The 144,179-nt window shown below is 45.2% G+C and overlaps 1 protein-coding gene and 1 pseudogene across 1 annotated transcript; one reads left to right on the forward strand and one right to left on the reverse strand.

Annotated features, from left to right (window-relative positions):
* Positions 1–11,352: 11,352 nt before the first annotated feature.
* On the reverse strand, positions 11,353–92,061 carry LOC135039287 (cyclin-dependent kinase 5 activator 1-like; annotated as a pseudogene).
* Positions 92,062–99,130: 7,069 nt separating this feature from the next.
* Positions 99,131–101,526, forward strand: LOC134928466 (putative nuclease HARBI1). The gene is made up of 4 exons (XM_063924251.1): positions 99,131–99,630; positions 99,715–100,087; positions 100,399–100,420; positions 101,430–101,526. The coding sequence occupies exons 1-3, from the start codon at positions 99,240–99,242 to the stop codon at positions 100,400–100,402; spliced, it is 768 nt and encodes a 255-aa protein (XP_063780321.1). The 5' UTR covers positions 99,131–99,239; the 3' UTR covers positions 100,403–100,420; positions 101,430–101,526.
* The last annotated feature ends 42,653 nt before the right edge of the window (positions 101,527–144,179 follow it).

Raw genomic sequence — 144,179 nt, forward strand, 5'->3', positions numbered from 1 at the left:
ATGGCGTCACGTCTCAACAAGAAGCTTCGGACGTATTGTTCCAGGTTGAGGGACCCTCATGCAGTAGCGGTGGACGCCCTGGTGACACCATGGGTGTTTCAGTCGGTCTATGTGTTCCCTCCACTTCCGCTCATCTCAAAAATATTGAGAATCATAAGACGAAAAAGAGTGCAGACAATACTCATTGTTCCAGATTGGCCTCGAAGAGCCTGGTATTCAGATTTTCAGGAAATGCTCACAGAAGATCCATGGCCTCTTCCTCCCAGTGAGGACCTGTTGCAACAGGGGTCCTGTGTGTTCCAAGACTTACCACGGTTATGTTTGACGGCATGGCGGTTAAACACCAAATCCTAGCTAGGAAAGGTATTCCGGGGGAAGTCATCCCTACTCTGAGCAAAGCTAGGAAGGAAGTGACGGCGAAGCATTATCACTGTATCTGGAGGAAATATGTATCTTGGTGTGAAGCCAAGAATGCTCCTACGGAAGATTTCCACTTGGGCCGTTTTCTCCACTTTCTACAGACAGGAGGGGATATGGGCCTAAAGTTAGGCTCCATTAAGGTGCAGATTTCGGCCCTATCTATATTCTTTCAGAAGGAATTGGCTTCTCTTCCAGAAGTCCAGACTTTTGTAAAGGGAGTGCTGCACATCCAGCCTCTTTTTGTGCCCCCAGTGGCACCGTGGGACCTTAACGTGGTGTTACAGTTCCTTAAATCTCACTGGTTTGAACCTCTTCAAACGGTTGAATTAAAATTTCTCACTTGGAAAGTGGTCATGTTGCTGGCCTTGCCATCTGCAAGGCGGGTGTCCGAATTGGCGGCTTTGTCTCACAAGAGCTCCTATCTGATTTTCCATGTGGATCGAGCAGAGTTGAGAACTCGTCCTCAATTTCTGCCTTAGGTGGTTTCGTCGTTTCATATGAACCAACCTATTGTGGTGCCGGTGGCTACAGGGGACTTGGAGGATTCCAAGTCCCTTGATGTAGTCAGGGCCTTAAAAATTTATGTAGCCAGGACGGCTCGAGTTCGGAAAACAGAGGCACTGTTAGTTCTGTATGCGGCCAACAAGGTTGGCGCTCCTGCTTCTAAGCAGACTATTGCTCGCTGGATCTGTAACACGATTCAGCAGGCTCATTCTACGGTTAGATTGCCGTCACCTAATTCGGTAAAGGCCCATTCCACGAGGAAGGTGGGCTCTTCTTGGGCGGCTGCCAGGGGCGTCTCGGCTTTACAGCTTTGCCGAGAAGCTACTTGGTCGGGTTCAAACACATTTGCAAAATTCTACAAGTTTGATACCCTGGCTGATGAGGACCTTGTTTGCTCAATCGGTGCTGCAGAGTCATCCGCACTCTCCCGCCCCGGTCTGGAGCTTTGGTAGAATCCCCATGGTCCTTACGGAGTCCCCAGCATCCTCTAGGACGTAAGAGAAAATAAGATTTTAAACCTACCGGTAAATCTTTTTCTCCTAGTCCGTAGAGCAGCGTTTTTCAACCGCCCGCCGACAGTGCTCCACCGTCGCCCGCCAGTGATACATGGATCCTTCTCCTGCCGTCGTGCACGGGCAGCACAGTCAGCTCTCCTGCTGCCCAGTCCATGACCTATGGTGGCGTGCTGAAAGGTCACTTATGCTACGTCTCATTCCCGCCAGCGCTTGGTGCTGGTGTATGCTGCAGCGAGCGGACTGCCCTGCACTGCCGTGCTCATCATAATCCTACTACAGCTCAGATATACAGGACTTTGGGCTGACATTACAGTGTGGTCTGTGAGTACTATACTATTACAGGGGAGGAGGGGGCAGTGTGTGCCATTACTGTGGGGGCTGTGAGGGGGCAGCGTGTGTGCCATTACTGTGTGTGTGTGGCGGGGGGCAGTGTGGATTTATTGTGGGGGCCAGTGTGTTTGATAAATGTTGAGGCCAATGTATTTGATATCTGTGGGGACATATGTTGTTTTTACCCCCCAAGGGTAACTGATAGCGTGCCTTGAGAATTTTAAAGTCTTGTTAGGCGTGCCGCGAGTCGAGAAAGGTTGAAAATCACTGCCGTAGAGGATGCTGGGCGCCCGTCCCAGTGCGAACTAATTTCTGCAAGGCTTGTATATAGTTGTTGCTTACATAAGGGTTATGTTACGGTTTGGATCAGTCTCTGGCTGATGCTGTTTTTGTTCATACTGTTAACTGGTCTTGTATATTCTATGTTGTACGGTGTGGATGGTGTGTGCTCATATGTATCTTGCCCTTAGATTAACAAAAATCCTTTCCTCGTACTGTCCGTCTCCTCTGGGCACAGTTCTTTAACTGAGGTCTGGAGGAGGGGCATAGAGGGAGGAGCCAGTTCACACCCATCTAAAGTCTTAGAGTGCCCATGTCTCCTGCGGAGCCTGTCTATACCCCATGGTCCTTACGGAGTCCCCAGCATCCTCTACGGACTAGGAGAAAAAGATTTACCGGTAGGTTTAAAATCTTATTTTATACTCAGCATCCCCGACTATGAATCCTTTAATGACGATATTAGAATGCACGTCAGAGGCTTGATCGTCATGGCAAAAATTAGGGGTGATAAAGGACAGCCCTGTCGGGTGCCATTATGTATCTGAAATAAATTAGTATCTTTACTATTCACCCTGACTCTCGCCGAGGGTTTGGAATACAATGCTTGAATACCAGTTAGTAGTCTTCCTCCCACGCCGAACCTGCTTAAAGTGGTGAACATAAAAGGCCATAGGATCTTATCAAAAGCCTTCTCCGCGTCTGGCGAGAGATGGAGAGAAGGTTGCTTAAGTTTGTTAATCACACGGACAAGAGTAATTGTCCTCCGGGTATAGGGGGTCATTCCGAGTTGATCGCTCGCTAGCTGTTTTTAGCAGCCGTGCAAACGCTATGCCGCCTCCCACTGGGAGTGTATTTTAGCTTAGCAGAAGTGCGAACGAAAGGATCGCAGAGCGGCTACAAAGTTTTTTTGTGCAGTTTCTGAGTAGCTCTAAACCTACTCAGCGCTTGCGATTACTTCAGACTGTTCAGTTCCTGTTTTGACATCACAAACGCCCTGCGTTCGCCCAGCCACTCCTGCGTTTTTTCTGGCACGCCTGCGTTTTTCTGATCACTCCCTGAAAACGGTCAGTTGACACCCAGAAACGCCCACTTCATGTCAATCACTCTGCGGCCAGCAGTGCGACTGAAAAGCTTCGCCAGACTTTGTGTGAAACTACATCGCCCATTGTGAAAGTACGTCACGCGTGCGCATTGCGCCGCATACGCATGCGCAGAAGTGCCTTTTTTTGCATCATCGCTGTACAGTGAACATTTTCAGCTAGCGATCAACTCGGAATGACCCCCATTGTCTCTAGCTTGTCGGCCTGGGATGAATCCCACCTGGTCTGCATGGATTAGCTGTGGAAGAACTGAGTTCAATCTTAAAGCTAAAATTTTAGCTAAAATGTTAATATTGGGGGTAATTCCAAGTTGATCGCAGCAGGAAATTTTTTAGCAGTTGAGCAAAACCATGTGCACTGCAGGGGAGGCAGATTTAACATGTGCAGAGAGAGTTAGATTTGGGTGTGGTGTGTTCAATCTGCAATCTAATTTGCAGTGTAAAAATAAAGCAGCTAGTGTTTACCCTGCACAGAAATAAAATAACCCACCCAAATCTAACTCTTTCTGCGCATGTTATAGCTGCCTCCCCTGCAGTGCACATGGTTTTGCCCAACTGCTAAAAAATTTCCTGCTGCGATCAACTTGGAATTACCCCCATTGTTATTTAATAACGAGATAGGGCGGTAACTGGGACACATATTAGGGTCTTTCCCAGGTTTGTGGATTAAGACAATTCGAGCCTCGAGCGTGCGTGGAAATAGGGGTTTACCGTTAAGAAATCCATTAAACAGTGTACATAAATGGGGTAATAGAAGAGTTTTAAACTTCTTAAAATAGAAAATAGAAAAGCCATCAGGCCCATTGGCTTTACCCGATTTCTTAAGTTTAAGAGCATCCTCCAGCTCCTTAAGAGTTATTTCTGAACCCAGCTGAGTTGCCGAGGATTGACTTAATTTAGGCAAATTACACTTGTCAAGAAAAGAATCAATCCCATTGCAGAACATCGTGGAGGGAGGAGTATTAACATCAGCGTTATATAATGCCTTATAAAAATCCTCAAATTCCTTAAGAATTCTATCAGGATCATGAGTCAATTCCCCATGCTTAGTTTTGATCGATAAAATATTTTTAGAAGAGATTTGTGCTATCCGTTTTCTTGCCAGAATTTTGTCCACCTTATCCCCTTTTTCATAATATAAAGCTTTCTGAGACATTGTTCAGTTTTGTGGGATAGTATCATATTTAGCTCAACTTTAACCTTAATTAAACGCTCCAGATCAGCTTGATCAAGAGATGACTTATGGATTTCTTCCAAATGGTGAAGTTGCTCAGTCAGAATCGCCTTAGTGCGAGATTTAGCCAATCTCGAAGCAGTCTGAATAAGATGACCCCATAGAGCCACTTTATGTGCCTCCCATAGTGACATATATCAGGGGTCTGATTGATATCGAAATAATCAGTCAATACTTGAGTAATCTGAGTCACCACATCTTTATGCTGAAGGAGAGCATCATTAAGACACCAAGACGGCGGAGGAGAGTTGCGTGCTATACCTGATAACATTATGGACACCGAAGCATGATCCGACCAAGATATCAGAAGTATAGACATTTTTTGAATCTTAGAGGTCAAATCTCTTCCAATCATAATCATATCAATTCTACTATAGAGTTTAAGCACCGGAGAGAAAAATGTATATTTTTCGTTGGACATATGCTGTTGCTTTTAATATAATTGCCATCGGGCCCATGCCTGGCGTGCAGGATTTCTTACTACATGATTTCTTTCCATGTCTCCCCTCTTTTGATCTCTGGGTCTCTGAACACGGGTGCCTCGTCTATCACACTGCTTTGTTTACTCCACGCCAGCTGACAGGAGCACCGGGCGTCTTGGTTACCTTGACAACCCGACCTCTTGTCATCAATGACGTGTATGGTGCGCGCCGGACCTGGGTTCAGGGAACGGAACCCAGGGCGGTGCTTCTCACATGGCGGGCTTCTTCTGGGAATTTAGGTAAGTTTTCTCTCATTTACCTCATTGCTGTTTTTCCTTGACAAAGGGGTGTGCTAACCCCAAAATGTTGGATATCAGGTGTTATTTTTAATACACTAAGAATTTTGCATTAAGCCTCTGAGTGCCGCAGTCTTTTTTTGCTCGTTTTACATTCCATGTTTTCTGGAGGCACCAGAGCGCCTGAGCCCATTAGGAGGAGTGCCGGTCCGCACATTGACTATATCTATATATATATATATATAAAGAGCAAGTTCAGGCGGCACTCCACGGATTTACAAAACCAAATAAGACAGCTACACCAGCTTGATTGTCAACGTTTCAGGTGCTATTTAATTACACCTTTCGTCAGGATACAAATAAAGAAAGTACAACATACCTTATATAGATCACCAGTGTTCAGACCCCAATCACCTTTGCCACCCTTTTCCGGTCACGGACCATCCTATTACTCCAATTCTTTACACATTGCCAAAAGTGCACAAGTGCCTGTCTGCCCCCCCGGGACGCCCAATAATCTCGGCACGTGGGTCGCTATACAATGCCATCTCCAGATATCTAGACCATTATCTACAGCCGGTAATCCAAGCAGAGCAGACGGTACTCATGGATACCACACAACTTTTGCTCCACCTTCAAAGCTGTACAGATCTACCTGAGGAATGTGTATTAGCGAGTATTGATGTAGTAAGTCTGTACACAAACATCCCACATCGAGAGGGAATTTCCTCAATGAGGCGGTTGCTGATTGGTAACTCACATTACAAAGGCCCGGATATTGACTTTTTCTTACTTTTGTTGGAAAAGACTCTCACCCGAAACTTTTTTATGTTTGACGGTACCTTCTTTCTGCAACGCTTGGGGTGCGCGATGGGGAGTAACGTGGCCCCAGCGTTTGCAAATGCGTTTATGTTGTCCGTTGAAAAAACGCTGTTTTTAGAAAATTTACCTTTTGCTAACGGTATCATCTTATTTTTGCGTTATATAGATGATCTGCTTATAATATGGTCCGGCAAACTCAATGATTTTTTGTGTCATATGACACTTATCAATCAAATGGACGCTAACATCAAGTTCACCTATGATGTAAGTACTGACACAATCCATTACCTGGACGTCCAAATCACAAAAACAGGTACAGCACTATTTACATCAATGTATCACAAACCCACGGATAGGAACACACTACTCCATGCAAGGAGCTTCCATCCAGAAGCCATGAAAAAAGGTCTTCCGTACTCGCAATTTCTAAGAGTAAAGCGGATTTCAAGCAATGAGATGGATGCAGAGAGAGAAATCAACGACTTGATGGAAAAATTCCTTCAACGAGGCTATAGAAGGCATGAGTTGATTAGGGCCAAAGAAAAAGCAATGGCACTATCACGTGAAGAATGCCTACGTAGAAAAAGTAAATCTGAACGGAAGATAGTTCCTTTGGTAACTACTTACACGACGGCCAGTACAATCATCAGGAAAAATGCCAACATACTCTGGCCCATTGTCAGTACAGACAACTCGATTCCAGCGCTCCATAACAGCTCCTTACCCAAGTGTCATCGTCGAGGAAGAAATTTAAAAGACTGGTTGGTACATTCTGATATAGTATCACCACAAAGGGAGCTCAGGTCTCATTTTTTGAGTAAGCCCCCGGGGTCCTACAAGTGTACGGGATGTACAACTTGCAGATTCCTGGAAACAGGACCAGTGGTACTGCATCCCCACTCTGGTAAAAAAATTGCCATTAAGCATGTGCTGACGTGTACTTCAAGATTTGTTATCTACATCATTAAATGTCCGTGCGGTCTAGCATACATAGGCAAAACGGTATGCACCTTTCGGGAACGGGCTGCACAACATAGATCCGCCATCAGAATGGCCTTGGAGGGTAAAGCCACCGAACAGCCAGTAGCGCGTCACTATAAGGAAATGGGCCACAGTATGGCCACTTTACGGTACAAATTGGTGGACCATGTTCCACCATTACCGCGTGGGGGCGACCGAAATAAGAAGCTGCTGCAGTTGGAGGCACGTTGGATAAATAACTTTAACACTGTCTCACCAATGGGCCTCAATGAAAACTTATCTCTTCTATGCTTTTTATAAAGTATTGTCTCTGCTTGGGTATAATGGGCCTGGTAATAGCATCAACAAATATGTTTTTTTGTATACCTAATAGGTCTGCTAGCAGCGATAATGAGTCTTTCTATTTAATGACACATTTAACTGTTAATTAATTCGGTTTCTAGGAGAGGCGGCTTATTGCTGAATGGATTCATAAACTAATATTATATTTGGCTATGTTGTTGCTATGATCTTTGACACATTTAGTGTTGTAAGGGTGGTTAATCAATGCCTTTAGGAATTCTTTCCATGGATGTTACCAGCTTTAAAGTAATAGCTTTCTGATCATTAATATATACCGCAATACTGCCGTAATTCCTTAGATAACCGACTCATTAATATCGTGATTATTGCAGCATCCAGACCTTTTATTTAACCCTAGTTGTTGTACTCATGACGAAGCACCACAATGTGATATTGTTATATGCTTTGATTGCCTGTGTTATGTTCCAGCATGATTCCGCACACTGTTTGTTGTCACATTGGTAAGCATTTCGTTGCCTAGGCGACGGGCCCCCGCCTCCCCCGTCCGCTCATTGGTAGACGCGGCTTTACGCGATGCCGCTGGGCGGGCTCCGGGGGTGTGGGTGGTCTGGAGCACGTAGGTTACGTGTTGGTTGGTTGGGGGTTGCTATGGCAACCCGTTTTCCTGTCAGCTGTGGATGGCCGTGCTTAATGACGGCACCCGTGACCGGAAAAGGGTGGCAAAGGTGATTGGGGTCTGAACACTGGTGATCTATATAAGGTATGTTGTACTTTCTTTATTTGTATCCTGACGAAAGGTGTAATTAAATAGCACCTGAAACGTTGACAATCAAGCTGGTGTAGCTGTCTTATTTGGTTTTGTAAATCCGTGGAGTGCCGCCTGAACTTGCTCTTTGTTTCTGCTCTGTCTGGACCGTGGGAGGGCACCCAGGTAATTAACAAGTTGTTTGGAGCGCCGGTCATTTGGGAACTATATATATATATATATATATATATATATAGTCCAGGAAATGAACCCGCACTCTGATGCTGGTATAATTGAATAAATAGGGGGTGCCCTCAGCAAAGGTAAATGCAAGCAAGAAAAAAAGGCTGCGGCACTCCGTCAGTAAAATATTAGTGTATTGGTTAAGCAATCATTACAGCAGTGCAAATGGCAGCGACGTTTCGGTACTCGCAGGTACCGTTTTCAAGCTGCGTGCTGCTGAAAGAAAAAGCAAGATAAACAAGAATAACTGAAGTGTACTTACTTAAATATCCCCCTGCTGCTGAGAGAGGCCGGGTATGTGTTCAGGCATATTGCTTGCGCACTCACTATATTGCACTTATATGTCCCTTGTTATTCCTTCACTTTGACCCATTTTACATGTATATATCGTTTGCACTAACTAGGATTAATTTGTGTCTCCTTTAGTTGCTGTGTGAGGTCGGGGAGAGATCTCAGCCCCCGGCGTCTGGTTGCCAGGCAACGCTTCACGCCTCCCTGGAATGCCCTGGCGCCGTGCGGCATGACGTCATCGGCAAGCGCCCGTCACGGACGGACTCCGTGCGGGACGCTGCCGCGACCCGGCCTCTCTCAGCAGCAGGGGGATATTTAAGTAAGTACACTTCAGTTATTCTTGTTTATCTTGCTTTTTCTTTCAGCAGCACGCAGCTTGAAAACGGTACCTGCGAGTACCGAAACGTCGCTGCCATTTGCACTGCTGTAATGATTGCTTAACCAATACACTAATATTTTACTGACGGAGTGCCGCAGCCTTTTTTTCTTGCTTATATATATATATATATATATACACATACACACACACTCCTGCTTTTACAATTTGTTAGGAAATATATATATCTCCAAGAGTTTAGACTATGAATGTTATTACCTCAGATTTCTAAATGTCTGGTTTGTAATTGAGTTCCTCTTCAGTCAACCTAGGTCCTGGATATTGTCTTTCTGTTTGTCCTGTCTTCAGATAAGACAATGACAATCCAGTATTTATTGTCTTCGACAGATACTGAACAACTCTAGAATAATAGGGGTAACCAAAGGTATTTGCCCTCTTCATAGGATTTCAAAGCTTTGCGTAAATAAGGCCATCTGGTACATTGTATTTAGAGTTTCTGGGAGGATAATTTATGTGCGAACCATCTTCATGCTATTAGAAGGATGAGCAGACAGTGGGTGATTTATGCAATATATGGATTAAACATATGATATGTCTTTGTGGCTTTTCCATGCGAGTACAAATGCCTCCGTAATTACTCATACCACGCGCTAACACGCACGACCGCGTAAGCGATCATATGCAATTTGCGAATATGTGCACGCACGGCCGAATAGTACGCGCACGGATGCCATGTATGTGGTGTTTGTACGTGATGTGTGTACTGTAATATTTTCCGACTTCGACAGTATCCTCCTGCATAACACAGACCGATCGTTCCATTTTATGTTGGAATTGAATTACCTCATCGATTTTTTTGTTCGACATCGTTAGTACTTGTCCCTAATTCAGAAATCTCTTCCTTTAAGCCTGTTATAGCTTTTTGAATCTCAGAATGAAAGGCTTTTTTTAAGAGATTTCATCTCAGCAAGAATGGAGGCAATGCAGTCTTTCATAGAAGCATCAGGGGAGTGCATTTCCTCCTGTGAGTCCGAAGCAGCAGCAGATTTGGAAGCAGATGCTGATTTATTAGACTCAGTCTTCATTTTAGATATAAACGTGGTGAGGTCCGCAGGAGGAGCAGACTTTCTGGGTTTAGGCATTATGAACACAAGAGAAGAATAGCAGCGTTGAGGTTATACTGAATGCTGAAGCTGAATATTATAAAAAATTGAGAGTATGTTAGGTAGCTAAACACAGAGAGAAAATAACAGATCCCCGGGTGTGTTCCCAGTAGCAGTTAACTCAGCATCTTTCCATGACGGAGTACGCCTCTGGAAGGGAATGACCCATAAAAACTATAACAGAATCTCCTGAAATGTCAATACAGTAAAGCAGCAGATATATGCAGGGGGTAGGTTTCAGAAATGTTAGAGAATATAGCGCTGCTTAATGGAGACGTTGGTGTAATTGCTGAGTACAATGGAGAAAAGCAAGTTCAGTAATAATAAAAAGAAAAAAGTTTCTCCTGAACCTTTCCATGGCCGTGTGGTAGCAGGGCTCACTCAGGATTCTAAATACAGGGCGCGGTAAAGCAGCTCACCGGTGGGGGGGGAAATACTGTGGGGAACAGCAGGTGGCTTACTTGACACGCCCAGTGCTCCAATCATATCCCGCTGAGAGCAGCCTCTGCTCTCTCTTACCGTTCCAGAGGCACAAGCCACACCGGATTTAGCAGATCAGGAATCCCCAAGAGCAGGTAGCGCACCGTCACGAATCTCCTAGTGACGAAAACACCGCGCTCAACACAGCAGTTGGTGTCCGGAGGCAGGCAGGAGGGAGTCTCAGCAGCGATGGAGAGAGCAGGGCACCTGGCGGCGTCCAGGAATCCACACGGAGATAGCGGTACGGACGTCACCCTCAGGGCCCAGGACGCCTCGTGGAACAGGCCGCACCTAATACACAGCCCCCGAACCAGGTAAGGGAAATGCGAACACCTCTCCCAAGTCCTGGAAGTGAGGAGAAACAATAACGGGCACCTCCACTGTCACACCGGGATCAGGCAGCAAAACACGGGTTCAAAACGGAGCCCTTTCACTGTGCGTCCGCCATCTTCGGTCCGTAGGCCACGCCCCGTCTTTGTACAACTTTTGATGGTGATTTCAGAAATTTTTATCTGGATTGCTACAGACCTATATTTGTTTTGCAAATTAAGCTGAATGTTGTAAACTACCAATACTTAAAGAACTGGTAACCGCCCAATAGCCATGCAATAACAGCCACGGAGGGGGTGGGTCTCTTTGCCTCAGGTTCCTAAGCCTGAAATATGGTTTTGTTTGCCATAGGATACCAAACCTGAATTTAGGCTTCTTTCTGGTTCCCAAGCCAGAGCTGTTGCTTTAATTCCTAGCAACAAAAATGTTTTCATCAACACTCACCACAGTTGCTGGTTACTGTATTAGCCTCTACCACCTCTGATGGGAGGCTATTCCACTGAGCCACTTTTGAGACAGCACCGCCGGGTCAGATAACAGGGCTTGTCCAATACTACCCTAAGCTGATTTTATGTCCTGCTATCCACTCTCAGCTTTTAGATCCTCAGAGACCTGGGTGAAATACTGGGGGACAGCAAGGATGCAGAGCATTTTTGTACTCATTAGGTCGACAACAGAAAGGCACCAGCATTTAAAGGCTTCCTTCAAGCTTTTGACAAGGAAAGGCCTCAGTGGGAAGGAGGTCACACTGCCCACGTATGCATAGGATACATACAGACATGTTGACAGAGATGCTATTAGATCCTGCACACTGACCAGCTTGGATGAAATGACCTCTCGGCAGAGCATGTAGGGAAACACTACATTGGCCGGAGTGATGAAGCTAACTGTCTGCCAGTATTCACTGAGAGACCTGTCTACAGCGGTCAGCCATAAAGCAATATCTGTAGGTGATAGATGCTGGAACTGCTTACACCTTCCACAGATGAACTCCGCAAGACAGCCCAGCAGCTCGCTGGTGGATGCCTGCACCATCTTGCGTTTTGGAGATGAGCTTACTTGCTGCTCTTTAGCAGGGTCCTTGGCAAGAGCATCGTATGAGGCCTGGGTGAAAGTTGATAAATCAACAGAGGATAGCGAATCCTTCATCCTCTCACTGATGAGGTGGGTAATGTTGGTTTCACCCTTTTTACCTTACTTCTGTTTAGTCATAAAAAAGGCATGAAACCCCTGGCAACAAGCATGCAACCCAGAGCATGAAACCCCTGACAATGAGCATGGAACCCAGAGCATGAAACCCCTGTCAACAAGCATAGAACCCAGAGCATGAAACCCCTGACAACGAGCATTGAACCCAGAGCATGAAACCCCTGGCAACAAGCATAGAACCCAGAGCATGAAACCCCTGACAACAAGCATAGAACCCAGAGCATGAAACCCCTGGCAACGAGCATAGAACCCAGAGCATGAAACCCCTGGCAACAAGCAGGTAATTTAAAAATAATTAGAAGCCTTACTGTGGGGCATAATGTGTAATGGGCATTATGGTGTGTGGCATAATGTGTCACAGGTATTATAGTGTGTGGCATTACAGTGTGTGGCATAATGTATCACGGTGTGTGGCATAATATGTCAGAGGCATTGTCATGTGTGGCATAATGTAGCATGGACATTGTAGCGTGTGGCATAATGTATCACGGGCATTACGGTGTGTGGCATAATGTTTCACGGGTATTGTGGCATGTGGCATAATGTATCACGGGAATTGTGGCGTGTGGCATAATGTATCACGGGATTTGTGGCGTGTGGCATAATGTGTCGCAGGCATTACGATGTGTGGAATAATATGTCAGGGGCATTGTGGTGTGTGACATAATGTGTAATGGGCATTACGGAGTATATTGTTTAATGGGCATTACTGTGTGTGGCATAATGTGTAAGGGGCATGACGGTGTGTGTGGTATAATGTGTAATGGGCATTACGGTGTGTGGCATACTGAGTAAAGGGCATTGCAGTGTGTGGCATAATGTTTATGGGAAATGACTATAAGGAGCTCCTGCACCCCTGCCCTGCCCGCTCTTACTGGGAACACTATTTGTCTATTAAAACTCAGTCTTATTTTATCACTGTTTTATATTTATTTTTATTTATTTAGTAACAGTTTCTTATATAGCGCAGTATATTCCATTGCGCTTTACAATTAGAACAACAGTAATAGAACAAAACTGGAGAACAACAGTAATAGAACAAAACTGGGGAACAACAGACAGACATAGAGGTAGGAAGGCCCTGTTCGCAAGCTTACAATCTATGGGGAAATAGGCATTGATACACAAGGATAGATGATACCTATTGCATAATGGTCCACCAGATTGCTAGGTTCTTAATGGGTTGTATGATATGATCACCCACCAATGTTGGCCAAGTGTCAGGAGGGTGTGAGAGTAAAGAAAGACAAGATATGTGATGTTATGTGGACTGTACAGAGAGGATGTAATTAGATAGGGAAGCACTGAAGGTTATGTGGGTGGGTCTGGAATTTGATAGGCTTGTCTGAAGAGGTGAGTTTTCAGGGAACGTTTAAAGGTTTGGAGACTAGAGGTGAGTCTTTTTGTGCGTCGGAGGGCATTCTGCAGAGTGGGTGAAGCCCGGATAAAGTCCTGTAATTTTGAGTGTGAACAAGTAATGCGTGTGGATGAGAGACGCAGAGCGGAGAGGTCGGGTAGGGAGATATTTTGAGATGAGTGAAGAGATGTTTATTGGTGCAGTTTGGTTAATGGCCTTGTATGTAAGTAAAAGTATTTTATATTTAATATGGTAGAATACCAGTAACCAATAGAGGGACTGACAGAGTGGATCTGCAGACGATGAAGGTCTAGTGAGGAAGATTTTCCTCGCAGCTGCATTCAAAATGGATTGTACTGGTGAGAGCCTATGTTTGGGAAGACCGGTCAGGAGATTATTATAATAATCAATGCGGGACAGAATGAGAGCATGGATTACAGATTTTGCTGTGTCTTGTGTAAGATATGGTCGTATTTTGGATAAGTTTCTTAGATGAATGTAACATGATCTTGAAACAGATTGAATGTGGGGAACAAAGGACAGTTCAGAGTCAAGAATGACACCCAGGCAGCGAGCTTGTAGAGTAGTGACGATTGCTGAGTTATCAACAGTGAAAGAGATATCAGGTTGGTAACTACTATTGGCCGGTGGAAATATAATTAATTCTGTTTTGGAAATATTAAGTTTGAGGTGGCGAGATGTCATCCAAGATGAAATGGCAGAAAGGCATTCAGAGACACGGCCCAATACAGATGGTGACAAATCTGGGGAGGATAGGTAGATTTGAGTATCATCCGCATACAGATAGTACTGAAATCCGAAAGAGATGATTAGTTTACCAAGAGATGAGGTATAGATAGAGAAAAGCAGAGGACCTAAGACAGAGCCTTGCGGTACTACAACTGATAGAGGTAGCGTAGAGGAGGTGGAATCAGAGAAACGAACACTGAAGGAGCGATAAGATAGGTAGGATGAGAACCAAGAAAGGGCCGTGTCTTGAGTACCTAGGGATTGCAGTGTTTGTATGAGAAGAGCGTGGTCAACAGTGTCAAAAACAGCAGAGAGATCAAGTAGAATAAGTAGCGAGTAATGGCCTTTAGATTTAGCAGTGACCAAATCATTCACTACCTTAGTCAGTGCTGTCTCTGTGGAGTGTTGGGCACGAAATCCTGACTGAAGTGGGTCCAGTAGGCTGTGTGAGTTAAGAAAGTGTGTGAGGCGAGTGTAGGCAAGTCTCTCAAGTAGCTTGGAGAGGCATGGGAGCTGAGAGATGGGACGGTAGTTTGAGAGAGAGTTAGGGTCAGAGTTTTTTTATTTTTTTCAGAATGGGAGTAATCACTGCATGCTTGTACAGAGAAGGAAAGATACCAGTAGACAGAGAGAAATTACAGATTTTAGTTAAGGTTGGGATGAGCACAGCAGACAGAGCATTACTAATTTGTGAGGGTATAGAGTCAAGGGGAGAGGTAGTAGAGTAGGCAGATGAAAAGAGCGAAGATACTTTATCTTCATTTGTAGGATCAAAGGAAGAGAAGGTGGTAGAGGGTTCAGGCAGGGAATTGAGCAGGTCACTGGCTGTGGAAGAGCATACCATTTCATCTCGGATCTTATCAATCTTGTCCTTGAAATAGGAAGCAAGATCTTGCGCACTGACAGTGGCTGGTGGGTTGGGTGAGGGAGATACAAGTAGTGATTTAAATGTATTAAAAAGTCGCTTAGGGTTAGAGGCTTGAGCAGGGATTGGAAATATGTTTGTTTGGCAGTGCTCAGAGCATCACGATAAGAGTGGTACACGGTCTTATATGTGAGAAAGTCACTTGAACTTTGAGATTTACGCCACTGGGGTTCTACTTTACGTGACAGTTTTGACCTATAAGGAAGGAAATATGTTTAAAATAAATGATAGAAAAGTAGAGATAATATATGAATAATATGAGAGATAATTAGTTGAAAATAAAACAAATGCAAAAAATATATATTTTCCTTCAGCAATGGATCCATACCGTTCCTCCTCCTCTTTCTATGTAAAATGTACTGGCTTGAAACTTCTTTGCACAAAGATTTACTAACTCTTTATACATAGTGTATGTGTGTATATTTAATTATATGTATTTATTTTGTTCTCTCTTGTTTAACGTAGGCTGTCTGTTTTTTTTTTCTTTTCACATTTTCTTGGCATTTCTTCTTAAAATATAAGGAGGAAAAATAAAGCGACCTAAGTTTGTATGTCCATATCTGAAAATCTATTTTATTACCTTTTATAGCTTATGCTTCTTATTTATTAACATTTTCTAACACTTTAACTTCTCACTAGTGTGGTGCCTTGCAACACTTGGTCTGTGCTGATTTTGGTGTACCGTTTCCCAGAGCCGGCCTTAGGCATAGGCAAACTAGGCAATTGCCTAGGGCATTTGGGATGTCTAGGGGCACAAGCAGCTTAAGATGATTAAAATGATATGTGGCATGCCTATATTCTGTGTGTGACTGCGGCTGTATCTGCATAATGTACAAAATGCTATGTTACAGTGTATTCCCGGAAATCACTGTAACGTATAATTTCGTATGCAGACACAGCCAGTCACATACAAAATATAGGCATGCCACATATCATTTTATTCAGCAGAAGCTGCTTGTGTGTCCTAGTCATAGCAATGCAAATAAGATGGCAAAAAGCTGCCCGACATTGGCAGAACTGGCCCGGAAGCAGCATGGCATATTGAGGCAAAATATATGAGGACACATCTGTATCCAAGCAGAGGTACATTGTTAGTGGCTGTGTGAGTGCTGTGTGCAGGTGGGTTGGTTGTGCAATAATGTTCAGCATATGTGTAAGGGGCATTATGTGTGTCATGTATAAATGCATTAATAATGTGGGCATATGTGTAAAGGGCATTATATGTGTCATTAAGTGTATAAGGGCATTAATAATGTGCAGTATATGTGTAAGGGACATTATGTGTATAAGGGCATTAATAAAGGTTGGCATAATGTGTAAGGTGCATTATGTTTATAAGGACATTCATAATGTGTGTCATATGTGTAAGGGGCATTACTGTGTGGTATTATGTGTATAAGGTGCTCTACTGTATATACGTTACATATAGAAAGGACACTACTGTGTGGTCTAATGTATATGTATGTATATATAAAAATAAAGAGCAATATGGTGTGGTGTAATATGAATAAAGAGCAATATGGTGTGGTGTAATGTGAATAAGGAGCAATTCAGTGTGATGTAATGTAAGGAGCATTACTGTAAAGAGTAACGTATATAAGGTAAAGTGGTACTACTGTGAATAAGGGACATTATCGCATGATATGATGTGAATAAAGTTGCAGTACTGTGTGGCGTAATTTAAATTGGGGGTACTGTTGTGTGGCCATGCCATTTCCCAGCAAGAACATGCCCCTTTTTGGGCTGTGTCGCCGAATGTTCGCACTGTTCCTATTTAAAATATAGGAGCTCCAAAATGAGAATTGCTATGGGTGAGGGGTGATGGTGCTGGAAAAGGGGTGCAGGGTCAGAGGCGGAACTAGTGGCAGTGCTAGGGGGCACCAGCCAATATCTTGCCTAGGGCATCGTATTGGTTAGGGCCGGCTCTGCCGTTTCCTGTATTTGAACCTTATTGTTAGGGACCTTACAGATTATGTTTTATATTTACGTGCAATAACAGGATTTTGTATGCTTGGTTTCAGCACTGAACAGTCAGATCTGGCTAATTGCTTAAAAATACATCTGATCAATTTTAATTTATTGTTGCATTACAATAATTTGGGTGATATGTAACATGATATGTAATTTGGTTCAATTTGTAACATTGGAGATGCTACTAATTATATTAAATGGAGCCTTTAATGCAGTACTTCAAATATATGGGGTCAATTTAATTCTGCGCAGATTGAATAGTGCTGGGAATTAGCTCCCGGTGCTATTCAATTCAGTGAGAAAAGACGAGAGGATTTCTTCTCGCATCCCTCCGGGGGTGCGAGCAGAAATCCAACAAAAGTGCTGGCGCAATGCTGTTTTCTGGACATAGCACGCACTTAAGTCGGAGAATGCCGGTTCTCAGGACAAAGCACTCTGTTTAGTTTGTGACAACTGGCCTTCTCCGATATAACAGCGCACTAAATTGAATAGCAATGGAAGCTAATTCCCGGTGCTATTCAGTCCACGTTGAGTTGAATTTATCTCATTGAATTCTAAAATAAATCTGAGAACATGGTTATGTACAACAGCTACTTGCATCTGAGGTAAGAGCATTGGGAGGCTGTTGTAGCAAGATATTCTGTATTATGACAACAACAAAAAAACAGTTTTCCTGCGTTATTTTTGGCTTATTTCAATAGAGCTTTGCAGTTGGAAATAAAATACTAATAAAGTCAAACTGGATAATAACAAATAGACAAGAGGTTAGAGGACTTTGCTCGCATGTTGGTGTCGAGTAGACCAATACCAGTCGGGGAGAGAAAGGCCTTCCATCCTGTTAGCAATTGAAGTGTGCATAGGCTGCATTCTAGAAGGAGCACGAGTTCTGCCTGGCTCCGGTCACATGGTATAACACCCCTGCAGATTCTGACGCCTATTCACTTCCTTGTAAAGTCATGCCTACTGGAGTTCTGCATTTAAAATGTTAGTAAAGATGCCTGTCAAGTTTAAATGGGCTGCAGTCTTGCAGTGTTGTACTTATTAACCTCTGCACTAGTTGCTTGTCTACCTGGCTTCTGGGCCGGATTAACAATGGGGCGGATGGAGCTGCAGCTCCAGTCCCCCCATCAAAATAAGCCCATAGTATATGCTGTGCTCAGGGCCAGATTAAGGCTTTGGGGTGCCTGGGGCAATTAAAACAGGGGGCCCCGCTTGAAGGTGGGGTATGTATATTAAATTGTGCATACCTCCCAACATGTCCAATTCCAGGAGGGACAAAATGCTCTCTACCTGGACTTCCCTCTTAATATATGATTGGCGTCACCTGTGTTGAACTATTTAATTTAAAGCTACTTCAACACAGGTGATTGCAATCATAAATTAAGAAGGAAGTCCAGGTAGAGAGCATTTTGTCCCTCCTGGAATAGGTCATGGAGGAGGTATGGATTGTGGGGGTCATTCCGAGTTGATTGCGCGCTAGCTGTTTTTGGCAGCCATTCAAACACTATGCCGCCTCCCACTGGGAGTATTTTAGCTTAGCAGAAGTGCAAACGAGTGTATCACAGAGCGGCTACAAAGTTTTTTTGTGCAGTTTCAGAGTAGCTCAATACCTACTCAGTGCTTGCGATCACTTCAGACTGTTCAGTTCCTGTTTTGACATCATAAACCCGTCCAGCGTTCGCCCAGCCACGCCTGCGTTTTTCCTGGCACGCCTGCGTTTTTCCTAATAACTCCCTGAAAACGGTCAGTTGACATCCAGAAACGCCCACTTCATGTCAATCACACTGCGGCCACCAGTGCGACTGAAATGCTTTGCTAGACCTTGTGCAAAACTACATAGCTCGTTGGGCCCGTACGACGCGCGTGTGCATTGCGCCACATACGCATGCACAGAACTGCAGTTTTTTAGCCTGATCGCTGCGCTGCGAACAAATGAAGCTAGCGATCAACTCGGAATGACCTCCTGTGTATATTAAATTTAAACCAATGATGTATATTAGTTTTAACTAATAGTTTTAATAATGCATGGGTAGTGTTTATAGCTCCATCTAATTGAAAGACAACTATTTTATAAACTTTTCTTGTAGTGGAATAAAGCCAACTTAACCTTAAAATACACATAGAAAAATAAAATAATTTATCTTGTCACATGCAAGAATAGCAGCAGCCTCTGTACTACTTACACACTGGGACAGGACTCAGGAGGACTCTCTCTGTGTGTGTCTCTATCTCTAGACCCAAATGGTTTAGTTGTATAACAGTTTACAGAGGACTCAGACACCCAGACATGGAGGAGGAGAAGCCCTCTCTACCCTCCTATCTCTCCTCTGGTCAGAAAGCTCTTATGGTAGCCCATGAACCATGATATTCCTGTGTCTCTACCTGCACAGCATACTGTCCTGCTCACATTCTGGCTGCTGGTTCTGCTGCTGTTTAAGAGGTAAAGCTAGTGATGTCAGTGTGCTCTGGCCAGGGGGCCCCCTGACAAAGGGGAGCCCGGGGTACAGTATGCCCTGCACCCGCCCCCCCTTAATCTGGCAGGAATATGATGGTGTGGATGAGAGATGACGCAGGTGGGGGGGGGGAGATGATGCAGGGAAGGGTGGAGATGGTGTGGCTGAGAAATGCAGGCGGGAGACGAGGGTGTGGCTGATGTCAGCGTCCGGAGTCTTACAGGTACGCTGAGGCCGCGGGGCTGGCTTCTCTGGCGGTATGCGGGCAGCGGCGGAGGTGGGCTTCTGCGCCGGGTCCGTGGGCAGCAGTGGCGGCGGTGAGGGGGTCCGCTCGTGGCGGCGGGACGCCGCTACAGCGGGTCGCTCTTGCTGAGCCGTTGCAATGAGACCAGAGGCAGTGAGCAATGTGGCTTTGCAGAAAGGTCTGCATTACTGGGCGCCGCCATGTTGGAGACCAAGTTTTAAGCATAGTTCCTGTTTCCTGTTTCTTCCAGCCAATCCAGGGGAAGCTCTCCCTATAAAAGGGGGCTGGTTTAGGACAGGGACGCCAGTGCTTCAAGTTACAACCCTGTTGTAGGTGCTTTAGCCTGTGCTCCCAGGATCCTTGTTGTATTCTGGTTACTCCTGCTCCTGCTTGGTCGGTTCTCTGTTGCTGCTGCAGTCCTGCCGTTCCTAACCTGCTACTGCCTGTGGAAGCGCTCCTGGAAAACCCAGTCCAGTAAGACTCTTTGGGCACAGTCAGCCCGGGTCTTCTGCCTCGTCTTTCAAGCCACACTCCACAGATTTACTTCACCAGCCACGTCTTTGTACCACCAACCACAACCTGCAGATTGTTATCTTCAGCCGTCTCCTCCAAACCACAGTCCACAGTCCTTGTCTCCAGCCACGTCTTCAACTACCATCCACAGTTCATCATCTACAGTCTCGTCTTTCAAATCACAGTCCACAGTTCTTACCTCCAGCCACGTCTTTTAACCACCATCCATAGTTCCGCAGTTCATTATTCACAACCTCGTCTTCCAAGCCACAACCTGCAGTTCTTTATCCGCAACTACTTTCTTTAACCATCGTGCTCTAGCCACAGTTCTCTACCTCAGCCCTGTACGTAATAAATACTATTCATTGACTTTCAACCCCGCCTACGTTCTTCATTGCTCCGTGTTCCATGCGAAAGAACTATATCCAACCCCCTCATCTTGTTCACCCACAGCCATCTACCTCCTTGGGCAAGTCTCAGCTGCCGGATCCTCAAACTTTGCTAGACGTGACAGTTAGCACTGGCCCAATGGATTCGACGGGTGATCAGGCCTCAGGAGGGGATTCAACTGCAGATATCTGGTCTCGCTTAAGTAAGCAGGAGGCCACACAATCTCAAATTGTGCAGTTCATGCAGAATATGTTCGAACGTCTCGACTCTCTCTGTGCTGCCATGACGGCCCCTCAAGTATCTACAGCTGCTCCCACATTAGCACCTCCGGTCCCTCTTCCTCCTGTACCAGTACCACTTCCACGGTTGCATTTACCACCTCCCAGTAAGTTCGATGGGAATCCAAAACAATGCCGCCGGTTTCTTAACCAGTGCGAAATCCATTTCGAACTACAGTCGGCCAACTTCCCATCAGCACGAACCAAAGTAGCTTATATAATTTCTTTACTTACCGGGCAAGCGTTGGAATGGGCTTCACCTTTGTGGGAGAGGATGGATCCCATCCTGTCTAACTATTCAGAATTCGTGGCCACCTTTCGAAGAATCTTTGACGAACCGGGCAGGACTTCTGCCGCCTCATTGGAGATCCTGCGCCTGCGTCAGGGCACGCGTACGGTTAGTCAGTACGTGATCCAGTTTTGTACTCTCTCCTCAGAACTGAACTGGAACGAGGAGGCTCTCATTGCAGCTTTCTGGATCGGTCTCTCCGAAAAGATCAAAGATCACCTCGCAACTCTGGACGTACCTGATAAGTTGGATAAATTAATTTCTTTATGCAATAAATTAGACCTGAGGTACAGAGAACGCTGTATGGAGAGGTCGCGGTCAGATCGCCCTAAGCCTAGAGTTGTTCTTCCACCAACACCATCATCACCAACTGCGGAAGAACCCATGCAGATCAATCGCTCCCGCCTCTCCAACGAAGAACGTCAGTGACGGCGACAAGGGAACCTCTGCTTGTATTGTGGTGCATCTGATCACTTTGTCAAAACTTGCAATCTACGTCTGGGAAACGCCCACTCCTAGCTTGTGCTGGAGAGGTCAAGCTAGGAGAATTCTCAGAATTACATACCAAGAAAGAGTCTGTCTTGATAACCCAATTGGAGCTCCCTTCTTCTTCTCTTCTCATCCCTGCACTACTAGATTCCGGAGCTGCCGAAAGCTTCATTACATCAGATCTGGTCAAACGATCTGGAATACAAACGGTTCCTTTGGATCGTACCATTTCTGTTACTGCGGTGGATGGAAGTTATATCCCTGAGGGTATTATATCCTTTCGTACTATTCCTCTCAAGATGAAGGTCGGAGTTCTTCATTCAGAAAAAATCTCTTTCCTTGTAATTCCTAAAGCCTCTCATGAACTGATCCTAGGGTTTCCATGGTTAATCAGACACAATCCCCACATAGACTGTCAAACTATGGATGTTCTCTCTTGGGGACAAGGCTGCTTCCAGAACTGTTTACCTTCAGTAAGACCTCTCTGTTCTTCCAGTCCTTCCAGCCTTCCTGTGGAATACCAAGCCTTTCAAGATGTTTTCAGTAAGCATTGGGGCGGACACCTTGCCCCCGCATCGTACTTGGGATTGTCCCATTGAGCTAGTACCTGGTAAGACTCCTCCCCGAGGTCGAATCTACCCTCTCTCACTTCCTGAGACACAGGCCATGTCGGAGTATATCCGGGAGAACTTGGATAAAGGGTTCATCAGGTCTTCCACATCTCCGGCCGGGGCGGGGTTTTTCTTCGTCAAAAAGAAGGATGGGGGTTTGCGGCCCTGTATTGACTATAGAGGTCTCAATGACATAACAATTAAGAACAGATATCCGTTACCCCTGATTCCAGAACTGTTCAACCGTGTTAAAGGAGCTACTGTATTTACTAAGCTGGACTTAGGGGGACCTACAATCTTATACGTATTCGCCCAGGTGACGAATGGAAGACGGCATTTAATACCCGCGACGGCCATTACGAATACCTGGTAATGCCTTTTGGCCTATGTAACGCCCCAGCCGTCTTTCAAGAGTTCGTTAACGAAATCTTCAGAGACCTCCTCTATGACTGATTGGTAGTGTATCTGGATGACATCCTCATTTTTTCTAGGGATCTGAAGACCCATCAGGAACAAGTCAGAGAAGTGCTAACTCGTTTACGAAGGAATCAATTATTCTGTAAATTAGAGAAGTGCACCTTTGAAGTACCCACGATTCCATTCCTCGGTTACATTCTTTCAGGGCAGAGGTTACAGATGGACCCCCCTAAAGTCCAGGCGATTCAGGATTGGGCACTTCCAGCTACCCTTAAAGGAGTTCAACGTTTCCTGGGGTTCGCTAACTTCTACCGAAGATTCATTAAAAATTATTCTTCTGTCATAGCTCCCATACCCGCATTAACTAGGAAAGGAGCCGATCCTGCCAAGTGGTCTCCGGAGGCTTTGGAAGCCTTTTCGTCTTTAAAGAAGGCCTTCATGACTGCTCCAGTTCTTCGACAACCTGATCTCAGCCATCCGTTCTTGGTGGAGGTTGATGCCTCTACTGTAGGAGTAGGAGCAGTATTATCCCAGCTCTTCGAGGACAAGAAGGTCCATCCTTGTGCGTTCTTCTCGCAAAGATTTTCCCCCATTGAACAGAATTACGCTATTGGGGAACAGGAATTACTGGCGATTAAGTTGGCCTTTTAGGAGTGGAGGTATTTGTTGGAGGGAGCTCAGCATCCAATCTCGGTAACCACGGATCGCAAGAATCTCCTGTATCTACAGTCAGCCCGATGTCTGAACCCACGCCAAGCAAGATGGGCACTCTTCTTTACCCGTTTTAACTTTAAACTCAGATACCGACCAGGTTCCCTCAACAAAAAGGCAGATGCATTATCTCGCTCTCTAAGTTCTGAAGAACCCTCTGACCCTTCAAAAGAGCAATTCATCCTGGACTCCACCTCTTTTTCAGCAACTAATACCTCTCCACTTCCTCCTCCAGGAAAGATCTTCGTTGCACCAAATCTTTGCAAAAAACGTCTTACATGGGCTCACTCCTCCTCCTTCATGGGCCATGCAGGCGGTCATAAAACACTCATATTCATTCAGCGCTCCTACTGGTGGCCTCATCCCAGGACTGACATTCAGGAATTCGTGGCTGCCTGTCCAAAATGTGCCCAGCATAAGAGTCCCAGAGGTCCTCCAGCCGGGTTACTCCATCCGTTACCTGTGCCACTAAGACCATGGACGCATATTTCTATGGACTTTATTACTGATTTACCTACGTCTGGTGGACGGAACACCGTATGGGTCATAGTTGACCGATTCTCTAAAATGGCACACTTCGTTCCTCTGGCTAATCTTCCATCAGCATCCCAGTTAGCAAAATTATTTATAGCAGAGATCTTTCGACTTCATGGTCTACCGCAGGAAATCGTGCCTGATAGAGGTCCTCAGTTTGTGGCCAAGTTTTGGAGATCCCTATGTTCTGCTCTTGGTGTGAAATTGAACTTCTCCTCAGGATATCATCCCCAAACGGATGGTCAAACAGAGAGAGTGAACCAGGATCTGGAGACTTTTCTGCGTTTATTCATGTCCCCTTCACAGAACGACTGGCTGGACTTCCTCCCGTTCGCAGAGTTTGCCCATAACAATCTCTATCACTCTGCCACAAAATCTTCCCCATTCTTCATTAATTATGGTTACCATCCGAGAGTTCCTGACTTCCTACTTCTGCCTGCGCTCGAGGTTCCTGCCGCAGAGTCAACACTTCGACAATTTACTGAAACCTGGAAACAAATTCACAAGGCCTTGCTCAAGACATCCAAGAGGTATAAGACCTATGCAGATCTGAAGCGAAAAGCTGTACCAAGCCTTAAGGTTGGAGATTGGGTTTGGGTTTCCACTCGAAACCTAAGTTTAAAGGTTCCTACAAAAAAGTTTGCTCCCAGATTTATTGGGCCCTACCCAATCGAAAAAGTTTTGAATCCTGTGGTGGCTTATAAAGTGAAATTACCTCCGCAGTTAAGAGTCCCTAATGCATTTCATATTTCTCTCTTAAAACCTTTGGTACTTAATCGATTCAGAGCTGCTTTGCCTAAATCACCCAAGATTCAATCAGCACAAGGAGACGAATTTGAGATTCACAAGATCCTCGATTCTCGCAGACGTTATGGTCACCTCCAGTTCCTTGTTGATTGGAAGGGATATGGACCAGAGGAGAGATCTTGGGTAGTAGCAGAGGATGTCCATGCTCCAAGACTTCTTCGGACATTTCATGCCAAGTTCCTAACTAAACCATATAGGTGTCCGGAGTCCACCCGCAAATGGGGGGGTACTGTCAGCGTCCAGAGTCTTACCGGTACGCTGGGGCCGCGGGGCTGGTTTCTCTGGCGGTGTGCGGGAAGCGGCGGAGGTGGGCTTCTGCGCCGGGTCGTGGGCAGCAGTGGCGGCGGTGAGGGGGTCCGCTCGTGGCGGCGGGACGCCTCTACAGCGAGTCGCCTTGCTGAGCCGATGCTAGGAGACCAGAGGCAGTGAGCAATGTGGCTTTGCAGAAAGGTCTGCATTACAGGACGCCGCCATGTTGGAGACCAAGTTTTAAGCATAGTTCCTGTTTCTTCCAACCAATCCAGGGGAAGCTCTCCCTATAAAAGGGGGCTGGTTTAGGACAGGGACGCCAGTGCTTCAAGTTACAACCCTGTTGTAGGTGCTTTAGCCTGTGCCCCCAGGATCCTTGTCGTTTTCTGGTTACTCCTGCTCCTGCTTGGTCGGTTCTCTGTTGCTGCTGCAGTCCTGCCGTTCCTAACCTGCTACTGCCTGTGGAAACGCTCCTGGAAAACCCGGTCCAGTAAGACTCTTTCGGCACAGTCAGCCCCGGGTCTTCTGCCTCGTCTTTCAAGCCACACTCCACAGATCTACTTCACCAGCCACGTCTTTGTACCACCGACCACAACCTGCAGATTGTTATCTTCAGCCTCCTCCTCCAAACCACAGTCCTTGTCTCCAGCCACGTCTTCAACTACCATCCACAGTTCCACAGTCCCTTCCCCCTAGAGATTGCAAAAAACAAGGAAACAACCGAAAAGAGTTTCCTACTCTAACCTGGGCTGCACGGATATCTGAACATACAAGTAACCTTTATAGGGAGCGCAGAGCACACCCCCAGCTATACAAAAAAATAGACCTGCTTTTTCCTGGCGAGTTTGGATAATCATGCACGGATCAGTGAGATCTGTGCATGGTTATCTATGGGAAAGGGTCGTTTAGTGTAAAAACTTTTATAAAAAATTGCGTATAGTCCCCCCTCCTAAGCACAACCAGCCTCGGGCTCTTTGAGCCGGTCCTGGTTGCAAAAATATGGGGGGGAAATTGACAGGGGTTCCCCTAAATTTTACCAGCCAGCACCAGCTCTGCTCCTGGTCCTGGTGCCAAAAATACGGGGGACAAAAAGCGTAGGGGTCCCCCGTATTTTTAACACCATCACCGGGCTTCACTAGTCAGAGAGATAATGCCACAGCCGGGGGACACTTTTATATAGGTCCCTGCGGCCCTGGCATTAAATCACTAACTAGTCACCCCTGGCCGGGGTACCCTGGAGGAGTGGGGACCTCTAAAATCAAGGGGTCCCCCCCTCCAGCCACCCAAGGGCCAGGGGTGAAGCCCGAGGCTGCCCCCCCATCCAAGGGCTGCGGATGGGGGGCTGAACGCCATGTGTAAAAATAAGAATATTGTTTTTTGTAGCAGTACTACAAGTCCCAGCAAGCCTCCCCCGCAAGCTGGTACTTGGAGAGCCACAAGTACCAGCATGCGGTGGAAAAACGGGCCCGCTGGTACCTGTAGTACTACTACAAAAAAAATACCCAAATAAAAACAGAACTCACACACCTTGAAAGTAAAACTTTATTAAATACATGCACACCTACATTCACACATACTTACCTATGTTCACACGAGGGTCGGTCCACTTCTCCAAGTAGAATCCATGGGGTACCTGAAAATAAAATTATACTCACAAAAATCCAGTGTAGATCGGTCCTCTTCTGAGCTTGTAATCCACGTACTTGGCAAAAAAACAAACCGAAAAACTCGAACCACGCACTGAAAGGGGTCCCATGTTTACACATGGGACCCATTTCCCCGACTGCCGAGACCCCCCGTGACTCCTGTCACAGAGGGTCCCTTCAGCCAATCAAGGAGCGCCATGTCGTGGCACTCTCCTGATTGCCTGTGCGCTCCTGAGCTGTTATTCAGGCTGCTCACGGCAGAGATACAATGTAGCGCATAGGCGCTACATTGTATCCAGTGGTGGGAACTTTGCGGTCAGCGGTGAGGTTACTCGCGGTCAACCGCTGACCGCAAAGTTCCCACCACTGGATACAATGTAGCGCCTATGCGCTACATTGTATCTCTGCCGTGCGCAGCCTGACTGACAGCTCAGGAGCGCACAGGCAATTAGGAGAGTGCCACGACGTGGCGCTCCCTGATTGGCTGAAGGGACCCTCTGTGACAGGAGTCACGGGGGGGTCTCGGCAGTCGGGGAAAGGGGTCCCATGTGTAAACATGGGACCTCTTTCTATGCGTGGTTCGGGTTTTTCGGTTTGTTTTTTTGCCAAGTACGTGGATTACAAGCTCAGAAGAGGACCGATCTACACTGGATTTTTGTGAGTATAATTTTATTTTCAGGTACCCCATGGATTCTACTTGGAGAAGTGGACCGACCCTCGTGTGAACATAGGTAAGTATGTGTGAATGTAGGTGTGCATCTATGTAATAAAGTTTTACTTTCAAGGTGTGTGAGTTCTGTTTTTATTTGGGTATTTTTTTTGTAGTAGTACTACAGGTACCAGCGGGCCCATTTTTCCACCGCATGCTGATACTTGTGGTTCTCCAAGTACCAGCTTGTGGGGGAGGCTTGCTGGGACTTGTAGTACTGCTACAAAAAACAATATTCTTATTTTTACACATGGCTATCAGCCCCCATCCGCAGCCCTTGGATGGGGGGGGACAGCCTCGGGCTTCACCCCTGGCCCTTGAGTGGCTGGAGGGGGGGGGGAGCCCTTGATTTAAGGGGTCCCCACTCCTCCAGGGTACCCCGGCCAGGGGTGACTAGTTAGTGATTTAATGCCAGGGCCGCAGGGACCGATATAAAAGTGTCCCCCGGCTGTGGCATTATCTCTCTGACTAGTGGAGCTCGGTGCTGGTGTTAAAAATACGGGGGACCCCTACGCTTTTTGTTCCCCGTATTTTTGGCAGCAGGACCAGGCGCAGAGCCCGGTGCTGGTTGTTAAAATATGGGGGTACCCCTGTCAATTTCCCCCCCATATTTTTGCAACCAGGACCGGCTCAAAGAGCCCGAGGCTGGTTGTGCTTAGGAGGGGGGACCCCACGCAATTTTTTTCTTGATTTTTAACACTTTAATTTTTTTTTTAAAGGTGCACAATGAAGCCCTGCACGGATCTCACAGTTCCGGCCGGGATTCCTTGTGTTTTGTCAGGCAGTGTTTTACTCATCACTCCCGTAAAACACTGCCTGACATTACGAATCACATCGACATCGGAAAAGCCGAATGTTGCAAACTCGGCAGCTTAGTAAATGACCGTATCAGGATTCAAAAAGTTGCAGTAAAATGCACCCGATACCATTCGAGTTCAAACACCCTTAAAAACGGCTAAAACACGAATATTAGTAAATATACCCCATAGTGTGTACCGTTCTCAGAATCAAAATATGTAATTTGCAATAGAGGGCGATAAATTAGGGAACATGCTTATTCCCAATTACAAATATTAAGTAGCCCAGACATTTACAGATAAAACATAATACCAATTTAATATACAAAGACACACAATGGCTAGACAACACACGTACTACATAAAAATTTTTTTAAAGCTTATCTGTCCATCTAAAAGGGAATACAGCAGCAAACTGTCCCAATGGATATAAAATAGCCAGAGAACATGCGTACAGGAATTTAAAAGTTCAATCGCTTATCTGTCCATTTGACGAGTTCAGCAGCAAACAGAATAGTAATTACCAACTGAAGATGCTGTTTGGCCAGGGAGGACATTTCTTCAGAGGTTACCCTTTGTGAGAAACCACCATATAGATAAGTTGCATATGGAATGGAAAGGAATGCTCTCAGAGTGATGAGAAACGTGGCATGTTATGTTGACACGCCCCCATTTGCAGTGGCCAAACGCCTTGTGGTATGTGATTTATATTGCATTGAGGGCCAATAGGTGGTGCTAGACACACCCAGTAGGTGGTGCTAAACACACCTCTCCAATGGTGCACCCCTGAATAAAATGTTCTGCGCATATAAAAATGTGTATATATATCTATATAAATATATATATATCTCTACAGTGCTTTTTGTGAGACCTTATCCTGGATATGCATGTATAGCGCACCATACAGGACTAGTAATAATACTATTGAACTATTAGTATAAATTAGGCTGAGCACTGAGGATGTATTATCTTGTACAATATTGCTTATTATATTAATTTCATGGGTAAGCCAAGTCAGCCTACTAACATTATGTGACAGCATATTGCATTTGTGTAATTTTTTTATGATTATTATTTTTGTTTGGTGTGTTTAGTTTGTTGCTTAGCAAACGTAAAGTAATGAGCCGGACCTGGGAAACGCCGCTTGATGATGTCGGGGTGCTGCGACGTATGGACCCAGAGCAGGGAGCGGCGTCAAACAGGTGAGTAGCTTTTGGAAGCTAAAGATGTGACTGTCTGTAGGTATATACTGTATGCATGTTTGGCATTATTCATGTTAACTTGACTGTCCCAGATGACGGGCAGAGTGCCGCCTGATGTCCATACCTGTATGTGGGGTTTCCAAAGATCCGGCTCTCCCATTACTTCAGTAGTCAATGTACTGGATGCCTGCACACGAAAAAAAAAATGGCATTGAAACGTTGCCTACTACTATGCCACAGTTGTGTCTGTGTATGAGTCTCTTGGAGTGCCGCACCCATCGCCTTCCTATATATAGAGATATAGCTGTATCTATCTATCTATCTATCTATCTATCTATCTATCTATCTATCAGAAACACAACACGTAGCTGCACCGCAAGAAGACATAGGTAGAAGGTAGGAGACCGGCACTCACAGGAGATGAGTAATGAGCTTAAACTATTTAATGCTGATCGGTCAACGTTTCAGAGGGCGCGCTTACCCTCTGAAACGTTGACCGATCAGCATTAAATTGTTTATAAATATACTGTGTATACTGTATCTAATATATTTCATAACTATCTGTACATTTTAAAAATATAGAGAATGGAGATCTTATATGCAAAGTGGTCAGGCTCACTACATGGTATGACATGGACTTGCTTGCACAAGAATCACCGGCTTTTTAATTAATACTGTGGTATTGTCTATACTTACTCCTCTTATACACTTTTAGATATATATATATATATATATATATATATATATACACACACTGATCAAAAAAATAAAGGGAACACTAAAATAACACATCTTAGATCTGAATGAATGAAATATTCTCATTAAATACTTTGTTCTTTACATAGTTGAATGTGCTGACAACAAAATCACACAAAAATTATCAATGGAAATCAAATTTACTAACCCATGGAGGTCTGGATTTGGAGTCACCCTCAAAATTAAAGTGAAAAAACACACTACAGGCTGATCCAACTTTGATGTAATGTCCTTAAAACAAGTCAACATGAGGCACAGTAGTGTGTGTGGCCTCAACATGCCTGTATGACCTCCCTACAACCCACACAAGTGGCTCAGGTAGTGCAGCTCATCCAGGCTGGCACATCAGTGCGAGCTGTGGCAAGAAGGTTTGCTGTGTCTGTCAGCGTAGTGTCCAGAGCATGGAGGCGCTACCAGGAGACAGGCCAGTACATCAGGAGACGTGGAGGAGGCCGTACGAGGGCAACAACCCAGCAGCAGGACCGCTACCTCCGCCTTTGTGCAAGGAGGAACAGGAGGAGCACTGCCAGAGCCCTGCAAAATGACCTCCAGCAAGCCACAAATGTGCATGTGTCTACTCAAACGATCAGAAACAGACTCCATGAGGGTGGTATGAGGGCCCGACGTCCACAGGTGGGGGTTGTGCTTACAGCCCAACACTGTGCAGGACGTTTGGCATTTGCCAGAGAACACCAAGATTGGCAAATTCGCCACTGGCGCCCTGTGCTCTTCACAGATGAAAGCAGGTTCTCACTGAGCACATGTGACAGACGTGACAGAGTCTGGAGATACCAAATAGAACGTTCTGCTGCCTGCAACATACTCCAGCATGACCGGTTTGGCAGTGGGTCAGTAATGGTGTAATGCCAAACGTCCTGCACGGTGTGGACGTCAGACACTCATACCACCCTCATGGAGTCTGTTTCTGATTGTTTAAGTAGACACATGCACATTTGTGGCTTGCTGGAGGTCATTTTGCAGGGCTCTGGCAGTGCTCCTCCTGTTCCTCCTTGCACAAAGGCGGAGGTAGCGGTCCTGCTGCTGGGTTGTTGCCCTCCTACGGCCTCTTCCACTTCTCCTGATGTACTGGCCTGTCTCCTGGTAGAGCCTCCATACTCTGGACACTACGCTGACAGACACAGCAAACCTTCTTGCCACAGCTCGCATTGATGTGCCATCCTGGATGAGCTGCACTACCTGAGCCTCTTGTGTGGGTTGTAGAATCCGTCTCATGCTACCACTAGAGTGAAAGCACCGCCAGCTTTCAAAAGTGACCAAAACATTAGCCAGAAAGCATAGGAGCTGAGAAGTGGTCTGTGGTCACCACCTGCAGAACAACTCCTTTATTGGGGGTGTCTTGCTAATTGCCTATAATTCCCACCTGTTGTCTATTCCATTTGCACAACAGCATGTGAAATTGATTGTCAATCAGTGTTGCTTCCTAAGTGGACAGTTTGATTTCACAGAAGTGTGATTGACTTGGAGTTACATTGTGTTGTTTAAGTGTTCCCTTTATTTTTTTGAGCAGTGTATATATATATATATATATATATATATATATATATATACACATATATACAAATACCGAGTGCACACTTACTGTACATACATATATTTTAGATAAGATACACTGTGTCCTTGGAAATAAGGGCCAGTTTAGTACTGATCACTGAAGTGCAGAAAACGCTATTTGGCGATTTCAACACTTCTGCGCATGCGCACACATTGCAGCATGCATGTGCGAGGACTTAGTCCCGGCGAGGGGGGCGGTGTTGTGGGGTGTTGAGGGGGCCCAGTTTTTGGGGCGGGCTGCGGCGGCTGTGTGATGTCACACGCAGTCGCTGCGACCAAAAAAATTGCGGCCCAGTGATTGCCTTTGCAGCTGGGCTGCAAAGGCAGAGGGCTACCCTTAAGATGTGAGCGCATCGCTGTTTAACAATGCGCTTGCATTTCAGCAGGTTTGGGTGCCCCCGCATGCTAGAGATGAGTTGTACAGTAGTTTTGCAATTTCTCGCAAAACTACAAATCATGCTGAATTAGTGTGATAGTGTAGGGAATCCAATTGCTTCTTGCGTGCCCATAAGTAATGGCTGCTCAACAGAGCTACTCAATTGTATTACAAATGAAAGTGAGTATTGTGGGAACCCATTACTTATCACTCCCAAATGCACTGGATTTAGCTGCATAAAGCAGCTAAACCCGTCTAAACTATTGGACATGCTGCTGAAATGACAGTTTGGGTGCTCCAAAAGGCAACTTTTCACAGATTTCTGCTACAGTACCTCAAGAGGCTACGAGCAGAAATCATGTAGTCATGCCCAATTGGTAAAACAATTTAATAGTTTCGTTGGGCGCCCATTACTTATAGGCGCACAAAAAAAAATTTAATTCCCTCAGTGACTCACTCCTTCCTCTCTCTCTCTTTCTTGCTATAGATATGTAGAGAGAGAGAGAGAGAGAGATTTTTCTATTTTTCGAACATACACACACGCGGGTGTGGTTCGTTTTATCGACAGTATCTAGGTCGACAATGTTTAGGTCGACCACTATAGGTCGACAGTCACTAGGTCGACATGGATGGAAGGTCAACAGGGTTTCTAGGTTGACATGTGCTAGGTCGACAGGTCTAAAGGTCGACATGAGGGGGAAAAAAAAATTTGTGTCGTTTTCTTCGTAGAGTGACCGGGATCCCAAATTAGTGCACCGCGTCCCCTCGCATGGCTCGCTTCGCTCGCCATGCTTCGGGCATGGTGCCTTCGCTCCGCTACCGCTTCGCTCGGACCAATCGTAGTCCATGTGGATCGTTAAGTATGGAAAAAAAAAATGTGAAAAACTCATGTCGACATTTAGACCTGTCGACCTAGCACATGTCGACCTAGAAACCCTGTCGACCTTCCATCCATGTCGACCTAGTGAATGTCGACCTATAGTGGTCGACCTAAACATTGTCGACCTAGACACTGTCGATCTTCAGACCGGATCCCCACACACACACTTAAATTCAGCACTGGTCATGCACCCATATCAGTAGCCCTCCGTAGACACTCCCACACCCTCTGCAGCAGCATGCAGTCATGAAACTGAAAATGTCTAGACCAGCCTTAATGGCGTAAATGGTGACGTATTATTTCATTGGTCAACAATGGTTGCTATTTTAATTTGTGCACTAATTAAATTATTTGGCCTGCTTATGGATTGCAGTTCATACACCGGATCCACATATTCCAATCCTCCATGAGCACACAATTTTCCTGTTCAGCAGCAGAGCTTGGCATACTCAGCAGACATGAAATACCAAAACGCATCAGCCCCAAGCAGCCTCAACGCCCCAAACCTTACACAGATTTCTGCTCGCACCTCAGGAGGGCATGAGTAGAAATATGTGATACTCACGTAGTATGGATTATGTAATGGTTAGCATTGCTGCCTCACAGCAATGAGGTCATGGGTTCGGTTACTACATCGGCCCTAACTGTGGAGTTTGTATGTTCTTCCCATACGTGCACAGGTTTCTTCTGGGTACTCTGGTTTCCTCCCATAATCCAAAAATATACTGGTAGGTTATTTGGTTCCTGACAAAAAATTTACCCTAGAGAGAGTGTGTGTGTACATGGGCAGACTAGATGACCTTGTACACACATGGACTTCTAGTCAAATTCTCTGGGTCTATGAGGGTCATTCAGACCCAATCGCACACTAGCTTTGTTTTGCAGCGGTGCGATCGGGTCTGAACTGCGCATGCGTATGCACCGCTATGCGCAGGCGCATCGGCCGCCGGACAGCGACGGATTTTATGAAGAAAGCGATAGCATCGGTGATCGCAAGAAGATTGACAGGAAGAAACGCAGGTGTGTCTAGACGTTTTAAGGGAGGGTTCCTGACGTCAGCTCCAGGTCGGATCATCGCAGCGGCTGAGTAAGTCCTGAGCTGTGCAGAGACTCTCTGCACATGCATTCGCACCCCTGCACAGCGATTTCCCCCTCCCCCTGGAAGCGGCGACTACCTGGTCGCAGCAGTGAAAAAAAAGCCTGCTTGCGACCAGGTGTGAATTAAGCTCCATGTTCCTATTATCCTGCTGACAAAAATTAACCTGTGTGCGTGTTTTTGTGTGTGTGTACATGTTGGCAGACTAGATCGGCCAAGTGGTTATTATTTGCCATTAAATTCTATGTTTCTATGTAGGATGAAACCTTGACCAACATAAACCAGAGGGTATTGCATGGCCCTGTAAAATACCGTGGTAGCTCTTTGGGTTCATAGGTCCAGTCACTCTATGGAAGTCGGAATACAGAAAAGAGCCCAAGACCATCCTGTTACATCCTCCAGGTGTGACAATTGTCACATACTCAGGAACGACCTTTCACCTACTTAATGGTGTACATGAACTGTGCACAATGAACCAAAGATTATAGTTTTGATTCATTGGTCTATAAAACCTTCTTCCAGTCTTCAGTAGTCTACTGGCAGTGCTTAATAGCCCACACAAGCCTCTTTTTTATTCTACTACCTTGGCATTGGCTTTCTTACTGCTATTTGACCTGTCAAACCTGCATCTGAAAGTCTTCTCTTCACAACTGAAACTGAGACTTGTTATCAAATCTTGGAGAGAGATAAAGTGTAGACAGTGCCCATATCTACCAATCAGCTTCTGTCGTTTTATATCCTGTGCTAGAAAAATTACAAGCTTATTTGTTGCTATGCGCAACTTCTCCACTCTATCTCTCTCTAAGACTTAATAACATGTCTCAATTTCAGCTGTGAAGAGAAGAGTTGGGGTGCAGGTTTGACAGTGTGTTGAGGTTTTGGGTCTGCCAAACCTTTTCCTGTTAAAGTTTCCAAGTGCCTTTTGATGATGTAGGAAACTGTACTCACTGACACTTTGTCTTTCTTTCTCAATACCTCTAAAGGTGGGTACACACTAATAGATATATCTGCAGATCAATTGATCTGCAGATATATCTATGGACGGATCGAGCAGTGTGTTCAGCATACACACTGCCCGATCCGTCGGGGACTGACGTCATGAACTGGGCTGGCGTGTACACACGCCCGCCCAGTTCAGCTGTCAATCACCGCCGGCCGCCGCAGCATGTGTACGGGCGGTCGGCCGTACACACACAGCGACGCGCCAATATATCGGTAGATATATTGGCCGTCGGCTGTGCTGCGCGGCCGACGCAATACGTCTGTGAACGACGGAGTTCACAGACATATCGGCCGTACACACTGGCCGACGGACCCACGATATATCGGCCGTTCAAGAGAACGGCCGATATATCGACCAGAGTGTACGGGCCTTTAGACCAAAGGTTCTCAAATGCGGTCCTCAAGGCACCCCAACGGTCCAGGTTTTAGGTATATCCATGGCTCAGCACAGATGGTTAACTCAAACTGAATGAGGTGCTAATTAAGTCACATGTGGCCAAGCACGGATTAACTTAAAAACCTGGAACGTTTGGGTGCCTTGAGGACTGCGTCTGAGAACCTCTGCTCTAAGTGAAACACCTGCACTTTTAAAAGTTATATTGCTCATTCTGTCTTCCTTTGTTAATTGCCTTTTTGCTACTTCCTGCAATGCAATAATGTCCAAATAATGCTTCAGATGGTGTAATAACAGTCTATTCCAAAACTGCTACAGACAGGTGTTTTGTAATCAACAGATGCTGAGACACATGTAGAAATTGTTTGCATCAACTTTCAAGGCTTTCAACAGCTGTAAGTTCTTAACCCATTACTTGGTTCTGGAAAAATACATTTTTATAACTGAAATTTACATTTTTCAGTTTTATGTTGACCTAAACTTTTACTTTAGCCTCTTGCAGTTTAACATTGTACCAGTTCAGGTTATTCACTGGACTTGAATTGCCATACCTCCCAACATGGCCCTCTCCAGGAGGGACAAAATGCTCTGTTTCTGGACTTTTCTCTTAACATATGATTTCTGGCACCTGTATTGAACAGGTTAATGGATAAGAAAGGTGTTTAAACACAGGTGATGGCAATCATAAATTAAGAGGGAAGTCCCCGTCATGTGTGTCCCCTGGCTGTGGCATTATTCCCCTGCTAGTGAAAACCAATTCTTGTTCTGAAAATATGGGGGACCCCTACTCATTTTGTTCCCCACGTATTTAGATAGAGGGCCAGCTCTAAGAACCCGGTGCTGGTTAATTAAATACAGGGGACCTCTACATGTTTTGTTCCCTGTATTTCTTGGACCATTGCTGGCTCAAAGAGCCCGGGGCTGGGGTATGTGTTCAGGATCCCGAATTCAGACGCCGGCATCCCGAAGAGATGAGGAACCCAAAGGTAAGTATGAACTGTTGAGTTAGGTTTATCATGAGGGGGGTGGAGGTAGCTTTAGGCACACTCCGGGGGGGGGGGGGGGGGAGGGAGGGTTAGGGTTAGGCTGCAGGTTGGGAGAAAATTAGGGTTAGGCTGCAGAGAGGGGGGTATGGGTTGGACACCACCAGGTGACTGCTGTTAGGATTAAGCACTAAGGGAGGAGGTCTAGGTTTAGGCTACGGGAAGGGGGGGTTTAGGTTAAGGTTTAGGCATTACCTCTGTTCGTGCGCGTTTCCACCGTGCGTACACATACACGCACGCTACGTACGCTGGTTCACGAACCTTGCGTATTGGCGCATGGTATGAGTATATACGGTAGCATACGCATTCGCACAGAAAAGCCACAAAGACATATTCAATATTCTATTCATATAGTGTATACATACACATAGTCTCCACACACTTTGCCAGCAAGTTACATACATTCAAAAGGTAGAACAAGAGTTATTCAGCTTTACAGGATGTGAGGGGACAGAGCGAGGTTAGGACTTAGTGTTTGGTATCCAGATGTGCAGTATTTTGTGATATACATTCCGATTGCTATTTGTAGCTGATCGCATGTCTCTGCGTGTAGATATACGCAGAAATATAATATTAGCAAACTGTCATGATATTGTACTCAGGATATTCGGCGTGAACCCAGTGGCGAACAACTGCAAGCACGCCTGGACCAAGCATCGCCCATTCATTCAGACCAACCTATGACCCCTCATGTACTGTAAATGACCTGCCCCTTGACCTATGGAAGAAGAGCTTACATTTCCCATTGTATTGTATTTGGACTCATTGTATAAAAGAGAGGTCTCCTGACCCAGGTTTCAGTCCCTATTTCTCTGAGGTCATCTTGCCAAGACTGACTGAGACCTAGATCCAGGGGCGCTCGCGAACAAACGTATGTACTATTGGTTGTAGCTCTTCTCTGTAATATTGTGGTATCTTTTATCTGTATCTTTTGAGTAAATGCTGTTGATGCATTGGACCACAACATTACATTTAACTACTGGTGTCACATTTCATTCTTGTTTGGGGTAAAGTGTACTCAGCCACTCGTGTCGCTATATTGTGCGCATAACGTGTCGGCGTGTATACGCAACGTATATGCACATTTTAGCGGTTATATTTATGTGCAGCGGCCGCAGCGGCTCCAACCAAAGTGTAATGATGTATTGCTTTTCCTTGTAATTGAAACGAACTTAACAAGGGTTAGGCACCAATAGAGGAGGTTAGAGTTAGGCTGCGAACAGGGATGGTTAGGGGGTAGGGGAGGGTGGTTAGGGTACCCTGCGCACCCTTGTCGGCTTTGCCACGATCGGGATGCCGGCGTCGGTATACTGACCGCCGGCATCCCGACCACTGGTTTCTCCTACTAGTATGCCTTTTGGGGGGGACCAACATTTTTTTTTTTTAAAGGAACATTAAAATGCTCTCCCCAAACCCCCTTGACCATAATAATGAATAACAGTCCTCAATAATATACCCCCTTCTTCCACAGCTGAATTAATATTTTCAGCAGAATTGGTCACAGATTGGTCTGCTGAAAAATTGGTCAAGTGTGTAGAGAGAATTTTATGTAGAATCGTCGAGCAGGTCTGCAGGTGGATTGTATAAACAGTCTGATCTCCCGGGAATTTGACAAGTGTGTACCCAGTATGTTTGCATGTTCCCTTTTTTATTTGGGTGTGAATTATTAGAGCTACACTAAAAAGGTCTACAGTCAATAGGTTGACCACTACTGGTCGGCATGTATTAGGTCGACAGAGTCAAAATGTCGACATGGAATAGATAGACAGTTTAAAAGGTCTACATTAGTGTACCGCATCCCATCGCTTCGGGCAAGGAGCCATGCTCGACTACCACTGCGCTTGGCACAAGTTTATTCCCAATCGTAGTCCATGTGGATGGTAAAGTATGAAAAAGCTGGAAAAAAATTATAATAAGAAAAACTGTACGACCATATGTGTGTCGACCATTATCATGTCGACCTTTTGACCCTGTCGACCTTTTGGACTGTCTACCTTTTACATGTTGACCTTTTGACCCTGTAAACCTAATGCATGTCGACCAATAGTGGTCTACCTATTTACTGTAGATCTTTTTAGTGTAGACCGGATACCTTTTATTTATATATCATAAAAAAGATCTTCTTTAATAATTGTGTGTGGTGCTTTTAGAATTTTTGGTCATATTTGTTGCTGTATATGATTGCAAGATATTTTCAAGACTAGGTAGCTTTAATTATTTATTTTGAAAAGTTGTGAAACTCTGTGTTGCTTTGCAGGCTATAATTCGGTTGTTATGAAGTGTCCTTCTCTGGGGCATTATAAAGGTACATGGGCCCTCATTCCGAGTTGATCGCACCAAGCAACTTTTTGCTGCTGGTGCGATCAACTAATCTCCGCCTATGGGGGAGTGTATATTAGCATAGCAGGGCTGCGAACGCTTGTGCAGCCCTGCTATGCTACAAAAAAGTTTCAATCAAAACAAGACCAGGGCTGGACATACTTACCCTGTGCGACGTGTCCAGCGATGTGGGGCACGGCTTTGACGTCAGACATCCGCCCTCTGTTCGCCTGGACACGCCTGCATTTTTCTTACCTGAAAACAGCTCCATACGGTGAGTTGCCGCCCCGGAATGCCTTCCTGCAGTCAATCTTCTTGCGGTCGCCGCTGTGACAGCTTTCTTCGTAGTCAGCGTCGTTGGCCGGCGACAGCTGTCTCCGGGCAACGACGCGTGTGCGCAGTGCGCACTCCGCGCATGCGCATTTCCAACCCGTTCGCACCGCAATGAAGAACCTCTGCGTGCAAACAGGTCGGAATGACCTTGTATTATACAGATGTGTTTGGGTGGAGCTTGTGCTCCAGGCACTGGCTATGGTGGGATGATAGGTTAACAAGTTCTACCCACTGGCCTCACAGTACAGTACCTAACTACCACCTCCAGAGTAGAGATGAGCGGGTTCGGTTTCTTTGAATCCGAACCCGCACGAACTTCACTTTTTTTTTCACGGGTCCGAGCGACTCGGATCTTCCCGCCTTGCTCGGTTAACCCGAGCGCGCCCGAACGTCATCATGACGCTGTCGGATTCTCGCGAGGCTCGGATTCTATCGCGAGACTCGGATTCTATATAAGGAGCCGCGCGTCGCCGCCATTTTCACACGTGCATTGAGATTGATAGGGAGAGGACGTGGCTGGCGTCCTCTCCATTTAGATTAGATTTAGAAGAGAGAGAGAGAGAGAGATTGCTGTGATACTGTAGATTAGAAGAGAGTGCAGAGTGCAGACAGAGTTTAGTGACTGACGACCACAGTGACCAGTGACCACCAGAGACAGTGCAGTTGTTTGTTTTATTTAATATATCCGTTCTCTGCCTGAAAAAAACGATACACAGTCACACAGTGACTCAGTCTGTGTGCACTGCTCAGCCCAGTGTGCTGCACATCAATGTATTGTATATAAAGCTTATAATTGTGGGGGAGACTGGGGAGCACTGCAGGTTGTTATAGCAGGAGCCAGGAGTACATGATAAATAATATTATATTAAAATTAAACAGTGCACACTTTTGCTGCAGGAGTGCCACTGCCAGTGTGACTAGTGGTGACCAGTGCCTGACCACCAGTATATTAGTAGTATTGTATACTATCTCTTTATCAACCAGTCTATATTAGCAGCAGACACAGTACAGTGCGGTAGTTCACGGCTGTGGCTACCTCTGTGTCGGCACTCGGCAGGCAGTCCGTCCATCCATAATTGTATTATATACCACCTAACCGTGGTTTTTTTTTTCTTTCTTTATACCGTCGTCATAGTCATACTAGTTGTTACGAGTATACTACTATCTCTTTATCAACCAGTGTACAGTGCGGTAGTTCACGGCTGTGGCTACCTCTGTGTCGGAACTCGGCAGGCAGTCCGTCCATCCATAATTGTATTATAATATATACCACCTAACCGTGGTTTTTTTTTCGTTCTTTATACCGTCGTCATACTAGTTGTTACGAGTATACTACTATCTCTTTATCAACCAGTGTACAGTGCGGTAGTTCACGGCTGTGGCTACCTCTGTGTCGGAACTCGGCAGGCAGTCCGTCCATCCATAATTGTATTATAATATATACCACCTAACCGTGGTTTTTTTTTCGTTCTTTATACCGTCGTCATACTAGTTGTTACGAGTATACTACTATCTCTTTATCAACCAGTGTACAGTGCGGTAGTTCACGGCTGTGGCTACCTCTGTGTCGGCACTCGGCAGGCAGTCCGTCCAACCATAATTGTATTATATACCACCTAACCGTGGTTTTTTTTTCATTCTTTATACCGTCGTCATACTAGTTGTTACGAGTATACTACTATCTCTTTATCAACCAGTGTACAGTGCGGTAGTTCACGGCTGTGGCTACCTCTGTGTCGGCACTCGGCAGGCAGTCCGTCCAACCATAATTGTATTATATACCACCTAACCGTGGTTTTTTTTTCATTCTTTATACCGTCGTCATACTAGTTGTTACGAGTATACTACTATCTCTTTATCAACCAGTGTACAGTGCGGTAGTTCACGGCTGTGGCTACCTCTGTGTCGGCACTCGGCAGCCCGTCCATAATTGTATATACCAGTGACCTAACCGTGGTTTTTTTTTCTTTCTTTATACATACATACTAGTTACGAGTATACTATCTCTTTATCAACCAGTCTATATATTAGCAGCAGACACAGTACAGTGCGGTAGTTCACGGCTGTGGCTACCTCTGTGTCGGCACTCGGCAGCCCGTCCATAATTGTATATACCACCTAACCGTGGTTTTTTTTTCTTTCTTTATACATACATACTAGTTACGAGTATACTATCTCTTTATCAACCAGTCTATATATTAGCAGCAGACACAGTACAGTGCGGTAGTTCACGGCTGTGGCTACCTCTGTGTCGGCACTCGGCAGCCCGTCCATAATTGTATATACCAGTGACCTAACCGTGGTTTTTTTTTCTTTCTTTATACATACATACTAGTTACGAGTATACTATCTCTTTATCAACCAGTCTATATATTAGCAGCAGACACAGTACAGTGCGGTAGTTCACGGCTGTGGCTACCTCTGTGTCGGCACTCGGCAGCCCGTCCATAATTGTATATACCAGTGACCTAACCGTGTTTTTTTTTTCTTTCTTTATACATACATACTAGTTACGAGTATACTATCTCTTTATCAACCAGTCTATATATTAGCAGCAGACACAGTACAGTGCGGTAGTTCACGGCTGTGGCTACCTCTGTGTCGGCACTCGGCAGCCCGTCCATAATTGTATACTAGTATCCAATCCATCCATCTGCATTGTTTACCTGAGGTGCCTTTTAGTTGTGCCTATTAAAATATGGAGAACAAAAATGTTGAGGTTCCAAAATTAGGGAAAGATCAAGATCCACTTCCACCTCGTGCTGAAGCTGCTGCCACTAGTCATGGCCGAGACGATGAAATGCCAGCAACGTCGTCTGCCAAGGCCGATGCCCAATGGCATAGTACAGAGCATGTCAAAACCAAAACACCAAATATCAGTAAAAAAAGGACTCCAAAACCTAAAATAAAATTGTCGGAGGAGAAGCGTAAACTTGCCAATATGCCATTTACCACACGGAGTGGCAAGGAACGGCTGAGGCCCTGGCCTATGTTCATGGCTAGTGGTTCAGCTTCACATGAGGATGGAAGCACTCAGCCTCTCGCTAGAAAACTGAAAAGACTCAAGCTGGCAAAAGCACCGCAAAGAACTGTGCGTTCTTTGAAATCCCAAATCCACAAGGAGAGTCCAATTGTGTCGGTTGCGATGCCTGACCTTCCCAACACTGGACGTGAAGAGCATGCGCCTTCCACCATTTGCACGCCCCCTGCAAGTGCTGGAAGGAGCACCCGCAGTCCAGTTCCTGATAGTCAGATTGAAGATGTCAGTGTTGAAGTACACCAGGATGAGGAGGATATGGGTGTTGCTGGCGCTGGGGAGGAAATTGACCAGGAGGATTCTGATGGTGAGGTGGTTTGTTTAAGTCAGGCACCCGGGGAGACACCTGTTGTCCGTGGGAGGAATATGGCCGTTGACATGCCAGGTGAAAATACCAAAAAAATCAGCTCTTCGGTGTGGAGGTATTTCACCAGAAATGCGGACAACAGGTGTCAAGCCGTGTGTTCCCTTTGTCAAGCTGTAATAAGTAGGGGTAAGGACGTTAACCACCTCGGAACATCCTCCCTTATACGTCACCTGCAGCGCATTCATAATAAGTCAGTGACAAGTTCAAAAACTTTGGGTGACAGCGGAAGCAGTCCACTGACCAGTAAATCCCTTCCTCTTGTAACCAAGCTCACGCAAACCACCCCACCAACTCCCTCAGTGTCAATTTCCTCCTTCCCCAGGAATGCCAATAGTCCTGCAGGCCATGTCACTGGCAAGTCTGACGAGTCCTCTCCTGCCTGGGATTCCTCCGATGCATCCTTGCGTGTAACGCCTACTGCTGCTGGCGCTGCTGTTGTTGCCGCTGGGAGTCGATGGTCATCCCAGAGGGGAAGTCGTAAGCCCACTTGTACTACTTCCAGTAAGCAATTGACTGTTCAACAGTCCTTTGCGAGGAAGATGAAATATCCCAGCAGTCATCCTACTGCAAAGCGGATAACTGAGTCCTTGACAACTATGTTGGTGTTAGACGTGCGTCCGGTATCCGCCGTTAGTTCACAGGGAACTAGACAATTTATTGAGGCAGTGTGCCCCCGTTACCAAATACCATCTAGGTTCCACTTCTCTAGGCAGGCGATACCGAGAATGTACACGGACGTCAGAAAAAGACTCACCAGTCTCCTAAAAAATGCAGTTGTACCCAATGTCCACTTAACCACGGACATGTGGACAAGTGGAGCAGGGCAGGGTCAGGACTATATGACTGTGACAGCCCACTGGGTAGATGTATGGACTCCCGCCGCAAGAACAGCAGCGGCGGCACCAGTAGCAGCATCTCGCAAACGCCAACTCTTTCCTAGGCAGGCTACGCTTTGTATCACCGCTTTCCAGAATACGCACACAGCTGAAAACCTCTTACGGCAACTGAGGAAGATCATCGCGGAATGGCTTACCCCAATTGGACTCTCCTGTGGATTTGTGGCATCGGACAACGCCAGCAATATTGTGTGTGCATTAAATATGGGCAAATTCCAGCACGTCCCATGTTTTGCACATACCTTGAATTTGGTGGTGCAGAATTTTTTAAAAAACGACAGGGGCGTGCAAGAGATGCTGTCGGTGGCCCGAAAAATTGCGGGACACTTTCGGCGTACAGGCACCACGTACAGAAGACTGGAGCACCACCAAAAACTACTGAACCTGCCCTGCCATCATCTGAAGCAAGAAGTGGTAACGAGGTGGAATTCAACCCTCTATATGCTTCAGAGGTTGGAGGAGCAGCAAAAGGCCATTCAAGCCTATACAATTGAGCACGATATAGGAGATGGAATGCACCTGTCTCAAGTGCAGTGGAGAATGATTTCAACGTTGTGCAAGGTTCTGATGCCCTTTGAACTTGCCACACGTGAAGTCAGTTCAGACACTGCCAGCCTGAGTCAGGTCATTCCCCTCATCAGGCTTTTGCAGAAGAAGCTGGAGGCATTGAAGAAGGAGCTAAAAGGGAGCGATTCCGCTAGGCATGTGGGACTTGTGGATGCAGCCCTTAATTCGCTTAACAAGGATTCACGGGTGGTCAATCTGTTGAAATCAGAGCACTACATTTTGGCCACCGTGCTCGATCCTAGATTTAAAGCCTACCTTGGATCTCTCTTTCCGGCAGACACAGGTCTGCTGGGGTTGAAAGACCTGCTGGTGACAAAATTGTCAAGTCAAGCGGAACGCGACCTGTCAACATCTCCTCCTTCACATTCTCCCGCAACTGGGGGTGCGAGGAAAAGGCTCAGAATTCCGAGCCCACCCGCTGGCGGTGATGCAGGGCAGTCTGGAGCGACTGCTGATGCTGACATCTGGTCCGGACTGAAGGACCTGACAACGATTACGGACATGTCGTCTACTGTCACTGCATATGATTCTCTCAACATTGATAGAATGGTGGAGGATTATATGAGTGACCGCATCCAAGTAGGCACGTCACACAGTCCGTACTTATACTGGCAGGAAAAAGAGGCAATTTGGAGGCCCTTGCACAAACTGGCTTTATTCTACCTAAGTTGCCCTCCCACAAGTGTGTACTCCGAAAGAGTGTTTAGTGCCGCCGCTCACCTTGTCAGCAATCGGCGTACGAGGTTACATCCAGAAAATGTGGAGAAGATGATGTTCATTAAAATGAATTATAATCAATTCCTCCGCGGAGACATTGACCAGCAGCAATTGCCTCCACAAAGTACACAGGGAGCTGAGATGGTGGATTCCAGTGGGGACGAATTGATAATCTGTGAGGAGGGGGATGTACACGGTGATATATCGGAGGGTGAAGATGAGGTGGACATCTTGCCTCTGTAGAGCCAGTTTGTGCAAGGAGAGATTAATTGCTTCTTTTTTGGGGGGGGTCCAAACCAACCCGTCATATCAGTCACAGTCGTGTGGCAGACCCTGTCACTGAAATGATGGGTTGGTTAAAGTGTGCATGTCCTGTTTTGTTTATACAACATAAGGGTGGGTGGGAGGGCCCAAGGATAATTCCATCTTGCACCTCTTTTTTCTTTTCTTTTTCTTTGCATCATATGCTGATTGGGGAGGGTTTTTTGGAAGGGACATCCTGCGTGACACTGCAGTGCCACTCCTAAATGGGCCCGGTGTTTGTGTCGGCCACTAGGGTCGCTAATCTTACTCACACAGCTACCTCATTGCGCCTCTTTTTTTCTTTGCGTCATGTGCTGTTTGGGGAGGGTTTTTTGGAAGGGACATCCTGCGTGACACTGCAGTGCCACTCCTAGATGGGCCCGGTGTTTGTGTCGGCCACTAGGGTCGCTAATCTTACTCACACAGTCAGCTACCTCATTGCGCCTCTTTTTTTCTTTGCGTCATGTGCTGTTTGGGGAGGGTTTTTTGGAAGGGCCATCCTGCGTGACACTGCAGTGCCACTCCTAGATGGGCCCGGTGTTTGTGTCGGCCACTAGGGTCGCTAATCTTACTCACACAGTCAGCTACCTCATTGCGCCTCTTTTTTTCTTTGCGTCATGTGCTGTTTGGGGAGGGTTTTTTGGAAGGGCCATCCTGCGTGACACTGCAGTGCCACTCCTAGATGGGCCCGGTGTTTGTGTCGGCCACTAGGGTCGCTAATCTTACTCACACAGCTACCTCATTGCGCCTCTTTTTTTCTTTGCGTCATGTGCTGTTTGGGGAGGGTTTTTTGGAAGGGACATCCTGCGTGACACTGCAGTGCCACTCCTAGATGGGCCCGGTGTTTGTGTCGGCCACTAGGGTCGCTTATCTTACTCACACAGCGACCTCGGTGCAAATTTTAGGACTAAAAATAATATTGTGAGGTGTGAGGTATTCAGAATAGACTGAAAATGAGTGTAAATTATGGTTTTTGAGGTTAATAATACTTTGGGATCAAAATGACCCCCAAATTCTATGATTTAAGCTGTTTTTTAGTGTTTTTGGAAAAAAACACCCGAATCCAAAACACACCCGAATCCGACAAAAAAAATTCGGTGAGGTTTTGCCAAAACGCGTTCGAACCCAAAACACGGCCGCGGAACCGAACCCAAAACCAAAACACAAAACCCGAAAAATGTCAGGCGCTCATCTCTACTCCAGAGCATACCTTACCCCTTGCATCAGGAACATTCCCTATCCCCGGCCCCAGGGACATACACTAACACCAACAGGCATATGCTATCCACTCTATCCCCCGATCCTGAGACATAAACTGCCAACTCTTTCCTTCAGCCCCAGAGACATAAATTTCCCACTCTGGCCCCAGGGACATACACTGATACACTCCCCACCCTACCCCAGCCCCTTAGACATAAAATACCCCACTGCCCATTGACATACACTGGAGGATGGTGTGACATATCATGTGCCTGCTCAGGGTGCTGCAGCTCCTCGCTATGCCTCTGGCCGGGAGTTGGACCACCCAGGATCCCTGCAGTTGCCTCTATGACAGTGACCTGTAAACCAGATGCAGCCCAACAAAGCAATTGGGTCCGGCTCGATTTATCCTGTAGCACCTGTGTTGGTACTTTTGCCAGCCTGAGTGATACAGCTCCGACATCTCTTGTTCTAGGAGCTAAACAGCCAAGTACACATTGCTGTCAGGCGAAGAGCCAAGCATGTCAGCAAGTACCGTCTGAAGTAGCAGACAGGTCAGTCTTCTTTGGGGGATTTGGGCCGTTATGTTTTTTTCCCTGGGGAGGTGGCGGCCATGCAAAAGAGCTTAAAGCCCGCCGTCCCCCAGGTGAAGACAACGGAAGTCCTGGAGTGGGGGCGGCCATGCAAAAGAGCTTAAAGGCCGTCTCCCCCAGGTGAAGGTCCAGCACAATAAACTATTAAAACATTAGGTGTTGTGTTTATATTTTAATATTTTCTTTACAGGCAGACTAAGGGCGCCAGCGGGCCCTTAATGTCCGGGCATGCTGGCACTTGTGGTTCACCAAGTGCCGGCATGCTTGGGCAGGCTTGCTGGGACCTGTAGGCCGACTGTAAAGAACAATATTAGTATGCCATGAACCACGCACTCACCGACACAAGGGGTGCGGGGCATAGCACTAGTGCTGGTTGTTGCTCAGGAAGGGGGACCCCATTTAAATTTTCGGGGCCCCCACTTCCTGAGGAATTCCAACCCTGGGCAGACTGGTTTGGGGGGTGCTTAATGCCATGGCAGGGGGACCCCATACTGAGTGTCTCCTCTGCTATGGCATTACTCCCCCAGCTGGTTCAGCCTAGTGCTACTCTTTGTAAAAGAAGGGGAACCCTATGCTATTTTTTTTTTTGGGGGGGGGGGGGGGGGAGTGGGGAGAGGTGGCACCAGTGCATCACCAGTCACTGCCCTCACTGCCTGTCATTGACTTGGACTAGTGGTCAGGTCAATGCTTAGCATTGCCCTTTACTAGGGTTCAATTCCGCGAAGAACATGGTTCTTCTTCTATTCCAGCTCAGTGGGTGTCAGAGTTTTGTGCTTTGTGCAGTCACTCTCCCTTCCTCAGGGGTCTGGATAGAATTCACACACAGCCGGCTATTGATCCACGTTGACCCCTGCCTTCCATGTTATTCAACCCATTGTGATTGCCATTGGCGACTGAAGATCCCTCTTCCCTCTGCATTCTGTAGGGACTTCATGGGCTGCCGGACACGGACTTCCTGCTTCTCGCTTTGCTGTGCGGCTACTAGGTCACCTATTCTTTGTTTGGTAAGCTTTCCCTGAAGAGTGTTATGGTTTCCAGTGCTATGTGACCACTGTGTCAGACTGTGGTTGTTAGGTTCTGCAGGTTCACAGCGCCTTCCCACCTGGAAGGTCCGCTTTGGGACGTCCCCAGTGTGTGTGCTCTAGTGTCCCGTAGTGGATTAAGGAGAAAACAAGATTTTGGTACTTACCGATAAATCAATTTCTCTGATTCCATAGGGGACACTGGATGCCAGCCCAGCGCTGCACTATGGGCCTTGTTTTTTCTCTTTTGGGTTACTTGACTGCAGTGTGTCAGGGTACTGTTGTGTTACTTTGTTTTGGTCTTTCAGCCAATTTCCTGTTGGTTCCTTCTCTGTGGTTTTCTTTCTGTTGTCTCTGCTCTCTGTCTCCTCTCGGGCTCTGTTATCTAAATTGGGCTTGTGAGGTGTATCAGGGGGAGGAGCCAGCAGCTCTCCTTGAAAAAATTAAAGTGCCAGGCCCCACTTATCCATCTATACCCCAGTGTATATGCTCCAGCATCTCCTGTGGAATCTGAGAAATGGATTTATCGGTAGGTATCAAAATCTTGTTTTTATTATACATGCAAAGAACATATTTTAAGTACAAGTAACCTCTGTCTCTGGGGTTTTGTTGACCCGGGTAAGGAACCCTAGGGTTGAATTCTGAATTATAAGAGTGGATGAAGCTAGATGGCTTTATGAAGCTGGAGTAACTGAGACAAACTGGCTCAGACTCTGGAACAAAGTCTTTACTTCAACCCAGCTTTTTTGTTATTCTTATTGTTTGCGTGCTCGCCTTCACGACCATAGAGTTAAAGTGTTATAATTTACCACTAGAGGGCAGTATATAATCTAGTAAAAACTCACCCTACAGTATATTTAATTGTGCAATAGTTCACATGCTTGTATCTTTGCAATGAATGTAAGCTCTCACGAGTAGGACCCTCTTCCCTCATGTGCTTATCCTTTTCTTACTTTAATAATCCTCAACTGCCCAAATCCCGCAGTTTTTTGGCCACCTTGGAAATTATCTCTATGTTGTTTACTGGTGTAGTTATGCTTATTTACCCTGTACTTGTCCTATATTGTCTTCAACTGTAAGTCACTGCTTTCCTGTTTTGATTATGTGCATATGTACTCTGTAATTGGGCGCTGCGGAACCCTTATGGCGCCATATAAATAAAGGATAATAATAATAATAATGACAAACACAACAATTCAGGTGCTGTGTGCCAGCCTGCTGTTTCCTAAAGACGTGTTACCACAAACCCTCACAAACGTAAAAATATCACTCGCATATCTACCTACCTCATATCTATATATCTACATATGATATACAGTATATATCTACCTACCTTCTATCCCGTATTTATTTATTTATCTACCTACCTACTTCATATCTTCTTACCTTCTATCTCTACTTACCTTCTATCTACCTACCTCATTACTACAGATGTGTGCTCATATGCTGTTGCTGCAGGAGGCAGCTTACTGTGGCACTACCGCATCGCGGCATGCGTCTACCTCCCACAGCCAACAGCTTTCTGTGACCGCCGCAGACTTCAACTGCTGTAAACTACGTGTAGCGAGAGCATAGTTTTCCGCTACCTGTGCTAACTAATCCCCGCCTGCTCAACCTTCTTGTTTAGGGAAGCATTGCTCATCCGCTGCTTGGAGCCGCAAGGCTGCCACTCGTTTCTGTGTAGTGCTACAGTATGATATGTCTCAAGCCACATGGCAGGCAACGATTTAAAGGGATACATTATCTATCTATCTATCTATCTATCTATCTATCTATCTATCTATCTATCTATCTATCTATATCTCATATCTTTCTGATATTTATCTCATATCTAAAGCTGGGTACACAATTGTCCAATCCTTGGCAGATCAGACCGCAGATCAGACTGTTTATACAATCCTTCTGCAGACCTGCTTGCAGATTCTGCACCCAGTTCTCGCTACACACTTGTCCAATTTTTCAGCAGATCAATCTGTGTCTGCTGAAACATTCTGATGAAAAAATATAATTTTTGGCTTGGGGAAGGGGGATTTATTAATGCGGAATTTAATTAATTATAATGGTGAACAGAACAGCATTTTAATGTTCCTTCCCAAAAAAATAAATCTGTTGGTCCCCCCCAAAGAAATAACCAGTCCTGGGATCTTTGAGCTGGCGCTGGCTCAAAAATAATGCAAAACAAAACATGTATGAGTCCCCCATATTTAATGTACCAGCATCCAGCTCTTGTAATTGGCACTGGTTCTAAAAATATGGGGGGCAAAACAAGTAGGGGTTGCCCGCATTTTCAGAACCAGAACCGGGCTCCATTAACACGGGGTAATGCCACAGCTAGGGGACACACTTGACGGGTTCCATGACCGAAGCATTCACCCCCCCTTAACTAGTCAGCCAATGCTGGGGATTCATGGTGAAGTGGTGGGGCCCTCCAGGGCATCCAAGGCCAGGGATAGAGCCTGGGGCTATCCCCAGCATGCCTGGGCTGTGGGTGCTGAGTGGATAGTCCATGTTAGAATAATATTGTCTTTTACAGGACTACAGGTCCCAGCAAGCCTCTACTGCATGTTGGTACTTGGACAACCACAAGTACCAGCATGTGGGGCATTAAAGGCCCACTGTACCTATAGGCCCCCTGTAAAAGAAAATACAGAGTATTTTATTAGCCAGCACCTTCACCTGGAAGACGCATGGCCATCCGGGCCTTCCCCAGCGCCTAGAGGAGCTCTTCATTGCTCCTCCTCTGCCGTTGAAGTGACACCCGCTTCCTCGCGCCGGCTAATATTAGCTGGAACTAGAGGGCGGGGCGATGATACGGCTCGCCGCGGCCATCTTAAACTTTTGGAAATGGGAAGCCATTCCCACCGCTATTATGCACACCACCCACTGCCGAACTGTGCACAGGTAAAGTATCCTGTTCCATGGCTTTGCTCCCAGCCACCATACCCTCCGTCGAGTCCCGCAGCAGCAGCGGAGGGTGCCGGGATCCATCCAGATCCTGCACCTCCCGCTACGCTGACAGTGTGCTGGGCTGCAGGGACCGGAGATCGGTCACCTGCTTCTGTCTCAGCAGCCTATATACTGCAGTATCAGTCGGCTGGTCGGTGGTCGGTACTCCTAGTTTTTAAACATGTTTAAAAACCAGGAGAACAGACAGGCGACCATGATCAGGTGTGCGCGTCAATTGATGGAGAGTACACACTTGTCCATTGTTGGGCAAATTGGTCAGTCGGGAGTCAGATCTCCCGAGGATTGGACAAGAGTAACCCAGCTTAAGGGCAGAGTAGATGGGCTAAGTGATTCTCATCTGCCATTATATTCTATGTATCTATGAGTATTGTGAATAACTGAATAAGTCACACAGAGTAGAGATGAGCGGGTTCGGTTTCTCTGAATCCGAACCCGCCCGAACTTCATGTTTTTTTACACGGGTCCGAGCGACTCGGATCTTCCCGCCTTGCTCGGTTAACCCGAGCGCGCCCGAACGTCATCATCACGCTGTCGGATTCTCGCGAGGCTCGGATTCTATCGCGAGACTCGGATTCTATATAAGGAGCCGCGCGTCGCGGCCATTTTCACACGTGCATTGAGATTGATAGGGAGAGGATGTGGCTGGCGTCCTCTCCGTTTAGAAATTAAAATAGATAGGAGAGTGAGAGTGAGACACTTCATTTACTTACTGGAGCTTAGGAGGAGTTATACTAGTGACTGATGACCAGTGACCTGACCACCAGTGCAGTTTTATAATTTATTATTATTTAATAATCCGTTCTGTTCTTGTTCTCTGCCTGAAAAAAACGATACACAGTGACTCAGTCACACTCACATACCATATCTGTGCTCAGCCCAGTGTGCTGCATCATCTATGTATAATATCTGACTGTGCTCACACAGCTTAATTGTGGGGGAGACTGGGGAGCAGTTATAGGTTATAGCAGGAGCCAGGAGTACATATTAAACAGTGCACACTTTTGCTGCCAGAGTGCCACTGCCAGTGTGACTGACCACTGACCACTGTGACCAGTGACCTGACCACACTGACCACCAGTATAGTATATTGTGATTGAATGTCTGCCTGAAAAAGTACACTCGTCGTGTGACTTGTGTGGTGTTTTTTTTATTCTATAAAAATTAAAAAACTCATTCTGCTGACAGACAGTGTCCAGCAGGTCCGTCATTATATAATATATACCTGTCCGGCTGCAGTAGTGATATATATATATTTTTTATATCATTATTTATCATCCAGTCTATACTAGCAGCAGACACAGTACGGTAGTTCACGGCTGTAGCTACCTCTGTGTCGGCACTCGGCAGTCCATCCATAATTGTATACCACCTACCCGTGGTTTTTTTTTTCTTTCTTCTTTATACATACTACATCTCATTATCATCCAGTCTATATTAGCAGCAGACACAGTACAGTACGGTAGTCCACGGCTGTAGCTACCTCTGTGTCGGCACTCGGCAGTCCATCCATAATTGTATACCACCTACCCGTGGTTTTTTTTTTCTTTCTTCTTTATACATACTACATCTCATTATCATCCAGTCTATATTAGCAGCAGACACAGTACAGTACGGTAGTCCACGGCTGTAGCTACCTCTGTGTCGGCACTCGGCAGTCCATCCATAATTGTATACCACCTACCTGTGGTTTTTTTTTTCTTTCTTCTTTATACATACTACATCTCATTATCATCCAGTCTATATTAGCAGCAGACACAGTACAGTACGGTAGTCCACGGCTGTAGCTACCTCTGTGTCGGCACTCGGCAGTCCATCCATAATTGTATACCACCTACCCGTGGTTTTTTTTTTCTTTCTTCTTTATACATACTACATCTCATTATCATCCAGTCTATATTAGCAGCAGACACAGTACTGTACGGTAGTCCACGGCTGTAGCTACCTCTGTGTCGGCACTCGGCAGTCCATCCATAATTGTATACCACCTACCCGTGGTTTTTTTTTCTTTCTTCTTTATACATACTACATCTCATTATCAACCAGTCTATATTAGCAGCAGACACAGTACAGTACGGTAGTCCACGGCTGTAGCTACCTCTGTGTCGGCACTCGGCAGTCCATCCATAATTGTATACCACCTAGTCCTACCCGTGGTTTTTTTTTTCTTTCTTCTTTATACATACTACATCTCATTATCATCCAGTCTATATTAGCAGCAGACACAGTACAGTACGGTAGTCCACGGCTGTAGCTACCTCTGTGTCGGCACTCGGCAGTCCATCCATAATTGTATACCACCTACCCGTGGTTTTTTTTTTTCTTTCTTCTTTATACATACTACATCTCATTATCAACCAGTCTATATTAGCAGCAGACACAGTACAGTACGGTAGTCCACGGCTGTAGCTACCTCTGTGTCGGCACTCGGCAGTCCATCCATAATTGTATACTAGTATCCATCCATCTCCATTGTTTACCTGAGGTGCCTTTTAGTTGTGCCTATTAAAATATGGAGAACAAAAATGTTGAGGTTCCAAAATTAGGGAAAGATCAAGATCCACTTCCACCTCGTGCTGAAGCTGCTGCCACTAGTCATGGCCGAGACGATGAAATGCCAGCAACGTCGTCTGCCAAGGCCGATGCCCAATGTCATAGTACAGAGCATGTCAAATCCAAAACACCAAATATCAGTAAAAAAAGGACTCCAAAACCTAAAATAAAATTGTCGGAGGAGAAGCGTAAACTTGCCAATATGCCATTTACCACACGGAGTGGCAAGGAACGGCTGAGGCCCTGGCCTATGTTCATGGCTAGTGGTTCAGCTTCACATGAGGATGGAAGCACTCAGCCTCTCGCTAGAAAACTGAAAAGACTCAAGCTGGCAAAAGCACCGCAAAGAACTGTGCGTTCTTCGAAATCCCAAATCCACAAGGAGAGTCCAATTGTGTCGGTTGCGATGCCTGACCTTCCCAACACTGGACGTGAAGAGCATGCGCCTTCCACCATTTGCACGCCCCCTGCAAGTGCTGGAAGGAGCACCCGCAGTCCAGTTCCTGATAGTCAGATTGAAGATGTCAGTGTTGAAGTACACCAGGATGAGGAGGATATGGGTGTTGCTGGCGCTGGGGAGGAAATTGACCAGGAGGATTCTGATGGTGAGGTGGTTTGTTTAAGTCAGGCACCCGGGGAGACACCTGTTGTCCGTGGGAGGAATATGGCCACTGACATGCCTGGTGAAAATACCAAAAAAATCAGCTCTTCGGTGTGGAAGTATTTCAACAGAAATGCGGACAACAGGTGTCAAGCCGTGTGTTGCCTTTGTCAAGCTGTAATAAGTAGGGGTAAGGACGTTAACCACCTCGGAACATCCTCCCTTATACGTCACCTGCAGCGCATTCATAATAAGTCAGTGACAAGTTCAAAAACTTTGGGCGACAGCGGAAGCAGTCCACTGACCAGTAAATCCCTTCCTCTTGTAACCAAGCTCACGCAAACCACCCCACCAACTCCCTCAGTGTCAATTTCCTCCTTCCCCAGGAATGCCAATAGTCCTGCAGGCCATGTCACTGGCAATTCTGACGAGTCCTCTCCTGCCTGGGATTCCTCCGATGCATCCTTGCGTGTAACGCCTACTGCTGCTGGCGCTGCTGTTGTTGCTGCTGGGAGTCGATGGTCATCCCAGAGGGGAAGTCGTAAGCCCACTTGTACTACTTCCAGTAAGCAATTGACTGTTCAACAGTCCTTTGCGAGGAAGATGAAATATCACAGCAGTCATCCTGCTGCAAAGCGGATAACTGAGGCCTTGACAACTATGTTGGTGTTAGACGTGCGTTCGGTATCCGCCGTTAGTTCACAGGGAACTAGACAATTTATTGAGGCAGTGTGCCCCCGTTACCAAATACCATCTAGGTTCCACTTCTCTAGGCAGGCGATACCGAGAATGTACACGGACGTCAGAAAAAGACTCACCAGTGTCCTAAAAAATGCAGTTGTACCCAATGTCCACTTAACCACGGACATGTGGACAAGTGGAGCAGGGCAGGGTCAGGACTATATGACTGTGACAGCCCACTGGGTAGATGTATGGACTCCCGCCGCAAGAACAGCAGCGGCGGCACCAGTAGCAGCATCTCGCAAACGCCAACTCTTTCCTAGGCAGGCTACGCTTTGTATCACCGGTTTCCAGAATACGCACACAGCTGAAAACCTCTTACGGCAACTGAGGAAGATCATCGCGGAATGGCTTACCCCAATTGGACTCTCCTGTGGATTTGTGGCATCGGACAACGCCAGCAATATTGTGTGTGCATTAAATATGGGCAAATTCCAGCACGTCCCATGTTTTGCACATACCTTGAATTTGGTGGTGCAGAATTTTTTAAAAAACGACAGGGGCGTGCAAGAGATGCTGTCGGTGGCCAGAAGAATTGCGGGACACTTTCGGCGTACAGGCACCACGTACAGAAGACTGGAGCACCACCAAAAACTACTGAACCTGCCCTGCCATCATCTGAAGCAAGAAGTGGTAACGAGGTGGAATTCAACCCTCTATATGCTTCAGAGGTTGGAGGAGCAGCAAAAGGCCATTCAAGCCTATACAATTGAGCACGATATAGGAGGTGGAATGCACCTGTCTCAAGCGCAGTGGAGAATGATTTCAACGTTGTGCAAGGTTCTGATGCCCTTTGAACTTGCCACACGTGAAGTCAGTTCAGACACTGCCAGCCTGAGTCAGGTCATTCCCCTCATCAGGCTTTTGCAGAAGAAGCTGGAGACATTGAAGGAGGAGCTAACACGGAGCGATTCCGCTAGGCATGTGGGACTTGTGGATGGAGCCCTTAATTCGCTTAACAAGGATTCACGGGTGGTCAATCTGTTGAAATCAGAGCACTACATTTTGGCCACCGTGCTCGATCCTAGATTTAAAGCCTACCTTGGATCTCTCTTTCCGGCAGACACAAGTCTGCTGGGGTTGAAAGACCTGCTGGTGAGAAAATTGTCAAGTCAAGCGGAACGCGACCTGTCAACATCTCCTCCTTCACATTCTCCCGCAACTGGGGGTGCGAGGAAAAGGCTCAGAATTCCGAGCCCACCCGCTGGCGGTGATGCAGGGCAGTCTGGAGCGACTGCTGATGCTGACATCTGGTCCGGACTGAAGGACCTGACAACGATTACGGACATGTCGTCTACTGTCACTGCATATGATTCTCTCAACATTGAAAGAATGGTGGAGGATTATATGAGTGACCGCATCCAAGTAGGCACGTCACACAGTCCGTACTTATACTGGCAGGAAAAAGAGGCAATTTGGAGGCCCTTGCACAAACTGGCTTTATTCTACCTAAGTTGCCCTCCCACAAGTGTGTACTCCGAAAGAGTGTTTAGTGCCGCCGCTCACCTTGTCAGCAATCGGCGTACGAGGTTACATCCAGAAAATGTGGAGAAGATGATGTTCATTAAAATGAATTATAATCAATTCCTCCGCGGAGACATTGACCAGCAGCAATTGCCTCCACAAAGTACACAGGGAGCTGAGATGGTGGATTCCAGTGGGGACGAATTGATAATCTGTGAGGAGGGGGATGTACACGGTGATATATCGGAGGATGATGATGAGGTGGACATCTTGCCTCTGTAGAGCCAGTTTGTGCAAGGAGAGATTAATTGCTTCTTTTTTGGTGGGGGTCCAAACCAACCCGTCATATCAGTCACAGTCGTGTGGCAGACCCTGTCACTGAAATGATGGGTTGGTTAAAGTGTGCATGTCCTGTTTATACAACATAAGGGTGGGTGGGAGGGCCCAAGGACAATTCCATCTTGCACCTCTTTTTTCTTTAATTTTTCTTTGCGTCATGTGCTGTTTGGGGAGGGTTTTTTGGAAGGGACATCCTGCGTGACACTGCAGTGACACTCCTAGATGGGCCCGGTGTTTGTGTCGGCCACTAGGGTCGCTTATCTTACTCACACAGCTACCTCATTGCGCCTCTTTTTTTCTTTGCGTCATGTGCTGTTTGGGGAGGGTTTTTTGGAAGGGCCATCCTGCGTGACACTGCAGTGACACTCCTAGATGGGCCCGGTGTTTGTGTCGGCCACTAGGGTCGCTTATCTTACTCACACAGCTACCTCATTGCGCCTCTTTTTTTCTTTGCGTCATGTGCTGTTTGGGGAGGGTTTTTTGGAAGGGACATCCTGCGTGACACTGCAGTGCCACTCCTGAATGGGCCCGGTGTTTGTGTCGGCCACTAGGGTCGCTTATCTTACTCACACAGCTACCTCATTGCGCCTCTTTTTTTCTTTGCGTCATGTGCTGTTTGGGGAGGGTTTTTTGGAAGGGACATCCTGCGTGACACTGCAGTGCCACTCCTAGATGGGCCCGGTGTTTGTGTCGGCCACTAGGGTCGCTTATCTTACTCACACAGCTACCTCATTGCGCCTCTTTTTTTCTTTGCGTCATGTGCTGTTTGGGGAGGGTTTTTTGGAAGGGACATCCTGCGTGACACTGCAGTGCCACTCCTAGATGGGCCCGGTGTTTGTGTCGGCCACTAGGGTCGCTTATCTTACTCACACAGCTACCTCATTGCGCCTCTTTTTGTCTTTGCGTCATGTGCTGTTTGGGGAGGGTTTTTTGGAAGGGACATCCTGCGTGACACTGCAGTGCCACTCCTAGATGGGCCCGGTGTTTGTGTCGGCCACTAGGGTCGCTTATCTTACTCACACAGCTACCTCATTGCGCCTCTTTTTTTTTTTGCGTCATGTGCTGTTTGGGGAGGGTTTTTTGGAAGGGACATCCTGCGTGACACTGCAGTGCCACTCCTAGATGGGCCAGGTGTTTGTGTCGGCCACTAGGGTCGCTTAGCTTAGTCATCCAGCGACCTCGGTGCAAATTTTAGGACTAAAAATAATATTGTGAGGTGTGAGGTATTCAGAATAGACTGAAAATGAGTGGAAATGATGGTTTTTGAGGTTAATAATACTTTGGGATCAAAATGACCCCCAAATTCTATGATTTAAGCTGTTTTTTAGGTTTTTTGGAAAAAAACACCCGAATCCAAAACACACCCGAATCCGACAAAAAAAATTCGGTTAGGTTTTGCCAAAACGCGGTCGAACCCAAAACACGGCCGCGGAACCGAACCCAAAACCAAAACACAAAACCCGAAAAATTTCCGGCGCTCATCTCTAACACAGAGTAACAAATTCTTGGACATTTCCCTTTCTTCTAAGAACAACGAAGGCTCTGCATTTGTGTGGTAGACAGACATTGTAAATGAATCAGCTTATGTGATCTTGCCTGCCAGCTCAGACTTTCTAGTAATTGGCCTTGCATCTCAATGACTTGCTCCCCTGTCTTCTTTGCCACTTTTCACTGTATCAAGAGAATGCCTGGAACTGATGCCAGGGGACACCGCTGCCAAAATAGCTTTTAACAGAAGTAAATCCATCAATTAAATGTTGGCCTTAGAATTGTGTATAAATTATATGTTAGTATGATTGCGACTTCATGAAAGAGATTGTATTGCTATGAATTAATGAATGTCTCAGAATATTTTAATATTTGTATACATAATAAAAGTAACCAGGAGTTATAAGTAAAATATATTAATCAGATTGATAGTAATAAGTATACACAGGATTTACAAGACCATTGCACCTAAAACAACAAACAAAATATAATTAATACAAAAGAAAACTTTGCACATTGAAATGCAAATGAATTATTTCTCTTACGTCCTAGAGGATGCTGGGGACTCCAAAAGGACCATGGGGTATAGACGGGATCCGCAGGAGACATGGGCACACTAAAAGACTTTGACTGGGTGTGAACTGGCTCCTCCCTCTATGCCCCTCCTCCAGACCTCAGTTAGACTCTGTGCCCAGGAGTGACTGGACACACACTAGGGGAGCTCTACTGAGTTTCTCTGGAAAGACTTTTGTTAGGTTTTTTATTTTCAGGGAGACCGGCTGGCTACAGGCTCCCTGCATCGTGGGACTGAGGGGAGAGAAGTCAGACCTACTTCTTCTTAGTTCAAAGGCTCTGCTTCTTAGGCTACTGGTCACCATTAGCTCCAGAGGGTTCGATCACTTGTTGCGCCTAGCTGCTTGTTCCCAGAGCCGCGCCGTCACCCCCCTCACAGAAGCCAGAAGAGAGAAGCCGGGTGAGTATTAGCAGAACAGAAGGCTTCAGACAGCAGAAGACTTCAGTAAGGTACAGCGCATCGGTCGCGCTGCGCTCCTTGCTCCCACACACCAACGGCACTCACAGGGTGCAGGGCGCTGGGGGGGAGCGCCCTGGGCAGCAATTACTGAGGGTCTTTTTTGCACTGGCAAGAGGCATATTCGGTGCCCAGGTACCGTATACGATACCCCCTCCAGTATATTGAAATTCAAATTTGAGCGGGACTACAGCGCGCCGGGAAGGGGCGGGGCTTAGCCGCACAGCTCACCAGCGCCATTTTCTCTCTCCACAGCCGCTGCAGAGACGCTGGCCCGGACCTCCAAGCTCCTTACAAGTAACAAGGGAGCAAAACGGGGGGCACATGAAATTTGGTGCTTCATATGTATATATTTACAGCGCAAACAACATATATTATTTGTTTTATAGTATATGGGCGCTGGGGTGTGAGCTGGCATACTCCCTCTGTGTTCTCTCTACAGTCTTCCCTGTGGGTCTGTCCCCTTTATTTGGCCGGTGTGAGTGTGGGTGTGTCGGTACTGCGTGTCGACATGTCTGAGGCTGAGTGTTCCTCCCAGGAGGAAGTTACTGGGGGCGCAGAAAAATATTTGGGAATGACTCTGTCGGCACAGCCGACTGCTGATTGGGTGAATATGTTGAGTACACTGAATGCAAATGTGGCATTATTGTCTAAGAGGCTGGATAAATCTGATTCTCAGACACAAACATGGAGGAAATCCATGGAGGACGCTTTGTCTCAGGTACAGACCCCCTCAGGGTCACAAAAACGTTCATTTACCCAGATGGCAGATACAGATACCGACACAGACTCTGATTCCAGTGTCGATTTCAATGAGGCTACTTTACATCCAAAGGTAGTTAAGAGTATTCAGTACATGATTGTGGCTATTAAAGATGTTTTGCATATTTCTGAAGAACCCCCTGTTCCAGATAAGAGGGTTTGTTTGTATAGGGGAAAAAAGCCTGAGGTGAAGTTTCCCCCCTCTCATGAACTGAACGCTCTTTGTGAAAAGGCTTGGGAGTCGCCTGACAAAAGGTGGCAGATTCCCAAGAGAATTTTTATGGCATATCCTTTCCCCTCTGACGATAGGGAAAAATGGGAGTCGTCTCCAAATGTGGGCAAGGCTCTATCCCGATTGTCCAAAAAGGTGGCGCTTCCGTCTCCTGACACAGCTGCCCCCAAGGATCCGGCGGATCGCAAGCAGGAGACGACATTGAAGGCCATTTTCGTTACTACTGGTGCACTACTCAGGCCTACTGTGGCGTCGGCGTGGGTGAGTAGTGCTATTGCTAAGTGGGCTGATAATTTAGCTTCTGATATGGATACCCTTAATAAGGATAACATTCTTTTGACTCTTGGTTATATCAAGGACGCTGCTGATTACCTGAAGGATGCGGCGAGGGATATTGGCCTCTTGGGATCAAGGGCCAATGCCATGGCTGTCTCGGCCAGGAGGGCGCTGTGGATTTATCAATGGAATGCTGATGCCGACTCAAAGAAAGCTATGGAAGCTCTCCCTTTTAAAGGTAGTGTCTTGTTTAGTGACGGCCTTGCTGACCTGGTGTCTACCGCTACTGCGGGTAAGTCATCTTTTCTTCCTTATGTTCCCGCACAACAGAAAAAGGCGCCCCATTCTCAGATGCAGTCCTTTCGGCCTAATAAATACAAAAAAGGAAGGAGTTCGTCCTTCCTCGCTTCAAAAGGCAGAGGAAGGGGAAAAAGGTCGCCTGCTGTGTCTGGCGCCCAGGACCAAAAGTCCTCCCCCGCCTCTGCCAAGTCCACCGCATGACGCTGGGGCTCCCCTATGGGAGTCCGTGCCGGTGGGGGGCCGTCTCCGAATCTTCAGTCAGGTCTGGTTTCAATCAGCCCTGGATCCTTGGGTCTTAGACATAGTGTCCCAAGGGTACAAACTGGAGTTTCAGGAGATGCCCCCCCGCCGCTTTTTCAAATCGGCCTTGCCAGTTTCTCTTCCAGAAAGAGATGTAGTAAACGCTGCGATACAAAAGCTGTGTCACCAGAGGGTCATTGTCCCGGTTCCCCCGTCCCAACGGGGAGAAGGGTTCTATTCGAGCTTTGTAGTGCCGAAGCCGGACGGCTCGGTCAGACCGATTCTGAACCTAAAATCCCTCAATCCATACTTGAAAACGTTCAAGTTCAAGATGGAATCTCTTCGAGCTGTGATCTCCAGCTTAGAAGGGGGGGATTTTATGGCGTCAGTCGACATAAAAGATGCCTACTTACACGTCCCGATATATCCTCCTCATCAGGCCTTTCTAAGATTTGCGGTGCAGGATTGTCATTACCAATTTCAGACGTTGCCGTTTGGGCTTTCCACGGCCCCGAGGGTCTTCACCAAGGTGATGGCGGAAATGATGGTACTCCTACGCAAGCAGGGTGTCACAATTATCCCGTACTTTGACGATCTACTGATAAAGGCAAGATCAAAAGAGCAGTTGCTAAGAAGTGTGGAACTCTCCCTGACGGTTCTGCAACATCATGGTTGGATTCTCAATTTGCCAAAGTCTCAGTTGATTCCGACGACTCGGCTGCCCTTCTTGGGCATGATCCTAGACACAGAACTACGGAGAGTGTTTCTTCCGGCGGAAAAAGCTCTGGAAATCCAGACCATGGTCAAGGAGATTCTGAAACCGGCAAGAGTGTCGATTCATCAATGCACTCGGGTGCTAGGGAAGATGGTTGCGGTTTACGAAGCCATTCCGTTTGGCAGGTTTCATGCCTGGGTTTTTCAGTGGGATCTGCTGAACAAATGGTCCGGGTCTCACCTGCACATGCACCGGAAAATAAGTCTATCTTCCAGGATCAGAATTTCTCTCCTGTGGTGGCTGCAAAGTTCTCAGAGGGTCGCAGATTCGGAATCCAGGATTGGGTCCTGCTGACCACAGATGCAAGTCTCCAAGGCTGGGGTGCAATCACACAAGGAAGAAGTTTCCAGGGAAAATGGTCAAGCCAGGAATCTGGTCTCCACATAAATGTTCTGGAGTTAATGCCATTTACAACGGCCTTCTGCAAGCGAAGAACCTTCTTCAAGGTCTACCTGTCCTGATCCAGTCGGACAACATAACAGCGGTGGCGTACGTAAACCGCCAGGGCGGTACAAGGAGCAGGGCGGCAATGGCAGAGGCCACAAGAGTTCTCCGCTGGGCGGAACAGCACGTGAGCGCTCTGTCAGCAGTTTTCCTTCCGGGCGTGGACAACTTGGGAAGCAGACTTTCTCAGCAGACACGATCTCCATCCAGGAGAGTGGGCCCTTCATCCAGAGGTGTTTGCAGAAGTGACAAGGCATTGGGGAATTCCTCAAATAGACATGATGGTGTCTCGCCTCAACAAGAAGCTTCCGAGGTATTGTTCCAGGTCAAGGGACCCCCAAGCCAGTGCAGTGGACGCCCTGGTAACTCCATGGGTTTTTTAGTCGGTGTATGTGTTCCACCCGCTTCCTCTCATTCTAAGAGTGCTGGGTATCATAAGACAAACAAGGATTCAGGCAATACTTGTCGTTCCAGATTGGCCACGGAGGGCCTGGTATCCGGATCTTCGGGAATTGCTCATAGAAGATCCTTGGCCGCTTCCTCTAAGAGAAGACCTGTTACTGCAGGGGCCATGCGTGTTTCCAGACTTACCGCTTCTGCATTTGACGGCGTGGAGGTTGAACGCCAAATCCTATCTCGTAAAGGTATTCCCAGGGAAGTCATCCCCACTCTCCTTAAGGCTAGAAAGGAGGTCACGGCAAAACATTATCACCATATTTGGAGAAAATATGGGTCGTGGTGTGAAACCAAAACAGCTCCTGCGGAGGAATTTCACTTGGGTCGTTTCCTTCATTTTTTGCAGGCCTGAAATTGGGTTCCATCAAAGTGCAGATTTTGGCTTTATCTATTTTCTTTCAAAAAGAATTGGCCGCCCTTCCTGAGGTTCAGACTTTCGTGAAGGGAGTGCTGCATATCCATCCTCCATTTGTGCCACCCGTGGCACCGTGGGATCTTGAAGTGGTGTTACAGTTTATTATGTCTCACTGGTTTGAACCTTTGTGAAAGGTTGAGTTAAAGTTTCTCACTTGGAAAGTGGTCATGCTTTTGGCCTTGGCGTCTGCCAGACGAGTGTCAGAATTGGCGGCTTTGTCTCAAAAGAGCCTCTATTTGATTTTTCATGTGGATAGAGCGGAATTGAGGACTCGTCAACAATTTCTGCCGAAGGTAGTTTCGTTGTTTCACATAAACCAGCCTATTGTTGTACCTGTGGCTACGGAGGCTGTCGCAGTCCCAAAGTCTCTTGATGTTGTGAGAGCTTTAAAAATTTATGTCGCCAGAACGGCTCTTGTTAGGAAAACGGAAACACTGTTTGTCCTGTATGCTTCCAACAAGATTGGAAATCCTGCTTCCAAGCAGACTATTGCACGCTGGATTTGTAATATGATTCAGCATGCTCACTCTTCGGCTGGGTTGCCAGTGCCGAAGTCAGTAAAGGCCCATTCTACCAGGAAGGTGGGCTCGTCTTGGGCGGCTGCCCGAGGAGTCTCGGCACTTCATCTTTGCCGAGCAGCTACGTGGTCGGGTTCAAACACTTTTGCTAAGTTCTATAAGTTTGATACCCTGGCTGAGGAGGACCTCATGTTTGCTCAATCGGTGCTGCAGAGTCGTTCACACTCTCCCGCCCGGTCTGGAGTTTGGTATAGACCCCATGGTCCTTTTGGAGTCCCCAACATCCTCTAGGACGTAAGAGAAAATAGGATTTTAATACCTATCGGTAAATCCTTTTCTCCTAGTCCGTAGAGGATGCTGGGCGCCCATCCTAGTGCGGACTGTTACTTGCAGTTGTGTTGTTACTTGTTGTTTTCGGTTACACTAAGGTTGTGTATCAGTTATATTCAGCTTGTTGCTGTTGTTAGTTCATACTGTTATCTGGTTTTCCTGCTAATCCAGTTGTACGGTGTGTTTGTGGTGTGAGCTGGTATGTCTCTCGCCCTTAGTTTAACAAAAATCCTTTCCTCGAAATGTCCGTCTCCCCTGGGCACAGTTCCTATAACTGAGGTCTGGAGGAGGGGCATAGAGGGAGGAGCCAGTTCACACCCAGTCAAAGTCTTTTAGTGTGCCCATGTTTCCTGGGATCCCGTCTATACCCCATGGTCCTTTTGGAGTCCCCAGCATCCTCTACAGACTACCGGTAGGTATTAAAATCCTAATTTAATAAGTATTCGTGAATAAAATGCAATGTTAAGATGCCCTGATTATTGCTTCAAAACAGATGCTGGCAGTGTGGTGAAAATATTATGTATATATATTTATGCTCTATTTAAAAAAAAAAGTAGTTTAAGGTTCTGGTAATTTCTAGCTAGTCAATTCCAGTTGCTGAAGAGCACACAAAAATGTATTCAAATATAAAAGGTTATTTCAAATTATCCTTAGAGATAGACAGATAAAACAGCGGTCTCAAAAGCATAAACTGTATACTGTATGGTCAACATCACATCTACTGTATACAACTTATTCAAAATCATGGGCATTCAAATGAGTTGGACTGCCTTTACTACTATAACAGCCTCCACAGTTGTGTGAGGCTATCCACTAGTTTTTGGAACATGGCTGCATGGTTTAACATCCATTCGGCCACAAGAGCGTTAGAGAGGACTGCACCGATGTTGGGCGATAAGGCCTGGCTCATGGTTGGTGTTATAGTTCATCCCTAAGGTGTTCAATGAGGTCTATGGAAATATTGAGTCCAGTTGAATACACCATCAAAAGTTGAGGCCTACGCCAGTGTTGGCACAAGCCGTGTGTGGGGGGTGGTGCAGCCCGCACCCGGGTGTAACCCTCGGAAAGGGTGACACTAAAGTGTCAGCTGTTCTGCAGTGGCAGGAGACGGGTGCTGCAGTGTGATATTCTCCTGCAGCATTCGGCTCCTGCCACAGATAAAAAGCTGACACTGCACGCTACGCAGTTTCCAGGGGTGGCCAGTATCTCCGGGGAAGCTGGACAAGCCTACGGAGTGAAGGAGAGGAAATCACACAAGACCATGTCCCGCGAATTTGGCGGGGTTGGGGTGTAATAAAGCAGAGTGCGCATCGGGTGTCACCACACCCAGTGATGCCCCTGGACTATGTGCATGCCCATCAAATTCTTACATGCTAAACTCCGTACCTCTCAACATTTTGGAGGAGCAAATTGGGACCTTGTGCACATCACATTGGGGATGTGACCACACATTATGCCCCCATTACACATCACAGTTGAGGCATGTCCAGTGCTTTCCAAGCTGCTGGGCTGTCCTACAGAAAACCTCCTAAAAAAACAATGGCCCCCACAGAGAAATACATTTAAAAAAAACACTGATCTCCACAGAAAACAAAAAACAAAAAACACATTGGCTCATACAGAAAACTATAAAACACACACATACACACACACACACACACACACACACACACACACACACACACACACAGACACACACACACACACTGGTGCTAGAGAATAAAAAAACACATTGACCAACACAGAAAGAAAGACAAAAAACACTGAATTTCACAAGATATGAAAAAATAAAAAATAAACACACTGACCCCCATAGTAAATAAAAGAAACACATTGGCCCTCACATAAAAAAAAAACACATTGGCTCCCACATAAAAATATAGATATTGGCACCCATAGAGAAAAAACCCAAACAAACACATTCGTCCCTACAAAAAAACAATAAAACACATTGGCCTCTACATGAAAAAAACAAAAACACATTGGTCTTCACAATAAAAAAAATGGTGTGGGTAGTGTTTGTCCCTGGGTTGGGAGGGTACTTTGTCTGGGACGCTGACACCCTGACAGATGCTGACACAGATACTGACATACAGATACTGACACAGTTGCTGACACACAGGCACTGACTCAGTGAATCTGACACACTGAAGCTGACAGATGCTAACACACACTGACACACAGAAGCTGACACACAAATGCTGACACACTGACAAACAGATGCTGACACACGCTGACAGAGAAACTGACACACTGAAGCTTACAAACAGACACACTGATGCGAACACATTGACACACACAGATGCTGACACGCTGATGCACTGATGATAATACTAAAAAACAACAACAGTGGCTGCGCTATGTGTCAGCAGTTATGTATAAAAGAGAGCAAACGTGTAGTAAATTATATAATTATTTAATATAAAATTCACAAATAAAAAAGGAAAAATGACATTAAAACAAGTGTATAGCACACCTATATCTGTCTCAGGTGATACCTAACTGATTGAGCCGTATAATTAATAATGGCTATAGATATAGAGAGTTCATATTCCACAGTTCATGAGGAAGTAAAACAAATGAGTGCAATTCCTAATTGTTATCTCTGGAAGTCACCAGGTAAATGGTTGTAAGCATATAATACCTCTCCGAATGGGCTGGTAAAGATTAGCCGAGCGTCCCCGGCTAACAAGTCCTGCGTTACCCAATGTACTGCACAGCGGAGAGGAGATGTAAATGCTGCCCGATGAACAACACACGCTGCGACAGAGGAGTGAGCGGCAGCCTCCTGTAGCGGTGGAAGCGGCTCAACGGTTGTCACGAGCCGCAGTGATGAAGTGAGCGGCGGCCTCCTGCAGCGGTGGGCCGGTCAGTAAAGGTAATGGAGGAGCCAGAAGGGATTGCACGAAGGTATATCACCTGGACCAGGTGTGCATAGAGGCAGGGTCCTGACGCGTTTCGTCACGATCACGTGACTTTATCAAAGGACTTTATCAAAGGCACGGGAAACTAAAGCGAGGACAGAAAAGTGGATAGAAAAGATTATCTCTTTGTTGGCGCACGGAAAGAAGAAAAGATTATAATTAATCTAAAATATAACTTTTAATGTCAAACGATTAATTAATATGCCCCTGTGATATGATGTATATTGGCAAGACAATCAGGCCATTGAAAGTAAGACTATTGGAGCATATTGGTAGCATTAGAAATGCTAGACAGGACAAACTGAAATTTAAAACACTGACTCCAGTGGCCAACCACTTTCTGCAACATCATAATGGGATCCCAAAGGGCCTTCAGGCTTCGGCATGAGACATTTTGAATTAAACATCCGAGGCGGGGACATAGATAGAGACCTCCTTAGATTTGAGAGTAAAATGATATTCTTGATGGGCTGTCAGCATCCAAAAGGACTAAATGAAAACAACAGCTACTTACCTTTTTTGTAAGGGGAGAATTGACATAGGGAGAGAGGATATGTTTTTTGACGTATACTATTGTACGATGTACTGTGTACTTAGACTTCCTTCATGATGGAGCCATTTATACATCTGGAGTGTTTATTGATCTATACAATTACTACTTACCTTTTGTGTGAGGGGAGAACTCACATAGGGGGTGAGGACACACTCATTGACGTATATTATTATACGATGTATGGTATATTCAGACCTTCTTTATGATGAAGTCATTTACTCACTTGGAGTGTTCATTCATTCATATAATCACTACTTACCCCCTTTTTTCTTATGTGAAGGGAGAATTTATATTGGTTGCGATAATTCACACAGGGGGAGAGGTTACACTATTTGACGTATATTATTATACAACGTACTGTGGACTTAGATTCTCTTTACGAGGGAGCCATCTACTTACCTGGAGTGTTCATTGATTTATACAATTATCACTTACCTTTTGTGTGAGGGGAGAAGTCACATAGGGGTAGAGGTTATACTCATTGATGTACATTATTATATCATGTATTGTGTACTCAGACCTTCTTCAAGATGAAGCCATTTACTCACTTGGAGTGTTCGTTTATCCATATAATCACTACCTACCCTTTTTTGGGTGAAGGGAGAAGTTATTCGCTTTGGGCGTGATTACACCCTTGATATATACCATCATGAGATTTGAGGTGTACCCTGTACCGCTGCTGAGGATGAAATGTTCATTTATTCGCAGCATCTATTTATTTATAGATTTAATTAGAGCAGTTTGGGATCAAGAAGAAAAGGACGACTACCTACGCGTATATGAAGGGTGCTGTCACTGACCTAGGTTGGAGGTGTTGTGAACTCGGGGGTTCTCCCGATGGTAGGGGAGAGGAACCACAGTTGGGTCGGATAACAGGGATGGCTTAATATAGGTCTTCCTCATACAGGACTCTGACAGTAAAGCTTGGTGAAAATATTAAAGAACTTTATTGCAGGAAGAGAGCAACACAATGTCACATGGCAGAGAAGGAACGTATGGGGAAATGTCCAGGCCTATAGGAGAACTTGTAAGCAATGCTAAGGATTCCAGGAAAAGAAGTACTTGTGAGTGTTGGTACAAGATAATAATGACTGAAGAACTTGTAAGTGATGTTTTTAAAGATACCGGTGATTTGAAGAACTGGTGAATGGTGGTTAAAGACTCTGACGATTTGAAACACTTGTGAGCGGTGGTTAAAGACACTGATGATTTGTAGAACTTGAGAACGGTGGTTAAAGACACTGATGATTTGTAGAGCTTGTGAACGGTGGTTAAAGACACTGATGATTTGTAGAGCTTGTGAACGGTGGTTAAAGACACTGATGATTTGTATGACTTGAGAGCGGTGATTAAAGACACTAATGATTTGTAGAACTTGAGAACGGAGGTTAAAGACACTGGCAACTTGCAAAATTTGGGAGCGGTGGTTAAAGACACTGATGATTTATATGACTTGAGAGCGGTGATTAAAGACACTGATGATTTGTAGAACTTGAGAGCGGTGATTAGCCCGCAGCACACGCTGACTCCAAGAAGCACTGGTGACTGGATTGCAGAGAAACACACCAGCCGCAGTATACGCTGACTCCAAGAAGCACTGGTGACTGAATTGCAGAGAAACACACCAGCCGCAGTATACGCTGAACTGTGCAGCAACTGGCACCTGGAAGTGCCGAAGACACTGGGGTACGACTGCAGAGAGATACGTCGGGAACAAGAGCACTGGCATCCACGTCAGGGGGAAAGACGATACTCAGGCGCCGAGGCTCTGCCCGGCGTCTGACTTTGAATCTCGCGCCTCCGCTGGATTGGCGGAACAGTCCGATGACGTCACCTGCTCCCCGCCCACGTGATGCCGGGTGTCATGGTGGTGCCCCTGCCCCGGGGAACCGCCGGGAGCCGCGCCAGTCAGACGCCGGAGCCCATGGACCACCGAAGGCGGAGGCCGCAACACAGACCAGCAGGCACGCAGGGGTAAGCGCGGTGAACGCCGCCTATGGCGTGTGACAGTACCCCCTCCTCCAGGAGTGGCCCCCGGACACTTTCCAGGTTTTGTTGGATGTCTGGAATGGAAAATCCGCACCAGTCGGGGAGCCATAACTTCAGTAGCCTTGACCCAGCTCCTCTCCTCGGGGCCAAAACCTTTCCACTCCACTAAATACTGTAGATTCTTGTGAAGATAACGAGAGTCAAGAATAGCTTTGATTTCAAAGTCCGTTCCAGCTTCAGAGGTTGGCCTCGGGGACTTTAAATGGAACCGGTTTAAAATAAGGGGGCGAAGGAGAGAAAGATGAAAGGAGTTTGGTATCCGGAGGTGGGAAGGCAATCCCAATTTGCAGACAACTGGATTCAGGACTTGTAACACGGGGTAAGGACCAATAAACTTTGGGGCGAACTTCATAGTGGGCACCCTTAACCGGAGGTTGCGGGTGGAGAGCCATACCCTGTCACCAACCTTGTATTGGGGAGCTGCTCGTCGCTTCCTATCCGCAAAGAACTTATAGCGGCCGGAGACTCTCTTGAGATTAGCATGAACTCGACTCCAAATTTGACTGAAGTGTCGAAGAGTAGAGGCTGCAGCAGGAACATCCTCCGGAGGACAAATGGGTAATTCAGGAACTTGAGGATGGAACCCATAATTAATGAAAAATTGGGACTCACCAGTCGAAGAGTGGTACAGATGATTATGGGCAAACTCGGCCCACGGCAACAGTTCCACCCAATCATCTTGCGAGGGAGAGAGATAAACACGGAGAAAAGTCTCTAAATCTTGATTGACACGTTCAGTTTGCCCGTTGGTCTGTGGATGGTAAGCGGATGAAAACTTGAGTTTTATTTGTAAGGCCGTACAGAGAGTTCTCCAGAATCTTGCAGTGAATTGTACCCCCCCGGTCAGAGACGATTTCCTGAGGTAAACCGTGCAGGCGTAAATGTTCTCGGATAAATAACAAAGCCAACTTGGGCGCTGATGGTAACCCGGTCAAAGGTACAAAATGTGCCATCTTAGAGAAACAGTCGATAATTACCCAGATAGTATTGTGACCCTTGGAGAGGGGCAATTCAGTGACAAAGTCCATAGAGATATGGGTCCAAGGCCTCTGAGGAATGGACAGTGGATGCAACAACCCTGCAGGAGGCAAACGAGGAATTTTGTGCTGAGCACACTGAGGACATGAGTTGACATAATCTTGAATATCCTTCTTCATAGTGTCCCACCAGTAAGACCTTCGTAGAAACTCCCACATCTTTTGAACTCCAGGATGACCGGAAAACTTGGAGACATGAGCCCACTGCAACAACCTTGGTCGAAATTTAGCTGGCACAGACATTCTCCCAGGAGGAGGACCCAGAGCGGTGGGAGCCGCCGACATAGAAACTGGACTGAGAATCAAAGCCTTCTCAACGGAATTCTCCTCATCCGAAGCTGTTAAGGAACGGGATAAAGCATCAGCGTTGGTGTTAAAAGTCCCAGCCCGGTACTTAATGACAAACGAAAACCGAGTAAAGAATAGTGCCCATCTAGCTTGACGGGGATTCAAGCACTGGGCCATCTTGAGGTACAGCAAATTCTTATGATCAGTGAAAATTGTAATTAGGTGTTTAGCACCTTCCAAAAGATATCTCCATTCCTCCAAGGCAGATTTTATTGCCAAAAGTTCTTTGTCTCCAATGGTGTAATTCTGTTCTGCAGGAGAGAATTTGCGAGAATGGAAACCACATGGATGTAACTTCCCATCTGGAGCGTACTGCGAAAGCACGGCACCTATGCCTACCGTGGAAACATCAACCTCCAAAAAGAATGGTTTTGAAAAATCTGGTTGCTGAAGTACTGGAGCGGACATAAAGGCTGCCTTTAACTGAGCGAACGCTGCTATAGCTTCGGAGGACCAATGACTTGGGTCAGAACCCTTCTTGGTTAGGGCAGTAATAGGTGCCACGATGGTAGAGAATCCCTTTATGAATTTCCGGTAGTAATTTGCAAAGCCCAGAAATCGTTGTACCGCTTTCAAAGAAAGAGGCTGAGTCCAGTCCCGGATGGCAGTGAGTTTCTCGGGATCCAAACGAAGCTCCGTGCCCGAAATGATGTAACCAAGAAATGGAATAGAAGAAACCTCAAAGGTACATTTGGAAATCTTGCCATAAAGATGATTCTCTCGTAATCGAAGAAGTACCTCCTTGACTGTGCTCTGTGAGATTTTTAGAAAATATCAGAATGTCATCCAAATATACCACGACACTTAGGTATAGCATATCCCGAAATACTTCGTTAATGAATCCCTGGAAGACGGCAGGAGTGTTGCTGAGGCCAAACGGCATTACCAGGTACTCGTAATGCCCGTCCCTGGTATTGAAGGCCGTCTTCCATTCGTCTCCCTGTCGGATACGTATCAAATTATAAGTTCCCCTTAAATCAAGTTTGGTGAAAACTCGGGCTCCGCGAACTCTATCAAAGAGCTCCGTAATGAGCAGCAAAGGATACTTATTCTTAATGGTGACATAATTTTGACCACGATAGTCAATACATGGTCTTAGCCCTCCGTCCTTCTTCTTCACAAAAAAGAAACCCGCCCCCGCCGGGGAGGTAAAGGGGCGGATGAATCCTTTCTGCAGATTAGACTTGATATAGTCCGACATAGCTTGGGTCTCGGGTAATGATAAGGGATAAGTGCGACCCCAAGGTGGCATTTTCCCCGGAATGAGCTCAATGGGACAGTCCCAGGGTCTATGCGGTGGTAGCAGATCGTCCGCTTGCTCCGAGAACACGTCAGAAAACTCTCGATAGGCCTCTGGAATGAGCCCTTCATCTGACTTGGAAGATACACGGAGCGGATAGACAGGGGTGAGACAATTTGAATGACAAAAAGGACTCCAAGATGTTATTTGTGTCGAACTCCAGTCGACGTGAGGGTTGTGAAGTTTAAGCCAAGGAAGGCCAAGAACCAGATCGTGGGGCATCTCCCGAATCACTAGGAACTCCAGATGTTCTTGATGCAGAGCTCCCACTTGCAGTTTGATTGGTACTGTACAACTTGAAATCAGACCGTTAGAAATTTGGGTACCATTGATAGCAGTCAACGTAATAGGTTCGACCGACCGTAGCTGAAAACCCAGATTCTGAGCACAGGAAAGGGAAATAAAATTTCCTGCAGCCCCTGAGTCCAGCAGAGCCTTAACGGGTTTGGCTATTGACTCGGAGAACAGAGACACGGAGAGTAAACAGTCCACTGACGGAGAAGGTTTAGAAGAAACCCCTAGCTCGACTCCTCCGGAACAAGCTAGGACTGCCCGTTTCCCGGACGAGACTTGCAAAACTTGAGAAAATGATCCGCGGCTCCACAGTAGAGGCAGAGTCTACCCTCACGACGACGCTGACGTTCTTCTGGGGACAGCCGAGATCGATTAATCTGCATGGGTTCATCAGGACTTGGAATAACCGTTTGCTTAGACGGAAAAGATTGGACCCTTGATCGATCTGACCGACAACATTCGCCACCTCGTTCCTGCATGCGAAGATCCACCTTTACACAGAGCGAGATCAACTGTTCTAAAGAATCCGGCAAATCTCTAGTGACCAACTCGTCCTTTAGACGATCGGAGAGCCCATTCCAAAAGGCAGCCCGAAGGGCATCATTATTCCAACGCAGTTCTGAGGCTATGGTCTGAAAGTTAATCACATACTGTCCCACTGAACGAGAGCCTTGTCGGACACGAAGCAAGTCTGCAGAGGCAGCGGTCGTCCTGCCTGGCTCATCAAAGATCCTCCGGAATGACGCAATGAAATTGGTGTAACTAGAAACCAATGGATCAGATTGCTCCCATAACGGAGACACCCAATCCAACATTGAACCCTCGAGCAAAGAAATAATGTATGCCACCTTGGACCGATCAGTAGGGAAGTTATGTGAAAGAAGTTCAAAGTGTACCTCGCACTGATTGAGAAAACCACGGCAATTCTTAGGATTCCCATTATAGCGAGAAGGAGTAGGGAGCTGAAGGCGTGACCTGGTTCCAGAGGAGGGTGGAACATTACTAGAAACAACCACTGGAGCAGGTACTGGAGCTGGGGCCGGTACTACTGAAGCCAGATAAGTCTGAATTTGATCCAGCCGGCCAGACAATTCCTGGAGATAATGCATCACCTGGCCCTGTGCTGCTTTCTGACTTTGTACTCGAGAAATCAAGTCCTGGATGGTACTTGCCTCTGGGATCCGATCCCCCGGGTCCATAAGGCCTGAGTATACTGTCACTGACCTAGGTTGGAGGTGTTGTGAACTCGGGGGTTCTCCCGATGGTAGGGGAGAGGAACCACAGTTGGGTCGGAACAGGGATGGCTTAATATAGGTCTTCCTCATACAGGACTCTGACAGTAAAGCTTGGTGAAAATATTAAAGAACTTTATTGCAGGAAGAGAGCAACACAATGTCACATGGCAGAGAAGGAACGTATGGGGAAATGTCCAGGACTATAGGAGAACTTGCAAGCAATGCTAAGGATTCCAGGAAAAGAAGTACTTGTGAGTGTTGGTACAAGATAATAATGACTGAAGAACTTGTAAGTGATGTTTTTAAAGATACCGGTGATTTGAAGAACTGGTGAATGGTGGTTAAAGACTCTGACGATTAGAAACACTTGTGAGCGGTGGTTAAAGACACTGATGATTTGTAGAACTTGAGAACGGTGGTTAAAGACACTGATGATTTGTAGAACTTGAGAACGGTGGTTAAAGACACTGATGATTTGTAGAGCTTGTGAACGGTGGTTAAAGACACTGATGATTTGTAGAGCTTGTGAACGGTGGTTAAAGACACTGATGATTTGTATGACTTGAGAGCGGTGATTAAAGACACTGATGATTTGTAGAACTTGAGAGCGGTGATTAGCCAGCAGCACACGCTGACTCCAAGAAGCACTGGTGACTGGATTGCAGAGAAACACACCAGCCGCAGTATACGCTGACTCCAAGAAGCACTGGTGACTGGATTGCAGAGAAACACACCAGCCGCAGTATACGCTGAACTGTGCAGCAACTGGCACCTGGAAGTGCCGGAGACACTGGGGTACGACTGCAGAGAGATACGTCGGGAACAAGAGCACTGGCATCCACGTCAGGGGGAAAGACGATACTCAGGCGCCGAGGCTCTGCCCGGCGTCTGACTTTGAATCTCGCGCCTCTGCTGGATTGGCGGAACAGTCCGATGATGTCACCTGCTCCCTGCCCACGTGATGCCGGGTGTCATGGCGGCGCCCCTGCCCCGGGGAACCGCTGGGAGCCGCGCCAGCCAGACGCCGGAGCCCGTGGACCACCGAAGGCGGAGGCCGCAACATAGACCAGCAGACACGCAGGGGTAAGTGCGGTGAACGCCGCCTATGGCGTGTGACAGGTGCAGGGTGATTTCATATTGAATTTATTATGATTGTAACTAAATTCATATAACTATGTGCTTTATAGTGCACTCATAACTTTTCTTTACTATCTACCCACCATTAATTGATGGTAGTCTGGGACTATACTTATGTATTTCGATAGACATCGGTCCATGTCTGAGTCTATGTAGGAAACAACATACACAGATTCCCATACTCAGGCTTAATACATCATAGATAAGATTAACACCTATTTTTGAGACACATTACAAACAAAATTGACACTCAGCCTGAGTTTTATAACTCTAATTATGGACCAGACCTATATAGATGGAACATCTAATGGCCCATAAATTCCCGAGAGGGGTCCTATTGAGGAATGATCTCCAACATACCTTACCCCAATTATTAACTCATTTATGCTGGGAACACACAGGAATTAGATATATAACCAAAGAGTTGACACAAATAGCTTTATTATATTTATTTTCAAATATCCATTATCTACACATCATTATTTCCCTTTACTGTACATTATGTACATTCTGTACATATCATCCTTTCTTCTTGTGTTTTTTCTTATCATGCTATTATATTGTTTATTTTTATCACTCACCAGTTGCATCCGTTGTTTTTCACACTTGCACGTCTTTAATCTTTATTTAAACTTCCTCACAAGAACCTGTCCCGTTTCAATAGTTTTATGCACAACCAATATCACAAGGCACACTATATTTATATTCACTATAAGGTCTGTGACCTACACTTAGCATTCATCACTCAGATATATCACGAACAATATATAGGTATACATATGTGGTATAAGTAATTAAATGAAGGAATATTAGGATAGATTATTTTAATATAAGTTTATTAAGAAAATTTTATTAACATGTGTTCCCCTTTTATCATATCAATAATTGGTTTGATAATTTATATCTTAATTATTGCAGCATGGAATTAAAATGCTTGATAATATATGAATTCATCTCTGTGAGTATTCTTCATAAATGTCCGTCAGTACTTTAATCCATCATGGACTTCTGTGTGCACATCTCAGTAATATGTTATTCAACCTTTCCCTGTATTTATCTATACTGATGCCCAGGTTCTGAGAAGAACCAAACCTTGTCTGTTAATTAATGGTATATAGATAGCAGGAGCCCTGGTAGGGGTGGAATGTTATGCAATCACATGACAATTAATTTGACTATGATTGTTTAGCCTCTCCTTTATAGCCATCCTTGGGAGGACAATCTGGTTTGCCCTGATGAAGCTGATGTGAAACGTGCACATTGGGTGTCGTTTCAGAGCAGCATGAATTTGCTTGCTTAAATTTCACTGTGTAAAAATGTTGAAAGGAATTTGATGTAAAGTAATAAGTGTATGCAATAGGACCAGGATCATCTTAATAGAAGGACCAGCCATTTAGAAAATATGTAAAGGAGTAGAGTCAAAGTATCTGTGGATAGATTAAAACACACGTGTATAGATACCTTGCATGCTGGGCCTTATTAGATCTCATGCAGCATAACTACTAAGAGAAAGCACTTGTGGACAGTTTACTTTACATTGTTTTGTACACTGAGCATTGTGGGATCCTATGCGGTGTAATAATGATCTGTTATTTTAAACAACTCTGCACAACACATGTGTAGCTTAATGGCTCTCTGTGAAATACTCTTTATATAGGGGGTAATTCCAAGTTGATCGCAGCAGGAAATTTTTTAGCAGTTGGGCAAAACCATGTGCACTGCAGGGGGGGCAGATATAACATTTGCAGAGAGAGTTAGATTTGGGTGGGTTATTTCGTTTCTGTGCAGGGTAAATACTGGCTGCTTTATTTTTACACTGCAATTTAGATTGCAGATTGAACTCACCACACCCAAATCTAACTCTCTCTGCACATGTTATATCTGCCTCCCCTGCAGTGCACATGGTTTTGCCCAGTTGCTATCAAAAATCCTGCTGCGATCAACTTGGAATTACCCCCATAGGCTGTTAAATGCAGGGAGTTTTAGCACATAAGTCTGAGTGAATTAATGCAGCAAATAGCACATGTGCTAAAATCCATCTAACTATACGGGACTGAGTGTAAGGGTGGTCTTCAGTATGCCGGCGGTCGGGCTCCCGGCGACCAGCATACCGGCGCCGGGAGCCCGACAGCCGGCATACCGACACTTATTCTCCCTCGTGGGGGTCCACGACCCCCCTGGAGGGAGAATAAAATAGTGTGGCGCGCGTAGCGTGGCGAGCGCAGCATGCCTGCTCCTCATCTCCCCCCTCCCCACACTGCTGCTCTCGCCCTCTTTCTTTATCAATGCAGAGAATGCACTGTGCAGCCACCTTACCTGCAGGCTGCAGTGCAGAGTTGGAACTGAGTAGTCTGTGAAAGAGCCTGGAATGAAGAGCAGTGCTGCATGTCACCCCCAGCCAGGACTCCAGGAGCTGTCAAAGTTACTGCCTGTGCCGGTTGGAGGTGGAGCTGGAGGCTGCAATACGGGAGCTTAGCAGTCATGGCTACTGTAAGATACGCATTCTGGGGGATTGCAGTGGCTGTGAAAGGTAGGACTATGCTACCTTTTTTAGGCAGCTGTAGCAGGCCGCCCCCTCAGGTCCCGGCGCCCCTAGGCAGCTGCCTAAAGCTGCCTAGTGGAAGCTCCGGCCCTGCACACGGCGCAGAGCTCTGAGGGCGCACTGTTTCTCCCGTTTTGTTCCACCTTTTCCTCCCTGTCCTGCTGTGATGTTGCTTCTTCCCAGCACGTCTTCTCCACAACCACTCCATGCGCCTCCTTCTCCCCATTCCGCCTCCCTGTTCCGTCTCTGTCTCCTCCTACCCATGCCACTCCGTCCGTCTCCCCCTCCTGATACCGCTTCTTCTCTTCCTCCCGTACCGCCTCAGAGTCCTTCAACAGCAGCGTAGAGTTTCCAGTGATTAGAGCTAGTGGAGTGCCAGGCTGCCGGGATACAGCTCCTAGCCACCTGCTATATGGGAGATTTCAGGTCACATAGGAGGTCCATTGCTGCAATTAAGATTTTTACACAAGGAAGTTCAAATTTAAGTAGTTTGACCGCTGCCGTCAGGTCACCTATACAACTCCTGGCATGGGCAGACACTTCCAGCGGCTGTCTGAGGCCCCGCCCATTGAAACTCTTTGGAGAGTGGAGACAACAACACTCTCCCCAGCCGCTTTACAGACATTAGGCATAGAAGTGTAATGAAACTAGCCCTCCCCCTGTGCCGCACAGTGTCTCTGCGCCTCCACCTCCACCGCACCAAAATGCCCAAAGCAGGCGAGATCGAGCAGCCCCAGCTCCGTGAAGGCAGTCCGGCAGGGTGACTGTTCCAGACACTAATCAGCTGTCCTGCAGTGCTGGCTGCCTATAGGGATGTGGTGTCCCGCTGCTTGCGGATGATCACTTCCCTCCAGCCCGAGCCTGAGACAGTGCTGTAAAAGGTATGCAGGCACTCTCATACATATTTTAATAACATCTCAGGGTTTTCATTAATGAAGAAACATACTGTATCAATTCCAAAACACTTATGTGGAAATAACCGTTTATGTGTCAGTGTGATTATTAGTATACTGTGGTATCTTGTCCTTATTTATCCCATTAGGCCGTTATTAGTTTTGTTTTTTTCTTTATAGTTTAATTTTTTCACCAGTTGTTCATATATATATTTTTTTGCCATGATCACATTATTGTTCTAACCTCTTATATTCCCCATGGCATTTTTTCATTAATTCTCCTCTCTGCACTGTTTATTATGTTGGGCCATTCCTGCTCCTATTTTAACACTGTGTTTACTTCACATTCTTTTAATTATTAACAGTGCAGCCCCAGGACACAGATGTGAGGTTGCATCTGTTGTTGCTGGGATACGGCGCCCGGCCATGGCTACTGGGAGATGGCCACACCCCATATAAGAAGTCACATTCCTGCATACTGGTCACACCCTCTACTGCAGTACACAATAGACCACATGTTCTCAAACTCAGTCCTCAGGACCCCTCACAGTTTTGCAGGTAACTCAGCAGGTGCACAGGTGTATTAATTACTCACTGACACATTTTAAATGGTCCGCAGGTGGAGCTAATTATTTCACTTGTGCTTCTGTGAGGAGACCTGCAAAACATGCACTGTGTGGGGTCCTGAGCCTGAGGACAGAGTTTGAGAACCTGTGCAATAGACCATTTATAAATTTTAGCTCCAGGCTACGGCGCGTACTGACCCTATTTTAAATATTGGAGGGGGGGAGGGGGGGAGGGGGGGGGGGGGGGAACGCAGATGCTGGCTCTTGCACACAGCGCTAAAATGTCTAGTTATGGCACTGATATTTAATGTAGGAGTGTGCAGCATTGGACACAATTGCATTTACTAGTTGATTGTTTAAAACCAGCCTGGCCGCAGCACATACTTGCCTACCTGACCCTCTCCATGAGGGAGAAAATGCTCTGTTCCTGGACTTTCCTGGTAATGTATGATTGCCATCACCTGTGGTGAAACACCTTTCTTATCAATTAACTAGCTCACCACAGGTGATGGCAATCATACATTACCAGGAAAGTCCAGGAACAGAGCATTTTCTCCCTCATGGAGAGGGTCAGGTAGGCAAGTATGATATACTGTATTCAATTAGGCTGTGACTGATAGGCAGATAAATGGTTTACTTATGATAAATCCTGTAGATAAGAATACTATAATTTCAAAGTCACAAGCATATATTTTGATGTCAGGACCTTGATTAGCTGTCCCCGTATTATATACTGTTCTATTTTCACTCATAAGCGTTTGTGTTAAGGAAAAAGACCCAACTGTACGGGCTGTTACAATGTTGCAGCATTGGGTAATAAAACCGCAACACTGTAAGATCTAGTATGACACAGTGTGACTCTTCTTAATAAGCCTCCTAATAACAGTCTCTGTAGGCAATGTGCTTCTGCTATTATATATGCATATTAATTACTATAGCAATATAGGCAGGGGCATTGAATACCAACGACAAATGGTAATCCATGTCAGGGTTATATTTAATCTGTTATGACAATAGGGAATTAAGGACAAGCTGTGATATATACCTCAAAGGCAAATAATAGTGAGGATTTTGAAGGCTGCAGTAACTTGTCGGACCCTGAATGTATAATCATATTTATTAAAGTTTATCCTCACACTGAATAGTGAAATTATTATATGGTGGTCCTGGTTCTATAAACACCAATAACACAGCATATGGTAATATAACAAATTACACACAGTGAATACTTTTAATTGATACAGTATCTTTTATTTAATAATATTCTTCCGTATATGGGTGGTCATTCCGAGTTGTTCGCTCGCAAACTGCTTTTAGCTACACTACTGGGAGTGAATCTAGCATAGTAAAATTGCGAATGAAAGATTCTCAAAATTGCGATTACACACCTCTTAGCAGTTTCTGAGTAGCTCCAAACTTACTCGGCATCTGCGATCAGTTCAGTGCTTGTCGTTCCTGGTTTGACGTCACAAACACACCCAGCGTTCGTCCAGACACTACTCCGTTTCTTCAGACACTCCCGCGTTTTCCCCAGAAACGGTAGCGTTTTTCCGCACACACCCATAAAACGGCCTGTTTCCGCCCAGAAACACCCACTTCCTGTCAATCACATTACGATCACCAGAACGAAGAAAATACCTCGTAATGCTGTGAGTAAAATACCTAACTGCATAGCAAATTTACTTGGCGCAGTCGCACTGCGGACATTGCGCATGCGCACTAAGCAGAAAATCGCTGCGATGCGAAGAAATTTACCGAGCGAACAACTCGGAATGACCACCATATTTCACATCATTTTAATCGTATGACATTAAAAGTTATATTTTAGATTAATTATAATCTTTTCTTCTTTCCGTGCGCCAACAAAGAGACAATCTTTTCTATCCTCGTTTTTGTCCTCAATTTTATTGTCTATGGTAGCACTCCCAACATATGATTGAGAATTGTAACCACAATATATGTATTACTGGGGTATTCATTAGACTCATAAGAATAATTGATTTTCGACTTGTGCAGAATATATTCCCCCCATTCCCCTTTCCCTTATTGGTTAAAGCGAGGACAGGCAAACCATCCCGCTGGTCGAACCCACCCCTAGGTGTAGTGTAGCCGTAGAGAGAGAGGATTCCACATGCTGCTGCTGGTTTGTACTAAATGCCCATCTCTGCTTACTGCAGGTGAGCAGCTCCTTAAACAGAACTTTTAACATTCTTCACACTCAGGCTGTGCTGTGCCTGGCTTGTATAGGAAGCTTTGTGGCCTTGACCTGACCTAACCTAAGCTGGGAGCTGGCTGCACAGTGATTTAAGAATAACCTTCCTGATACTGCAGCTCTCCAAGGCACTCAACCCCTGACCTCATTCTTATGACAATACAGCCCTGTCCTTCACGTGAGGATTTTTGAAAGTCCCTGCTAGAGCTGACTCCGACCTTGTACAGAGTTCGAGGAGTCACCCCCACTGACCTGTCACACACACTTCTGTCCGAGTCGCACTTCCAGGTCCTGCAGGTGCAGGCTGCTGGGTCCTAGAGCCCAAGTGCTGTATGGCTCCAGGGCACCCTGTGCGATTACACGGGTTGCCCTGCCATGGATTCCAGGCCCCTCAGTGCCCTTGATCATTTGCTTTTAAGGTAGCACAATTGCCACGGCTCTGGCTTGAATGAGCATCTGTGCATGCGCAGACAGCTCACAGCAGCCGCAGATTGGGGGGAGCATGGCCACTGAAGTTAGCAGGGGACTGGGCCGACCGGTGGCCCGATCCGGCCCTGGTCTAAGCCAAACCATGAAAAATATCCCCAGCCCGTTTTTCCTACTCCACCAATCATTACAGTTGGCAGTATGTATTCAGGCAGGAATTGTCATCCGCCAATCTCAGATTCGTCCGTCAGACGGTCAGATGGTGAAGTGTGATTTGTCACTCCAGAGAATGCGTTTCCACTGCTCCAGAGTTTAATGGGGGTGTTATTCACACTATTTCAACCAATGTTTTTCATTGCATATGTTGATCTGAGGCTTGTCTGTGAACACCCATACCATGACGTTCCTGAAAAAAAAACAGTTTTTGTTCTGACATTGGGCCTAATTCAGACCTGATTGCTGTAGTGCGAAAACGCACAGCGTCCGTTTATCAAATGACTGCGCATTCGTACGGATTGTAGTGCGCAGGCATGAGGCCAAACTGCAAAAAAAATCCTGCGTCTTTTTTTATCGCTAGGCGAACACAGGCCGATTGACAGGAAACGGACGTTTGGGGTGGTAACTGGCCGTTTTCCCAAGCGTTTTCAGGGTGGGTGTGTGACGTCAGCTCCGGCCCAGTCAGCCTGTTTCTTTCTCACTGTAGGAGTGAGTCCTGGGCTACGCACAGACTGCACAGACTGGAAAAAAAAAACATTAGATTGTTACATAGTTACATAGTTAGCGAGGTTGAAAAGAGGCAAAATGCCCATCGGGTTCAACCTGTATTCTGTGGTAATGTGTTCCTATTATAATGCACCTGCTGAAGTAATGGTTTAGTACCAACTATGATTCATACCACTCCCAGATATTAATGACACTATGTTAAATGCTATAACTCTAAATACATTTTCCAGTTAGAAATGTGTCCAATCCGTTTTTAGATGCATTCACAGAGCCCGCCATTATTACCTTCTCCAGCAGGGAGTTCCAAATCTTTATTGTCCTTACCATGATTAACCCTTTCCTACGTTGTGTACGGAATTTTCTCTCCTCTAGCCTCAACGAGTGCCCACGTGTCCTATACCGAGTTCTTTTAATAAACAAATCCCCTGCTAATTCATGTAATGACCCTTTACATATTGAAGATATTAATAATGTCTCTTCTTAGACGCTTCTTTTGTAGTGTATACATATTTAACCTAGTAAGCCTTTCCCCGTACCCCAGTGTCTCTAACCCTTTAATCAATTTAGTAGCTCGCCTTTGAACTCTTTCTAGTTCCCTGATATCTTTTTTATAATATGGTGCACAAAGTTGAACACAATATTCCAGGTGCGTGATTTGTACGGTATCCGTTCACATGGTCGACCATGTTATGGTCGACAGTCATTAGGTCGACCACTATTGGTCGACATTGACATGGTCGACATGGACACATGGTCGACACGTGAAAGGTCGACACATGAAAAGGTCGACATGAGTTTTTTAACTTTTTTTTCTTTTAGGGAACTTTTCCATATTTTACGATCCACGTGGACTACGATTGGAACGGTAATCTGTGCCGAGCGAAGCGGTAGCGGAGCGAAGGCACCATGCGAGGGGACGCGGTGCACTAATTGGGGTTCCCAGTCACTTTACGCAAAAAACGACACCAAAAAAAGTTAAAAAACTCATGTCGACCTTTTCATGTGTCGACCTTTCATGTGTCGACCATGTGTCCATGCGTCGACCACGTGACCATGTCAATGTCGACCAATAGTGGTCGACCTAATGACTGTCGACCATAACATGGTCGACCATTCATACCGGAACCGATTTGTACAGTAGCAGGATTACATCCTCGTCCCTTGTCTCAATGACCCATTTTATGCACGCAAGCACTTTACTTGCCTTTTTTGCTGCATTTTGACATTGTGTACTGTATTAAGCCTATTATCTATGAGCACCCCCAAATATTTTTCCACCACAGTTACCCCTATATTTTCCCCATTTAGAGTGTAGGATGCATGTGTGTTTCTTGTCCCAAAATGCATATCTTTGCATTTTTCTATATTGAACCTCATTCCCCATTTAGACACCCAGGTTTCGAATTTAAATAAGTAATTCTGAATTAATTACCTTACACAGTTTTTTATAATCTGCAAAGATTGACACTGTGCTTTATAGTCCTATTCCTAGATCATTGATAAATATATTGAACAGTAGCGGGCCAAGTACGGACCCTTGTGGTATTCCGCTGACTACTGGTGCCCAGCTGGAGAACATCCCATTGACCACTACTCGTTGTACTCTGTTATCCAGCCAATTACCTATACATGTGCAAATAGTATATCCTATGCCAAGTTCCCTTAATTTGATGATCAGTCTCCTGTGAGGCACTGTATCGAAGGCTTTTGCAAAATCTAAATACATCACATCCACTGCTTTTCCCTGGAAAAGATTCCCGCTCACTTCCTCGCAGAAGTTAATTAAGTTAGTTTGACATGATCTGTCCCTTACAAACCCATGCTGACTTTTGCTAATAATCTTATTAACCTTTAGATAATCCTCTATGCTATCCCTCAAAATACCTTCCTCTTTTTTACCAACCATAGAGGTTAAACTAACTGGTCTATAGTTACCAGGTGTTATGAACCACAGGTAGTGGTTCATTCCTATTTTATGTTTATAGTTCTCTTGCAGGCCAGGATTTCCCTTTGCTCTGGTTTAGAAGATTATTGTTTGCTGTCAGTGGTGAGTCTGTGTAATTGCAGCCTGTTTCCATGTGTCACGAACCGGTCTCTCACCTTTGCGGGTTCTGGGGTTCATCCGTTGCCAGTGCGGTTGCTCGCGGTGCTGTGCGCCCGTGTGGGGACACGGCATGATCAATGGCACAGGTAATGCAGAGTCTGGGAACTGTGAGTGCGGGGATCAAATGGCCTAAGGCACTGCGGTGTGTCTGCTGTATAGGAGGTGGCCATGTTGGAGACCAAATAGCTAATACTGAGCACTTGTGAAAACACCTGTGGGCAGGTGTAAGCCAATCCCGTGCTTGTGCTGCCTTTAAGTAGGCTGGGATTATGTTACTCTGGGCCAGTGCTTTGTTGTATCAAAGCTGTGCTCTAGCTCTGAGCTCTCTCCGTGCATTCCTGTGTGATTCCCGTGGTCCAGATATCGCCTCCGTTCCCAGAGGTCCGTCTGCAGCCTTCACTGCTGAAAGATCCACCGGCTCTCCGCTGTGCTGTCAGTTAATTGCACTCCTATTGGAAATAGTTGGATTCCCAGTGTCCTGCATGAGGTTACCTTGTCAGTCTGCCTATCATTCAAAGTCTGGAGGATTCTGTTTCTCTCAGCTGTTCGTTTGTTCAACTCTGCATTTAACCCATTCATCACCTTGTCTTCTACTACAGTTTCACAGTGATCTCCAGAACCCGCAAGTAACCCAATTCAGTACTTTTTATTTGCTATGTTGTCATTACAAGGATAATTCATCACAGTTTCTCAGTTAACCCTCAAAACTCCATTGCAAATTCTTACAGTTAATTCACCATGTCTGCATTAACCAGTTAAACACAATCTGCAGTTCAGCATCAAAGCTTGTTTATATTTGGACAATTCAACATTTATTCTTCAGCTTGTTTTTGCATATGTTTCCATGAACATTTCTTTTATTTATTTTTGAGTTTTCTCTTGCATATTATTTCTGCCATTCTTGCAATATTTCAGTATAATGATGATTAACAACTAGTCATTTAACTCCTTACTGAATTGTTATTTAATAAATATATGAAGCGGAACTTTCTTCGTCCTCCCTGCTTTCTTCATACCCCAGCACCTACACCTGTGGTTGGTTCCGGGTTAACGGATTCACAAAAACACCCGGGCCTGACAGTAAGCACTGGCCACATGGATCCGTCAAGTGACCAATTCGCAGGAGGCGGTGCTACGTCAGATATCCTTTCCCGTCTGGAAAACCAGGAGTCTATACAGACACAAATAGTGCAGTTTATGCAAACTATGGCAGACCGTTTAGAGACTCTTCATACAGCTATTAAAACGTCTCAAGTTCAGATTCCAACTCCGGTTGTCCCAGTTACCACTACAGCTTCTCCTGTGATGCTGCCTACGTCCCGCTTGCAGTTACCCTCTCCAAGTAAGTTTGACGGGACTCCAAAACTTTGCAGAGGATTCCTGAATCAATGCGAGATCCAGTTCGAACTGATGTCCGCCAGTTTCCCATCAGCTCGTTCTAAGGTCGCATATATTATTGCCCTCCTCTCTGGTCAGGCTCTGGAGTGGGCATCACCATTATTGGAGAGAGGTGATCCTATCCTCTCTAATTACAAAGAGTTTGTATCTTCCTTCCGGAGAATCTTTGACGAACCAGGCAGGACCACCTCAGCATCCTTGCAGATTCTCCGTCTACGTCAAGGTTTACGTCCTGTCAGTCAATATATTATTCAGTTTCGCACGTCTTCAGAGTTAAACTGGAATGAGGAGGCCCTGATCGCCGCGTTTTGGAATGGACTTTCAGAGAGAATCAAGGATGATTTAACTATCCGGGACGTGCCAACTAAACTGGATGAATTGATTTCTCTCTGTAACAAACTTGACCTACGCTACAGGGAGCGATGTTTAGAGAAATCCAGGGCAGAGCGATCCAGTCCACGTTATCATCCTAGGCCTCGACAAGACTCTTCTTCACAGTCTCCGGTAACGACAGAAGAACCTATGCAGATTGGGCGCTCTCGCCTCACAGAAGAGGAACGACTTCGTCGTCGACAGGGTAACCTCTGCATGTACTGTGGGTCCTCCGAACACTTAGTTAAATTCTGCAAACTCCGACCGGGAAACTCTCGCTCCTAGCTTATTCAAGAGAGGTTAAGCTAGGAGTTACTCTAGAATCACGTTCTGGGAAAGAGCCGACCTTGTCTATTCAATTAGAAGTTCCAAGTTCTACAGTGAAAGTTTCAGCTCTCCTAGATTCCGGGGCAGCCGAGAACTTCATCTCCTCAGCCTTTGTCATGCGGTCTAAAGTTCAAACCATGCCTCTGGAAGCAGCAGTTGCCGTTACAGCAGTGGATGGAAGTCGAATTCCAGATGGTATAATTACTCATCGAACCGTATGTCTCAAGATGAAAGTTGGTGTGCTCCATTCCGAATATCTCTCCTTCTACGTGATTCCCAAAGCCTCTCAAGATGTGATACTTGGTTTACCTTGGCTGCAGAAACATAATCCTCAACTCAATTGGCAAACCATGGAAGTCCTTTCGTGGGGTAAATCTTGTACCAAGGACTGTTTAGCCTCTATTGTACCTCTCCGGTCAATTAGCCTTCCCGACCTACCTCCGGTGTATCAATCTTTTGCAGATGTTTTCAGTAAACAAGCAGCATACTCTCTACCTCCTCACCGCGAATGGGACTGCCCAATCGTCCTGGTTCCAGGCAAAACCCCTCCTAGGGGACGAATTTATCCGCTATCCATCCCAGAGACGCAAGCTATGTCTGACTATATACAGGAAAATCTAATCAAAGGATTTATCAGACCATCTTCTTCACCTGCAGGAGCCGGATTCTTTTTCGTTAAGAAGAAGGACGGTGGGTTACGACCATGCATAGATTACCGTGGACTCAATGAGATCACTGTGAAAAACAAGTATCCATTACCCTTAATTCCAGAATTATTTGACCGGGTAAAGGGAGCTACTGTGTTTACAAAACTGGATCTCCGAGGGGCCTACAATTTAATCCGCATCCGTGCAGGGGACGAGTGGAAGACTGCTTTTAATACCCGGGATGGGCATTACGAATACCTCGTAATGCCCTTTGGTCTTTGTAATGCACCTGCAGTTTTTCAAAGCTATGTGAATGAACTTTTTCGTGATCTTCTCTACAAGTGTCTAGTAGTGTACCTGGATGATATCCTAATATTCTCTAAGGATCTAAAGTCTCACCGTCACCAAGTTAAAGAGGTACTGACACGTCTGAGGAAAAATCAACTTTATTGTAAGTTAGAGAAGTGCACTTTTGAAGTATCTTCCATACCGTTCCTTGGTTACATCATTTCGGGATCAGAGCTATGTATGGATCCAGGTAAGGTACAAGCTATCCGAGATTGGTCCACTCCTTCAACTCTCAAGGGGATTCAGCGATTTCTTGGCTTTGCGAATTTCTATAGGAGATTCATCAAGAATTATTCTACGTTAGCTGCTCCCATCACAGCCTTAACTCGCAAGGGAGCAAATCCTATGAACTGGTCTTCTGAAGCAATCAAAGCCTTCTCTGATTTAAAGCAAGCCTTTGTGTCAGCCCCCATTCTTCGACAGCCTGATTTGAATCGTCCCTTTCTACTAGAGGTGGATGCATCTACAGAAGCAGTAGGAGCTGTGTTGTCACAAGTCTTTGAAGATAAAAAGGTCCATCCCTGTGGATATTTCTCCCGTAAGTTCCTCCCGGCAGAACGTAATTATGCAATCGGTGAGCAAGAGTTACTTGCCATCAAGTTGGCATTTGAGGAGTGGAGATACCTTCTAGAAGGAGCACTACATCGCATTACAGTTTATACTGATCATAAGAATCTTCTGTATCTGCAGTCAGCTCAGTGTTTGAATCCACGACAAGCTCGATGGGCGCTTTTCTTCTCACGATTTGATTTCAAACTCACCTATCGTCCAGGGTCTCAGAACAAAAAGGCAGATGCCCTTTCCCGGTCCTTTGCTTCTTCTGAATTAAATGATGCTACCACGAATCAAGCCATTGTGAATCCTATGTCCTTTTTAATGACTCGAACCTCTCCAGTTCCTCCGCTTGGTAAGACCTTTGTCGCCACAAGTCTTCGAAAACGGCTGCTTACCTGGGCTCACTCCTCTTCCTTCATGGGTCATCCTGGGGTTCTAAAGACTCTCAAATTTATTCAACAGTCTTATTGGTGGCCACGTCTCAAAGCCGATGTCCAAGAGTTTATAGCAGCATGTCCTAAATGTGCCCAACATAAGAGTCCAAGAAGTTCTCCACCAGGTCTATTACATCCACTATCCATACCCAAACAACCATGGACTCATATCTCAATGGATTTCGTGACCGATCTACCTCCATCAAAAGGGCGAAATACCATTTGGGTGATAGTGGATCGATTTTCGAAAATGGCACATTTCATTCCATTAACTGGGTTACCATCAGCCCCTTTACTAGCCAGATTGTTCATCTCTGAAATCTTCAAGTTGCATGGCCTTCCTCGAGAAATTATCTCTGATCGGGGAACACAGTTTGTGGCCAAGTTTTGGAGGTCGCTTTGTTCATCTTTAAATGTCAAGTTGAACTTTTCTTCTGCATATCATCCTCAGACAGATGGACAAACTGAGAGAGTCAACCAAGACCTTGAAACATTTCTCCGGCTATATATATCGTCCTCACAGGATGACTGGGTTGACTACCTTCCATTGGCAGAATTTGCTCATAATAATCTCTTCCATTCATCTTCAGAATCTACGCCCTTTTATATTAACTTCGGTTTTCATCCTCGTGTGCCAGAGTTTCATCCATTGCCAGCCCTAGAGGTTCCAGCGGCAGATCAAGAGCTTCAACGTCTATCTAGCATCTGGAGTTGTGTACGTAAGTCCTTGGTCAAAACTTCCGCTCGTTATAAATCTTTTGCAGATAGAAAACGTAAAGCTGTACCGAATTACAAAGTGGGAGACCAAGTTTGGATTTCTACGCGCAATCTCAAGTTCAAAGTTCCTTCGAAGAAATTTGCTCCCAGGTTTATTGGTCCATTTCCCATTGTAAAGGTACTCAACCCTGTGTCATACAAAGTCAAGTTGCCACCCTCTTTGAGAATTCCTAACGCCTTTCATACATCTTTACTGAAGCCTTTGATTCTCAATAAGTTCCGTACTACCCAGTCCAAACCTCCTAAAGTTCACTCTTTGCAGAATGAGGAATTTGAAGTTAAAGAGATTGTGGACTCACGTTCCCGATATGGACGTTTACAGTTTCTGGTCGACTGGAAGGGTTACGGTCCGGAGGAGAGATCCTGGGTTTTCTCTGAAGATGTTCATGCTCCAAGACTGGTACAGAAATACTTCTCCAAAAATCCTGACAAAGTTCAAAGGTGTTCGGAGACCACCCGTAGAAGAGGGGGTACTGTCACGAACCGGTCTCTCACCTTTGCGGGTTCTGGGGTTCATCCGTTGCCAGTGCGGTTGCTCGCGGTGCTGTGCGCCCGTGTGGGGACACGGCGTGATCAATGGCACAGGTAATGCAGAGTCTGGGAACTGTGAGTGCGGGGATCAAATGGCCTAAGGCACTGCGGTGTGTCTGCTGTATAGGAGGTGGCCATGTTGGAGACCAAATAGCTAATACTGAGCACTTGTGAAAACACCTGTGGGCAGGTGTAAGCCAATCCCGTGCTTGTGCTGCCTTTAAGTAGGCTGGGATTATGTTACTCTGGGCCAGTGCTTTGTTGTATCAAAGCTGTGCTCTAGCTCTGAGCTCTCTCCGTGCATTCCTGTGTGATTCCCGTGGTCCAGATATCGCCTCCGTTCCCAGAGGTCCGTCTGCAGCCTTCACTGCTGAAAGATCCACCGGCTCTCCGCTGTGCTGTCAGTTAATTGCACTCCTATTGGAAATAGTTGGATTCCCAGTGTCCTGCATGAGGTTACCTTGTCAGTCTGCCTATCATTCAAAGTCTGGAGGATTCTGTTTCTCTCAGCTGTTCGTTTGTTCAACTCTGCATTTAACCCATTCATCACCTTGTCTTCTACTACAGTTTCACAGTGATCTCCGGAACCCGCAAGTAACCCAATTCAGTACTTTTTATTTGCTATGTTGTCATTAAAAGGATAATTCATCACAGTTTCTCAGTTAACCCTCAAAACTCCATTGCAAATTCTTACAGTTAATTCACCATGTCTGCATTAACCAGTTAAACACAATCTGCAGTTCAGCATCAAAGCTTGTTTATATTTGGACAATTCAACATTTATTCTTCAGCTTGTTTTTGCATGTTTCCATGAACATTTCTTTTATTTATTTTTGAGTTTTCTCTTGCATATTATTTCTGCCATTCTTGCAATATTTCAGTATAATGATGATTAACAACTAGTCATTTAACTCCTTACTGAATTGTTATTTAATAAATATATGAAGCGGAACTTTCTTCGTCCTCCCTGCTTTCTTCATACCCCAGCACCTACACCTGTGGTTGGTTCCGGGTTAACGGATTCACAAAAACACCCGGGCCTGACACCATGTGGTTGGCCTCACCTGTTTGCTAATTGCATCTTGTCAGTTTGGAGTCATGCAACAGGGCAGCTGCACGACATAATTAATTAGGCCTCTCTGTTATATGCTGGCTCAGTGCAATTCACAGACGCTGGTGATATTTCTAGGTTTCCAGTCTTCCAGAGTGCTTGAGTTCCTGAGCTCCTGTCTAGCAGTGTCTGTCTAGCTGCTTCCTGTGTCGATTCCTGTGTCAGTCCATGTGTCTGATCCCGTGTCCTGCCGTGAAGCGTTCCTGTCCAGAAGTCCTGTGGCTTTGCCTATGCCTGGTCGAGTTTCTGGCTTCTTGGTGTCCACCGGTCTGTCGTTTGGGATTCTGCCTGTCCTCCAGTTCTGAGAGTCTGTGTCGGCAGCATTGGGGGTTCCTGTCCGTTTGCCAGTATTTGTACCGGTTCCGTGAGTAGCGGCTTTGCCGTGTCTGTCGGCCTAGGCCGCTGTATTCCTTGGTTGTATCTGTCACTGGTGTTTTGCAGAGGGTTCTGCTTATGCTGTCACCGCCGGTACACAAAAGTATTGTGTCGGCGTGTGGTCAGCATTTCCTTTGTTGTTCTTTTCCTTTGGCGGCAAGGCGCACATACATTTAGTTTTAGGCTAGTCAGTAGCCCCTGGCTTTGGTTGTTTCAGTTAGAGGGCCCCTTGTTATTACCCTGTCTCAGTTCACGCTTTGTCTCTCTTTAAGACCTGAGGGGGCATTGGAGTTGGGCAGAACTAATCCGCCATACAAACGCGGCTGCCATGGGCCCAAGAAACCATTGTCATGCAAGCGTGAATTGACAACACGGGTAAAACAACGGAGGTAGGGTGCCAGAGGCAATTCCCGTTCCATTTCACCGAATCCAGCATTACGTCCTGGTGCTCTAGACTCTCTTCATAACATCTCCCTTGTTCTGAGCACCAGGAACCTAACACCAGGGTTATTTTTTGTTCCCTTTTTAAATAAAGGTACTACCTCCGCTAGGCGCCAGTCCTTTGGTACCAAGCCTGATCTATCATCATTTATCAAAGCTCCCAGTTCATCTTTTAATGGGCCTACATTCTCCTTCTTTAACCTTTTACTGTTTATGTATTTATAAAACTTTTTAGGATTGGATTTACTCTCTAAAGCGATTTCCTTTTCGTTTTTAATTTTAGCTGTCATTATTTTTTTGCATTCCTTATTGCATTCCTTATAATACTGGAATGACTCCTCCCCTCCATTAGATTTAAATGTTTTGAAAGCATGCCTCTTAGCCATTGCTTCTTTGACCTCCTTATTAAGCCACATAGGTTTGTGTTTAGTACTTCTGTGTTTTCTTCTCATGGGAGCGAATTTGTGAATATTGCTATCAAGCAACCCTTTTAAAGCATTCCACATTTCCGTTGTGTCTTTACAATGAAACGAAACTTCCCAGTCAATGTTGTTTAGTGCTCGTCTCAGCATATTGAAGTTAACTTTTCTAAAGTTAAATGTGTTAGTTGCTCCCTTATAGCTATGTTTCTTGAAACTGATGTTGTATGTGACCATATAGTGGTCACTGTTTCCCAAGGTCTCCCCAACTTTAGTATTTGATATAATGTCCACATTATTGGTAATAACTAGGTCCAGAATAGTTTTACCCCTAGTTAGGTCCTCGACTTATTGAGTCAAGTATTGATCTTATAATGTATTTAAGAACCTGCTGCTCCTAGTTTTTACACATGAATCGCTACTCCAATTTATATCAGGATAGTTAAAATCCCCTAACACTAGGATGTTCCCTATTCCCACAGCTTTTTTTGAATTTATATTTTATATAATTTTTATTGACAAGTGGAATAATTACAAGTCAAAATAAGAACGACATGCATTGTGTACAAAAATCAGTAAATACATACAGTAACCGTATGGGTACTCCAAGTAAGCCCTAAGCAATATCAAAGCTGAACATTAGAGGAAATAGACAAACATCGTAGCAATAAAAGAACAAAATGGGGTATGTAAACAGCAAGGAATCTTGTAATCAAAAGGGGGCCACAGTGTCAAGGGTCTCTAATAAGTACCATTTAGTGTCTTTAAAACATTTCCGTAGGGCCTCTTTTATAACCGGGGGAAGTATTTGAACGTAGGGTAGCCAAATTTGGAAGTATTTTTCAACTTATCTTTCTGTAAAGCAGTATTGGTCCAATCTAGGTGAAAGAGGTGTAAGATCCTAGGGTGTAGTAGTGAAATGGGAATGGGGTCAGTGGAGATCCATTGGGAGAGGATCGTCTTCTTAGTGGCGGCTGCCAGTTTAATTAATAAAATGTGTTGCCCTTTGGATAATCTGTTGGTCGTGGGTTTCGGATATATACCCCAAAATGCCCATGTCTTAGTAATTGTGAATTGTAACTGTAGATCCCATTCCCGCAGCTTTATCAATTTGCTACAAGAGTTGTTCCTTGTCATGTACGCCAATATCCGGTTGCTTGTAGCATGTGCCAATGACTAGTTTCTTTGTTTCTGTGCCCCCACTTGTGATCTCAACCCACAGCGACTCCAATTTATCTCCAGTACCCTCGTAAATACCATCTATTAATTTTGGTTTTAGAGATGGTTTAACAAAGAGACATACCCCTTCTGCCCTTTTGGTAGCCCTATCCCTCCTGAAAAGAGGATATCCCTCCAAATTCGCAACCCTGTCGTGAGAGTTGTCCCACCATGTTTCTGTAATACCTATAAATATCATACTGGGACTTTGATACAAGCCATTCCAATTCCCCCATTTTACCTGATAGGCTTCTTGCATTCGCAAGCATACATTTTAGCTTAGCCTCTCCCTCGCCCATTTGTTTTAATGGTATCTTATCTATATTTACGAGAGCCTTTCTAGAATTACCCTTACCGACTGTTATGTTCCTTCTCCCTCCCTTTCCACACCCATCATACTCAATATAACCTTCCTCTCCACTATCTCTATTTGACCTATTAAGACTTTCTAAACCCCCCTGATGTTAGTATCTTCCCTTATGCTATGGACATCATTTTCTATATATCGTATTGTTGAGCCATATTCATCATTAGGTAATAAACTGGGATTGTCTTGGGCAATACCTGTTTCCATATTTCCGGTGCCAATGCCCATGCAAAAACCCTTGCCCTTGCCGGCTGATATTTTGCTCCCCCCTTCTCCACCCCCAAATTGTTCACTACCCCCATCCTTACTGTTCTCACTGCTTGACCCGTAGCTTCTAGCTAAACCCTCCCCCCAGGCTCCTAGTTTAAAAGCTCCGCCCACCTTCTAACCATCTTTCCCCCCGGCACCGTAGCCCCCTCCTCATACAGCTGGCCGGTGTTTGCAAAACTTTTCGCACGGCATAAGCAGACTTGCACGGGGTGGATTTTCACTCTGCCTTGGTGGGGACTATCTGATCTCAAACCTTTGCAAATTCGCAGAGGTGCAATTAGGTCTGAATTAGGCCCCTTGCTTCTAGGGTATCCAATTGAGAAGTCAATAGGTCCACACCACATGGTTGACATGCATTAGGTCGACAAGTACAAATGGTCAACAGATAAAAGCTCAACAGGGTTTAAAGTTGACAGGTGCAAAAGATCGACAGTTTCAAAAGGTCAACATGAAAATGGTCAACATGTTTTAAATTGTTTAGACATGTTTTTTCAACACCTGCTTGATTAACTATCCAAGTGAACATCTTTTGCGAGCGAGCTCCAAAGCCCAAAGCATTGTGAGCGTCAAAGCGCATCGCCCCCATTTTCCGGTAATGGCGAGGCCAAGAACTACGTCTCGAGACACAGTTTACGTAACATCTCAATCCACCCTATGACAGCATGCCTGAGTAAGCTAAGGTATTTGCATTGCTGTGGATTGCAATTGCAATCCATGCTGAATGAGGGCTTATATACAATCGCTTAAAAAGCCACTCCGCATAGTCCACAAATCCTTCTACACGCCCTCACTAAATGTAGTCTACACATGGGCCCTCATTCCGAGTTGATCGCTAAGAGTCATCGCATCGCAAATGTACGAAATGTAAGTATCTGCGCATGCGCAAATGCGTGATTACGCATGCGCGAGTACATACGTACGACAACTGTGCAAAATTACTCAGAAAAAATAAAGCCGTAACTGCCAAACGAAAACGAGGAGTGGCGTGGGCGTGGCGGAGGCGAGACTTCGCAATGCTCCGACAAGGGCGTGAAAGTGGGCGTACAGTGTGGGAGTATTCAAATAAACATTGTCGCTGTTAAAACTAACATAGGAAACCGTAGCAACATTCACGCAGCAGCAGAGTAGGTCTGCAGTTACTCTACATTTGCGAAGTACTGGTACAAGTGTGTATGCAGTAATTAGCAGTTAATTGGATATCACATTCATCTGATGTCCAATTACTTGTTAATTAATGAGCAGATGAAAGTTACCAACCAGCAATTGTCTGAACACACATTACATGTTTAGTCTACTCACATAGAAATCTCACACACTGCCAAATAAGGGTGTTTATTTTTTTTGAAATTGTTGTGTAAGCCTTTTTAAAACTTGTTTTAATGTGTGTAAGACTCCCAAATACAAGCAAATGAAAATTTTTGTGAAAGTGTTTGAAATCTGCATAATTGTTTAAAAATAAACCAACACCAACATAATGCAGCATACACTTTAATTTAGGCTTAAAAGTCACAATAATATTTGATTATAATATCTGACAATGTTTGAAATGATGTCCTGTTGACCCTAGATATTTATAAAAAGCGTCGTGTCTGTTTACTTAATATGGACATTAAAGTGTGGTGCAAAGCATACCTTTTTTTTTTTTTTTTTTTTTTCAATTTTTAAGGAGAATTAGCAGATTGGTCTACAAGTGTCTATTTGCTGACCTAATCTTTCTGGAACTGCATTACCTGGAAGAAACTGCTCAAATTTTTGAAATATATTTTTTATTACTATATAATTTTTTGACAACATTTAAACATGGCTCCACATGAGTCGCACAGGCAGAGATGGACCAAGCAGCAAGCAGATGGCACTGACAATCATTAGATAGCAGAACTCAGTACTCTGCAAAAGTCTGCTTCTGACAAAAGTATATTTTTAAAGCATAAATAAAACATGACACACCCTGCCACACACACATTTTAAACCAAATGAGAAAGAATTAGGATCCACCACACAAACACAACAATACATAGCACACTAGTAAGAGGAAGATGGCTCTGGTGTTTATACACATAAACTCACAGGCTACAATACATCCAAACAGAAAGAATACATTTCACTAAGAGGGAGTTATCCATTCTGGTCACACAAGCCAACTCCAAAAATACAGAGAGGCAACATCAAAATCATGGGTGCTGCCCATCTGGAGAGACATCATTTTCTTCTTTTTCTCCCCGCCTGAGGCTGTTCTTCTTTGGAAGGTCTGCGGAGCGACCTTCGTTGGGCCTGCCCAGTGGGCTGTTCTTCCTGGGCAGGGGCAGGGGAGGGAGCCGATGTGGGTGGCTCTCTGCCACTGTGGGCAAGGGAGACAGCGATGGCCTGGATTCCTTGCAAGATGTTATTTGCAAGGGTTTGGAATGAGGAGGCAAGTTGTTCTTGGCCCTGCCTGATCTCTGCCAGACCTTGGCAGAGTTGAGCAACACCTTGCTCAACACAGGTTCGGTGCTCAGTGAGCCGGACAGCTATCTGGCTTACCTCCCGGATGACCCCGTCTTGAAACCGATTTAGGCTCTCACCATACCTAGCGATTTCAAGCAGGATCTCCGGGATAGCAGAGGGTTGGGTGGGGGGGCCAGTAGGAACCTGCAGAGGTGGGATTTGTTGGCCCACACTGCCAGACTCACTAGGTCCCTCCACCTCAGCCTCAACCACATAACCGTCCTGTGACTCAAACGGATCACTCCCCTGTGCTGTGTTTTGTGGCAAGCAAATAGAAGAATGTGTGGGAAAAAAGTAGGATACAAAATTAGTTTATTATTATAAATACTGTCAAAATTACAGACAACTAAATGTGTAAACTTACCTTCCAAGTCATGTCCCGTCAGGATCTCAGGCAGGTCCGTGTCCATATGAGACACCCCTTGGCCCTCCTCATAACTGACACAGGGCATCGCCATCTCCTCCAAGTCAGTATACTCCACAGCGACAGGTGCTCCTCCACCTGTAGCCCTTGAGGCATTCCACTCCGCAGCCCTCTTTGCCTTCAGGCGGGATTTGAAGTCGGCCCACCTACATATGTATTGTGAAAGAGGGACAAAGTAGAGTCTTATTATTTGTCTAAGCTAATATATAGGACACGTGTTCTGCTTGTGTTTGCTAGACATAACATCACATGTAACTACATTTTTTAGTCAACTTAGCACAGAAAAAGGACTGTCAATATGCACTTACCGTCGTCTCACTTCCTGTGATGTTCTGACGACAGAGCCAACTTCATTCACAGATTTTGTGATGTCTCTCCAGATTCGTTCTTTTGAAGCAGCCCCCATGTTTTTTGGCCCTCTATGGATTTTGGACATGGCCTGCGTGACCAAGACACGCAACTCCCTCTTAGTGAATGCAGGCTGTCTTTTCTTCCGTCTGGAGGTAGCCTGTGAGGTTTCTTGTTGTTCATCACCATCTTCCTCCTCACTAGCAGCTTCTGTCTGTTGTGTTTGTGTGGCTAAAGCCAATTCTCCCTCAGTTTGGTCACTTTGTGTGTGTGGCAGAGTATCCCCAGTCAATTGTTGTGGTTCAGAAGCAGACATTTGCAGAGTACTAGGTCCTGCCTCTTCAACATCCGCAGAGGCGTATTCCAGCATGCGCCGTTGGCAATCTATGCGTCTTTTCCGCAATGCCATCTCCTGCTCTGCAATGCGGTCCATCTCTGCTGCGATTTGCTCACGAGAAGCCATGTTTGTGATGACGTGTGTACGCCGAGGTGTGTGCTTATATACCTACGTGCGTATCGTTAATTCACACAGGTGTACACTGTTAATCTGATTAATGATTGCACTGCTTATTTAAGGGCCTACTTTGCACGCTGTGAGTGTAGGTAGTTTGGAGTTTCACTTGAGTTTGTTGGCTTGTGCGTGAAGGTACTATAGGAATTTGCAGAGTGAGTAATTGTCAAGCATACATTTGTCCTTTCGTTTGCGTTTTGAGTATAGACATTTTTTTGTTGCGTTTTTTCGTTTGTGAGTATTCTGGAAATCTTCTTGGTAATTTTTTGAATTCAAAGTTTTTTTTTTTTGGTTTTTTTTTTATTTTTATTTAAAAACACATATATATTTAGCAAGTCCATTTTTGTAAATAAAACTGTGCTTCTTTGATTTGACTGTCATTTTTGTTCTCTTGTAGGAGTTGTTTTTTGGGTGAGGAAACCCTTGTATATTTGGAGTTTTTGGTGTGCAAGAAAACACAAAAACTTTATTGATTTTGGATCAGGTAAGTGCCCTTTGCCTGTGTTGTTGTTTGTTTGAATGGTCTGTATGTTGTTTTTGACTGTCATTTTTGTTCTCTTGTAGGAGTTGTTTTTTGGGTGAGGAAACCCTTGTATATTTGGAGTTTTTGGTGTGCAAGAAAACACAAAAACTTTTTTGATTTTGGATCAGGTAAGTGCCCTTTGCCTGTGTTGTTGTTTGTTTGTTTGTTTGAATGGTCTGTATGTTGTTTTTGACTGTCATTTTTGTTCTCTTGTAGGAGTTGTTTTTTGGGTGAGGAAACCCTTGTATATTTGGAGTTTTTGGTGTGCAAGAAAACACAAAAACTTTATTGATTTTGGATCAGGTAAGTGCCCTTTGCCTGTGTTGTTGTTTGTTTGTTTGTTTGAATGGTCTGTATGTTGTTTTTGACTGTCATTTTTGTTCTCTTGTAGGAGTTGTTTTTTGGGTGAGGAAACCCTTGTATATTTGGAGTTTTTGGTGTGCAGGAAAACACAAAAACTTTATTGATTTTGGATCAGGTAAGTGCCCTTTGCCTGTGTTGGTGCCTGTTTGTGTTTGTTCAAAGTGTTGTTATTATGTTTCTTTGCCATTTTGTAAAGACAAGTATTTTTTCTTACCTGGATTGATCTGCAAAGTAGTTTTTTTCTTGCCTTGCCTAGCTACTAAATGGTTTTTTTTTTGTTACTTGATTGAATTTTTTCCTTTATTTTATTTTTATTTATATTTGTTTTATGGTGTTTGTGATGTGTTTGATGCTCAGAAATCTAGAAACTAACATTTTTGGTTTTTCTCACATTAACATATGTTTATTTTTTATTTTTTAAATTTTGTTCCTGAATTGAACCCAGAAATAATGTCGTACGCTCCTGCAGTAAGTTGACTCCACCTTTTTTTATACATTTATTGTTTGTATATTTTTTAATAAATAATTTTGGAGTATTAAACATTTTTTTGTTTTTATATCAAAAAAGTGTGTTATGTCGATATTTATCGCAGCAGAAGCCCTACCTCCCCAACCCACGCCAGCACTCCCACCCCAACCGCCAGCCCCACAACCGGCTCCTCATCAACCAAGGCAACGGAGGCGTGCTAGGCCACCAATTTTCAGAACCCGTGTCCTACTTTTTGGGATGCCAGATGATGTGGTGCTGCCACCACATCTAATCCTAGACACTCTCTCCATAATAGAGAGTGATCTGGAGTCTGAAATTCGGTATCCTACAGCAATACCACCATTGACACAATTCCTTGCTGTGTTACATTTTTTGGCTACAGCCTCATATCAACATGTTGTGGGAGACCTGGTTGGCATGTCGCAGGGCCAGTTCAGTAAGGTCCTGCGGCGTGTCTGCCAGGCTTTCCTAAAGCGGGTGAAGCAATTCATTGATATGCCTTTGGATGTTGGTGCCCTAGATGTGGTGAAGCGGCAATTTGAGGAAGGTGGTAGTCGCTTCCCACATGTTATTGGGGTTGTGGATGGCACACATGTTGCTATTCAGCCACCAAGACATAATGAAGAAATTTATAGAAACAGGAAACTGTTTCATTCTCTGAATGTAATGGTTGTTTGTGGGCCATCCCTCCAGATCCTTTCCCTGAATGCCAAGTTTACTGGAAGTTCACATGATGCATATGTCATTAGACAATCAGGGATATGGCAGAGATTAAGAGCAAGTCAACGAGCAGACATGTGGTTATTGGGTGAGTTTGTAGATATTTTTTATCTTAAAAATAAATGAAATTTTTGAATATACTCTTTTTAATTTAAGGTTTTTCCTCAAACAGGAGACCGTGGATATCCTTGCACCCCCTGGCTCATGACTCCTTACCGTAATCCCAGGCCAGGACCACAGATGGCATTTAACTCCGCGCTTACTGCCACTAGGCAGCTGGTGGAGCGCACAATTGGTGTCCTTAAAGGGCGGTTTCGTGTGCTCCACCGCACTGGTGGCGACATCATGTATTCGCCGGAGATGGCAAGTAAAATAGTGGTCCTGTGCGCAATACTACATAATATCGCGGTAAGGAGTAGTGTAGAGCTTCCTCAGGCAGAGGAATTGCCTGATGAGGAGCCAGGGGTTGTTCGACACTTCGGTGGTGGGAGTGTTACACGGAGGGGGAGCCAAGTGAGGGCAAGGATTGTTGCCGAATATTTCAGGTATAGTGTTTTTATCTTATTTTTATGTTGAAAAAACAAAGCACAGTATGCTTATGTTTTGTTTGTAATGTTGACATTTTGTTTGAGATTGTAAGGTCATTGTGTAATGGTTTAGGATTTTTTGTTTATTTGTCATTTTTAAAAAAGTAAAAATCCGTTAACACGTTAAGCTTACAATTTGAGATTAGTACAAAATATAATGTGATGTGGCTAAATAGTGTCCTTATTTGTTTTATATCCTAAAACCTTGATTATTTAAACAAACACAAAAACAAATGAAATTGAATCTTGCCCACTTTGTGACTGTCCAGCTGAATGATCACACAAACTGTGGTGAGTACACAGATATGTTTAGAATTTTATTCAAAACTGTGTGTCTCTGTGTCTGTTTGTGTTATGGTTTTTTTTTTTTTATTTTTTTTTTATGCAAAAATTTACTTCTGCGGATGCGTTTTTCCGCTCGTGCGAAATAACACTGCTCTTCACAGCATTGCAAAGATCAATAAAGTTATTAGAAATGACAACAGATTTATGACCAATCACATGCTAACAGACGCTATAAATATATGCCCAAATAAGGAAAACGCCATTGCCAAGATGCGTGCTGCACCGTTCACCAGGCGTGAGCTCCGCGTCCTGGTTGCGGTGATGGACCGCCGCGTAGGCCGCGTTGGGCGCTTCATCCCAAATCGGGTGAAGCGCGAGGCCTACGCGGAGGTCCGCCGCCTGCTGCGGACTCGCGTCCGCAGCAGGCGGTCAATCATTCAACTTGAGAGGAGATGGAGTGATCTCCGCAGGAGGACTCCCGAGCTGTTGGCGGAGATCCGCCAGCAAATTCGTTCTATGCATACACGACGTAAGTTACATTACATAAGAATATTAGCAAACATTGTGCAAATTTACACTAAGTGGTAGGCTAATTGCAACGCTGAGTGTGTTTTTTTTACAAAATAGGACAGTGTGTGTGGTTAGGCCAAACAGTACTGACTGTAGCAAACTGACACCAAACAAGTGCATGTTTTCAAGAATTAATAACCAGCCAGGAAACTGGTCCCAAATACTTGATCATTGCTGCCTATATAATAAGGTGCCTTGAATAGTGATCTGGTGATGTTGCCTAGACCAATCAATATGACTCAATGGACTAGATTACGGAATGAGCTTCAAAGTAAAAGTTATGACTCATTTTGTTTGCTGTGGCCAACATGAATAGGATTTATACATGTTTGATTTTCATTTCTAAAAAACACTGTATTTTACATGGAACAGAACATTGAATATTGAAATTGTTTACTATGTAATTTCACATGTAAACTAAATGTTGTCAAAAATATCATTATAGGACAACAACAACGGCAGACCTCTCCGCCCCCTTCCCCTTCCCAGTCCCCCTCCCCTTCTCACTCCCCCTCCCCTTCTCACTCCCCCTCCCCTTCCCAGTCCCCCTCATCTTCCCAGTCCCCCTCCCCTTCCCAGTCCCCCTCATCTTCCCAGTCCCCCTCATCTTCCCAGTCCCCCTCAGCTTCCCTGGCCCACACCACTTTACACTCCCCTTCTCACCACACCTCTCCATCTCTTTCTGGGACCCCTTCTCCTCCTTCCCATACCCCTTCTCCTTCAACTTCTAAATCACCATCTCTGCCCCCCTCACCCTCTATTGGCTTAACTTTCTCTCCGCCCCCCTCGCCCTCTCAATCAGACCCCCCCTCTGAAATTCCAGCACCAATCCAGCCTCCTTCCCCCATCCAGCCTCCTTCCCCAATCCCTCCTCCTTCCCCAATCCCTCCTCCTTCCCCAATCCCTCCTCCTTCCCCCATCCAGCCGCCTTCACCCATCCAGCCAACATCCCCACCCAGTGAATGGGCAGAGGAAGCCCCTGAAGCCAGTTCAGGGTGTGTTCATGTTGCCGTGGGAAGTAAGTTTTTTTTTTTTTTTTTTTAATGATTACCTACTTACACTTACAATGACAAAACATGCAGTGTTGTACTGTTTGAAATCTTGTACCAAGGACACAAATTTGTGTTTTTCTTCATGGTGTACATGTTGCATTTACATATTTGTGAGTGTCATTATATGTACAGTGTTTATGTGTGCAATGTTTTGTGTGTCCACTCTAGGTTGACACTCATTAGGTAGCCAGGGTTGCCAGGACAATAGGGTTTATATGTGTTTTTTTTTCCTGGGAAACAGTTAGATCTGAGTGGAGTTTAGTATGTTGTTGGTCTTTTACACTTGTGCCTGTGTAGTCTTAATATTTGCACTTACAAAACACATGCTTCACTTTGTTATGCAGCCTAATGACACAGTGATTTGTGTTGTGAAAGTTACACTCACAAAATGACTATTTGTTAAAGTCAAACCTGTTTGCAATTATTTAGTAAGGGCAGCTTTCAGGGAGTGTGGGAATGCTAGGATATGTTGGCCTTCTGAAGATGTTGATATGCAGTGTGATGATGCAGCACCAAACCCCTTAAAAATATTAAAAAAACACTCCAGATGTGAATGAATGCCAACATGGTGTAACAGTGACGAAGATGGTAGTTATCTTTAACATGGGATGTCGCCCATAGCAACCAATACAAATAAACTTTACAATTGGGGAACCACTTCTACAAGATAATCATCTTATTTTGGCTTGTTTGCTATGGGCAACGCTCCATCTTAAAATGAACTCACATAGTAGTAAATGTAGCCCATGGTCTAGAATACTGTAAAAATTAGCCAAAAAAGCCTGAGCAGGCTTGTGTGTTTTTCTGCTAATGATTGTACCATAAAACAGGCATGATGTATAAACTTTGCCATTAAGCATGCCTGTCCAAACTGCGCAACTGCAACTGTAGAGAAACTACACATCCCAGCATGCCCTGACACAGGTTTGGCATTCCCTGGCCCCAAAACTGAGTTAACGCATGCTGGTATATGTAGTTTCACACCAGCTTGAGGGATGCAGTTTGGACATGCCTGCATTAAAGTGTGCTTTGTGCCTTGCTTGTATAATAAGCAATGTGAGTAAGTTAGTAATGTTTATGTTATCTTTTAATTTCAGATGTTGCCGTTGGAGATCCCACATCGTTGCGGGAGATTGTGGGAAACATGAGGCGACATCTCCAGGCCTTGCTGGGTCTGCTTGATGAGATGGAAAATTTTTGTTAATTTTTTTATGTTTTTTAAAAAAAAAAAATTATCTTAAGATTTCTAAAAATCATTTTACAAAAATAAAAGAAAATTATTATACTTAAGCGGGTGTTTATTATTTAATAATGCAATAAAGGAACAGCAGATTGCAGAACAAACATTTCTTACATTAAACATTTCATACAGCTAACGTAAGTTATTTTAAAAATCTAAAACAAACATGTTATTGGCTAAATAAACATGCAAAAACCTTCATTCACATACAAAAACTCTACTTTAATAAATACACAAAACACATTAGACCAAGCACATTGCAAACATCTATATTTATATTAAACATGTAAATAGAAATAGGTTCTTTTATGGCTACAAAGTGTTCTTCAGGTATTTATAAAATACTTAATTGATCATGAACATTACAATTCAGTCACTAATTGGATTTGTAATTGAGGAGGGCTTGTGGACTTTTAATTGGAAGGTGTTATTCCACTTAATAGTAAAAAAAAACAATGTGGTGCTTTTCTCCGCAAAAGTGAGCACTTTAACTGATAAATGTGTAAATCTACGACTACCTAGTATTTTTACGAATAAGTATGTGTTAATGCGATGGGTTCGCATTGCTGCGATGTTTTTGCATTGCTGCGATGTCATTTGGCGTACGCCCACTTTGTGTAATAATGCGTGCGAATGAGCAAAAATACGTTGGGGGCGGATGTTCGCAAAATTACTACATTAACGCAACTTTACTAATAGGTTGTGCGAACGAAAAACTTAGCGATCAACTCGGAATGAGGGCCATTAATCTAAATATGCTGTTGCCACCCAGTTACTCCTTTCCAACTGCATATGGAAAGTATACGACTTCGCCCATTGGGGGTAATTCCAAGTTGATCGCAGCATGATTTTTGATAGCAACTGGGCAAAACCATGTGCACTGCAGGGAAGGCAGATATAACATGTGCAGAAAGAGTTAGATTTGGGTGTGGTGTGTTCAATCTGCAATCTAATTTGCAGTGTAAAAATAAAGCAGCCAGTATTTACCCTGCACAGAAACAATATAACCCACCCAAATCTAACTCTTTCTGCACATGTTATATCTGCCTCCCCTGCAGTGCACATAGTTTTGCCCAATTGCTATCAAAAATCCTGCTGCGATCAACTTGGAATTACCCCCATTGTTACATACAATAGGTTACTGAGCATACGCAGTGCTAAAAATCCCAAGAGCCATCCTTAAAATGGACTTGTGTGCAAGTCTGCATCAAGCCCCTGCCTCCCCTGCAGTGCACATAGTTTTGCCCAATTGCTATCAAAAATCCTGCTGCGATCAACTTGGAATTACCCCCATTGTTACATACAATAGGTTACTGAGCATACGCAGTGCTAAAAATCCCAAGAGCCATCCTTAAAATGGACTTGTGTGCAAGTCTGCATCAAGCCCCTTAGTTTATTTTTGTGTTTTAATGCTGCATTTTTTATGGGTGTAGTATGCATTACCGGCGGTCCAGAGATCCCGGTGGTAGAATGCCTTTGGGGGGCGAGTGCAACAAGCTGCGGGCTTGGTGGCGACCTGCGGTCACTATGGGTTCTATTCCCACTCTATGGGTATCGTATACACCCACGAGTGGGAATAGTCTGTGTTAGTCAGCATGCCAACCGTCTGGATTGTGAGGGGGTGGGATTCAGGGGGAGATATTGTGTCCAGCGGTCTCCTGACCGCCGGTCACATAACTACATCCCTTTTTTATGCATACTTAATTCGACAGTGACTAATTAAAGAAATTGTGGCGGTACAATTAACGTCTTCATGAAAATACTACCTGTACCAAAAATGGTCTACAAGAATATGATAACTTTTCCCCTAAAGCACTGACTGGGCACATGCACAATTCAATTCTCATTTTTTCCAATTAGAGCAGAGAACACATCTTGGTCCTGATTCAGTAATTATTATGTCAACGTCATAGATCAGCATAACTAGAGAATGCACAAGATGTGTGTTCCAGTGGCATTTTCAATATACAGTATATATAAAGTAGAATTGAGGGTATTACATAGCTTCTAATTGAATCCCTCTGATGAAGTTCTATGAAACAAAATGAGCAGGGATAGGAGTGAGCAGGGGCGGATTGGGATGGAAATCTAGCCCGGGAAATTTAGGGAAGTAGCCCTAATGGGGTTGGAGAGAATCCCTTCTTATAGGGTCTGATTCTGAGTTAAGGTGAGTACACACTGATAGATATATCTGCAGATCAATTGATCTGCAGATATATCAATGGATGGATCGGGCAGTGTGCTGTGCATACACACTGCCCGATCCATCAGGGACTGACGTCATGAACTAGATGGGCATGTACACATGCCCTCACAGTTCAGCTGTCAATCACTGCCCGCTGCCACAGCATGTGTACGGGCAGTCGGCTGATCACCCGTACACACACAGCGGTGCGCCAATATATCGGTAGATATATTGGCCGTCGGCTGTGCTGTAGGGCAAACGCGATATGTCTGTGAGCTACGGAGTTCACAGACATATCGTCCGTACACACTGGCCGACGGACCCGCAGAATATCAGCCATTCAATAGAAAGACGCCATTAGACGCAGTTGCAGTCTTGAGTCTTTTGCTGCAGTTGCATGTGCGACTGTATGCCGTTCCCTGATGTAGACCTGTGCATCCAAATATACAAGCACTCCCACTGTCAGTGCCTACAGACGCTGCAATCATGCTTTGTTCATCTTTAAACGCCACCATTGGTTGCACCATTACTTTAACCAGCCCTATGCTAGATGCAGATTATCCGTATGAGTATGGCCTCCAATGTGAGTGATTCGGCGTCTATATGCAACCACTTTCAGCAACACACCCATGTCACTCCAATAACATGCCCATACTATGTTACATCTGCATCTGATAAGCACCTAGGAAAGCCCAACACATTTCTAATACACTTTTTGGTGTGTGCATTTTAATCTGTACTGCAGCTCTGTGTGTACAGCATCAGGACACATGCGCGGTGCAACTCAGACACATGCACAGATGAAAAACATGACACAAAAGAAAAAAATCACATTGTGCCACATGCCAGCCTCTGCATCTGGGAACCCAGACTGACGGCAGCAACCTGCATGTTGGGCTAAGCCCAAACCTACTTGAGAGGGTCCCTTGTGAATAACACTGTTATATTCTGTGCCTCAGTTCTGGGTCTTCGCAACCCGCGGTACACATACACATTAGCATCCACAATCAATCCGTGACTTTGTGACACATTGGTCCCCCACAGGAAAAAACATACACATTGCCCCCACAGAAAAACAAACAAACATATTGGCCCCTACAGACAATAAAACAGATTGGCCCCCACATGCTAAAAATGAAACACATTGGTCTCCACAAGAAAAAAATCATCACATTAGCCTCCACAGGATAAAAATAAAACACACTGGCCTCCACAAGAAAAAAAAATACAGTGGCCTTCATAGAAAGAAACATTGGCCCCCACAGGAAAAAAACCCACACACATTTGCCCTCACAGTCAAAAATATAATATATTGGCCCCCACTGGAAAAAAAACACATTGGCCCCAACAGGGAGAAAAACACATTACCCCCCACAGGAAAAAATAAAACACATTGTCCCCCACAGGAATAAAAAACACAAGAGCCCTCAACAGGAAAAAAATAAAACACATTGGCCACTATAGGAAAAAACACATTAGCACTCACAGAAAACACATTGACTCCCATAGGAGAAAGAAATAAAACACATTGGCCCTCACAGGAAAAACCAAAACACATTACCATGCAACAGGAAAAAATAAAATAATTGGCCACCACAGGAAAAAAATAAAACACATTAGCCCACACAGGAAAAAATATAAAATATATAGAATTTCCCCAGTACTCCACAGAAGACTGATCTATCTGCAGTACTTGCTAACATGCTTGGCTCCATCCCCTGAGAGCGATGTGTATTTCACTGTCAGATCCTGGCACAAAAGCTGTTGGGAGCTGTAGTTTCTTGTGATCCCTGCAGTGCCCAGGCCTATGTAACCTGGGGGGGGGGATAGAGAGAGAAGTGTATGTTCCTTGGACCAGGGGTATTTTAGGTTTTTTAGGTTTATGGGACCGGATAGTGTATGTCCCTGCTGCAGGGGAAGGGAATTTATGGCAGGAGGGATGGGGTACAGTAGTTAGTTTATGTATCTGTGTGAGGGCACTGTCCCGAGGGGCCATGGTGTAGGGGTGTAGTCTAGGTCTGTGGTGAAGCAAATGTGGTAAGGAGTTCTGTGTATGCCTAGGGGGACTGTGTATGCCTAGGGGGCCAGGGGGCTTAATTAGGGAGTGCATGTCGGGGGTAGGAGGTGTATGTTCCTGGGGCAAGGGGTGTAGTTTAGGTTTATGGGGCAGCACAGAATAGCATGGTGCTCTAGCGCAGTATAACAGACATTCCCCCACTGGAGCCAGTGCTACTTCTATACTAGTAGTTTACCATGCTGCTCCCCCCCAGTTTAGAAACTCAACTGCAGCATGTATTCAGGGCCAGTTGCCGTTGGTCCCGGCAAACGGCACACGGAGGTGTCCGCTAACCAGACAGATGACAGCTTTAGGTTTGTGTTCCATATGTGTAACTCAAACCTCAGAAGTGTGGCAACCGACTGGCAGATACATCAGTCAGCCTCAGCAGGCAGGGTAATCTGACCCGGTTGATGGGATGATTTGAAACGGCCCAGCTGGAACTTTCCCTACTAACTCCTGCTAACTTGCATACTTTCCATATCTCTTGCTGGAGCACACTTGTATTCATTACTGGTTGACACTTTTTAAAACATCCACAGTTGGTACTGATTCTTCCACTGTGATGAGATCAGGAAAACATGCACTGCAGACTGGATTTGGTAAAGTGTTCTATAAATTACAGAAAATTAAATAATGTTCATTAATTCCACACAACAAACCTTCACAGCTACTCCAAGTTACTCAACTGGGAGGTGATGTGGGTGGAAGAGGAGGGGGATGGGACGGGACGGGACATAAGGGCTTCTACAATCACGAACAGTGGGCCTAATTCAAACTGGATAGCTGCAGCTGCAGCGATCACAGTCTGAAGCCCTTTGGGGAGGGCGCACTGCGCGTGCGCACCTCGGGAGGCCCAGTGTGATGCTAAAAGCATCTCAGGGCTGCTATTGCCTCTGTCTGATTGACAGGCAGAGGCGGTTGTGGGGAGGGAGGGGACGTGCCAACGGTGTTAGAACACCGTTGGTGAGGCACGGTCTGGACAACGCAGGCGTGTTCGGACCGTAGCGGGGGGCGGACTGCGGTGGCTGCGTGATGTCATACGCAGCTGCTGCGACCCGGGATGCGGCGGGTAGCCGCCTGCCAGCACAGCTAGGCTGCACAGGCAGGGAGCTACTCGGGTGCAAAAGCATTGCTGCCGTGCGATGCTTTTGCAACACGGGGGTGGGGGACAGGGCCTGACATGCGGGCGGACTAGCCCTGTGCAGTGCATCCCCCCGCATGTCTGAGTAACTAATCGTAGATGTGCTAAATTTAGAACATCTACAAACAGATCTGAATCACCCCCAGTGTTTGAGAATCTACAATCAGTGACAGTTCTGGGGTTCCATCAACTTAGTCCTTGTGGCAGGTTGAATAGCATCTCATGTAATGTTATTTGTAAGTTGCACATAGATACCAGTGTGTTTTAATATATAGCTTACAATAATTCAGCGACTATGGATAAAACAATACATTTAAGCTGGGTACACACTATCCAATTTTTTCCAATTACAGCCTATCAGCCGATAATTTGCTGATTAACCCGATAATTGGATAGTATGGCCCCCATTTATCAATAAGATTGTTGCTGAAAAACTCATTGTATGATAATTAACAGCTGTTTCTATTTATCGTGACTGATTGCGCTGTTTTAAGGAAGCGCTATTCTCATTTCATTCTTGCACGTGAAACTGCATTATGACTGTATTTAACAATGAGCGATATTCCTCAGTTACCGATCAATGGGCCTTATTCAGACCTGATCGCTAGGGTACGATTTTTGCACAGCTACGATCAGGTAGTCGCCGCCTACAGGGGGAGGGAGAAATCGCTGTGCAGGTGTGCGATCGCATGTGCTGGAGAGCTGTACAAACAGCAGTTTGTGCAGTCTTGCACAGCCCAGGACTTACTCAGCCGCTGCGATGATCAGGGCCGGAGCTGATGTCACGAATCCTCCCACAAAACTCTGGGACCCTAATGCGTTCTTCCGGACACTCCCTAGAAATGGTCAGTTACCACCCACAAATGCACTCTTCCTGTCAATCTTCTTGCGCTCGCCGGTGTGATCGGATTTTTCGCACCATCCCATCGCTGCCTGGTGCTCCCCATCACTGCGGGCAATTGCGCCTGCGCATTGCGGTGCATACGCATGCGCAGTTCAGACCTGATCGCCCGCTGTGCGAAAACGCACAGCAAAGACCAGGTCTGAATTAGCCCCACTGTCCTAATTGCAGCTTGCCAGCTTTTGGTCTCTGTTAAACAGTGCTCACCAGCGCTGTGATCCTTGAAGCAGTAGGGACAAGGGGGTATCTTTACTAATATTCGTGTTTGAGACGATTTCTGTTGTATTTAAACTAATTTTTTATCGGGTGCATTTTCATGCAACTTTTTGAATCTATATACGCTAATTTACAAAGCTTTCAAGTTATTGGTTGTCGTGTTTTCCGATGTCGTTAGCATTCGTGTTTTTTTGCTAAATTTTCGGCCAGGAATCACGTTTGCGTTCGCGTTTAGGTTGTTTTTACATGATTTTTTTCAAAGTACAACGCGGCAGAGTTTTTTCACAACCACGGCCGCATTTTCAGTTTTAGTTTCGATTTTGATCCTCGTTTATGATTGGTTGTGTTTCCGATGTAGGAGTGTCTGTACGCAACCATATAAATACGCCCCAGACCATCCGCACCTCGTGGGTTTAGTCAGTGGTAAGGAGGGAGGTTGTGCTGTGGAGGTTGGTGAGTAGTTGTTTGGTGAGGAGTTTGTTTAGCGATTTCTGAGTGTGGTATTGTGTTTGAAAGTAGTTTTGTCATTCTTGTAGTCTTGTTTTTTTTGGTATTGTCTTATTTTTTGTCCTAGTTTTTTTTTATAGTCCCTTGTCAGTGTGTGTGTGTGTGTGTGTGTGTGTGTGTGTGTGTGTGTGTTGTTTGTCTTTTTATTTTTCTGTGTTAATTGTTTAAACACACAATTATGTGTGAGTCAGCGGTGGGTGAGGTGAGTGAGGTGGAGGGTGTGAGTGAGGTGGAGGAGGTTGGCCAGGTTGAGGAGGTGAGTGAGAGTGACATTAGTGAGGTGGAGGAGGTGGGTGAGGTTGCATCAGCAGCCTCAAGTGACAGTGATAGTGACAGTCAGACAGCTCCGCAGCCACGCACCACTACTAAGACTGGGCGGAATGTAAAATTTAGTTATGCAGAAAATGTGGCATTGGTGCGGGAGCTGATGAAGTATCAGCGGCAGCTTTTGGGCCTGAGTCCGCCAAGGTGTCAACACGGAAGAAGACGGTGTTGTGGGCGAAAGTAGTTTCTGCTGTAAATAGTGAGGGGGTGGTCAAGCGGACGGAGGACACATGCCGCAAACGGTACTATGAGATAAAGCGCAGTGTCAAGTCCAAAATGGCAAAGGAGGCGAAGTCGGCACGCAAAACCGGGGGTGGTCAGCCCTTTATTGCCAGATATCTGGACTATGAGGAGCCCATGCGGAGTTTAATACCTCCTGAAGTTGTGCAAGCAACCCATGTCCGGGATTCAGATCGGCCCAGGAAGGATGGTGAGAATGTTTTTTTTTGTATTTTTTTTTTTTGGTGTTTGTTATTGTGTGTCATGTGACGTTGCACATTAATCCTATGTCCAAGTGTTTTTTTTTGTTAAGGAATTGTTGCAATTTTTTAACACCAAAGTCAATGTAACATAGTTCTTTATGGTATGTCATGTTGTTTGGTCAGATTTCCTCTTCCATGTGTTTGTTGGCTTGGTATGTCATTGAAGTGTACAGCAGTAATTGTGTCCTTTATCTTGTGATTAATTGTTATCGTTGTGTTTTTGGATGTATTTGACAAGTTATCCATTTGCAATGGTCACTAAACAGTGGTTGACATGTTATAGGCTGGAGTAGTGCTAAGTCACTTTGCAACCAGTTATATGTGTAATTTCATTGGTACAGAATGTATTCATGTTGAAGATGATTCAATTTTTTTGGGCCCATTTAGAGGTTGTATTTGTACCCAGACTCAACCATGCTGACTTAGTGACATTACTATTATGTTTGTTGTGCTTTGTACTCTAGTTTAACGTATGTATTTGTTGTTATGGTGCTAGTGTGTGCTTGTATTGACACATCAGTGACCAATTTCTGTATTATATTGTAAATTAATGACATTAGATGTTCAAACCTAGTTGTGTGTGTGTTTGCTTGTTAGAGTATGTATTTGGAATTGTGACAGATGTTTGTGTGCTGGTCATAATTTCCAGTGTAGCACTTCCCATATTGCATCTGTGTTTTCTCTTTTATTTTGGATTTTTCACACATTAAACTGAGTCATTTTTTAAACTTGTAATGTTTATCAAAATAATGGTTTGCTTTAACAACAAAAGCATTACTAATGTTCAATTATACATTATATCCTTATTTTCAGTGTTGAAGAAAAGCTCTACTGCTCGTCTAGCAGTCAGTCCCATGACATCTGAGGATGATGACGCTGCGGAAGCAGGTAAAGTGTCCATTGTAGTACAGGGTCACTTTGTAAAGGTATGGCCATATCAATTTTTGCCTTTCAAATAATAGGTCCCTCAACAGAAGTCTTGAGCAGCAGAAGGCGGCCGCCTGAACCCCTACAAAGAAGGTGTCAAAGTCAGAGAAATATCACGCTACACATTGCCATATTTGCACCTCATGCGTGTCCCCGCTGCGGGTGCATGAGCTCTCCCGTGCGTGCGCATACTCGCTGTTGAGTGCACCCGCAGGCGCACGGTGTGCGCATTTACGGTAAAGTTTATGTGCGTCTAGCGGGCGACTCGTTCGTAACATATTTTAACTATATAATGTATTTTGTAGATTATGGTCCCTTTGATAGAATCTGAAAGTTTAGTTAATGTAGCAGGTTCATAGACAAAGAGATCCCTCTTTGTTTGATACGAAGGGTCAGACAGGGGTTATACAGTGGTGTTTAGTATCCATCGGAAGAGTATTTAATTAGCAATATTCCGGTGTTGGTTTGAAGCAGATTAATCGCTCGTGCGAATAGTTATGGACATAAGAAGTTTATGGACATTTACTATTATTTGCACTTTATTATCCATGCGGCGGGAAACCCAGTTTCCCACCCACCTGAGCAGTTGGAAATAGTCACAGCCCCACCTGTATGAATCAACCTATGACCTTTTGTTATAATGCGAAGACGAATTCCTGTGTCCAATGAACAATAAGAATATAGGGACCATTGTACTGTATTATGTGTAGGGTATAAAAGGACAAGCCGATCTGGGCCAGCTCTCTATTCTCTTCAACGGTTCTCACCACTGATAATCGGGAGCTGGATATCCAGAGGTGCATGCGATTGTTTCCCTTGAGCGTAAGTTTCTCCGCAACCATATTGCCTTTATTGTTATTGTGAGCCATATCTCTCTCTTCTCCTCTTTCTCTCTCTCTCTCTTAAGTGTTATTGTACTGCTATTGTATTTCATGTGTAGTTTTCTGGTTAGGTAGTCAATGTTATTTTGGTAGTGTATGACTTGTATTGTATTATTCTTTTGCAAATAGAACGTTCATATAAGGTGTTAGAACCTAATACCGGTATCTGTGTATTTATTATATTTCTAAGTATTCTCAGAGCGGCGGAGACGCTCGTACAGCTTCCAAGTTAATAAGGTTACACTGTGTTACATTTACACCCTATCACTGCACCAAGGTTTATTGCATAAATACATTGTTTATGGTATAGTTATAAAGGTTTAACATTGTGAGCATCAGCGCCGCTTGTGATCTCCTCGTGGTCCCAAGCGTCCGCTACGCTAGTAGCATATCATTACGTTAGCCGGCAGCCTATAGCGTGCCTGCCTGTGATCTCTTGGCCGTGAGCGAACGTGACGCTCGAGCGTCTCGACTACGGCTAAGCGATTGTTACGCAACGTGCGTACCCTTATGGTATACCATACGCCAATAGCGTACTGTGTTCTTTCACCTTTTAGAGGGTTTTAAGTAAGATAAATATTAGGCTTTATCAATTGGCGGCTCGTCCGTCCTTCACATATCTGCACTAGGTAATTTCAGCAGACATTATCCATCAGCAAAGGGCGGGAGGTAATATTCCTCGTAGTGCTGACCGGATAAGCGTCTGCTTCGCTTAGTAAAGGGTGCTGAAGGAATCCGGAACCGGAGGTAAGAACAATACGCTAGTGTCTTTTAAAACTGTTTATTTCTGTCTTGCGTACGCACGCACGCATATATCTGCATTTCTTTTCATTCGTGTATTTTCACATATCACTCTCCTGTTTGCCATTTCACAATTGATAACGTGCTAAGAATGATTTGTTGCTATTAGTAGTTAAAGAGTAAAAGTAATACATTTAAGGGGTAATTTGTAAAGCACGCACACAGCTTTGCCTAAGATACAAGGAAAGACCTGGGTGGTGCTCGGTAGATGATTGAAGACCATCTACATTGATAAACGTGTTAATTGTATTTCTGTGGACATAACTGGCTGGCATACACGTGTTTCTAACAAAAGGGTTAGACTAGTGTACGCAACGTAAAGGCCGACGTACGCAACGTAAAGGCCGACGCACGCAGCGTATATTACGCAACGGAGCGTCTGGGTACGCCCACGTAACTCAAACCACACTATAGTATTATTTTAACAGGCGAAAAGGTGGCAACGCGATAAATAGCGCAAGTCAATTTTAGTGTCCGAAATCTAAAACTAATAGATCCTTCTCTAAATTTACGACTCATCTGGTCTAAAGGAAAGAAATTTCTGCGCAGAAATAGAAACAAAAGTAAAGTGTACATGTGGTGAGTGAGTGTTTGTATATATAAGTTTTTACAATTTTTGGGTTGAACCACAAGAAGTCGAGTTCTCGTGAGGTACATACATGTAAGTGACGTGCATGGTGGCTGGGGAGGCATCCCTTGTTAAACATAAATTTGAGCATTAGAGTATAGCAGACCAGGAGGTCCGGAACAGACCAGGAGGTCCAGGTACAGCAGACTAAGAAGTCCGCTATAGAGAAAAGAGCACAACCCAGGGGGTTGGTGCAGAACCCATCTAGGCCATTAAAGCTCTGGCTGAAGGAATTCGCAGCCGCAATTTTCGATTCCACTGATCGCTCCGCACATAAGATTAGTTGCTTATGCGCCGAACGATTGTACCGCACGTAATTGTGTGCATTAGTTAGTAATCTGACCCAGTGCCATTTTCGTACGAAAGGGGTCATAAACGCTATTTGTACATTTTAACGTGATTTGTGTAAAAAATTTTTATTTTAAGGGAGGTTCGCTGGTCACTCAGGAACTATCCAGCAACCAATAGTTACTGGAAAGAGTAAGTGCTCTTCGGATCACCCTCGCATGTTCCAGTAAATAGCGGTTCAGGTCGCAGGGGCCCTGGGTCGAGTACGCCAGTGCTAAGGCAGTGTGTGGGCGTATTGGTCGGCGTGGGCGAGTGAGTGGGGTACTCGGTAAACCGCCACCGTCGGCCTATCTTGAACATCTTGGTTTTTGTAAGGGTTCGCTGAAGACCCTGATTAAGGTCAGAGGTAGTGAAAGCAACACCTGCAAGTTATGGGGGCCAGTTGTTCAGGTAGGGGGCGATCAACCTCGGTTCGGGTTGATTCAGTAAACCGACCAATCGGGTCGGCAAGGTATGTAATGTGTGAAAAATACGGTTCACACACAGAGGTTTTATGTGATGAATGGGAAAGAATGACTGTACATGACGGGGAGAAGTTCCCAAGAGTAGGCAGCTTTAGCCCAGATGTGTTACTAAATCTAAGGAGAAGGATATGTCTCATTAAATCAACAAAGAGACGGATCAAACATTATGATTATTTACAGTTATGGCAACAGGAGGGTGAAATACAGAGAGGATTGGCTCAGGCGGCGGGATCTAACCCTATCAGGAAACTGATAGCTACGGCACCACCGCCACCTTACATAACGGGAGAGAAGTTGGTTGCGGAGAATGACGCACTAATGTGTAATAAACAGGCACTTAGTAACTGTATAAATGTTAAGGATAATACGAATAAGATGAGTAATGCAAGTATTAACCCGTGCAAGTTGTACCCTGTTTTAAACTTTCCCCAGGAGTGTGATCAAGAGGACGAATCGGCAACAATATCGGCGCTCTCTCTAGCAGCCACCATATCAGAAACAGCAGTAGGCACGTCCCAACCCCCGAGATTAGTATCAAAAGCCCCTAGCGGAGGGACAGGTGAGGTCGTATCAACGGGTAAGTACGGCACCATACACTATGCTGAAACCATATCACCACAGGCTGTAGAATCTACTCAGAATGATGTTATTAAACTTAATCCCGTTAGGGTAATAGCAGTGCCAAATGGGAAAACGGACACTTCAGGAGTCACTCCTGTCAGAAACATTGCCATGCACTGTCCATTTTCCCGAATGGAATTAAGAGCAATAGTGTCTGAATTCCCTGACCCTAGAAAAGATCTAGTTGCTAGCCAGAAATACATTAGAGACCTAGGGTATACGGTAGAGCCCAATAACAAAGACTGGCAGATATTGCTGAGGGCATGTTTACCCTCCAATGTCGACTCAGCACAATTTTTAGCTGACTGTAAATTAGATGAGGATGTACCCCTTACGGATGTGTACAACCAAGACAATGTAAAGAGAATAAATTTACAGTTAAAAGAGTATTTTCCAGCTGTAGTTAAATGGAACAAGATTTTCTCCATAAAACAAAAAGAGGCAGAAACAGCTGCTGACTATTTTCACAGGGCATTACAGGAAATGGCTAAGTATACAGGCATAGAAGACATCAAGACAAATGTAAATCATAGAGAAGTAGCAGTATCTGTGTTAATGGATGGATTAAAGGAGGTATTGAAGGCTAGGGTACAGACCACGCAACCATGTTGGCGAGGTCTGTCGGTGGCTACTTTAAGAGAGGCCGCCCTTGATCACGATCGGAATATAACCAAACACAGGGAGTTACAAAGTGATAAATTAATGACCGTAAGTATACAGGCCCTGACTACAAGGCAACCTTTGTATAAAACTCCAAACCCTGTGGGTAAGTCAAATGTGGTAACCTGTTATTTCTGTCATAGAGAGGGACACTTTGCACGAGACTGTAGAGTGAAAAACACACAAATATCATATCAACCCCCTAGACAACGACATGACACACGAAATTGGGATCAGGGACCGCAGAGACGGAGCCATGAGCCACATGCAGGGGAAACAAAAAGGTATCCCCCAAAAAGAGACTGGCAAGTCTCGGGTAGTTCCCATTTACCCCCTTCTCAAGTAGTTGCTGCCAACACGATTCAGGGAGGTCACCATACCCAATAGGGGTGTGGCCATACCTGTAATCTGCAGCCAGTGAAATTGATTGCAAGCCTTGGAAGTGAACCCGAGGTCACAATTGATGTAGCTGGTAAATCATTAAATTTCCTTGTAGATACGGGGGCGGCCAAATCAGTGATAAATTCGACAGTGGGCATGAGAACCACTGGTAAGACAATTCCAGCCATGGGAGTAACGGGAGTAGTCCAGCACTACCCTGTTAGCAAACCAGCAGAGATTACAATAGGGCCTTTGCATACCAAGCATTCCTTTTTGCTGGCGGCATCGGCACCGACTAATCTCCTAGGAAGAGATTTATTGTGTAAAATGGGGTGCGTCATTTATTGCACTCCTGAAGGTGTATTCTTAGACATACCTGAGAATCACGCTCAGGAAGTGCGAGACATGCTAGACTCCCCATCAAAATTAATGTCCCACACTGTTATGATAAATAGGAATCCATCCCAGGTAGAAGAAATGACATCCCAAATACCAGAGTCACTGTGGACTAAAGATGGACAAGACACTGGATTAATGGCAAACGTAGCTCCAGTAGTTGTGCAAGTAAAAGATGGTAGGATAGCTCCAAAAATCCCACAATACCCTCTGAAGCCAGAGGTGGAGTTAGGAGTTTACCCAGTAATAGAGCGCTTGCTACAACAGGGCATTCTGGTAAGAACATCCAGCACTGCCAATAGTCCCATCTTCCCTGTTAAAAAGAGTGGGGGGAGGTGTTACAGGCTAGTGCAGGATCTAAGGGGGATTAACAAAATAGTTGAGAGTCAGTTCCCCGTAGTGCCAAATCCAGCTGTCATCCTTATGCAGACCCCTCCCACTGCGAAATTTTTCACTGTTATTGACCTCTGCTCCGCCTTCTTTTCGGTACCCCTGCATCCTGACAGCCAATATTTGTTTGCATTTACATACAGAGGAGTCCAATACACATGGACTCGATTACCGCAAGGTTTCATAGACAGTCCAAGTATATTTTCACAGGCTTTGCATGATTGTTTACAGTCTTTCCAACCAGAGAGTGGATCAATATTGATACAGTATGTGGACGATTTACTACTGTGTTTAGATTCACTGGAAGCATCCCTGAAGGATATGAAACAGCTCCTGTTTCATCTTTCAGACACAGGACACAAGGTTTCCAAAGACAAACTACAATTATGCCAGCCTAAAGTAAAATATCTGGGACACTGTCTAACACAAGGACTGAGACACCTGACTGCTGATAGAATTCAAGCAATTAGAGACATGACTCTGCCACAAACCCAGCAACAGATCAGAACGTTTTTAGGAATGTGTGGGTATTGCCGTAACTAGATCCCAGGTTTTTCCATTCTAGCATTACCCTTGCAAGAGATGGTCTCATCAAACAAACCTGATCGGATTTCGCATACAGACGAATCCGAGATGGCATTTGTGAGACTTAAACAGTGCCTAATGCAGGCACCAGCATTAGGTATGCCAGACTATGGGAAACCCTTTGAGCTATACGGAACAGAAAGTGCTGGTTGCGCGGCAGGCGTCCTAACCCAAAAGCACGGTGATGCCAGCAGGCCGGTAGCATACTACAGCGCTCAGCTAGACACGGTAGCGCGATCCCTCCCCACATGCTTGCGAAGTGTCGCTGCAATAGCATTGCTAGTTACAAAAAGCGAAGAAGTAGTGCTAGGACACAACCTCACAATTCATACACCACATGCAGTGTCAGCCTTGCTGAATTCTGCCCAAACCAGGCACGTCTCATCAGCGCGGTTTACAAGATGGGAATTGGCATTAATGGCCCCCGTAAACATCACCATAAGGAGATGCAGTGCATTAAATCCTGCAACATATCTCCCAGGTGTGCCTGGACAGGCACAAAGGGTGGAGGATGAGAGTGATGGGGAAGGAGGATTTTCATACAAGGGATGACACACATGATTGTATGGAATATTTGACCCAAAATTTCACGGCAAGGCCTGACATCAGTGACAACCCACTGGAAGATGTAGATTTTACTTTCTACACTGACGGTAGTTGTCACAGACAGACGGACTCGGGAGACTTGTGTACTGGATACGCAGTCGTAGATGACCAAGGCACCATAGAAGCAGAACCGCTAGGCCCACCTCACTCAGCCCAGGTTGCTGAACTGGTTGCCCTAACCAGAGCATGTGAATTGGCTAAGGGAAAGTCAGCCAATATCTACACCGATTCTAGATACGCCTTCGGGGTAGTCCATGATTTCGGAGCCCTATGGCGCCTCAGAAATTTCATGACGGCAGCTGGTACACCGATAGCGCATGCAGCTCACATCAAAAGGCTTCTAACAGCGATACAGGAACCCGACAGAGTGGCTGTTATCAAGTGTAAAGCACATACATATAGCCAAGACCCAGTATCACTTGGTAACAGCCGAGCAGACGAAGCTGCTAAGTTAGCAGCTGGTACCCCCAGACAGACAGACATCACACAATTGATGGTATTTAATACCATCAACACACAGAAGTTGTGTGAGATGCAAAATTTGTGTTCCACACAGGAAAAGGCAGTCTGGAAGGCAAAAGGATATGGCCAGGAGTCCTCAGGACTCTGGACAGATGGACAGGGTAAACCAGTGGCCCCCAGAGCATATCTTCCATGTTTAGCTGAAGCAGCACATGGGCTGACTCATCTGGGCAAGGAGGGAATGTGCAAGTTGGTAAGAGCATATTGGTGCGCCCCAAAATTCTCATCCCATGCAGGTAAGAGAGCAATGTCATGCCTTACCTGCTTGAGGAAGAACATCGGAAAGGCAATACCAACAGAACCATCCCATATCCCACCTACAGGCGGCCCTTTTCAGGTAATACAGATTGATTTTATACAATTACCCCCTTGTCGAAATTTGAAATATGTACTTGTTTGTATAGATGTGTTTTCAAATTGGGTCGAAGCATTTCCTGCGGCCACAAATACCGCTATGTTTACTGCTAAGAAAATTGTGCAGGAATTTGTGTGTAGATACGGTATCCCTAGAATAATTGAAAGTGATAGGGGTACCCATTTTACAGGTGATGTCTTTCAAGGAATGTGTAAGTTGATGGGAATTGATAGTAAGCTGCACACTCCATATCGCCCCCAGGCGAGTGCGAAGGTGGAAAGAGTGAACAGCACTATTAAAAATAAATTGAGCAAAGTTATGGCAGAAACAGGATTAACATGGCCAGAAGCTTTACCCATTGTACTATACAGCATCAGAACCACTCCCAGGTCCCCTCTTAATCTGTCCCCCTTTGAAATTCTGTTTGGTCGACAACCGCATGTTATGATTAACCCTCAGGATGATTTGAAGTGTAACAATGAAGTGACTGTAAAATACCTGGTTAACATGAGTAAACAGCTAAGGAATCAGAATGACAATCTGAAGTTAGTGATTCCTGATTTGCCAGATAGTAATTGTCATGACATTGAACCTGGGGATTATGTAATGATACGGAATTTTCTACGCTCAGGTTGCCTTATTGACAGATGGGAAGGACCATACCAAGTCTTATTGATTAGCACGACAGCATTGAAGGTTGCCGAGAGAGAGACTTGGGTTCATTCGTCCCATTGTAAGAAGGTTGCTGATCCAGAGAGGTCCCGTGATAAAGAACAGACGGTAGAGGAAGTTGTATCACTGGAGTGTCTGTTTCAGGAGGACTGAGACGGCACCTGAGCATTGAAAATAATAAGATCAGAGGCAGTTGTCGATCCCCTGTTCCCTTTTATTGTTTTTCTCCACTTCCTATCCCATCCCCCTCAATTACTTCTTTCCCCATTCTCATTCTTCTCCATTTCCTCCTATAAGATGGACTTGCCCCAAGAGACTGTGATCCGGATTTTTCTGTTGACCATGATGTTGACCAGAGCAGTCTGTTCCGGCGAGAGTACCATGGAGGTCGAGAGGGGTTCTGGAATGGGTTCTGATGACAGAGATGGAGGCGTAGATTTCCAAGAACAACATAATCACCGAGTAAAGGCGAGTATCAGAAAACGGTCTGGTAGCATTGACAATAGAAGAAATTGTGAAGGATTGTTAGCTGAAGAGAACTGTATCTGTAGACTCTGTGACAGTGTAGTTGAGGATGGGTGTATCAAGAAATGCCAATCCAGTTTTAATATCCACATGGACCGGCATCCATTGAGTGACTATCACTCCTTAGTGGGTAAAGTGTTAAATCAGACAGATTGTTGGGTATGCTCTCAAGTACCTCAAGGCTATAGCAAATCAGGATTAGTGCCCTTCCCGTTAATTATAGGGGAGGTACTTGAGCTAAGTGGTGGGAGACCGGTGGACAGGAGGTTTAATATCTCCAGTCCTCCTAGTTTGAAGCTCCACCAATATCATGTGGATAGATCCCTAGTATGTTTTAACATTTCCAATCCCCGAAAGCCGGGAAATTGGGAAGTGTCATGGAATAACCAAACCATGACCTTTTCATACAGAGCCGATAGAATGCCTACAGATACAGAACTTATACACCACATAGCTGGTAGTGGAAAATATTTCCGATATAGGTATACCCTAGGAAGTAGGACCATGAGAGTTGGAGAGGTATCACCAGGATACTGTGCACATATCATACAAACTGATACGTGTATTAAACAGATGGGAGAATTAGGGTTAGGAAATTTCATATGGAAAATGTGTAATATGGTTATGTCCTACTCCGTCCCATATGTTCTCCCCGATGCATATTTCATATGCGGGAGGAAGGCGTATAAGTGGCTTGCCCCAAACTCAGAAGGGTTATGTTATATTGGAAAAGTACTGCCTGAAGTAATGACTGTATCGCATACCAAAATGAAAGATATTCACCGCAGTGCCCAAGCTCCTTATACTCACACCCATTACGAGCACGTAGTTAAAAGGCACCTGATAGAAAGAACAGAGCATCCGGCTTCTGACCTGATCAGTGAATCCACCGGGATTCAATTCCTAATCGCGTTAGATATCACTCGTACCGCCAGAGGAGTGATAAATTATAAATATATATCTGCGCTTGCAAATTTATTAGACAATATCACTGAAATGTATGATGACACATTCAGGTATACTGGAAGGGAGCTCCAAGCTTATAAAACAGAACTGGTTCAGCATAGGATGATTCTCAATTATCTCACAGCTGTGACGGGTGGGTATTGCGTCACCCTAGCAACTCAGTATGGAATAAAGTGCTGCACGTATATCACAAACAGCACCGAGGACCCGGTCGAGGTCATAGACCAAAAGATGGACGACATTCTCCAATTAAAGTGGGAATTCCGCAGGAGACACAATCTCACCCTTGCTGCTGTGGGTAATGAGCTGACCAGTTGGGTGTCATGGTTGAACCCGCAAAATTGGTTCTCCGGTTTAGGAGAATGGGCTCAAGGAGTTATAATGGATGTAGGGAAGTTTCTTCTATGTATCTTGGGTGTTGTCATATCGATTGGCTTGATATTTAGATGCGTTCAGGCTTTAACGAAGTGTAAACGGAGTACTAAAGTGATGAGTCTAAGGAGTGAGGACATTATAATTCCAATGGATGTGATTTATGACCCAACGATAGAGACACTGTTGTGATGAAAATGTGATTCCACGGTCCGTTTCTTTCACCCGTTTCTCCTTTGTTTCTCACCAAGGTAAAAAGACCCGCCTGGAAGAGGAATTTGATGACCCGGTATACAGACAACAGATGGACTAAAGAAGAAGTTTGACAACCTTGTACACAGACATCAGATGGACCATGCCATAGACCCCCATGTCCCTAGTACTTTTAATTTTACGCTAGCCCAACACTTTTTGTAAGTCTATGGACATTGATAAAGCTTTGCTTACGTTTATTAGCAAAAGCACAAAGAGACTACAGTCAACATGTACACCAAGACAAGACAAGACAAGACCTCAATCGGCAAATGTATATTAAACTCACATAGTTTATCAATGCATTTACCATAAGTGTTCTTTATCTTCATCTCTACAACCTTCAGGTAATGACACACATAGTCGATAGGGAATACAGGCACAGATATCAGCACCCACATATTCCCCCATTCATGTATCATCAACTAAAATGTGCTCCCCCATTTTGCTGCAACCAAAAGCCGAAGAGAGCTCGGTAAAGTTTGACAGCCCATCCACAGACCCGTACCACGGGATAAGAAGGAATTCAAATGTATACTTCGCAATACCTCGAAGCTTGATTTAAGACACGTACGGCACGATGATACATGACCCCCCAAACATGGATTCATACACACATGCTTCTGCTATCTCACTAGGTCATACCCGTTTCCTACCTTCTCCTCTCCTCCCCTACCCAACCATAGAAATGTATTTACACATGACATATATTTTTCTCTTTTTGAAATGATTTAGAAAGTGGCAGTTATTGGTGACTGCCAAAGGGTGGACTGTCAAAGTCAGAAAAATATCACGCTACACATTGCCATATTTGCACCTCATGCGTGTCCCCGCTGCGGGTGCATGAGCTCTCCCGTGCGTGCGCATACTCGCTGTTGCGTGCACCCGCAGGCGCACGGTGTGCGCATTTACGGTAAAGTTTATGTGCGTCTAGCGGGCGACTCGTTCGTAACATATTTTAACTATATAATGTATTTTGTAGATTATGGTCCCTTTGATAGAATCTGAAAGTTAAGTTAATGTAGCAGGTTCATAGACAAAGAGATCCCTCTTTGTTTGATACGAAGGGTCAGACAGGGGTTATACAGTGGTGTTTAGTATCCATCGGAAGAGTATTTAATTAGCAATATTCCGGTGTTGGTTTGAAGCAGATTAATCGCTCGTGCGAATAGTTATGGACATAAGAAGTTTATGGACATTTACTATTATTTGCACTTTATTATCCATGCGGCGGGAAACCCAGTTTCCCACCCATCTGAGCAGTTGGAAATAGTCACAGCCCCACCTGTATGAATCAACCTATGACCTTTTGTTATAATGCGAAGACGAATTCCTGTGTCCAATGAACAATAAGAATATAGGGACCATTGTACTGTATTATGTGTAGGGTATAAAAGGACAAGCCGATCTGGGCCAGCTCTCTATTCTCTTCAACGGTTCTCACCACTGATAATCGGGAGCTGGATATCCAGAGGCGCATGCGATTGTTTCCCTTGAGCGTAAGTTTCTCCGCAACCATATTGCCTTTATTGTTATTGTGAGCCATATCTCTCTCTCTCTCTCTTCTCCTCTTTCTCTCTCTCTCTCTTAAGTGTTATTGTACTGCTATTGTATTTCATGTGTAGTTTTCTGGTTAGGTAGTCAATGTTATTTTGGTAGTGTATGACTTGTATTGTATTATTCTTTTGCAAATAGAACATTCATATAAGGTGTTAGAACCTAATACCGGTATCTGTGTATTTATTATATTTCTAAGTATTCTCAGAGCGGCGGAGACGCTCGTACAGCTTCCAAGTTAATAAGGTTACACTGTGTTACATTTACACCCTATCACTGCACCAAGGTTTATTGCATAAATACATTGTTTATGGTATAGTTATAAAGGTTTAACATTGTGAGCATCAGCGCCGCTTGTGATCTCCTCGTGGTCCCAAGCGTCCGCTACGCTAGTAGCATATCATTACGTTAGCCGGCAGCCTATAGCGTGCCTGCCTGTGATCTCTTGGCCGTGAGCGAACGTGACGCTCGAGCGTCTCGACTACGGCTAAGCGCCTTACGGTATACCATACGCCAATAGCGTACTGTGTTCTTTCACCTTTTAGAGGGTTTTAAATAAGATAAATATTAGGCTTTATCAAAGGACACATGTGCCAACAAAGAAAGTACAGTCTGATGGCCACTCCCAAACACAGCAGGCTACACCGCCACGAAGATTGTCTGCAGTTTCTTTGGTACCACCACTGCAAATTTTGGACACACCTCCAAGACGCAAACCACACTCTCCTTATCTGGATGGTGAGTAAGTATCTGAAACCAAAAAATATATTAGTCATCTCTGAAAAATACTTTACATTCTTAAATAAGTGTACAAGCTTCTAAATCAGTCTGACTTACCGAGGTGACAAAAACATCAAATGGACCCCAAGCCAAAATGCCTTGTCTACTTCCAGAAAAGATATGAATGTCCACTTCAGCCATACAGTAGCATATTGTCAGTAAGATGCTGCAACATAAACACATGTTTAATATTCTCAAATAGTACGGTTTGAAAACTCAGTTTAAGATGTGTGTTTTAAGTTACATTGCCCCCAACGTAGAAATAATTTGTTCCCAATTTGGTTAACACACTACAAGGCAAATCATTATGTGGTTAGTGGTGTTTTTAAGGTGCAGTTTGTCTGATCTAACAAACAACTCGTGCTTCCATTCACAATGAAGTAGCCACACACATTTGCCAGAAACAGGCATATGTTTATGTATCAATTCTGAGTGATGATTTTGCTATGCTGGATATATGAAAACAACATTCAAATGCCTGTGTCCCATGAATCTTGCTTTTGAACAATGTAAAAAAACATATGGTTAAATTAAATCTAAACTTTATCATCAACAGATTCTAGTACTGGTACCAGCATCCCTACGCAACCAACTCAACACAGTGACATGGAGGACACAATCACTCTACAAATGCAGCCAGTATTAGAAAGAAACAGCCCCCCAGCACCTGTGAGTACACCACCACAGCAAAACACACCACCACCACAACACAGCCCAACAACACCATTATCACAAGGCCCTGATCAAGTATTTTGGGACAGTTGGGCTACCCAGCAGGCCACTAATCAGGATTGCCTGCGTAGGCAGACCTACATTTTTTCAAGCCGCCAAAATGAACAAAACACCAGAATTGCTAATACCATGGAAATCATGCGTGCAGACATTACACATGTCATGGGCAACTTACAACGCATAATCGAAGAACAGCACAGACAACAGCAAAACTATATCAACATTTTAGAAAACAATCAAATGATAAATTAATCTATTACCAGAATTTTAGAAAATCAAAATGCTGCAACACGTGAACTCAATGCCACCCTCACTAACCTCAATGAAACACTCAGATCCCAGCACCAACAGCAACCAAGCAGCAGTTCAGGAACGAATACTCCAATTCTTTCGCCTGTGTCCTCACCACCAAGGTGCTCCACCAGAGCACGCCAACACGACAGTGGTAAAGGCAAAGTCCAGTCCAACCAGCCAGGCCAAAAAAAATAAAAATTACACATCACAAATTCTGTTATGAGAAGAAAAGAAACTGAATTAGTAATTGTTTTTTTTCTGCATATATATATACACCACTTTGCACCCTGCACATTTTTTATACTTCAGTCATTAGCAATGTAAAAAACTAATTTTTTTGTTGCCAAATATTCTTAAACTGTTTTTTTTTAGGTGAGGAGGGAAATGTTCTTTGAGCTGCACATTGATCTTAGCCTGCAGAATTGTGACCAGTATATTTGATTCCAATAATGATTCTTTCTAGATTCCAATCAATCTAAGCTCATGCAGCCATACTAATTGGCCGCAAATAAGAATGTCATTATCCTGCAGAATTGTGACCAGTATATTTGATTCCAATAATGATTTTTTCTAGATTCCAATCAATCTAAGCTCATGCAGCCATACTAATTGGCAGCAAATAAGAATGTCTTTAGCCTGCAGAATTGTGACCAGTATATTTGATTCCAATAATTATTCTTTCTAGATTCCAATCAATCTAAGCTCATGCAGCCATACTAATTGGCAGCAAATAAGAATGTCTTTAGCCTGCAGAATTGTGACCAGTATATTTGATTCCAATAATTATTCTTTCTAGATTCCAATCAATCTAAGCTCATGCAGCCATACTAATTGGCAGCCACCCATATTAATCCATGACAAATACAACAAACATTGTGAATGCAAACTCTTTTAAAATGATTATATATTGGACATGACACTAAGAACACTATTGTGTGTGTAAATATTGTCCTTCAATTTTAGAATACACATTTGAACATTATGGTTCAAAATGAAGGATATTACTGTTCTAACATTTTTGCATGTGGTCAAAAGAATAAATGTAAATCGGAAACATGAGGCACAACCAAAGAATTTTAAATTTTAATAAAACAAACATGAAAGTGGGTAATAATATGTTGTAAACTGTGTATTGTGTTCAAAAACATAACATTTTCTTCAGCAAAACCAAATACATTTTTTTTGGCTGAGACTACGTTTGTGTTCCTTAAATCAAATGGTACACCACACATAGGGACACATGTATGCGGCGAGGCTAAGTTAATAAATGTGTGTAAGTGTTGCATTAGTAAGTAACACACATTTCGAAAGTAAATTACATCATCATTTTTTACCAGGTCTTTTAATATTCATTAAAGTAAATCACATTTTAAGTTAAGGAATATTGAACCCCAATTCAGACATGTGACTCTGATTCTGATGTGTGGGCAATTTAAAACAACACAATACACTTGCTGCATTTAAAAAACATATAGCAAGGGTATGTTTGTATGTCTAAAGGAGATAGACACATTCTGAGTAAAGGTTTTTAACAGATAGATTTTCTGACCAAATTTAGCCTTACACAATAAATGAAAGATGCAAAACATACCTTAAAAATGTGCATTTATGAGGTGTTGCCTTACCTGCCTCCCTACATCTGTACTCCAAGTGCCGCCAGATGACTCTAATTCCTCTGCTTGCTGGCTGCTTTCTTCATCCTCCTCGTCATCATCAACATGTGGCAGATCTTGTTGCAAACACATGTTTATGAAGAAAGCAGCAGCAGAACACAATTTGAGTCACCTTCAAGAGACTATACAACAAAAGGTCAGCAGACTTATCCAGACACCGAAACCTCGATTTCAGCACCCCAAAAACATCTATCACATTCCGCGTGGACTTATGTGCATTATTGTAATTGTGTTCAGCAGGGGAATCAGGTTGGGACAATGGAGTTAGAAGCAAAGCGAAACAGCCATATCATCCATCACCTGAAAGACAGATATAGTAACGTACTGCATGTAAACATACAACAACACATAAGTAACACAGTGCTTTTTCATTTACCAAGCCCAAATCAATTCAAATGACATACCCAGCAGCCATCCATCTGGCATTTGTCCGTCCTCAAACTTATCACAGAGGGATGACTGACTTAGGATGAAGGAGTCATGGCAGCCCCCAGGGTAACCAGCAACAACACTCATTATTTTTAGATTTGCATCACAAACCACCTGCACATTTGTTGAGTGTTCTAGATGACGATTTGTATAGATGTGCTGCCTGCCCTTAGGTGGTCTCCGCTGAATGTGTGTGCAGTCTATGGCTCCCAGCACATTGGGCATGCCAACAAGCTCATAGAAAGCTACACTGATGGCATGCCACTGAGACTCTTGGGTAGGGAAGCATATTGAGGCATCGATGTGGGCGGCAAAACATCCAACACCTGTGTGTATATTTGTTTAAAAAAAAAAATTAATGACATAACATCAGCACTGGACACTGAGAGCAATTATAACATCAAAGAAACAGAAGAGGTTGTTAGGTATACGTCACCTGTGTCAGTATTCTTGAAAAGGTGGGCTGTGAGATTTCAATGACATCCCCAGACACAGCCTGAAAGCTCCCAGTAGCCATAAAGTGCAACACAGCCAGGGGTTTGTGCAGGCCTGAGACAGGGCAAAAGCGTGCTGTCTCAGGGTCTAGGCCCAGTTTGACAAGGTCATACAGACGGAAAATGTTGTTACGATTTAGACGGAACATCTGTATGACCCTGTCATTGGACAATGCGTTCAAGTTTAAACACCCCCCTAAAAAAACGGGGCCTACACAGCCTCTGCGGAACCTGTACAACCTGCTGACCATGATCACTTTCTTGGCCCTGGTTACTTACAGGCTGATGTCTGAGTCTGAGGAATCCCACAGCACACAAAAGATCACTGCACCATACTCCAGCAGCCATTTCTGAGTGTAGTTTTTTGACTTGGGCCTAAGTTCCTTTTATAGGCATCCTAATTCAGGTGTGATTGATTTTTGAGTTGCAGCACATGTAAACACGCCTGAAAAAAGCAGGTCTAATTTTTTGCTGCTTTTTTTTACAAATCGCAAAAAAATACGGCCGCACTTGAGCATTCAGAGACTAACACCCAAATACAAATTAATAGTAAATTCCCATGTTGTATGAACAAACAGCCGTGTTTGACCGATGGTCTATTCATTCGTATTTCTGAACTTAGCCATGAAAACCATTATGAATTACACCAACACTGCCGAGATTTGTGCTTGGTAAATTCCCATGTTGGGACTTAGAAAAAAAACACAAATCGGACAAACACGAAATTTTAGTAAATATACCCCAAGGTATGCATTGTAGCAAAGAGAGCCCCAGAGAAGAGGGGAAGGAAGGAAGGAGGACACAGCATTCTGGCAGCATTTGACAGCTCATTTTCTGCCTCTCTCCAGTTCACTGCCTCTCTCCCATCACACACATCACGCAACACAGACACATGTGGTATCCTGCCGTGTGCAGTAGGGGTGTGGAGGTAATTCACTGACCTGAACTGGTTCTCTCAGTTCTTCGGCCAAGTCGTCAGGTTACAGTCTCCACTACAGATTCGCTGGTGGTTTTGAAGATATAGATGAGAAGCAGAAGCCCAGTTCGGATTATGGCATTTAAGGCCTCTATGAAGTGTTTTATTTAAATAACATAAATGCAATAATAAGCGTAGAATACGATGAATGCAATCTGAAAACTTGTCATGTAAATATTAATCACTTTCAGTAGAAATAGTCACAATCAATCAATCAATCAATCAATCAATCAATCAGAATATCAAATAATATGAATGACTTTTCAAATATTGCAGTAATATCTCAGTACATTAGCAAGAACCATATATACCATATCACTATGACAGTTCAACATAAAAATGTCCCTGGAATATAGTTCTGGCACACGTGAGTTCAGGGTGAGATAAGAGATCCCAGTATGATGTCAATAGCAATTTGAATCGGGATATATATGCATAATGTACGTTTGTTGCAAGAATCAATGTAACAGTGAACAGTGTTGCAGCTCTGAAGGGTGCTCTTTTGATCAGGGATGTGCTAGTGAACACTTTACGTGGTGCAAGCTGTAGCAGGAGATTACTACACTTCAGTCAGCCTAGGAAACATTTGCATTGCACAGATGCATAACTGGAAATCAGAGCTCCACAGTGAGATCCTGTACACAACCCTCCGATTTACAGGCAATTAAACTCAGCTACAAACAATATAGGTATGATGTGGCTTTAGAGATGTCCAAACTGTTTTACCAGTCTTGTAATCCTGAAGTTATGATAATGCTATCCATTTATTTGCACAATCAGTGTATGGTGACTTGAATAATCCCTCACACCATGCAAGCTGTGGCAGGGTATGCACTTGTCTTACAGCTTGTATCATACTGGGAGGGGGAGGCAGGTTATAAGCTGCTAATAGCTGCTTGGTGCTCACCTTTTTTGTCTAACCAATAGTCTCTCAGTCCCTATACTATATGCAGCAGGCATTAGTGCTTAACTGTGGCACTGGCTGAGGACTCACTCATCACATAGTGAGGTACACTTTAAGGAGGTTGATATGGTCTGAAAAGTTTAATAAGGGCAGTGTCTGTGTATAGTGTGCAATATTAGAGGATTCAGACTCACCACACACAGCTTTCAAGGTAGTGGCAGCTCATATCTCCCTCTGCTGTCAACTGGATGCAGCCAACAAGTCTTTGGCTCCAGGGCTCTGCTAACTTCTGCCTGTAGAAAGTTTACAGGTTCCAACACTGCTGTCACTCTGTTCTGCTCATTTCCAATAGATAGGGTGCACGCTGTCTGGGGCTGCTGCAACACCCACCCCTCTCACACTTCCAACAGCTGGACACACTGCAGAGAACACTCCACGCTGACACTGCACACCTCCCACCAGATGCAGGGCTATTTAACCTCTCTGGCTTCCCAGGGCAATATTCCATGCCTGGGATTCCCACTCTTTTGACATCCAATCAGGTGAGAGCAAGGAGATCTGTGGCTAGCAACAATGTATTGTCCCTTGGCTGCATTAACCGCTGTTATTCCTGCAGTTTCTGTAGTAAGGGCTGTGTGCAGCATATCTCAGCCTTTCTGGCTGTAGAGGCATGCTGGCACCTGTAGTTCCACAGGTTTTACAGTGGTACCACATTCATCTCCACTTGAATTATGAGCATCCTCGCGCATGGAAACTCTTGAACAAAGTCTTTGTACAACATTAATAGTTGAGTATAAAGTCCATGCATCATAAACTCTAAAGCAGTACATATCATAACTGTATAACCAAGGTTTATCAATATATTATTATTCCCTATACCTTCCAGGCAGTATCCCTTTTGTGCTTTGAGTTGAATGCCTTAACTCAGGGCCTGTGGAAGTTTCTTCTGGGCTATACTCTCTGTCTTGAGCTTCTTGCTGTTCAACTTGTCCATCTTGGTCCTCAATTTGTCTTTGACTGATGAAGCTGGACAATAGTGGCTAGTAAGTACACAGTAAAAGTGGGTTGTTTGGCATTCTCAATGCTGGTTGTTCATCTGGTTCTGAACTTGACACTTGTTGTTCTTCCACTCCAATTTCACCTTATTGAATGGGATGTAGTTTCAGTTGATTACGATGAATTAGCATGCGGTGGCTTCCATCCTCTTTTTCGATGCAGTAGACAGCCACATTTGAGATAGATGCTTCAATCACTCGATAAGGGATAGACTCCCACCAGGGATCCTGCTTGCTGTGACAATGGTTATTTTTCTTCAGCACTCTACTCCCTGAGGTCAAAGGGCAAGCATGTGCGTCGACATCATAGTTTCTCTTTTGCCATTCTCGAACAGCATCCAAGTCACTATGGCTTGTGCCTCTTTCAGTCGATACTGATGCTCTTGTACTCATGTGGTTCCTGGTTCAAACGTGGGCTGAGATTCTCAGGGCAAGTCGAGTTCTATATCTGCTAGAAGTTTGCCGTGACGGCCAAATAGCAAATAGTATGGGGTATACCCCACCGAGGAATGCACTGTATTGTTATACAGGAAGCAAAGTGGGCCACTGATGTCTCTGTTCTTTCAGTATGTCTCTCAGCATTTTTACTAATGTCTGGTTCCATCTTTCGCAGGCTCCATTCCCTTGGGAATGATATGTAGTCGTGCGCAACCTCTTACAGCCATAAAGTTTACATAGCTCCTGGAAGAGTTGAGACTCAAAAGCAGGGCCCTGGACGGTCAGTATACTGGATAGGTACCCATAGGGTCAAACGAAGGCTCACCAGAAGGTCTCTGCTGTAATTTTGTCTGTCAAATCCCGGACTGGCAGTGCATCTGCAAACTTGGAGTAGTGATCGATGATCGTAAGGACATACCAGTACCCAGTGCAACTTGGTTCCAGCTTGACATGTTTGATTGAGACAATCTCCAACAGCTGCTGTGTCACGATTGGGTGAAAGGGCTCGACACCAGTCTTAAACATCTTGGCGTAGTTGGTTCCAGTAGAACCTCTTTCTTATGTTTCCCTCAGTCTTTTGACAGCCGAAGTGACCAGACTGGTCATGATAGGCCTGCAGCACTATTTCAGCCTTGCACACAGGGCACTATGAGCTGTTTGACGGGAAGGTGAGTCATTGGATCCACACAGTGTCGCACAAGCAAGCCTCCTTGTATTTCCAGCCGGTTTCGTTGCCGCCATAGGTGAATCAACTGTGTCCGATGCTTGCCTTTCTTCGCATGATAATTCACGACGAGTGGAGAGCCACCTCTTTAATTGACGTAGACAACGGCTTTCATCCTGCCAGCGAATCCATTCGCTCTCTGTTCCACTTTCGGTGTAGTCATGGCCTCCTGTCTTGGCAGAAACCACCATTCTCTTTTTGGGGCTTCTAGATTTGTGGACGGAAATCCGGTATTTCAGTTTGGTCCCACCGATTGTTGTCTTCTGGTTTCTCAGTGGCTGAGGTTAAGTGAGATAACGCATCTGTCTTGACATTGCTATGTCCGCTTCTGTACTCCACAGTGTATCAGTAATCGGCTAGTCGTGAGGCCCAATGCTGCTCCAGCGCTCCCAATTGACCTGTTGACTGATGGGCGAGCGGATTGCAATATGTGACAGCTATGAATGGGGAGTCAGTGACATTGTCTCTGATCTTCTTGGTTACATCCCATACCAAGGCCAGAAATTTAAGCTTGTACGCGCTGTAATTAGCATAACTTCTCTCTGTTTTCCGCAAGCTACTTCTTGCATATGCTATGACGCGTTCTTGGCCTCCTTGTTTCTGGGCTAGCACTGCCCCAAGACCTTGCCTGCTTGCATCTGTATATAGGTGAAAGGGAAGGTTGTAATCAGGGTATGCCAGTAATGGTGACTCTGTTAAGATCCTTTTCAGCTGGTTGAATGCTGCCTGTCTCTCTTGAGTCTATTCAATGAAGATTTGCTTATTCTAGTCATCCTTGAAGATCCCTCGGAGTAACTCCATCAAAGGTGTGGCTACCTTGGCAAAGTCTTTTATGAATCTCCTGTAATATCCCACGAAGCCAAGGAATCTTCAAATTTCTTTAACTGTACAGGGGATGGGCCACTGTCACTGACCTAGGTTGGAGGTGTTGTGAACTCGGGGGTTCTCCCGATGGTAGGGGAGAGGAACCACAGTTGGGTCGGAACAGGGATGGCTTAATATAGGTCTTCCTCATACAGGACTCTGACAGTAAAGCTTGGTGAAAATATTAAAGAACTTTATTGCAGGAAGAGAGCAACACAATGTCACATGGCAGAGTAGGAACGTATGGGGAAATGTCCAGGCCTATTGGAGAACTTGTAAGCAATGCTAAGGATTCCAGGAAAAGAAGTACTTGTGAATGTTGGTACAAGATAATAATGACTGAAGAACTTGTAAGTGATGTTTTTAAAGATACCGGTGATTTGAAGAACTGGTGAACGGTGGTAAAAGACTCTGACGATTTGAAACACTTGTGAGCGGTGGTTTAAGACACTGATGATTTGTAGAACTTGAGAACGGTGGTTAAAGACACTGATGATTTGTAGAGCTTGTGAACGGTGGTTGAAGACACTGATAATTTGTAGAGCTTGTGAACGGTGGTTAAAGACACTGATGATTCGTATGACTTGAGAGTGGTGATTAAAGATACTGATGATTTGTAGAACTTGAGAGCGGTGGTTAAAGACACTGATGATTTGTATGACTTGAGAGCGGTGATTAAAGACACTGATGATTTGTAGAACTTGAGAGCGGTGGTTAAAGACACTGGCAACTTGCAAAACTTGGGAGCGGTGGTTAAAGACACTGATGATTTGTATGACTTGAGAGCGGTGATTAGCCCGCAGCACACGCTGACTCCAAGAAGCACTGGTGACTGGATTGCAGAGAAACACATCAGCCGCAGTATACGCTGAACTGTGCAGCAACTGGCACCTGGAAGTTCCGGAGACACTGGGGTACGACTGCAGAGAGATACGTCAGGAACATAAGCACTGGCATCCACGTCAGGGGAAAAGACGATACTCAGGCGCCGACGCTCTGCCCGGCGTCTGACTTTGAATCTCGTGCCTCCGCTGGATTGGCGGAACAGTCTGATGATGTCACCTGCTCCCCGCCCACGTGATGCCAGGTGTCATGGCAGCGCCCCTGTCCCGGGGAACCGCCGGGAGCCGCGCCAGCCAGACGCCGGAGCCCGTGGACCACCGAAGGTGGAGGCCACAACACAGACCAGCAGGCACGCAGGGGCAAGCGCTGTGAATGCCGCCTATGGCGTGTGACAGTACCCCCTCCTCCAGGAGTGGCCCCCAGACACTTTCCAGGTTTTGTTGGATGTCTGGAATGGAAGATCCGCACCAGTCGGGGAGCCATAACTTCAGTAGCCTTGACCCAGCTTCTCTCCTCTGGGCCAAAACCTTTCCACTCCACTAAATACTGTAGATTCTTGTGAAGATAACGAGAGTCAAGAATAGCTTTGATTTCAAAGTCCGTTCCAGCTTCAGACTCTGCAGAGGTTGGCCTCGGGGACTTTAAATGGAACCGGTTTAAAATAAGAGGGCGAAGGAGAGAAACATGAAAGGAGTTTGGTATCCGGAGGTGGGAAGGCAATCCCAATTTGCAGACAACCGGATTCAGGACTTGTAACACGGGGGAGGGGGACCAATAAACTTTGGAGCGAACTTCATAGTGGGCACCCTTAACCGGAGGTTGCGGGTGGAGAGCCATACCCTGTCACCAACCTTGTATTGGGTAGCTGCTCGTCGCTTCCTATCCGCAAAGAACTTATAGCGGCCGGAGACTCTCTTGAGATTAGCATGAACTCGACTCCAAATTTGACTGAAGTGTCGAAGAGTAGAGGCTGCAGCAGGAACATCCTCCGGAGGACAAATGGGTAATTCAGGAACTTGAGGATGGAACCCATAATTAATGAAAAATGGGGACTCACCAGTCGAAGAGTGGTACAGATGATTATGGGCAAACCCGGCCCATGGCAACAGTTCCACCCAATCATCTTGCGAGGGAGAGAGATAAACACGGAGAAAAGTCTCTAAATCTTGATTGACGCATTCAGTTTGCCCGTTGGTCTGTGGATGGTAAGCAGATAAAAACTTGAGTTTTATTTGTAAGGCCGTACAGAGAGCTCTCCAGAATCTTGCAGTGAATTGTACCCCCCGGTCAGAGACGATTTCCTGAGGTAAACCGTGCAGGCGGAAATATTCTTGGATAAATAATAAAGCCAACTTGGGCGCTGATGGTAACTCGGTCAAAGGTACAAAATATGCCATCTTAGAGAAACGGTCGATAATTACCCAGATAGTATTGTGACCCTTGGAGAGGGGCAATTCAGTGACAAAGTCCATAGAGATATGGGTCTAAGGCCTCTGAGGAATGGACAGTGGATGCAACAACCCCGCAGGAGGCAAATGAGGAATTTTGCGCTGAGCACACTGAGGACATGAGTTGACATAATCTTGAATATCCTTCTTCATAGTGTCCCACCAGTAAGACTTTCGTAGAAACTCCCACATCTTTTGAACTCCAGGATGACCGGAAAACTTGGAGATATGAGCCCACTGCAACAACCTTGGTAGAAATTTAGCTGGCACAGACATTCTCCCAGGAGGAGGACCCAGAGCGGTGGGAGCCGCCGACATAGAAACTGGACTGAGAATCAAAGCCTTCTCAACGGAATTCTCATCATCCGAAGATGTTAAGGAACGGGATAAAGCATCAGCCTTGGTGTTAAAAGTCCCAGCCCGGTACTTAATGACAAACGAAAACTGAGTAAAGAAGAGCGCCCATCTAGCTTGACGGGGATTCAAGCACTGGGCCGTCTTGAGGTACAGCAAATTCTTATGATCAGTGAAAATTGTAATTAGGTGTTTAGCACCTTCCAAAAGATATCTCCATTCCTCCAAGGCAGATTTTATTGCCAAAAGTTCTTTGTCTCCAATGGTGTAATTCTGTTCCGCAGGAGAGAATTTGCGAGAATGGAAACCACATGGATGTAACTTCCCATCTGGAGCGTACTGCGAAAGCACGGCACCTATGCCTACCGTGGAAGCATCAACCTCCAAAAAGAATGGTTTTTAAAAATCTGGTTGCTGAAGTACTGGAGCGGACAAAAAGGCTGCCTTTAACTGAGCGAACGCTGCTATAGCTTCGGAGGACCAATGACTTGGGTCAGAACCCTTCTTGGTTAGGGCAGTAATAGGTGCCACGATGGTAGAGAATCCCTTTATGAATTTCCGGAAGTAATTTGCAAAGCCCAGAAATCGTTGTACCGCTTTCAAAGAAAGAGGCTGAGTCCAGTTCCGGATGGCAGTGAGTTTCTCTGGATCCATACGAAGCTCCGTGCCCGAAATTATGTAACCCAGAAATGGAATAGAAGAAACCTCAAAGGTACATTTGGAAATCTTGCCATAAAGATGATTCTCTCGTAATCGAAGAAGTACCTCTTTGACCTGTATTCTGTGCTCTGTGAGATTTTTAGAAAATATCAGAATGTCATCCAAATATACCACGACACTTAGGTATAGCATATCCCGAAAGACTTCGTTAATGAATCCCTGGAAGACGGCAGGAGCGTTGCTGAGGCCAAACGGCATTACCAGGTACTCGTAATGCCCGTCCCTGGTATTGAAGGCCGTCTTCCATTCGTCTCCCTGTCGGATACGTATCAAATTATAAGCTCCCCTTAAATCAAGTTTGGTGAAAAGTCGGGCTCCGGGAACTCTATCAAAGAGCTCCGTAATGAGCGGCAAAGGATACTTATTCTTAATGGTGACATCATTTAGACCACGATAGTCAATGCATGGTCTTAGCCCTCCGTCATTCTTCTTCACAAAAAAGAAACCCGCCCACGCCGGGGAGGTAGAGGGGCGGATGAATCCTTTCTGCAGATTAGACTTGATATAGTCCGACATAGCTTGGGTCTCGGGTAATGATAAGGGATAAGTGCGACCCCGAGGTGGCATTTTCCCTGGAATGAGCTCAATGGGACAGTCCCAGGGTGTCACACGCCATAGGCGGCGTTCACCGCGCTTACCCCTGCGTGCCTGCTGGTCTGTGTTGCGTCCTCTGCCTTCGTTGGTCCACGGGCTCCGGCGCCTGGCTGGCGCGACTCCCGGCGGTTCTCCGGGGCAGGGGCGCCGCCATGACACCCGGCATCACGTGGGCGGGGAGCAGGTGACGTCATCAGACTGTTTTGCCAATCCAGCGGAGGCGGGAGATTCAAAGGCAGACGCTGGTCAGCGCCACGGCTCCTGAGTATCGTCTTTTCCCCTGAAGTGGATGCCAGTGCTTCTGTCCTCGGCGGATCTCTCTGCAGCATACCCCAGTGTCTCCGGCATTTCCAGGTGTCAGTTGTTGCACAGCTTCTAGCGTTCCCAGCCGCTGCTGGGTTCCACTGCGCTCTAGTCACCAGTGCTTTTTGGAGTCAGCGTGGGCTGCAGGTTAAACTTCGCTCTCAAGTTATACAAGTCCTCAGTGTCTTTAACCCTCGCTCTCAAGTTATACAAGTCCTCAGTGTCTTTAACCCTCGCTCTCAAGTTATACAAGTCCTCAGTGTCTTTAATCCTCGCTCTCAAGTTATACAGGTCCTCAGTGTCTCTAACCACCGCTCTCAAGTTCTTCAAATCATCAGTGTCTTTAACCACCGCGCCCAAGTTCTTCAAATCATCAGTGTCTTTAACCACCGCTCTCAAGTTCTTCAAATCATCAGTGTCTTTAACCACCGCTCTCAAGTTCTTCAAATCATCAGTGTCTTTAACCACCGCTCTCAAGTTCTTCAAATCATCAGTGTATTTAACCACCGCTCTCAAGTTCTTCAAATCATCAGTGTCTCTAACCACCGCTCTCAAGTTCTTCAAATCATCAGTGTCTTTTAACCACCGCTCTCAAGTTCTTCACTCACCAGTATCTTTTACCATCACTTACAAGTACTTCCTGGACATTTCTCCATACGCTCCTTCTCTGTTATGTGACATTGTGTTGCTCTCTTCCTGCAATAAAGTCCTTTAATATTTTCACCAAGCTTTCCTGTCAGAGTCCTGTGCGCCTGGTCCTGGTTCCAAAAATACGGGGGACAAAAAGCGTAGGGGTCCCCCGTATTTTTAAAACCAGCACCGGGCTCCACTAGCCAGGTACATAATGCCACAGCCGGGGGACACTTTTATTGTGGTCCCGGCGGCCCTGGCATTACATACCCAACTAGTCACCCCTGGCCAAGGTACCCTGGAGGAGTGGGAACCCCTTAAATCAAGGGGTGTCCCCCCCTCCAGCCACCCAAGGGCCACGGGTGAAGCCCGAGGCTGTCCCCCCCCCCCATCCAAGGACGGCGGATGGGGGGCTGATAACCTTACAAGTACTTACAACTTACTACTAACTTACAAGTACTTCCTGGACATTTCTCCATACGCTCCTTCTCTGTTATGTGACATTGTGTTGCTCTCTTCCTGCAATAAAGTCCTTTAATATTTTCACCAAGCTTTCCTGTCAGAGTCCTGTGTGAGGAAGACCTATATCAAGCCATCCCTGTTCCGACCCAACTGTGGTTCCTCTCCCCTACCATCGGGAGAACCCCCGAGTTCACAACACCTCCAACCTAGGTCAGTGACAGTATACTCAGGCCTCATGGACACGGGGGATCGGAGCCCAGAGGCAAGTACCATCCAGGACTTGATTTCTCGAGTACAAAGTCAGGAAGCAGCACAGGGCCAGGTGATGCATTATCTCCAGGAATTATCTGGTCGGCTGGATCAAATTCAGACTTCTCTGGCTTCAGTAGTACCGGCCCCAGCTCCAGTGCCTGCTCCAGTGGTTGTTTCTAGTAATGTTCCATCCTCCTCTGGAACCAGGTCACGCCTTCAGCTCCCTACTCCTTCTCGCTATAATGGGAATCCTAAGAATTGCCGTGGTTTTCTCAATCAGTGCGAGGTACACTTTGAACTTCTTTCACATAACTTCCCTACTGATCGGTCCAAGGTGGCATACATTATTTCTTTGCTCGAGGGTTCAGCGTTGGATTGGGTGTTTCCGTTATGGGAGCGATCTGATCCATTGGTTTCTAGTTACACCAATTTCATTGCGTCATTCTGGAGGATCTTTGATGAGCCAGGCAGGATGACCGCTGCCTCTGCAGACTTGCTTCGTGTCCGACAAGGCTCTCGTTCAGTGGGACAGTATGTGATTAATTTTCAGACCATAGCCTTAGAACTGCGCTGGAATAATGATGCCCTTCGGGCTGCCTTTTGGAACGGGCTCTCCGATCGTCTAAAGGACAAGTTGGTCACTAGAGATTTGCCGGATTCTTTAGAACAGTTGATCTCGCTCTGTGTAAAGGTGGATCTTCGCATGCAGGAACGAGGTGGCGAACGTAGTCGGTCAGATCGATCAAGGGTCCGATCTCTTCCGTCTAAGCAAATGATTATTCCAAGTCCTGATGAACCCATGCAGATTAATCGATCTCGGCTGTCCCCAGAAGAACGTCCGCGTCATCGTGAGGGTAGACTCTGCCTCTACCGTGGAGCCGCGGATCATTTTCTCAAGTTTTGCAAGTCTCGCCGGGGAAACGGGCAGTCCTAGCTTGTTCCGGAGGAGTCGAGCTAGGGGTTTCTTCTAAACCTTCTCCGTCAGTGGACTGTTTACTTTCCGTGTCTCTGTTCTCCGAGTCAATAGCCAAACCCGTTAAGGCTCTGCTGGACTCAGGGGCTGCAGGAAATTTTATTTCTCTTTCCTGTGCTCGGAATCTGGGTTTTCAGCTACGGTTGGTCGAACGACCTATTACGTTGACTGCTATCAATGGTACCCAAATTTCTAACGGTCTGATTTCAAGTTGTACAGTACCAATCAAACTGCAAGTGGGAGCTCTGCATCAAGAACATCTGGAGTTCCTAGTGATTCGGGAGGTGCCCCACGATCTGGTTCTTGGCCTTCCTTGGCTTAAACTTCACAACCCTCACGTCGACTGGAGTTCGACACAAATAACATCTTGGAGTCCTTTTTGTCATTCAAATTGTCTCACCCCTGTCTATCCGCTCCGTGTATCTTCCAAGTCAGATGAAGGGCTCATTCCGGAGGCCTATCGGGAGTTTTCTGACGTGTTCTCAGAGCAAGCGGCCGATCTGCTACCACCGCATAGACCCTGTGTCACTGACCTTGGTTGGAGGTGTTGTGAACTCGGGGGTTCTCCCGATGGTAGGGGAGAGGAACCACAGTTGGGTCGGAACAGGGATGGCTTGATATAGTTCTTCCTCATACAGGACTCTGACAGGAAAGCTTGGTGAAAATATTAAAGGACTTTATTGCAGGAAGAGAGCAACACAATGTCACATAACAGAGAAGGAGCGTATGGAGAAATGTCCAGGAAGTACTTGTAAGTTAGTAGTAAGTTGTAAGTACTTGTAAGGTTATCAGCCCCCCATCCGCCCCCCTTGGATGGGGGGACAGCCTCGGGCTTCACCCCTGGCCCTTGGGTGGCTGGAGGGGGGGGACCCCTTGATTTAAGGGGTTCCCACTCCTCCAGGGTACCCCGGCCAGGGGTGACTAGTTGGGTATGTAATGCCAGGGCCGCCGGGACCACAATAAAAGTGTCCCCCGGCTGTGGCATTATGTACCTGGCTAGTGGAGCCCGGTGCTGGTTTTAAAAATACGGGGGACCCTTACGCTTTTTGTCCCCCGTATTTTTGGAACCAGGACCAGGCGCAGAGCCCGGTGCTGGTTGATGAAATATGGGGGAACCCCTGTCATTTTTTTCCCCATTTTTTGTCAACCAGGACCTGCTCAAAGAGCCCGAGGCTGGTTTTGATTAGGAGGGGGGACCCCACGCATTTAAAAAAAAAAAATAACACTTGCCTACCCCTTACCACTGATAAACATGCACGGATCTCATGGATCCGTGCATGCCTATGAGAACACGGTAAAAAAAAGCAGGTCTATTTTAAAACTGCTTTTTTTTTACGATTTGTATTTATTCACGGCAGTATTTGGCTATTGCCGGCAGTGTTTGTGAAATACAAATTTTAGTAAATGACCGAGTTCTATCAAATAACAGGCGTATTTGACCGATGGTGTATTCATTCGTATTTTTTTCTTTGACTTCAAAAAAAATACGAATGCCCTCATCACTGCCGTGATTTGAGTTTAGTAAATTCCCGAGATGACACTTTGACAAAAAAACACCAAATCGGTCAAAATCGGGAGCTTAGTAAATATACCCCCATCTGTGTCCTATTAGAAGACAGGTAGGGGTATATTTACTAAAATTCGTATTTGTACCGATTTGGAGTGAGATTCATCACGAATGACATTGAATGTGTAAATTTGCAACTTTTTGAATTTGTTATGCCTCATTTACTAAGCTGTCGTATTTGTATTTTTCATGTTTTCCGATGTTGATGTCATTCGTGGTTTTGTAAGGTAGAATGCGCCCGATTTAGTGGTTTTGCGGCCGTGTTATGAGGTTTTCTTACGACTGCGTCACATTTTGGTTACGGCAGTGTTTTTCCGTTTCTGGACGCTTTTTTTTTCTAAGTTTCGTTTTTGTCACTCGTCCGTGATTGGTTTGATTCGTGATGGAGGAGTGACTGTGCTCATTACTATAAAAACGCCCCCAACCCTCCGCACCTCGTGGGTTTAGCTAGTGGAGAGGTGAGAGGAAGGCGTGTTCGGAGTTGGTGATTTTTTTGGAGTTTGTGGAGGATTTGAAGAGGTTTTTGTCGATTGTTGAGTGCTGTACTGTGTGTGTAAGTAGTCTTGTCATACTTGTTGTGTAGTTATTTAAAAGTCTGTCTAGTTTTTTGTCATTGTTTTTTTCATGTCTATTGTCATTTTTTGTGAGTGTGTGTGTGTGTCTTTGGTGTGAGGTGTGTAGTGGTAGTGGAGGAGTGTGTTTACTGTTTATTTTTCTCAGTGTTATTTGTTGTTTGTCCTGATTATGTCCCAGTCAGAGGTGAGTGAGGTGGAGGAGGTGAGTGAGAGGGAGGAGGCGAGTGAGGTGGAGGAGGTGAGTGAGAGGGAGGAGGTGAGTGAGAGGGAGGAGGTGAGTGAGGTGGAGGAGGTTAGTCAGGAGGAGGGGGAGGTTGCTGCTGCGGCCTTCAGTAATACTGACAGTGATGGTGCTGTGGCTCCGCAGCCACGCACCACTACAAAGACGGGCCGCAATGTTAAATTCAGCTACGCTGAGAATATGGCTTTGGTGCGGGAGCTGATGAGGCATCATCGACAGTTGGTTGGCCATGATGCTGCTAAGGTGTCATCACGCAGGAAGACTGTTCTGTGGGGGAAGGTCGTTGCAGCTGTTAATAGTAAGGGTGTGGTGAGGAGGACCGAGGACACGTGTCGTAAGCGATTCTACGACATCAAGCGCCGTGTCAAGGCTAAGATGTCTAAGGAGGCTAAATCAGCCCGCCAAACAGGGGGTGGACACCCCTTCCGAGCGTCATATCGGGATTGGGAGGAGCCTGTGCGTACTCTCATTCCGCCAGAAGTGGTTGGTGCGACTCATGTCCGGGATTCGGATCGCCCAAGGCAGGATGGTGAGTTTTATTTTTGGGTTTATTTATAATTTAAACATCTGTGCTTTGTCCTTAGTTGTCTGAAATGTCTTCTAGCTAATTGTGATTGTAAGTTGGTTTATTCTTCTAATGTGTTGGTGATGTAGTTTTAATCACAAATAGTTATGTTTTTAGCCTTTGTATTGTCAATTTAGCAGGTGGCCTTTGGCTTTTTATGGTGTTTTAATACAAAAGTCAATTGTTGTTGGTGTCTTTAAAAGAAGTGTGAGTCATGTGTTTTTCCAATTTTTATTTATTTAAATATTTTCAATGGACTTATGGTTATTGTGTGTTGTTCTTGGTTGTCCTTTGTGTGGTTGATGTGATTTTTCATGCATATTTGTTTTTGATGCTTACAATTTCGCAAATATATTTGGGGGTAGTGTTTTGTTAGCATCAAAAAAATTAAAAATACAGAGCAATATTCTGGTTGTGTTAAGCTACCACATTTGTGTTTTAAGTAGTATAATATTGATAATTCTGCACCTTTGTGTCTGGATTGTTTTGTGTAATTGTTTCAGAATTGAACTATACACACCCAATGAAGTCAGACAGAAAAGCATAAGCATAGTTTCTCTAACGTCCTAGTGGATGCTGGGGACTCCGTCAGGACCATGGGGAATAGCGGCTCCGCAGGAGACAGGGCACAAAAAGTAAGCTTTTAGGATCACATGGTGTGTACTGGCTCCTCCCCCTATGACCCTCCTCCAAGCCTCAGTTAGGTTTTTGTGCCCGTCCGAGCAGGGTGCAATCTAGGTGGCTCTCATAAAGAGCTGCTTAGAAAAAGTTTTTTAGGTTTCTTATTTTCAGTGAGTCCTGCTGGCAACAGGCTCACTGCTACGAGGGACTTAGGGGAGAGAAGTGAACTCACCTGCGTGCAGGATGGATTTGCTTCTTAGGCTACTGGACACCATTAGCTCCAGAGGGATCGAACACAGGCCCAGCCATGGAGTCCGGTCCCGGAGCCGTGCCGCCGACCCCCCTTGCAGATGCCGAAGTTGAAGAGGTCCAGAGGTCCGGAAACAGGCGGCAGAAGACTTTCAGTCTTCATAAGGTAGCGCACAGCACTGCAGCTGTGCGCCATTGTTGTCGGCACACTTCACACCAGCGGTCACTGAGGGTGCAGGGCGCTGGGGGGGGCGCCCTGGGCAGCAATGTATAATACCTTTTTCTATGGCTAAAATACATCACATATAGCCCTTGAGGCTATATGGATGTATTTAACCCCTGCCATATATCGCAAACTCCGGGAGAAGAGCCCGCCGTTTTAGGGGGCGGGGCCTATTCTCCTCAGCACACAGCGCCAT

Source organism: Pseudophryne corroboree, chromosome 1 (assembly GCF_028390025.1).
Source record: "Pseudophryne corroboree isolate aPseCor3 chromosome 1, aPseCor3.hap2, whole genome shotgun sequence".
Taxonomy (NCBI): Eukaryota; Metazoa; Chordata; class Amphibia; order Anura; family Myobatrachidae; genus Pseudophryne; species Pseudophryne corroboree.

What these genes read in the sequence shown, in the direction of transcription:
- LOC134928466 (XM_063924251.1), top strand. Translation starts at nt 99,240, where the DNA reads ATGTCGCAGGGCCAGTTCAGTAAGGTCCTGCGGCGTGTCTGCCAGGCT. An exon ending in AGCAGACATGTGGTTATTGG is followed by an intron (nt 99,631 to 99,714) that starts GTGAGTTTGTAG and finishes TTCCTCAAACAG; the next exon opens with GAGACCGTGGATATCCTTGC.